Genomic DNA, 143440 nt, shown 5'->3' with positions numbered 1-143440 from the left:
TCGTCGCAGTAGTAGCAGCGGATCGTCCTTTTCTTTCTACCCTATGGATGGTTAGTTTTTTTAGAATTTCATAACTTCTTAAATCGCCTTACTATCATTACCATTTCCTCGTCGTCGAGAGAAGACTCCGACTCAGGTTCGTCTCTCGATACTTTGAGTGGGACGTTGTTCTTGGGCTCCTTCATTCCTGCACATCTTGACTCATGCACTTCAAATGTTGAAAAGAATTCTTCTAATGAAATTTTTTCTAAATCTTTAGAAATGTAAAATGCATCTACTAATGATGCCCATTTGATATTTCTAGGAAAGGAATTTAAAGCATACTTTAGCGAATCCCGGTTACTTACCTTTTCTCCGAGATTCGAGAGTCCGGTGATGATCTCCTTGATTCTTGAGTCCAGGTGCGCAACTGTCTCGTCTTCCCCAAGTCGCATGCTGGTGAGCTGATTGCGAAGTAGATCTCTTTTGGTGTGCTAGGCTTCGGACGTCCCTTCGTGCAGCTCGAGGAACTTCTCCCAAAGTTCCTTTGCCGAGTCGTAGTTACCAATCCTGTTGACTTCTTGAGGCGGAAGAATGCTTAGCGGATGGTATTCTGCTTTATCGTTCGCTACGAAGTCGGCCTGCTCCTTTTTCATCCAATTGGATTTCTCCTTACCTTTTGGTGCTGTAAAATCAAATTTCATTGTAAGCATTAATTCAAAATCGGTGGTAAAGAATACCTGCATCAGCTTTTTCTAAGAGGCGAAATCCCCTTCGATTTTCGGTGGGTGGATGCTTAGTCCGACCATCTAGTTGCTTCGTTCGATGGTTAGTCCTCCTGAAGCGCCTCGGCTCTGATACCACTTGTAGGACAGTTGCGGCCGGCTAGAAGGGGGGGTTGAATAACCCTGCAAAAAACAAAAACACCCTTCTCGAACTCTTAAACTAACACTTGTAAATTAAAGTAAGCAGAAAGTAAATCAGAGAAACGAGGCACCGAATTTGACTTGGTTACAACCAAGGAGGTTGTTAATCCAAGGAATGTCGCACTAGTATCTACTTCGGGTGGAGAAGCCTCTTACAGCAGTGAAAGCGCAAAATAAAGAAGTTAAACTAAAATTGAAGCGTACAAGCGTTGGAAATGAATTGCTCTGAGTTGTTTTAAGCTTTTGGACCAAGGCTATATTTATAGCCTTGGTCGGGGCGCCTGGAAGGGTTCCGGGCGCCTTGGGGGATAAAACTTTATCCCCCAACGTTTAGATCGCGTAAAAGGTGATCCAGTCAAATATTGACTTCCGGGCGCCCGGAGTGGTTCCGGGCGCCCGGACCCCAAAGTCAACTCCAGTTGACATTTGGTCCGGACCCTCTGCTCCAGTTCAGCTTGCCTCGGTCCGAGTCCTTCTGCTCCAGCTCCGCTCGCTTGGGTGATCTCGACCATCCGGAAAAGGGCTCACCCGAACCCAACTTCTGGTCTTCTCGAGTGGGCTTCCGTTTCGGCTTCTCGTCCCTCGAAATCACCGTGTGTTTCCTTTTCGTCTGCCAGCGTACTCATCCGCAGTCTTCGTCCCTCGGATGCACCGTATGCCGTCCTTCTCGCTAGCTGCGTCTCTTGCTCCTCGAGCAGTCTTCCGCTCCGGCTTTCGTCCCTCGGAACCACCGCACGCTTCCTTCTCGTCCGCCGGTGTACTCTTCCACAGTGCCTCGTCCCTCGGAGGCACCGCATGCCGTCATTCTCGCTAGCTGTGTCTTTCACTCGACTACTTGTGCTCCTAAGCTCCTGCACACTTAGACACAAGGTTAGAAACACACATGACCTAACTTAACTTGTTGATCACACTAAAACAACCTTGGGGTTCCAACACTTACTCTTGTAGTGCCTATGTTCCCTATACTCAAAACATATAATATGATTTTTATTTTTAATTGAAATATTTTTACCTTCACATGTAGGGATGACACTTGATCCTCCATTTGATGTCTCTTGATTTTTGGATGATGCATCATCTTCTTCTCCATTTGACCCGAATGTAGAAGCTTCTCCTTCTTCTTAATCCGATGTCAACAAGGGTTGCTCCCCCTCAATGCTAGAGGTGGAGACTTCTTCATCTTCATCTTGTACATGGGACAAAAAGTATGTTCCCTCCTTGCCCTTTTCATTGCATTCCTTTGAAGACGAGGCTTCTTGGACTTCTTCTTCGGAAGTTGAGCATCTCTCAACTTCGGAGTCCTCTTGCTCTTGATTTTGATCCACTGAATCACCCTCTTTGGATTCTTCTTGATTTGGTACAGTGGAGGGGACTTCATGAATCTTTTGTTGGAGCTTCAAAATCTTCCATTAGATCAAACCATTACTCTATCTCCATCATAAGAAAATTTTCAATCCTTGATCTCCAAAGCTCGAAGCTTGTGAATGTAGGATCGAAAAGAATTTAGATATCTCCACAATGGCATGATATTATCCACTTTGGATCTAAGCCCTCATGGTTTTGCTCTTGGGCTCTACCCAAAAGGCCTCATGCCAATGGAGATATATTTTTCTTTTATAAACTCATGATCCTTCTTATATATTTTCAATGTGGGACTATATTTGCAACCTTGCAACCCCAACAATCCCCCCTCAAACAAAGGATGACAGGCTTCCCACGTCCGATCCTCGACCCACCAGGTCTTCCTGCCCCTCGGTCCACTCGACCTACTAGGACTTCCTTGCCTTGCCGCAACTAGGACTTCCTGCCTGGTGTCTAGTCCTCTTGATCCGAACATAGGAGTCCCCACTTTCTTTATTCGAGGTCAATATTGTACCTACATGGCTCAATCAGATCATAGCTCTTGTGCACAGTCGACGGTTAAACTTTCTGGCAGTCCGGGCTCTGATACCAATTGTAGGATCGAAAAGAATTTAGATATCTCCACAATGGTATGCTACTGTCCACTTTGGGCATAAACCCTCATGATTTTACTCTTGGGCTTTTCCCAAAAAGTCTCATGCTAATGGAGATATCTTTTTCTCTTATAAACCCATGATCTTTCCCATGTGTTTTCAATGTGAAACTATGTTTGCAACCTTACAACCACGACAGTGGATACAAATGGTGGAGGCACCCTCGTGTCGAATTTGAATCTATCTCCGAATTCCATTTGAAGTTGAGCTTGATGAAATCTTTGACTTGAAGAATTTTGCTCCAACTTCTTCAGCCTCTAGCCTTATTGCCCCTTCCGGCGATAATTCCGGTGAAGAGCTACCCCGCTCTGATAGCACCTGTTAGGATCGAAATGTGCTAGAGGGGGTGAATAGCTCGTCGCGCTCGTCGTAGCTTGCTTCTTGGTGATGATATGCAGGGGAATGTACAAGAAATAAAAATACAACGCTAACACAAGGATTTACTTGGTATCCGCCTCAAGAAGAGGTGACTAATCCAAGGATCCACACGTGACACACACTCCACTATGAAAAATACTCCTTTATGGTAACTACCGAAGGTGGAGAAGCCTTGAACAAACCCACACAACAAATACAACTCACGTAAGAAGAAAATACAAAAGATACAAGTAAAGAGCTTCTTCTTCTTGCTTACTTGTTGTTTGTTGTTGTCTCTTGAGCCTTGAAAGTGTGGCTACACTTGTCCCCAAGAGCCTTCAAGATCTGGCTGTGAGAGTGGAGAAATCTTTGTGGTCTTCGCTGAAGTCGTGCGGAGAAGAGAATCGAAGTCGTATCCAGAAAATCGCTCGCCAACTGTTATAACATGCGCCAACGGTCGGATCTCAATCGATTGAATTGCTCTCAATCGATTGGGGAGGCTTTGGATCGATCGGTTGATCGATCGAGAGCGCCTCTGTGCTCTCAGAAATCATTTGAATCGATTGCCTAATTGATTCAACATGTCTCGTGCAATTTCCAGGGCTATCACGCGATTTCCCAACCTCCCAATCGATCGCCCGATCGATTGGAGGCTCCCAGGTGATCGATTGGGAGTGCTTCTGTGCAATGGCGTCGCTCCCCCAATTGATCCACTGATCGATTGTGAGGAGCTTTTATCGCGACACCCGTTCAATCGATCGGTTGATCGATTGACCCATTTCTATTTGCCCTAATCAAGTCCAACAAACCTAAAAATCCAACATCCGGTCAACCATGACCTGTTGGGCATTATGTCTAGCATCCGGTCACCCTCAACCTGCTAGGACTTCCTCACCAAGTGTCCGGTCAATCCCTTGACCCTCTTGGACTTTTCTCCTCGTGCCAAGTATCCGGTCAACCCTTTGACCTACTTGAACTTCTCTATACCAGGTGTCCAATCAACATTGACCCACCTGGATTTCCATGTGTCTACTTCACTCACCGGGACCTTCACCTAGCTTCACTCACTAGGATTTTCATACTGCCTAGCTTCACTCACTAGGTCTTTCACTTGACTTCACTCACTAGGATTTTTCAACTGTCTGGCTTCACTCACCAGGATTTCTCCTCTGCCTAGCTTCACTCACTAGGTCTTTCACCTGACTTCACTCACCAAGATTTCCCTTCTGCCTATCTTCACTCACTTGGTCTTTCACCTGGCTTCACTCACCAGGATTTTCATACTGTCTGGCTTCACTCACCAGGACTTAGCTTCCTAGTTAAGTATCCGATCAGTCTTGACCTACCTGACTCTTCTTCACATCTAACTGGTCAATCTTGACCAGAGGAGAATTGTATTAACAATCTTTTCAAATGAACTATTGCACCTGCAATCTCCATGTATTGTCAGTCTCCATGTATTATCAAACATTGAAACTCAAACATCAAGACTCAAGTTTGAGCCTTCTCAAACTTAGTCAACCAGGTCAACCTTGACCCAAGGGATATTGCACCAACACCTAAGAGTGTATTCTCTACACACTAAGTGAGTTTTTAATGTGTCAACTCTAATTGGAAGGGTAGTTAACCCACCCATAGAGAAGTTATCACTTTAGGAAATTTTCAAGGTATTGTCACACCTTGAAAATGAAAAAATAATTTTTACTCTTGAAGAGTAAAAATGTGTCAATTAAAAATGTTAACTTATTGAGCTTGTTTAAATTGGCACAAATAAGATAGAATTTAAAAAAAAATGTCAACTTAGAATTTTGACATTTTCTAAGAAGATAAGGGCAATTTATATTTCTTTTGGCATAATAATTAGAGTTGACACTTAGATAGCATACCTAGGCATTTTTCTTTGTGTTAAGTATTTACTTTCCGCTATAACTATTATATTTGTATGTTCTATCACTTGTCATGACATCATATATTCATATTATATTGCTATTGTATTACATATCATATCATACATGCATCATTAAGCTATGATAGTTTCTCTTATGAGAAATACACATTTGATGTATATCATAGTCATTATTATGTATTATTTTAAATTTCTTATAATTAAGGATAATAATATTAATTGACATCCTAGGTAGGATAATCAAACTTAAAATGCATAGATAGAAATGCATGATCCCTTATATAATATATCAAAAATCTAGATAAAAAATTAAAATAATCAAAATTTGACATAATTAAATTATTTTAAGGAAAATAAATATACTTTTGTGGATAATTTATCAATAATTAATTTGATATGAATTTATAAAATTTAATGGAATTTTTATGTATTTTAAAGAAATTATTTTAGATTTTATAGGGTAAACGAATAAGATAGAAAGTCTATTTAAAATACCCAACTAAAGTAGGAGTTGATGGAGTATATAAGCTAAGGTTTACTAATCAAACCCTAAGTCTAATTCCTCCCATCCGCCATTATTCCTTCAGCACCGCTCCTCTTCGTGCACGGGCAATGCACTGCGGCCATCGCCGCGCAGGCTACGCAAGACCCTCGTCTTCGGCGCCTGGCCAGCTCTCTCCTCCTCTCTTCAATGGGATCTCACGACAACAGTTTCTTCATGTGATTCGAGCTGATGCCGCGTCTCTTCTTCGTGCAGCAACACTGCTCTCTGCTATGCAGCCTCTTCAAGACCACCGTCCGTCTCCACTGCCTTCCCCACGGGCGATATGGACCTCACTGTCGGTCATCGGCACGGTGTGTTGCTGCCTACACCACCATCCTTGGTGGTCGGCCGAAGGCAAGCCACCTGTCCGCACACCACCGTCATCCCCGTTGATTCTACTCGACAAACATCCGTCGTGGAAATCTCTAGCCCCAGCGACCGCCGTGGCTTGTTCGGCTATGGGAGCAGCGCCGGACTTCTTCCCTTCTTCTGACGTGAGGCAGTCATGTACCTAGCAGCGGTCTTCACCCTGTTCCCTTCCCCGTCGCCACGGGCAGTTGCGAATCTCCACCACTCAAGTTTACTGCTGCATTGTTGTTGGCATCGTGTACCCTGCCGATAGTTTGCCTGACCGCGCCAGCCAAGGCACTGCCAGTCAACCCTTCTTCTTCCCCTTGCGCTTGTGCATCACCACCTCATCGTCGGTTGCCGCTTTGCTCCACTGCCAGAGCGACCAGCAACGTAACCACATTTGTGATATGGTTTTACAAAGCAAGGATTGATTTGAGCTAACCACATTTTTCTTTTAATTCATGAGTTTTTGTCTCATAAATGTAATTTGTGTAGGTAACTCATAGGGTTATTTAGCAAGGAATTAAATGTCATTTGAGGAGAAGTTGGGTTCGTGCAACCAAGTAGGGAAGCGAGTCAACTTAATCATTTGGACCCATTCCATGTGACTCAACCAATTGGACCAAACCGAGCTACTGTTAAATCAATTGAAGTCAAGCTGAACCATGTGAACTAGCCAAACAAGCCAACCTAACTGAAACAAGTTAAGTGAACCGGTTCAATAAGGATTTAAAAGCTTGATTCCGGCACTGTGTGCAGTGGCTTGCGCTACTATTCACTGTGTCATCATTGTTTCCAAGTGCGGTCGCAAGTTCCTTTCCACTTCTCATATTTGAGATCCAGTTTCCTTCGTCGATGGTGAGATCTGAGCAACTAGCGAACAACATCCGATGATCAGAGTGCGGCAGGAGGCGTTTTCCCTATCTGTGGTCTTAACTTCTGTGTTCCCCTACTTGCACAGATTAGAGGACGATTCCCCGATCTGAGCTTCCATCATCCAACAGAGGTGACGACACCATTTTCTCGGCATTTTCAATCCCATTTCATTTTTGAATTCATCCACGACTTCTGAACCGATCAGATCAATCGATCATAACTAGCGATTCTGGATTTCAAACCTCTTTTCTTCGTGTGTCGAGAGTTTCAGTTGATCACGAGCTTGAAGAGCGGTTCCCAGGAGCTGTGAACATCATCTGTTACTAGCTAGGAGTTTGATTCTTCTTCATCGATTGCTTGAAGGGCATTTTCCAAGAGCATCTTTGTGTGACGACAGAGAGAAGGGATTAAATCAGTGATCTGAGTTTGTGGAATGGTTCTTCACTTAGATTTGGGACTTATTTGTTAGATTGAATGTTTAGTTTTTTTTTAACTACAACCGATTATTAATTAAAATTTTATGCATTACTTACTGTAAACTGCACACTCCCCCACTGTAGTTTAAGTTTACTGCTTGATTTCTGCACTTGGGTAGATAAAATTCGAGTTCCACTTTTGTTCTGTAAGTAGTGACAATTTGAGTGTTGAAATTTGAATTCAATTTGTACTCTGTAGCTAGGGTTTTACAATTAGAGTAAGTAGATCTATTTTTTTAGTTTAAATTCAGTGAACTCCACAAATTGCATTTCTTTTCTTGTTTTTAGCTTGGAACTTTAATTCTTCAAGTTATTGTTAGAATTCTTGCCGCATTTGATTGATAGTTTGAATTCAATTCATAGTTCTGGTCTAATCAATAATTCAAGTTTATTCACAACCACTTTCATTAGAAAACCCAAAAATAGTTTTGAATCTAGAATTTATATACACTTATTAGTTATCCTTGAAAAAATATGACTTGAGACCTATACTATATTTCTTCTCTTGAATTAATATGGGTTTCAACAAATAATAATTTGAAATGGCACGTGACATGCATATGACCAACACTATTCCCTACACTGCTACTGTTGTCCTCAGTGAGCCGCCACCAAAGGAGAAGAGGGTAACGAGTCAGTTAACTTAAGTTTTTTCAATTGATTAACTTTATTAGAAATCGATGAGATTGATTAGAAGCTAAGGTTGATTATTTGTGTATGTGATTAATTAGTTCAATTAATTAATCAGATTATTATCTTAGGTTGTGCTCACTAATAGATTTAGGGTATTTAATTAATTTGGAATGATGATCAAGGTTAATTGATTGAGTTATTAAACAATAATTAATTTTATTACAGTGGTTAAGCAAGTAATAGGGATTATCAAATGGCTAATAGATTTTTTAATTAGCTATAATTGTGACTAATTAATAAATTACAGTTTCATTAAAAGTTTGATCATTAAGATCAATTAATTTATTTAATTGTCGATTAATTGGTTAAATAATAAGCTGATGGAATTAACTCACAAGTCAACAAATGAATTAAGCAATGGTTGCTAGAATTATTCGAGTACTTAGATCAGCTTCATTCCTATGCTTGTAGAATTCGAGCTCAAGATAGACCTTGGACTTGAGGACAATTAAGACGATTTACAATGAGGTGAATAGTTGTGATCATAGTTCACATTTGTTTACTATCATATTTGATGAGGTTACAGTTACTCGTTTACCTTAAATCTGTCCTATATTACTTCTAAGTTGATACCTTATTATTTGTCTTTATATGTTGACCTATTATTGATAGTTATGTTTATTATTCATGATTGTGTTTATATATATGCATAATATTACCATACCATAGTGTAGGACGTTGTGTTAGGATGTATACTAAAAACCTAGCTTTTCATATGAACATTTATTTTATAATAAGAATCACATTGGTCAAATGTCTGCATTTAGTAAAATGCAATTGCCCATTTAATTTATAGTGTAAATAACATGGTGTGTGGTGTCACACGGAAGATCATGTTATCAATTCCTTATAAATTATAAATAGTAGCTCACAACCAAGATGAATTGGACAAATCATTGGAATGATTATGGTGTAATTTGATACTAGTTCATCTTGACTATAAAATTACACTAGTACACTATGTGTGTATTGAGCAGGATCATTTGAGGTTGTTCCTTTTGTACTGACTGCATAAAAGAACATAACCTCTGTTATTATGGATGTGCATACTCTTAATAACAAGCACATATATTTAGTATTTATTTCTTTAATTTATCAATGGGTGAGATTTATTCGTTAAATCAATAGGCCCGATAAGTTGGGAAATAATATTATTTATATGGTGTGTTGTTGATTATAGAAGAAAATTGTTTCTAGTTATCTAAGTTGATGATGTTTCCTTGAGGAGTTCATAAGGATTATCATGTAACCCCTGCAGGTGGACTGAGTTCCGACATGACAATAAAGTTGAGTGGTACTACTCTTGGAGCTAGATATTAATTAAGTGAGTTGTCAATAACTCATTTAATTAATGGGCATTCTATATCTTAAACACAGGGAGACTAATGCACTCATGATAAGGAGGAGCCCATAATGTAATATGAGATTGGTATGGTAGTTCAATAATGACTCTTTAGTGGTATGAGTTATTATTGATGAACTTGAGTTGGGTGTTCGGGTCGAACACAGGAAGCTCAAGTCCATCAGGAGGTCAAAATCAATTCCTCCTCTAGGTCCCTGTTGTAGCCTCTTATTAAAAGCTTTTTTATCCACCCAAAGCCGAGCTTCTTACCCAAGCTAGGGGCCGCCCACATCCTTGCTTGGTGCCCAAGCAAGGGGCTGGCCAAGCCCATCTTGGTGTCCAAGATGTGGCCGGCCAAGCCTTGCTTGGTGACCAAGCAAGGGGCCGACCACTAAAGTAATAAAAAGAGATATTTTAATTTTTGTAAAAATCTTTCCTTTTATAGCAATCTACAAAGGATTAAAAAAGATATTTAATTCTAAAATCTTTCCTTTTTTGAAGTCATCCACATGGTTTTAAAAGAGAGTTTTAAATTTTAAAATCTTTCTTTTTTTGTTGTCATCTATATTGGTTTAAAAAGAGATATTTTAATTTTGATAAAATTTTCTTTTTTTTGTAACCATGATTTAAAAGAGAAGTTTAATTTTAAACTTTCCTTTTGTAGCCAACACAATAGGAAATTTAAAAGAGAGATATTTTAATTATTATTAAATTTTCCTTTTTTGGCATGATTGGAATTAAAAGGAAGTTTTAATTATGTTTAAAACTTTCCTTTTTTGCACACCAAGGATTATAAAAGAGATGTAGATGGTGTCTTATGGAACAACAACACAATCTAAAGTTCCCTCTTCTCTTTTCCTTGTGGCCGACCTTTCTCTTCTCCCTTTGTTTTCTTCTCTTGAGGTCGGCGGCACATTAAGCTCCATCTTCTTGTGGCCAATTTTCTTGGAGGGGAAGAAGAAGAGAAGGAAGTTTCCTATTTTGGCATTCCTTGGGTGGCCGAAACTTGTAGGCAAAGAAGAAAGGCTCGGGTGGATTTCATCTTGGTAGATCGTCGCTCACTCGACGCCTAAGAGGAGGAGAGGAATACAGCAGAAGATCAAGAGGTCTTTAAGATAGAAAGAAAGGTATAATTAATTATTTGTTTTCGCTGCATAATTAGTTTGTGTTATTTGTATGGATCCTGAAATACCAACACAAGAGACTAGCAATTTTATGTTTCAATTTTGTGTTTCTATTGTGATCTCTATAGTTAAACCTAAGGTTACTGTAAGAAGTTTAAATATTCAATTTCTTTGAAAGACTTTGTCTAGGAAGTGGTGGATGATCTCATACCCAAGAAGGTCGGGTGCCTCGCCATGTTTAACCTGGAAGTCAATCTTTGAAATAGATATTTAATCAACTTCTGTAATATAGTTTAACTTCTGAAGAACACATGGGTTGAACTTGGAGTAAAAATGTTAAGTTCGTTTCCAATCCAATTTTAACTTCTAAAGAACAACTTGGATTAATAATGTTAAGTTTCGTTTGTAATCCAAGTTTAACTTCTGTAGAGCACATGAGTTGCTAGGAAAAGTTCTTTTCTTGTATAATTTTTTGAACAAGGGAAACAAAACGGAATTCCAAGTAGCATCCAACACGTTGAATATTCTGCTAGACCCCTGGTAGATAACATGAGTTTGTACTTAGTGTTAGAACGATCATACCGTAGTATAGGATATCAAACATCTTGTTGAACCTTTGTTTATTATTTCATACCGTAGTGTAGGATATTAAGTATCCTAATAGATCCTTGTTGTTATTTATACTTATAGCTTATGTTCGTAAATTCATATTATAGTTTGGTTATATACTTAGGCTCGTGCCTATAGGTCACTGGTATTATATGTAGTATAGTTGTATACCGGTACGAGGGCATATATGTTAGTGAGATTATATTGACCTATACTTGATGGAAATCACTCCCTAGCAAAGGGGTAGCAAACTCCATTAGATTTTTTCCTTCGGATCAACCCCTAGGATTACTTGAGCTTGACCCGTTGGTTATTATATGTGTGATGATATCATAGAATTAGTTGAGATATTAATATTAGATGACTAGTATTCTCTTGATGAGATTGGTTGACTAGTATCTTGAGGACTGGATTGTTTATTTTCTGCCTATATTTTAGTAGGATTATATCATAGTATAGGATATCGAGTATCCAAGTAGACCCTTACTTGTTATATAGGCTCATGCCTATACATTAGTAAGATAATACCATAGTGTAGTATTTTGAATATCCTACTAGACCCGTAGTTAGTATATCTTGCCAACCATTGTCTCTCATTCGTAGTTGAAAGAGTCATCAATGACCGTTAGTATATCCTGTTGATTATTGTCTCTCATTCATGGTTGAGAGAGTCGTCAGCGATCATGATATATATGACTACCCATGAGACCATTCGTAGTAGCGAGTTTGCGTGCAGTCCATAGCTAGACAGCTACGTATATCCACTGTCTGCCCATGAAACCATTCGTGGTAGCGAGTTCACTGCAGATAGTGACTGTTTACTAATCTTGTATGCCCACGAGATCATTAATGGTAGCGAATTTACCTACAAACAGTGATTGTTTGTTTACCCTAATTGTTCACGGGACCATCTATGGTAGGTGTTCTCCTGCAGTCAATGTTTGTTATATACTTGTTATATGTCAGTCATGTATTTATTCGTGCAGGTTGAGATGTAATCTATGTACTCTCGATTTATTGGTCACACTTGGTTGAACAGGTTAATAGATGAGAATGTAGTTAGTTATGCTCCGTTACTGGTTGATCATATTAACTCTCTTACTGTTATAGTAAGTACTTCTCCTGAGACTGCATCATTTGATCTCTTGACAGTATATTATTCATGCATTATATTTTTCTACCTACTGAGTTGTTGTACTCACTACCTTTTGCTTTTCCTTTAGCTTTCAGGGTAGCAGATAGAGGAGGTGTTGGGTCGCTCAGAGGTCCTGGCTGTTAGTCTCGCTCGAGTTGGATTTATCTTGAGTTGCTTCATTTTATTGTTTCTATTGCTTATAATTATAGTTCTTTCTATTCTGGATTTTTTAGTCTTTCACATGTACATGCATACATACACGCATTGTCATTTGTGACTTGATGTTATTATATTACATCGATATTTTATGTTGGCTCTAATTGGTTCGATATCATATTTCTTATATTGTCACTAGAGGTACCGTCCGGTTTGGCAGACAAGTATACCCTTGAGACGTGACACCTTAGTTTAGGGAAAACTCATTTTACATCTCACAAAATTTTACACCTTATGTATGTGTATTGAGATACATTAAATACAAGTGAGATGTTAGGACGATGAGCAAAACTCAAAATATTAATTTAGTGTATCTATTTGAGTTTTAATTTCATCAAAACATATAAATTTTAAAGTCCAATCATGGGAAAAGTTAATGTACAACTCATGTGCATTTAGGGGTGTCAATTCGGGTGGGTCGGGTTGAGTTTTTTTTTTTAACCCAACCCGAACCCGACCCGAACCCGAGTTCAACCCAAAATACCTCAACCCGAACCCGAACCCGAACCTGACCAACCCGATCAACCCGAACCCGACCCATATAACCCGAAAATCCGATTCAAAACGACTTTTTTGGGCTATTTTTCCTATAATTCTTCACTTTTATCTCAATACTCCATCATTATCATGCAAACATGATATTAATATATATAAAAACATCTAAAATTTTAAAATAAAATTTGATTTAACCCCAAAAAAACCCACAAAACCCTATATTTAAGCCAACCCGGGTCAACCCGAACCCGACCCGACCCGACCCGAAATTTTTTTACTCTTCAACCCTCCAACCCGAACCCGACCCGAACCCGAAAATGCCCAACCCCAACCTGATTTTTTTCGGGTAGACTCGGGTTGGGTCGTCGGGTCGGGTTCATTTTTGACACCCCTATGTGCTTTTACCCGAAAGATCATGGTTGGAAATTATTTTTAAAAATTATTTTAGAAAAACTTGATGAAGTTTATTTGTCGATAGGAATCACTAATGATTAATAAAATTAAAAGTTACAGTGAAACATTGAGGTTTTCAATGGTTTTTAATTTTATATCATTTTTTGAAAATATGATATATTTTTATATAAAACTAGTTTTTCCTGATAGTATATGACATAAATAATGTCTATATAAAATTTCATGATTTTTAAAAAATTATAGAATTATTTATGGATTTCTAAATTTTAGGTAAAAATCAAAATTAAGAAATCATAAATACCAATCAATTGGGATGTGTTGTAATTGATTGACAACTCACGCCAATTGAATGACATAGGTCGAAATCGATTGGTAACTGAAACCAATCGATTGACTATGACTAATTTCAGTTGAAATGAGTTATTTCAGTTGATTAAGTCATATTTAGGTTATTTAACTATTTCTAACCCTATAAAATGTTTGGACAAGTATTTGAGGAAATTTTTTGATGAAAATGAGAAAGGAATGGTTAAAGGGAGACTAATGTGGAGTTAAGGAAGAGGTTTAGATTGAAGGTTGAATTTTTAACCTCATGACTTTAATTTTAAAATTTTCTAAAGGCTTTGAAACTCCAAATCATTGTTGGTTCAATGATAGACGTTGGAGAATGCTTTGAGGGGAAGTTTTACCTTAAAAGCATAATTTTGGATAAGAAAAGAGATCTATAAAAGGATGATAGATATATGTTTAACGTTAAGCATTGTAAACAATGGATGGTTGCGAGCATTTATTGTGATAAGAGGAATTTTGAGAAATACTCAAGATTGAGCTTTTGGAAATAATGGAAGGTATGAAACCTTCATTATTATAGTTAGATGAATCTTGGAATAAGATTTTTTATGTATATCGAAGGGAGAGAATCTAAAGTTTAAGTTAGAAAATGCTTATTTATGCTTTGGCATGGGATAAAGAAGAAAGTTGGGCTAATGGATTAACCTAACTTAAATATATTATCAAATATCAAAAAGAAAGAGATTGTTAGTACAATCATCCTCGGGTCAAGGTTGACTAAGTTGATTAAGCTCAGATTGACTTGAGCTTGAATTTCTATATTTGAAACTATGTGATAGAGAAGTCAAGTAGGTCAAAGAGGATTAAATATTTGACTGGGAAAGTCTATGGGATAGAGACGTGCTAGAAGGGGGGTGAATAGCACTCGTGATTTTTTTTTCACGTTCGTTTTAAAGCAATCGGAGATAGACACAGTGGAAATAAAGAAATAAACAAAATAATGACACAAGTTGATTTTACTTGGTTCGGAGTTTGTGAAGACTTCTACTCCAATGCCCACACTCATTGAGTGTTTACTTTGGATAATTCACTATTAATCCATCAAATTACAAAGACAAGTACAATTTACAATGAAAATAGATTAAGTGTTATAACTAGAATTATACCGATGACTTAGAGAGTTGAAGATGCAAGCTTTCGATCGTCAGAGCATCATTACGACCTCGTGACTTATTTTTGGAGCAGCGCGCAATAGGAAGATTGTAAGAATTAGTTGTATTTGATGCACTACTGAAAGAGGGCAATTATAATCTATTTAAGGCACCTTCTGTTGGGACCGAAAAGTAGCTAGAGGGGGGTGAATAGCTCGTCGCGTGCTCGTGGTCGGCGTTGCTTGTTTCTTCAATGATGTGCAGCAGAAATGAACAAGAAACAACTCACACAACGCTAACAAGTAGATTTACTTGGTATCCACCTCCAAAGGAGGTGACTAGTCCAAGGATCCACACACTCACACACCCTCCACTATGAAACACACTCCTCTACGGTAACTACCGAAGGCGGAGAAGCCTTTACAAACTCTCAATACAAGAAGAAAGGAAAGGATATGAAATACAAGCAAAAGCTTACAATAAACCCTAACCCTAACTTCTCTTCTTGCTTTTGTTCCGCCTCTTGACTTGGAAGAGCCTCCAAGAATCTTCAAGAACTGGCGATCTGAACTTGAGAGAGAGCCGTGGAGTCGCTGGTGAAGATGGGAGATGAATCGTGTAAGCCCTGCTGAAGGAAACGCTCGTCTGCAGCTAAATACGACGGCAACGGTCGGATCCCGATCGATTGGATTGCTCCCAATCGATCGGGGAGGCTTTGGATCGATCAACCGATCGATCCAGAGTGCCTCTGTGCTCTCTGGAATAGCCTGGATCGATCGGCTGATCGATCCAGGGCTTATCGCGCACAAACAGCAGCTCCAAATCGATCCACTGATCGATTGGGACCTCTAGATCGATCCAAAGGGGTTCTTGTAGGACCGTTAGATTCGATAGAGGGGGGGGGGTGAATATCGATTCGAAAAAGACGAGTATAATCGCAGCGGAAAAATAAAATAGACACAGATGTTTTTACTTCGTTCGGAGCCTGTGATGACTCCTACTCGAAGGCCCGTGGTCCTTGACCACTTTCGTTGGGCAATCACTAACAAGTCGAAATATGATTACAGAATAAGTACAGGAAATGCTAGTAATAAAGCAATACCGACAAAGAAAAATTAAATAAAAAACCGGAAGAGCACTTTTGTCGGAGCGTAGTTGACGTCGCACTTGAACGTCGAGCAGCAAGATCAGCAGTAGAAGAGTTCTCAGAAAAAGTTTATTCTGAAGCTCCTGCCTGGGGCTTCTTTTATATGCTGTTTCGGGCGCCTGGATCCCTTCCGGGCGCCTGGAGTGTGACGTAACTGCTCAAATCAAGATGCTCCACGTGGCGACGACTTGTCTGGATAAAATTCGCCTTCCGGGCGCCCGGACCACCTTGTTCCAGAAAGACTCATTTTTCCTGCAAAACAAGGTTAGTCCGAGACACATATACATCCTGTAAAACAAATTGTTAGCACAGTTAAAGTTCAACAGATGGATAAAAAGAGTATGACTTAGATTCCGTCTTTCCGAGACCGGAATCTAGTCACGATTTCGACTTAGACATCCGAAATGGATCTAAGCCGGATCGACGCCTAATGTCCCCTTCCCGGGAACGCGTCCTCACAGTCACTCCCCTCCAGTGACTTACCTCACTTACCTCACTTACCCGTCGACCCGTCTGGACTTCTCGCCAAACGTCCGGTCAGCCCGTCGACCCGCTTGGACTTCTCGCCAGCTATTCGGTCAGCCCGTCGACCTAGCTGGACTTCTCGCCAAGCGTCCGGTCAGCCCATCGACCCGCTTGGACTTCTCGCTAGCTATCCGGTCAGCCCGTCGACCTAGCTGGACTTCTCCTGCACACTCGATCAAAGTGTCAGACAACAACAAGACTAACTTAACCTATTTGTCATTCATCAAAACCTGGGTTAAATCGTTAGTGCTAGCCGCACCAACAATCTCCCCCTTTTTGATGGAATGACAACCTGGTTAAGTTAGTGAAAGCATATGCAAGAAACAACGCATTTGTGTGGTTTTAAAGTTAGTTTGTGTTTTCAAATTGGTTTGGTTTAGCTAACTTAACCACCTAACCCTCCTCCCCCTTTGGCATTCATCAAAAAAATGAACAAAGGTAAAAAATCATAGTGAAGAGTTACTGTAACAAGTAATCAAATTTTGAAAGATATCTAAGTTTGGTTCAAAATTTGAAAGATAAGAGTGCAATTTTTAATACCAAGTTAAAAAATAGTCAAGTTGACTCGGGGGAGACAGGTTGAGTTTTGAAAAGTATAGATTTAAAGTTAATCAAGTTTAACTCTCAAGCGTGTGGAAATTTTCAAAATAGGTTATTCAAATTTACTTTTTATGTTTAAGTAACATTTACTTTTCAAAAAAAAAAATTTTCAACTTTGATTTTTCAAATCAAAAAATTAAGTAATTTTTCAAGAGAAAATTTTTTTTTGTCAAAAATTAATTTTTAAGGCTAATTTGATAAAAGCTAAATTTGGAAATAGTTAACTTTTCAAATCAGGTTTGAAAATTAGGTGAGATTAAACTTTCACATTTTTTTCAAATACTTAGTTAAATTTAACTTTTTGTAAATCAATGTTCAAACATAGGTTAGGTTTTAAAAAGCATTTTTCAAACACACAAAATTTTGAGTTAATTCTCCCCCTGAACTTGATACTTAACTCTAACCAGCTGTCTAACCAATTAGGTACTAACTAACTATCAGAAGATAGTAGCTTTCACTTGGTTAGTCAGATTAAGTTAATTATAACCAGTCAGTGTTTGACTTGACAGATGAACTTTAATCTGATTAATATCTGAATTGTATTTAACGTCCAGACTTATGCTGATGCACTGAAATAAGCATCTTAAGTCTAGACAGTTGGCCTATGCATCTCACCCCTTTCTATGTTTATCAAACACAAGCAAGGTAAACCTAAGGTGTTGGTGAGATGCTCAAAAACTAGTCCTATGGGTACATGCTTTCTAAGGATGGAAAGCTAGTCTAAGGCCAAAATTGTTTTTGAAAGTCTAAAAATGGGAAGTTTGAAAACGAATAAGTTTAACCTATAAGTTGGTAAAATCATTTTTGAAAGTATTTTTGAAAGATCCTAGCCTATTAAGATAGAACATATTCAATGTAAGTTTGAAATGCCACTAGATAAATCCAAAATATTTTACAAGTAGTGTAGCTACAGAAGTAGGTCATCACTAAAGCTACTGAGATGATGAAGGGGGTGGTCCAGATCCCAAGGATCGAAGAAGTGCCATCAGCTCAGTGTATCGGGTGTCCCCGGCAGCTCGTAACTCGGCAACCTCTCGCCGTATGTCCCGATGAAAATCAGAGTTCTCCTGCTGGAGACTCGCCATAGCTCTCTCTAGTCCGGTCATGCGGTCGGCTAGAGTGCGGGGAGCGTGTCGTGGTGCTCGAGCTGGGGGTGGTGGTGGAGCCGGTGCGGCTTCCTCTGGAAATAGTGCGAGCATGAACTCGTCCATCTGTGGGTCTGGATCGTGCTGGTGCTGTGCCCCCCTCCGCCAAGACATAGTCCCGTCATCTCTATCTATCTGGATGCCGGCTAGGGAAAAGTTCCGAGAGGATATAACATCGAACTCGGTCATATGGGCAACGTCTCCTCTAGTGACATCAATGTGCAACGAGGACATATAGGCTGTCAGAATGTGACCAAATGACATATGGACTCAACTGTCAGTCACGAATCCAGCTGAGTAGATGATGGTGGAGAAGATATGTAGGCTGATGTCAATTTCTAACCTATGAATCAGGGCATAAAGTAAGAACGAATGGAATGGGCGCATCACAGCGATGTCTCGAGTAGTCAGTGGTAAAATGCAAAGGACTACAACCCTATAAAGAGCGTAGTCCTGGACTCGAAGTTCTACTGACCTAAACTGTGTCACCGTGGGATCTCTCTCTCCCCCGATAAAATACGAATAAATCGTATTGAGAGTAATATGTGAGTAGGGATCTTCGAACGGTAGGTCCCTCGGAGGATAGCACAAAAAGGAGCAAGTAGATGGACGCAACTCTAAAAACTCTCGGATAGTCGTAGGGGAAAATACGATATCGGTGCCTGCTGCCCTAGTGGTATAGGTGAGATTGTCTACTTTTACTAGGTTATTGCAAAATTTGGCACACAGACTTATGTTTATTGGACTGGTACATTCGACAAGGTTCCTTAAATTATAGTAGCCTATAACCTCTAAAGCAGAGGGACATGACCTTAGAAAGAACGATCTATCTATGCAGGTAGTCCTAATGGCCTTATAAATGGTGGACTCAAATTTAATCCTAAGTTCGTCTGTGGGAAACCTAGGGTCTGTACTAGCATTGGAGGGTCCAGCACTAGTATTTGTTCGTTTCCTACTGTGTATACATAAAAGAATGTTCAAAAAAATTGAGAAGACAAAAAATAAAATTTTAGAGAGGGGAAGAATTTTTTACCGAGGAGCCATCGAAAAATATAGATTTGACGACCTCGGTTGAATCGCAATAGCGTCTTCACCGCAAGAAAATTTTGATTTAGAGTACTTTCGCACTGAGGTTCAAAGTGAACCTTGGCAAAAGTGAGAATTAGTGGGGCAAAGGTTGGGGGCGCCTGCTGGCCCTTATTTATAGGGGACTCCGGGCGCCCGGGGTTGTTAGGGCGGGGCGCCCGGATTCCCTTCCGGGCGCCCCGGAGAGGAATACCAGGGGCGCCCGCCGGTGGTTTTTGACCTTTTTTTTTTTTTTTTTTTTTTTTTGAAATTAGGTTTGAAGTTAAGGTTAAAAATTTTTAATTTAATTTTAAGGTTTAAAATTTTGAACATAATTTTTCAGTTTTAAAATAAAATTTTGAAAATAATTTTTAAGTTTAAAATTAAAATTTTAAAATTAATTTTTAAGTTTTAAAATTAAAATTTTGAAAATAATTTTTAAGTTTTAAATTAAAATTTTGAAAATAATTTTTAAGTTTTAAAATTAAAATTTTGAAAATAATTTTTAAGTTTTAAAATTAAAATTTTGAAATTAATTTTTAAGTTTTAAAATTAAAATTTTGAAATTAATTTTTAAGTTTAAAATTAAAATTTTGAAATTAATTTTTAAGTTTTAAAATTAAAATTTTGAAATTAATTTTTAAGTTTTAAAATTAAAATTTTGAAATTAATTTTTAAGTTTTAAAATTAAAATTTTGAAAATAATTTTTAAGTTTTAAAATTTTGAAAGTAATTTTTAAGTTTAAAATTAAAATTTTGAAAATAATTTTTAAGTTTTAAAATTTTGAAAATAATTTTTAAGTTTAAAATTAAAATTTTGAAGATAATTTTTAAGTTTTAAAATTAAAATTTTGAAAATAATTTTTAAGTTTAAAATTAAAATTTTGAAATTAATTTTTAAGTTTTAAAATTAAAATTTTGAAAATAATTTTTAAGTTTTAAAATTAAAATTTTGAAATTAATTTTTAAGTTTAAAATTAAAATTTTGAAATTAATTTTTAAGTTTAAAATTAAAATTTTGAAAATAATTTTTAAGTTTAAAATTAAAATTTTGAAAATAATTTTTAAGTTTAAAATTAAAATTTTGAAATAATTTTTAAGTTTAAAATTAAAATTTTGAAAATAATTTTTAAGTTTAAAATTAAAATTTTGAAATTAATTTTTAAGTTTAAAATTACAATTTTGAAAATAATTTTTAAGTTTTAAAATTAAAATTTTGAAATAATTTTTAAGTTTAAAATTAAAATTTTGAAAATAATTTTTAAGTTTAAAATTAAAATTTTGAAAATAATTTTTAAGGTTAAAATTAAAATTTTGAAATTAATTTTTAAGTTTAAAATTAAAATTTTGAAAATAATTTTTAAGTTTAAAATTAAAATTTTGAAAATAATTTTTAAGTTTAAAATTTAAAATTTTGAAAATAATTTTTAAGTTTAAAATTTTAAACCTTATTCATCTCACCCGATCTATATTATCAATCAGGGAATCTTATGATTTTGTGAGATGAAATTAGATATTATTTTTTATGGAGTTTTGGTTTAACTTGAGTTAGATTCAGATTTAGCTTTGGTCTCCACAAATAGGCATTCTTCGGATAAATTTCTAAGCTTGGTGAGTCACATGGACGTCATTAGAAGTAACCAACCTTTCGAGATTTTCCGAATAGTCCTATTCACGGAACTTAGTACTAAATCTTGGTCTAACTGGTTAGGATTCATTTAAGGGTAGCTTCGGTCAGTTCCACTTGGCCAAATGCACCAGATCGAAACCATATCTTTCTAGACATGCGATGCCCAAGCTTTCCTAACGTACTATCATCCAAAAATTTCACCAGTACCATGATTCAAGTTACACTTGGTCTCTTTTTAACTAATCTTAATTACCCTGCCGGGTTAATTAGTTTTGGGTTACCCTGTCGGGTAAGTTAGTTTTGGAGGTGCCAGCTGTTCTGGAGCCTCCCCCTGAATTATTGGCCATTAGTTTAAGTTTTGATTTTAGGCTTGTGTCGATTCTTTTTATAGTTATAGTTAACTTGGTGATAATTTTGTTGATTTTTAAACTGTTTAGATTTTGAATTTGATTTAGTTTTGTATTTTGGATTTTGGTTTGGTTTATTCAATTTTATATAATGTATTTTTTCTTTAGGTATATAATATTGATTGAGTCCTACTTGCGTGGTCAGACACGCTTTTGGAACCCAAGCTAGATTGGTTGACTTGTATTGGGTTATTAATGATTTGAAGGTTTTATTTGAATTCGACTTATATCCTAGTCCGGTTTTATTATAACATGCTTTTTGATTATTTAGGATTAAGTCTAAATTTTTTGATCTGGTTGTCAATTTTTCTAACATCTCCTTTAAATTGTTTATTTCATTTTTTAATGATAAATTCTCCTCCTCAAGTGTTAGATCTTGAGTTGGATTCGAATTTTTTTGTTGTTCCTTGAGGTTTTGATTTTCCTCAAAAAGTGATTTGTTTTCATTTTCTACTTTAGTTAATTTACTATTTAAACACGAAATGATTCTAAAAAAAATTTTGTTTAAATTAAAATATACCTCATTCGAGCATTCGGAAACGAGTACGGACTCGTGGCTTTTCATCTTCCGACTCATTTTCAGTTTCGGCTTCGCGGGCCATCAGTGCGAGGTGGCTCTGATGTTTCTGCTCTTCTTCCTCTGATTCGTCCGAGGAGTCGTCCCACGTTGCTTTGAGTGCTTTCTTTTTTGTTGGCTTTGGTTTGTCGAACTTTAGTTTTGGGCATTCGTTCTTGTAATGTCCCTTTTTGTTGCAGCCGTAGCAAGTCACGTTCTTTTGTTCTGAGGGAGAGCTGATCTTTTGAAGATCCTTTTTGCTGAAGCTCCTCTTTCTCCTAGTGAACATTTTTCTTACCAAGTTCACCAGGTGTTCTTCGTTTTCGGAGTCTTGGTCAGATTCTTCTTCAAGTTCAGGCTTGCTTTTCTTTTCTTTGGAGGACCCTGCAAATAGAGCTATACCTTTCTCGGCTCTAGCATTAGTTTGTTTGTGTAATTCTAATTCACAGAAAAGCTCATCTAATTTTAAATTAGAAAGATCCTTAGAAATTTTGTAGGCATCCACAATTGATGCCCATAAACTATTACGTGGAAAGGCGTTTAATGCGTACCTTATTAAGTCTCTGTTCTCCATCTGGTGGCCTATCGCATGAAGCCCGTTGAGGATGTCCTTGATCCTCGCGTGTAGTTGATTCGCTGTTTCTCCTTCCTGCATTTTTATATTAAAAATTTTATTTAAAAGCAGGTCTCGTTTTGTTCGCTCGTTCCCTCGTGCAGTTCGATCAACTTGTCCCATAGCTCTTTAGCGTTCTTGTGTGGACTGACTCTATTCAGTTCTTCTCTTGTCAATCCGCACTGTAGAGTGTTGATTGCTTTATTTTCAGTTGATGCTTTTTTCTTGAGATCTGCTGTCCAGTCTTCTGGATCCACTAGATTCCCGGCGTTGTCCACTGGAATTTTGTAGGGTCTCGTGATGCTCATCCACTGGTCGAAGTCTGTTTTGAGGTAGACCTCCATGCGCTTCTTCCAGTAAGGGAAGTCGTCCCCGTTGAAGAGTGGAGGTCGCACTGTGCTGAATCCTTCTTGTTGGGACATTCTGTGCACAGGTAAATAACCAGAAAAAAATCCCAAGACTTGGTCTTGAATTAGTAGTGCGGGAAGAGAAAAAAATAGAAAAAAATCTAGATTCGTGTTGCACTAATTTAAATTGTTTAGAGAAATATTAAGTTAACGAAACACAAGTTTTAAAGTTAATTAAAAAAAACAAAAAAAAATCACCCCCTGTCTGATTGGTGGTTCTACCAAATCAGAGCGGTACCTGCTCTGATACCACTTGTAGGACCGTTAGATTCGATAGAGGGGGGGTGAATATCGATTCGAAAAAGACGAGTATAATCGCAGCGGAAAAATAAAATAAACACAGATGTTTTTACTTCGTTCGGAGCCTGTGACGACTCCTACTCGAAGGCCCGTGGTCCTTGACCACTTTCGTTGGGCAATCACTAACAAGTCGAAATATGATTACAGAATAAGTACAGGAAATGCTAGTAATAAAGCAATACCGACAAAGAAAAATTAAATAAAAAACCGGAAGAGCACTTTTGTCGGAGCGTAGTTGACGTCGCACTTGAACGTCGAGCAGCAAGATCAGCAGTAGAAGAGTTCTCAGAAAAAGTTGATTCTGAAGCTCCTACCTGGGGCTTCTTTTATATGCTGTTCCGGGCGCCTGGATCCCTTCCGGGCGCCTGGAGTGTGACGTAACTGCTCAAATCAAGATGCTCCACGTGGCGACGACTTGTCTGGATAAAATTCGCCTTCCGGGCGCCTGGATCCCTTCCGGGCGCCCGGACCTCCGGGCGCTCGGATCCCCTCCGGGCGCCCGGACCACCTTGTTCCAGAAAGACTCCTTTTTCCTGCAAAACAAGGTTAGTCCGAGGCACATATACATCCTGTAAAACAAATTGTTAGCACAGTTAAAGTTCAACAGATGGATAAAAAGAGTATGACTTAGATTCCGTCTTTCCGAGACCGGAATCTAGTCACGATCTCGACTTAGACATCCGAAATGGATCTAAGCCGGATCGACGCCTAATGTCCCCTTCCCGGGAACGCGTCCTCACAGTCACTCCCCTCCAGTGACTTACCTCACTTACCTGCCAGACGTCCGGTCAGCCCGTCGACCCGTCTGGACTTCTCGCCAAACGTCCGGTTAGCCCGTCGACCCGCTTGGACTTCTCGCCAGCTATCTGGTCAGCCCGTCGACCTAGCTGGACTTCTCGCCAAGCGTCCGGTCAGCCCGTCGACCCGCTTGGACTTCTCGCTAGCTATCCGGTCAGCCCGTCGACCTAGCTGGACTTCTCCTGCACACTCGATCAAAGTGTCAGACAACAACAAGACTAACTTAACCTATTTGTCATTCATCAAAACCTGGGTTAAATCGTTAGTGCTAGCCACACCAACAGGGGTTCTGTTCGTGGGGACTCACCCGATCGATCAGCTGATCGATTGGGCATGATCCAATCGATGCCCAATCGATCGACTGATCGATCCAGATCTGCTGGATCGATCGGCTGATCAATCCAGATCTTGGTTTTTGCCCAAAAACAAGTCCAAAGCCCCCTAAACCAACATCCAGTCAACCATGACTTGTTGGTACATAAAACCTAGCATCCGGTCACTCTTGACCAGCTAGGACTCTCTCACCAAGTGTCTGGTCAATCCCTTTGACGCACTTGGACTTTTCTCCTCTTGTCAAGTATCCGGTCAATCCCGTTGACCAACTTGGACTTTCACCAGATGTCTGGTCAACTTTGACCCATCTGGATTTCCCCGTGCTTGGCTTCACTCACCAGGATTTCCCTTCTGCCTAACTTCACTCACTAGGACTTTCACCTGGCTTCACTCACCAAGATTTCCCTTCTGCCTAGCTTCACTCACTAGGTCTTCTCATCTGCCTGGCTTCACTCACCAGGACTTTCACCTACCTTCACTCACTAGGGTTTCCTTCTGCCTGGTTTCACTCACCAAGACTTTCACCTAGCTTCACTCACTAGGATTTTCAGTCAAGTATCCATTCAACCTTGACCTACTTGACTCTCCTTCACAATCTCCCCACATGAACAATTGCACCTGCAATGTTCATGTGTTATCTACAAGTATTGTCAAACATCGAAACCAAATCATCAAGAATCGAGCTTGACTCACTTCAAGCCCAGTCAAACAGGTCAACCTTGACCTAGGGAATATTGCACCAACAATCTCCCCCTTTTTGATGTTTGACAATACCACTTGTAAGTTAGACTAATCTCATAGCCTAAACCTCCTTCATGCCACTAGGTAATGAAAGCATAAGTTAAACCCTTCATTCTCCTCCTTAGAGGGCAAACTCCCTCTAGGTAATGAAGTCCTAACTTAAACCTTTCATTCTCCCCCTATTGACACACATCAACAACATGCTCCATCCTTGGGCACACATCAACAAATTCACTTGTTGAAAACTCTCCCTTTTGAGACTCTCCCCTTTGAGACTCTCCCCCTGAAGAGTTGCTCATCGTTGTTCACAACTTTACTCGTTGTGATCAACACGATAATGAAAGTCTCATACCCTTCATTGTCCTTTACCCTACATTCTCCCATTAACGTAGTCAAATTCCCATCCGTGAGCTTTTTAACTTAAACCACTTGAACAATGAGGATATCCACTCCCCATTAAAGTTCAAACGCTCAACCTTGAGCATGTTTTGAAAAGAATGTTAACCACCTTCCAAGGTTCATGAAAAAAAAAGTTTTCATGTCTTTAAAGAGTCCCTCCCCCTAAAGACATGGTGGTAACTTCTGTCATTGCACCAACAATGACTTGGAATCCCTAAACCTTTAGGAAACCCAAATTTAGAAGTTTTGAGGTACAAAAATTTAATATTGAAACAAACCTCAACCTAAACTTCAATTTAGTCTTCCTTAACCAATCCATCCTTGTTTTTAACATGAAAACACCCTTTTTATGTATACACATGTATTTTGAGGGGTTAGGAATGATTACCTAGACTAAAATAGGTTCAAAATGCTGAAAATAAGTTTTCCCAGTCAAAATCAGCATCTTCGATCGATTGGAGTTGGGTTCCAATCGATTGACCCCTGCTGAATCGATCCACTGATCGATTCAGTTTTCTTGGATCGATCGGCTGATCGATCCAGTGAGTTTCTGCTCGTGAGAAATACCTTCTCGATCGATCGGCTGATCGATTGAGGCACTCCAATCGATCCACTGATCGATTAAAGGCCTGAAATTGCTGAAATTCAATTTCAGCCAATTTCAGAAACCCCTAGAAAATTCTACAAAATTCCAAAAATCGTGAAAATTTGTGTAGACATTATTTAGGTTATACTTTATCATGGAAAAATAGTTTTCTATGAAAATACATCATATTTTCAAATATTGACAAAAACTTGAAAACTTGCATAAACTTTAGTGTTTTCTTCAAGTTTGTGTCTAACTATTCAATGGTGATTACTATCAAAAGATAGCCTTCACCAAGGTTTTCCAAAATCATTTTAAAAACCTTTTCAAAATCAATATCCCATCATGTTCCTTGGGCTTAATGCACATGACTTGTACATTAGCTTTCCCAATGATGGGAAAACACATAACTATGTGTTTTGATGAACTCAAAACTCAAAAGAATGCACTAAATCAACATCTTGAGTTTTGTTCATCATCCTAACATCTCACTTGTATCTAAAGTGCACAAAACACATACAAGTCATCTTATAGGTCTTTGTGAGATGTAAAGTTTGGTTTTGCCCTAATCTAGGGATTATGTATATTTATCTAGGCATTTTATAGATATTAGACATCCACCTAGGATGTCACTTGTTGATACACTTGTACCACTTGTTACCACTTGTTGGTAACACTTGTTGGTACTTGTTGATAAATGTCATTTGTCCTTAATTTTAAAGAATTAAAAATAATGCATGATAATGTTATGGCATACATCAAAATGAAATAGTTTTCAAAAGAAAGATTCCTATAACTACATGATGTATGTATGTCATGACATGGTATTTTTGTGTTTTCATAATAAGGCATGAGTGCAACAATAATCATGATGTCATGGCATATAATGGGCAAACAATCATGGCAAGGTTTAGCATAAATAACATATACCTAGATTATCTATCTAAGTATCCTTAACCTTAGTTAATCCTAAAACTTAAACCCTAGATTGCCCAAAGTGCTTCAAGAAGGTGCCAAAACCTAAATTGGCATTTCTAATTTTCTTGATTAATTTATGCCAATTGAAATTAAGCATATTCCTCAAGTGTTGTCATATTTCATTTTCCCACAAAAGTGGCACTTTAGATTAAGGCTTAGATTTGCCTTAAATTACTAAGAAAATACCAAAGTCCCAACTTGGTATTTCCTTATGTTTTCCCAATATGTGCCATTTTAAAATAAAATCAATACTTCTCAAATTTTGGCACATTTTACTCATTCAAAGAGTAAATCATAAATCCATTTCATTTTCAAAAGTTAATAATAACTTAGAGAATGATCCTTGAGTGTCAATTTCTTCAAAGTTGGGTTAACTACCCTTCTTCTTAGAGTTGACACTCTCTAACCCATCTATGGGGTAGAGAAAATGCTCTTAGGAACCCAAAACCTATTGGTGCTCCTTGGATGCTCTAGGTATTCACTAGGGATAACTTTCCTAGATACCTTCCTAGTGACTTTGTTTTGCTTCTTAGAAGCCTTGGTCACTTTTTCTATGTCTACCCTAGGGATTGTTTCCCTTGTGATCTTCTTTGTGGCTTTCTTAGACTTCTTAGAAGTCTTAGTCACATTTGTTGCAAAAATACTCTTAGGGATGACCTCCCTAGTATTTTTTGCTTGCCCACTAGGCCTAAGGTTTGTTCCATAACTATATGGAACTCTATGGTAAGTAGGTACATCCTTTTTGGTTTTAGGTTTGTATCCCAAACCTCTATGGCCTTTGGATGACCCTTGTTGTCCTAAACCTAGATTTTGCTCATCTTGCCCTATTAGGATATTTTCCATCCTTTTTAGGGTCTTTTCCATTTTATCAAGTCTTGACCTCAAGACTTGATTTTCTTTCCATAAGTCCTTAGTTTTTGATTTATCACTAAGTCCATGAGCATTTTTATTTTTAGGCTTATAACTATGGTTCTTAGTGTTATTGCCTAAATTCTTATCTACCTTCCTAAACGTAGGTGTGGTAGTTTTAGCATGGAGAGCCATGTGCTTTTCCTTAATGCTATCATGCTCTCTATTCTTATGGTAAATAGCATTAAAATGGTATAAATTGGAACTAACATGCTTTTTACCATAATTTAAAGGGGTAGACTCAATAAAGGTTACCTTCCTTTTTACCTTGGAGGCTCCCCCTTGAATTGAGCTTCCTCCTTGAGCCTTGACCACCTTCTTCCCCTTGGGATATTGACTCCGGTAATGTCCCTTTTTATTGCACAAGAAGCACACAATGTGCTCCTTGCTCTTCTTTGTTGTGGGGATGGTCTCCTTGGGCTTCTCCTTGCCCTTGGGTGCCACTTGGCCCTTTTTCTTAGCCAATTTAGGGCACTTGCTCTTGTAGTACCCGTGTTCCCTACACTCAAAACATATAATATGATTTTTATTTTTAAATGAACTATTTATACCTTCTTGTCTAGGGGTGGCACTTGGTCCTCCATTTGATGTGGATGTAGAGGCTTCCTCTTGATCTGATAGTGATGCTCCTCCATTAGATTTAACTTGGCTTGTGGAGGTGGAGGCTACTTCATCCTCTTCTTTTCTTGACCCGGATGTGGAGACTTCTCCTTCTTCCTGATCCGGTGTCACCGAAGATCTCTCTCCCTCAATCCAAGAGGTGGAGGCTTCATCATCTTGAACATGGAACAAGGAGTATGCTCCCTCCTTGTTCGCTTTATTGCATTCCCTCGAAGATGAAGCTTCTTCTTGGACTTCTTCTTCGGAAGTTGAGCATCTCTCAACTTCGGAATTCTCCTCCTCTTGGTCTTCTTCCAATGAGTCACCCTCTTTGGATTTTTCTTGGGTTGGTACAGTGGAGGGGATCTCATGAATTGATGCCAATTTGCTCCAAAGCTCCTTGGCATCCTTGAACTCTCCAATTTGCTCCAAAATGTGACTAGGCAATAGATTGACCAAGAGCTTGGTCACCTTGTCATTGGCCTCACATCTTTGGATTTGTTCTTGGCTCCAGTTGCTCCTCTTGAGAATTTTGCCCTTTGAATTCTTGGGAGCTTCGAAGCCTTCCATTAGAGCAAACCATTGCTCTATCTCCATCATCAAGAAATTTTTGATTCTTGATCTCCAAGAATCGAAGCTTGTTGAAGTGTATGGTGGAGCCACACTTGTGTCAAATCCAAGTCCATCTTGGAATTGCAAATTCTTTGACTTTGATGAATTTGCTCCAACTTCTTCACCCTCTAGCTTTGTTTGTTTTGTTTGCCCCTTCCGGCGATGATTCCGGTGAAGAGCGACCTCGCTCTGATACCACTTGTTGGGACCGAAAAGTAGCTAGAGGGGGGTGAATAGCTCGTCGCGTGCTCGTGGTCGGCGTTGCTTGTTTCTTCAATGATGTGCAGCAGAAATGAACAAGAAACAACTCACACAACGCTAACAAGTAGATTTACTTGGTATCCACCTCCAAAGGAGGTGACTAGTCCAAGGATCCACACACTCACACACCCTCCACTATGAAACACACTCCTCTACGGTAACTACCGAAGGCGGAGAAGCCTTTACAAACTCTCAATACAAGAAGAAAGGAAAGGATATGAAATACAAGCAAAAGCTTACAATAAACCCTAACCCTAACTTCTCTTCTTGCTTTTGTTCCGCCTCTTGACTTGGAAGAGCCTCCAAGAATCTTCAAGAACTGGCGATCTGAACTTGAGAGAGAGCCGTGGAGTCGCTGGTGAAGATGGGAGATGAATCGTGTAAGCCCTGCTGAAGGAAACGCTCGTCTGCAGCTAAATACGACGGCAACGGTCGGATCCCGATCGATTGGATTGCTCCCAATCGATCGGGGAGGCTTTGGATCGATCAACCGATCGATCCAGAGTGCCTCTGTGCTCTCTGGAATAGCCTGGATCGATCGGCTGATCGATCCAGGGCTTATCGCGCACAAACAGCAGCTCCCAATCGATCCACTGATCGATTGGAACCTCTGGATCGATTAATGGATCAATCCAAAGAGGTTCTGTTCATGGGGACTCACCCGATCGATCAGCTGATCGATTGGGCATGATCCAATCGATCGACTGATCGATCCAGATCTGCTGGATCAATCGGCTGATCAATCCAGATCTTGGTTTTTGCCCAAAAATAAGTCCAAAGCCCCCTAAACCAATATCCAGTCAACCATGACTTGTTGGTACATAAAACCTAGCATCTGGTCACCCTTGACCAGCTAGGACTCTCTCACCAAGTGTCTGGTCAATCCCTTTGACGCACTTGGACTTTTCTCCTCTTGCCAAGTATCCGGTCAATTCCTTTGACCTATTTGGACTTTCACCAGATGTCTGGTCAACCTTGACGCATCTAGATTTCCCCGTGCCTGGCTTCACTCACCAGGACTTCCCTTCTGCCTAGCTTCACTCACTAGGACTTTCACCTGGCTTCACTCACCAGGATTTCCCTTCTGCCTAGCTTCACTCACTAGGTCTTCTCATCTGCCTGGCTTCACTCACCAGGACTTTCACCTAGCTTCACTCACTAGGGTTTCCTTCTGCCTGGTTTCACTCACCAGGACTTTCATCTAGCTTCACTCACTAGGATTTTCAGTCAAGTATCCAGTCAACCTTGACCTACTTGACTCTCCTTCACAATCTCCCCACATGAACAATTGCACCTGCAATGTTCATGTGTTATCTACAAGTATTGTCAAACATCGAAACCAAATCATCAAGACTCGAGCTTGACTCACTTCAAGCCCAGTCAAACAGGTCAACCTTGACCTAGGGAATATTGCACCAACACCTTCAACCTCCTTAAAGGCGTCTCCAGCTTTGAAGTTTATCCCCGCAGCGTCGAAGATGATAATGTCCGCAAGCTGCGAAACTTATTTGGTTAAAGGCGCCTTCAAGTTCCTGGAAGGCGCCTTCCATCCCTGATCTAAGGCGCCTTCCATCCCTGATCTAAGGTGCCTTCAGGCACCTAGAAGGCGTCTCCTGTTCCCTCCTGCGCAAAGCTTTAGCTAAGGCACCTGAGGCACCTCCAACAGCCCCAGAGGCACTTTGGACGCTGTTTATCTGAGCATTTTCTTGTGCATATCCCTTCCTACAAGGCATATTAGTCCACGAGCAAAATATACCCTGTAAAATAAAGTTAGTAAAATAAAATATGAATAATAAAGTAGTTGATAGTCTTTAGACTATCCAGTTCTATTTTCAGATTTCTCAAAAATTCTAAGTCGAACCGATGTCTACTGTTCCTTCAATGGGGAACACGCCCTCACCTACTCCTTTTAAGAGAAATTACCTTTTGCCAGATCGGTCCTCCAGACCGTTTAGACTTTTGCTTAACGTCCGAGACTTCAAACTTCATGTTGAACGTCTGCTCCATGACACGTTCAGACTTCCAGCTGGTCCATGATCACCAGGATTTTCACCTAGAGTCCCTGACTCTAGGATTTCACCCAAAGTGCTCGACCCGCCAAAACATTGCCCAGTCCCCCAGACTAGCACTTCATTACCTAACCACGGCTGGGACTTTCCACCTGCCTAAAGTTCACTAGGACTTTTACCTAAAACAACTTAGGACTTTCCTGTAAACTCAATCACACTTGTTAAATAACAAGACGACTTAACTTTGAACCTCTTTATTATTATCAAAGCACAGGTTTGATCGTCTAATGTTTCCTGCACCAACAATATCCTAACTGAAGGTTAGGTAATAGGAAGTCAAAATCAAAGGTTAGACAATGGAAAGTTCAAACTGAAGGTTAGGTGATGGAAAGTCCTAACAGGGCTAGACGGTAGAAGACCTAGTTAAAAACTAGGCATAGAAGTTCTAGCAGAGCTAGGCAGTGAAAGACCTAACTGGAAACTAAGAATAGAAGTCATAGCGGGGTTAGGTAGTGGAAGATCTAGTTGGAAACTAGGCAATGGAAGTCCTAACTGTTGGTGCAGTCAGTACCAATGGTTAAACCTAAGTTTGATGAATGATAAATAGATTAAAGTTAGATGTATTACTATCTAACCTTGCTACCAAGTGTGCAGAGTTAACTAACCCTGGTCAGGGTGTTCGATTCCCGACATATTGAAGTCCATATGTGGGATTCTGGCAAGGGTCGGGATGTGTGATTCCTGATGGGTGAAGACCGGATGTGTGATTTTGGCAAATCTAGATATGGGATTCCTGAGTGGAGAAGGTCAGATGTGCAATTCCGGTAGGTCATGATGTCTAATTCCCGATAGGTGAAGACCGGATGTGCGATTCCGATAAGTCAGGATGTTCGATTCCTGAAATTCGGATGTGTGATTCTGGAAGGTAACTCTACATCTAGTAAGTAGAGGTAAGTCACTGGAGAAGAGTGACTAAGTGAGGGTGCGTCCCCATTCGAGGGATAGTAGACATCGGTCCAATTTAGGTCCATTTCAGAAACCTAAATTGATATCTTAACTAGATTCTGGTCTCGAGGAAACAGAACCTAATTACTACTTCTTATTATTACTGTGTTAACACTGTCTTACATGTTATTACTTGGTTTATTGGACTAACATATTTTGCAGGGCAAAAGGAGCACAGTTAGGATTAGGCAATCGATTAGGACAATCAATTGACCTAAAGCAATTGATTAGGGAAATCAATTGAGAGCATTTTTGCAAGAACACAAAAGGTGCCGGAATCGATTCCGACAATGCCAATCGATAGGGCGGTATGTCTCTTAAGAATAGAAAGGTTCTGAATCGATTAAGATAATCGATTCAGGCTTCCCCAATCGATTAGACTAATTGATTGATCCCTTTTTTGTGAGAGAACATAAAGTACAAAAATCGATTGGGCAATCGATAGATAGCCTTTTCTCTCACGAGCAGTGAAGGGATGTAAACAAGCCAAGCCGAGCCAGGCTTAAAATGAACTAAGCTTTTAAAATAATTGTTCAAGCTTGACTTGGTTTATTTTTTATGAGCTTGACATTGTTTAAAGCTTGGCTTGAGTTTGGTTCATTTAGATGTTATCGAGCTCTCAATTCAAGCTTGGCTTGAGCTTGGTTCGAGCTTAGCTTGAGCTTGGTTCGAGCTTGGTTTATTTAGATGTTATCGAACTCTCAATTCAAGCTTGTTTGATTGTTTGAAACTTTTAGTTGTTTGATTGGTTATTAAGCTTGATCATTTAAATTTATTTATTTATTTTATTTTATTTTATTATTTATTTAGCATATTGAAAAGAGTTTTATTAATGAATATAGTTCGTGAACATTATTCACGAACATTGCTCACGAGCATTGTTCACTAACGTTGTTCACGAACATTAACGAGTTAAACACATATGTGTTCAATCTTGTTTGTTTAGTTTAACGAGCTGTTCAAGCTTGTTTGTTTAATTAATCTTGTGTAAACGAATATAAACAAGCTCTTACCAAGTCGAACATTAAGCTTATTCACGAACGTTTGGTTCATTTACAGTCCTACAACAGAAGCTTTGAAATTGATTTACTTAATCAATTAGAAGCTGGTAATCGATTGGTATGACTCACTAATCAATTAGATATACGAAAAAGAATCATTCTATAAATTTTGAATGATCGATTTGACATGGTATTCGATTTGGGGTTAGACCAATCGATTGGGAGATATTTTCCAGCCCGAAAAAATCCTAGAAAAGGAGAGTTTGTGGACATTTGAAGACGCCAGTTCTGGAAATTGAGTAAGAAGTTATGCTACATATTCAACTGATCAAGAGGCATGTTTAAGGAACAAGAGATCAATCAAGCAAGATGTTCATTGTATTTGTATTCTTTTCTCTTGTTTTGTATTGTTCCTAATGTATTTTCTCTATGTATTCTCGTGTTCGAGATTATATGAGGCTTCTCTGCTTCTGAAAATGAGATTTTCATAGTGAAGCTGTGAGTGAGGAGTAAACCCTTGAATTAGTCACCTTAAAGAGGTGAATATCGTATAAAATTGAAGGTATTAGTATTGTGGAGTCTTCGCTTCAAATTTCTGCTACAAATCAAGTTCAAAGAAGCGAAGGAAATTATTCATCCCCTCTTAGCTCAGGTGTGTCCTAACAAATTTTATACCCCATCAATCCTTAAAATTATGAAATCTTTATATATATTTTTTAAAAAATATTTTCAGTGAAATAAAGGTTCCCATAAAACATGAAAAACACCAAAGAATTCAATCAGAGATTGGAAAATTAAAAGGAACAAATGAACTTTTTATTTTTCTTTAAAAAAAAATAGATCACGCATTTAAACTAAAACACATTTTTTTTTAAAAAAAAAAGTACATCTCATTTTTTAAAAATAATATTTTTATTCTAACTATATCCTTATTTCAAAGTTATTGTGATAATAATTACCATACAAAGAATAGAACAGTACTATTTTTTAAAAAAATACTAAATTGATCGAAAATATTTAAACTCAAATTATAATCGTATAACTACTTACAACACGAAACAATCTAACCATAGTTGATTATTAAATATGTGTCATAGCTATTATAAATTATAATAGTTATAAACATAACTACTAGCGAGGTTATAGAACCTATATAACAGAATTAGGATAAGAATTTCTCTTAAAAAAATATTTACAAAATTCATGTTGAAAATTTTTAGTAAGGTCAATTGATCCCACTAGCTATTCCAACAAAAAAATATTCTCCATTAAATAAAAAATAAAATAAAGAAAAAAATAAAAATAAAAATTCTCAATAGTACCACAGGATCGAGCTCTTAACAATAATTTACATCAGACTTTTGAGATCACTCATTCATTAATGAATTAGTTACGACCCAATCAATCAAACCGCAACGGGATCCGCATAACAATATTATAAATCCCCCCGCACTCGATCGCACGTCGACGCTGCAACAAATCGCCACGACCCGCTCCCAGGCATCCGCCACGTGTCCCTCCGGGACAAGCTTAAATAAACAATTACTTCATGTCCTTAACTTAACTCCTACTTAATCATCCTCAATGTACTTCAAGGAATTCCTTGGAAACGTGCATGCACCCATTAATTAAAGAAATGCTGAGAATATTAATTCTACAAAATATTAATTCTAATTCGTACATATTTATTATTTTTTATTTTCCATTTTTTAGTTGATCCCCAATTTGTGGACAGCCATTAAGCAGAGTGCACACTGTTCATGGATGTGAAGCTTCATGTGCTTCCACTTTGAGGGCAACTCCAAGTGGGCCAAAAGGGATAGAATAAAATCTAGTAAATCTTAGCATCAACGTGTGTTACTAAGTCCAAATATATTAGAAAAAATAAGAAAGATTTAATTAGCAACTCAAATTCTCTTTTGTGTAAACAACAAAAATGAGAGATTAAGAGAGCATGTGTGAGGATGTACTTTGTTTCTAGTAAAGACATCTTTAAGAATGTAAGTAGATTAACTTTAGACGTGCTTACTTTAACCAAGTCTCCCTCGAAGCATCATGCCACGGAATAGGGCACAACTACTAGTTAATAATAAACTAATTGCCTTAGGTACATCCTTATAATTTTCAATGATAATCGTATAATTTGATCAGACTACTCATGTATGTATCTTCATCGACCTCGACTAAACTGATAAACTTTGATAGTTATTGTAAACTGAATGCCCTTTGGCAAAGGCAACTCTTTTGTCTCTTCCTCTCCATCTGAATAGAATAACAAGAAGACTCGATCTATTTATTTGTTAAAAGACAAAAATAAAGAATTTTTTTTCCCCACCTAAGTAAACGTAGGCTAAGGCCTATGGATCGAATAGCTATTCGACTAGCGGCTAGCGAGAGAGAGAGAGAGGGGGAGGGGGAGGAGAGGAGGAAGAAGGCGAGTGTGCTGGCTTCCTTTTAGTAGTGAGACCTGACACTCCCACAAGGCTGCAGGCTTGGTGGAGGGGCCCATCATTGCCATCCCCCCACTCCTCCTCCTTTTACTCTGCACCAACCAAGCCTGCACCTGCAATGCATGGCTCAACCCGCCACTCAGTCTGAGCACGACAAGAACCAAGACATCACAGAGACATGGAGGAAGAGCAGGGGTGAGCTGAGCTGACAGAAGGAGAGTGTGCTTGCTTTATCTCTAAGTTGCATCCCAGGAGATGAGCAATAAATGATCCACAACCTCACCTACCAAGCTTTCAGAAGTGAGAGAGAGAAGTATAATGGCGGTGGGGACGAGTTGCAGGGCGTGGGAGGGGTGAAACATGACCCTGTCGGTGGTTATGGATTCTCTACTCTTCTCTTCTTCCCTCTACCTCTCTTCGACTTAAAATCCCCCCCTTTGTCAATTCTCGATTGTCATCTTCTTTCCATCTGCGTGTTTTTTTTAAAAAAAATTACCTAAGGAGTTTGGTTTATGGAATTTAGGAAGCAGGAGTTGTTGGAGGAGGTCTACAACCCTGCTCCTCTGCAGCAGTCTGCCTTTGCCAGGCCTCTGGCGTCGCCTTCTTCTTCCTCTTCTTCGTTCCTCTTTGCCAGAGCAGGCGAGGCCATGGGATCTTCCCTGGTTCAGAAGCCCACCCCCATCTCCGCCGCGCCGGCCGCCGAGGCAATGAGGCCGGAAACGGAGCCCCGATACCGGGAGTGCCTGCGGAACCACGCGGCCAGCGTCGGCGGCCATGTGCTCGACGGGTGCTGCGAGTTCATGCCGAGCGCCGGCGAGGCGCTCAAGTGCGCCGCCTGCGGCTGCCACCGGAGCTTCCACCGGAAGGATCACGGCGAGATGTGCGAGCTCCGGAACGGCGTCGCGCCGCCGCTCTTGCTTCCGCCGCCGCCGCTGCCTCCGGCGGCGACGCCCTACGGGCACCTGAGGCCGTTCGGAGCCTCCGGCGTGATGGTGCGGGTCGGCAACAGCGGGAGCGCGGCCGCGGGGACGGAGTCGTCGAGCGAGGAGCTGGCGGCGCAGCGACCGTTCGTGGTTTCCAGGAAGAGGTTCCGGACTAAGTTTACCGCAGAGCAGAAGGAGAAGATGCTGGCTTTCGCGGAGAAGGTAGGGTGGCGGATGCAGCGGCAAGACGAGGGGACACTGGAGCACTTCTGCGGCGAGGTCGGGGTGAGCCGGCACGTGTTCAAGGTGTGGATGCACAATAACAAGAGCTCGTTGAAGAAGCCAAACCACGAGCAGCAGCAGCAGCAGCAGGAGCAGCAACAGCTGCTGGAAGACGACGAAGAGGAAGACGAACAGCAGCACCACCAGGTCCACCACCACCGCCACGAAATGCCAGCCAATTGAGGATTCTACTTTTGTTTTTTTTTTCAATTACTTTTAATTTACTCGTGTTGTAGCGGTAATTTCTTAGCTCTGGTACTACGCGTAGCTTGATGACACAATGCTGAGGCTTAACGTTCTTTATTCACATCTTATTGCGTGCCCCGGATAGAGCATAGAGGTATTTAATGAAGCAGGATAAGTAGATAGAGACCAAATGCCCAGATCGGCCTTATAATTATGAGTTCCTAATATAAAGAAAATAGAATCTAGCAAAAGTAAATGGCCATATTTCTATGAGCTAGACGCAGTCGACAAATGTGAGATTAGCTTCTCACCCAACGGCGGCTAACGACTCAAATCAATGAAAAAGAATGCGATTGGACACTTGGGAGTGTCGTTCTCAACACGTAGCTTCAGCAGCAAGTTTAATACGTTGGTGATGCTCAGTGACCTTGTAGTTCACCACTTCCGAGAAAAGCTCCGGGTCCAAGACGCAATCAGGACGGCCATACACAGCCGCTTGGACACTGGCCATGAGTTTTGCAATCTCTCGACCTGAGAACCCGGCAGTGTTCTTGGCAGCTTCACGCAACACCTCGTCACTCACATCCCTGACAGTGATCTTCTGTTGCCGCTTCGTGAATAGGGAACCCCATGATCGTTCGCCACTATCCTCCTCTTGCAATATGTACCGTCTTAGGTAGAGCTTCAGCAACTCGTATCGTTCCTCCTCCCCAGGCAATGGAAACTCAATGACTTCATCCATACGGTCGGTGACGGCTGCATCTAGGTCCCCGGGTCTGTTGGTGGCCAGGACAAGGACTACGTCCCTTGATTGATCACCAGTTCGGAAGAGCAATGCATTCAATGCGCTACGTTGGGCTTCACTCATGTGTATGCTGTTCCGCCTGCTCATCGAGGCATTCACGCAGTTTTAAATTGGCATTTAGAAACAGGAAGCAAAACACTGAAATTAGTCTGTGGAAGAACAAGGGAGACAGTAAAGGAGTGTGTAACATACTCGCACAGAAAGGCATCTGCTTCATCAATAAAGAGTAGCAATCCTTTCTTTGACTTTTTAGACCAATCAAATATCTGATGGATCTTCGTGACCGCCTCAGAACCCAAGGGAGCAACATCCCCGCCAGTCATCATTGCATAATCTAGACCCTGCGTGTCACAGTATGACATGACATCTATCAAAATGAAAGTTGAAAACATGCAACGTTCAAAAACATCCAGTCATTTGATTCGTGTACGAAACTACAAGGGCATGGGCTTACTGTATACAAGCCGAAGACGACACTAAATGAACAATTTTCAAGATTTTACAATCTAATTATCACTGTCTCCTGGTTTGTACCCGCAATTGCATGGAGAATCAAATAATAATCAAGTGCAGACTCAATCAAACAATTATACGAGTGCATGGTCGATTCAGAGGTCCACAAAACCAACATTTCTACATAATTAGCCAGAATGCAATGTAAAATTCTAGTAGAGAAACCTGTAAGTTTTGCAGAAGAAAATGAAAGAAAATGCAACGAATATATACACACGTACCGACTTGTGAGCAATTTCCCGAGCGACCAATGTCTTCCCTGTACCAGGAGGTCCATAAAATAGCATGTTGCGGAATGGTGCTTGATGCAACTTGGTATTTTCTGTGGCTCTAGCAAGTTGTTCAATCCTTCTCTTTAGAGAAGGATGAAGAATAACTTTATCAAAAGAGCTTTCTGATAATGACTCTTTCCCAAACGCTCCTCTTGAACTCGTAGCTAGCTTTATGATCTTAGGTGTTATTCCAGACCATGGAAATTTAGCTATGGAAGATTCACGAATAAGTGACGGCTGGCCTAAGATTCTGTTAACATAGCCCCATAACACCTTTGCACCTTCCCTGCATGCAAAAAAACAAATGGACTACAAATTGACCAATTGTTCAATAAGGATGGTGAATAACAAATCAAGGTCGTGGTGCAAGCACACACTATAGTAAAACAATCAGTATTGCAAATGGCGATAGGCAGTGATAGGGTCATCAGTGACGGCTATCACCTTAGCCGTCTGGGTAGTTGAATTTTGTTTTTACTATTTCTATACATAATATTATAAATAATCATTATTTTTTATAATATTTACTTTCCAGACGATGAGTCCGATGCGTCGCTGGGACCGCACGATGAATTCGAACACATCGTCGGGACCACACGACGCATCCGAGCTCGTTGCCAAGCTCGAACGACACATCCAGGCCTGTCTTTGGGCTCGAGCAACGCGTCTAGGCCCATCGCTAGGCTCGAACGACGCTTCTAGGCCCGTCGCCAAACTTGGACGACGTGTCTGGACTCGTGCAACGTGTCCAGACTCGTTGCCGGGCCCAGACGACACGTCCGGACACGTGGTGGCAAAACGACGGCAATGGTGGCGGCAGAGAGGTGAGTTAAAGCACCACCTCAGGCAAAGATGGTGTGGTTGATGCCCGTCTGCCACCTAGGCAGCCGCCTCCCATCATTTAGAACACTAAAAACAACCAACTGAAACAAAAGAAAACTATAGTATGCAAGTCGACCTGGTAGTGTAGACACCAGCTGCAAGTGCAGTGACGCCTCCAACAGCCATAACAAGGGTAGCACGATCAGTTAGCAACATCCTCAAACCACCTGTAAGTATGATTTTTGGATGTTTTAATAGTATTTAAAAATTGAATGCAACCCCTAAATGACGTAAAGCCATGAGACATATATGATAAACGGAGAAGTAAGCATGCGCAGGAGTAAATGCAAGTGATAACCCCCCATAGAAGAGACAGAGTTTAAACAAAAGCCAACAAGAACAAGAAATCATAATGTCAGAAAAATTTAGGATTCATAAATCTAGTGCTCACATTGAGACTTCCGTATGGGTTATCTACTTGCACATTGATATGTATGAAGGTTTGCAATTTTTGGTTTCAGCACCAGCTTTAATCTCCAGACAGGATAGTATGGTACCATACCAACCCGTATGAACACATAAGATAATCAGCAAGGGACAAAATGCAGCAACTTAGTTTTTGATTAATTTCGCCTCTCTATTCTCCTCTCACTTGACCTATTAACCTATGAGAACCAGAAATATCCTTGACTATAGAGTCAATGAGTTAACATTCTATAAATAACTTGGAAAAAAATGTATTATTAATGTAATGCCTACATAAACTTATTTCACGATGGTAAAGTTGATGTCCTGTGACCTGAACATCACGGGCTCGAATTGCGGAGACAGTCTTTTGCAATGGAAGAATAAGGCTACGCACCATAGACCAATATCTGGGACCCCGCATTAATGGGAACTTCATGCACCGGGCTACCCTTTGATGTGCTAGCCTTTAATTAAGTCTGACTGCATGTTTAATAAGTAGTAAATTGGAATCAAATTAGGTTCAATTGGCTCTAATGACTTAACTTGGGTTTAAGTTTGATATATGGTAAAACTGGAGGTTGCGTGATTAATCATGTAAATCTTACTCATATCACCTTAGTTTCAAATTCAGTCTATGGGCTAAACAGGATTGTTTTGCACTTGCTAACTCACACAAAACAAGAGTTTGAACCACGAGATAGTTTCTTAGAACTTCTTGTAAAACATCTGCTTCACTCTTTTCCTAATTGATTCTCCTCATTGAACTAGGAAATACTTATATTACTATAGGATCTTGCAAATCCAGTATGATAAATCAGAATAGATTTTATAGCTACCCAAATGAAATTTTCATAAATTTCACACTTAAACACTTACTTGGAATCAGTTCTTGTTGGAGAAGACATCCATTTCACATAAAACAACAATTCTAAGAATTATAATTCCAATCCTCATGATTCAAGTGAGAAAATGAAACTCCTGTTTTGACATCATCAAGTAAGATTGGGCCTACAAAATAGAGCACCATTCGTTCTCCTAAGTTTTATTTTAAAAGAATTCTCTAAAATGTTCAACACATAATTCAGGTTTCTTGTCTCTTAGAATTACCAACAATAATGGACAGCCAATTTATTTAATTTGCATAAATTTTTTACTTAATAATAATACTCTCCAAGCTTGGAAGGGCATGGGCTGATATGCAAAATTCAAAAAGTAACAATCAATACCTTCTATATGGCTAAAAGTTGCATTAATTGCAGCAAGCCATTTCTCCCTTTCACCCTTCATGCGTTCTAAAAGCATTCTCCTGTTATGCTCCTCTGTAAGTTTTGCCTCATGGGCCCGGCCTTCAGCCTCTGCAATGGCTTTAACCCTGATTGTTTCACGCTCTATCTCAGCTCTCTCTTTCTCGGTCTGTCGTAATTGTTGTTGAATCTGCTCCTCAGTAGCACGTCGTGCTTGTTCCTTCCTTAAGGAGGATTCTTCTTGCATCCTTACAAGCTCAACATTTTGTTTCCTTTGGGCTTCATGCTCTGTCTGAAAACGAAACATATACATTAGAACTGGAATATGCAAATAGCAAGCACAAAAAAAAGAGGAAATTCAACTTTATTTCCATGTTCGAATGCTAATACTGTCGAAGCCTGATAAGTAAGAAAGTATTCTGGTACCTGCATCCTTTTCCTTGCCAATTCATCTTCATAACGTGCCATTTGAGCCTTTGCTTGTGCTGCTTGTTGAACTAAGTTTCTTTGCTCTTCAGCCATTTGTATTTGTTTTTCCTAGCAATGGAAATAAACTCATTCAGACATCAGATAATATGTATACAATGTGGAAACTGAAGGTCCCAGACTCCCAGGTATCACTTTCAAACAAAATAATAAGGACCATTAAAAAAGTACAATACCACAAAAGACAACTGATACAATGAATAAGACCATTTTATGGAGTACAATGGCACAAAAGCTACCCTGATGCAAAATCACGCTAAGATTGTGATTGGCACATGAATAGGACCATTCATGTTGATGATTTCTGAAGTGAATTTTGATGAAGATGGAAGTTGAAAACGTGCTTTGTGAGAAAATTTGGAATGATGAACAAATATAATACTCATCAGAAGGAAGTCTTCCACAAGAAACAAAACCTCAATCAATTCAGTCTTCTATGAATGACACAAAGGTTTATGGCTCATATTGCCTTGGCCTAAAACATTTTTGGAGTGGACTTTTCATAGTGTAAGCAAGGATGACAAAAGGTGTATGACTGTCAGTTGATGGTTTAGCACTGAATATTCAACCAGCTCTTTTTTTCTTTAGTACTTAATGTCCTTTAAATAGGTGTAGAATTCCTTTGTCCAACATTTTTATTTCTGTGGCTAATGAGGGTGCAAGCATACAAACTGTTAATTCTGCAGGACAAGGGCAACTACAATGCTTCAATGTCAACCACCAGAAGCAACATAGAAAGCCACAAGAAACTGTAACAATGAGTTAACATCAAAAATCTATGCATAGTAGTTGGGCACTTTCCATGTCCTAAAAAAACACCCACTTAGTAACCTTGTCTAAAGAATAAATGAACGAGCCAATGCAACTATAATTAATTTCCATTTCCAACATTAGTAAACAATCAAAATATGCTGAAAACAAATTAAAGTCTCTGGACTTTCATCAGAGTTAAATGACAGTTATTTGTGCATGCTACTACCCCACACAATGTACCTCATAATCCATAATTAAAATTTTAAATTTCCATATGCCAGAACACTTAAGTTTTATTTTAAGCAAATTGATAGATTCTGAAAGCCCGTGATCATGTATTAACCTGGCCTTGACAACCCTTGGAAGGTAATATACATCAGTAGAAGAAACTAGCACCGTGCATCAGACTATTTGCAGGACAAGGAGTAACTCCAGAACGTATGCTGTAACGTAACAAGGAAAAGAAAAGAACTATTGACAAGAAACTCACAACTTCACTCTGAGCCTGTATGGCAAGATACTGGGCCTTCTCAGCAGTTAATTCCGCCAAACGCGTCTCTTCCTGCTTCCTCATTAGATCAAATACCTGAAAAATCGATCGCCCCACAAGAGGAATGCCCACAGTTTTAAGAATCTGAAAATCGCGAATGAAGGACCATAAACCAACTACAAAAGCAATCACCTGCTTCGCATGAGATGAGCTATTGATCTCCCGCAACGCCTTCGCCCCACGCTCCAGCGACTCCGGATCAAACCCACCGGACGACGAAGAGGAAGACGAAGACGAAGACGCAGTGCTCTGACCCCCTCCCGGCGGACGGGACCCCGCGCTCTGGGCGTCGGGCGACGTTTGAGTTTGTGCAGGAGAAGACAGAAACGGAAAGCGGAAATAACCGTCAGCGTAAGCAGGGTCGGAGAGAGCAGCTATAGTGCCCGCGGCGGCCGTCGCCGCCGAGACGGCAGCAGCAGCGCGCAGCATCCGCATCGGCGGCATCAGGGAAACAGGCCGCGAAGTGTTCGGTCGTTATCTCGCTGGGTGCTAATGATGGCGGCGATAGGGGTTTAAGGAGGCGGCGGGGTGGTCATACCGACTCTATTTTTAAACCCTAAACATGCGCAGCTACGGCGGCTGAGTGCGGCGTATCGCTGCGGTCGTTCCTTCGAGCTAGAGCAAGTAAATAAATACCCTTTCAATTACCATAATGCTTTAAATTTTAAATCTATCAAAAATAAATTTTAGTTTTAAATCTGTCTTACTTTTGCACTTTATATCTATTTTATTGTCGATTTCATTCTTTAGGAACAACCCATCGTTAGTAAAATTAAACTTCCATCAACAATCTGATATATATTTTTTAAAACATTGTCATTAGACATAACAATCTCCAATGAAATAGATAACAAATATTTTGGGGCATAGAGAGATGAATTGATGAAACCTTTTGGTCTGAGACGGGGGTCGTTCATGGTGTTTCATCCAAGGGAATACATATTAGCTGTGAGTGAAGCAAGCAACGCTAACAAAATCCATGATTTATAAAACACTTAGTGATTCTATAAATAATCATCTCAAACTCATGTCGAGATCTTCATCGTCGTCCATCTCTTGTTCACTCGATGGTCGAAGCCGTTTAGCATCTCTTAAAGCAACTCTTCCTCCCTTCTTTGGTTTTCCTCTGAGAAACATGAACGCACAATTTCATCTCTGTATTTCCAGCCATATATGGTTCATTGGGAGTATGATCGTTGTACTTACTGTCCATTAGCAGTACCTCCACCCTTCGATCGACCTGGACCATATTCGGATCTTCCATCTATATATTGTCAAATAAACCAGTGTTACATAATCAGAGCTCTCTAGCAAGTTATTCAGATAACTATCCGTGAGAACTCACCATCTCGACCAGCCACATTTTCTTCAGCCTTAAAACACAAACAAAGAGGTTAGATTTACTTAAAAAAGTCTGAGTACAATGATTTAGTTACCAACTTACTGAAAAGTAAAGCTTGAAAATTGATGTACGCAATAGTGATTTAGTACAACATTGTTTACCCATTTTTCAAACACCAAAACCTACTTGATATTCTTTTTCTTGGTTCACAGAAAACCATTCCTCACCAGAAAGGTGGCATTTTGTTGTAGTGGCTAGATTGAGCTGGTTTTTTCCAGTCAAGTGTTATAGGACCTTTAGAAGTCCCGATTCAATCATTCACAGGGAGTGGAAAGTCCATACTCGCTAGATGAGCAGATGGTTCGTATTCTCAAGTTGATAGGGGGGCAAAACCTTATCGGGTGTAAGTCTAGCTGACAAGCTCAGAACAGAGTTTGAGGCTGATGAGTCCACAAGTAAAGAAGCAATGCAAGAGATGTGGGTTGGTAGTGAAGATGGCTTTGGAGATGCAGAGATAGGCCAATTGTGAGGACGAACAGAAAATGTTTATAAGTAGAACCTGGATTATCGAGTTGTGTGTGTGGAGTAACACGGGTGAAAGGGTCCACATGGAATTGGGATCGCTTTTAAAGACCCTGATTAAAACAAATTAACAAAATAAGGAATAGTTTATTATACTTCAGGAAAGAAATCATCCAGTACTTAATGGACTAGTTTAAACTTGTAATAAATTTTCTATTCTCCTAACAAGATAATTACCAAATAAAAAAGGATCTGCCCAAATAAACTATAAAGTCTACAATTTTTACAAATTAAATGTCTGATTTGCATTAGCGATAATAAAGGCACACATAAGAAAGCAGACTTTTGAGCATAACTAGACATATCAGAACAGTCTGATTATTAAGTCAGAGATCAATTCTTTTGGAACCTGAGAAATTTCTATTACTATCATAACATGCTGAAAAATAGATTTCAGAACATATTGACCTGAGATAGTTCTAAGAATTATCTCCTTTTATTATTATCTTAATTAAAATGTCCTTAACCTGTTGAAACTAAAGCACCAGAAATGTACAACTAGAAAGTTTCAGCGAGTAAATACCGCTGGAGAGGTAATTGACGACAAGGAGAAGAGCCTGTCTTCAGGCTGAAACTTTCTGGACCGCTTTAGGCTGGAAATACAATTACATATGGTGTTTTTATCAGAATCGAGTGTATGCCGCAACTTGGAGATAGGTACGAGAAGCATTAAAAAGCATTACAGCAACTATTCATATTATCCTGCATCTAATAATCTGTTATTTATCATGCTAAAATAATTAAAAATGCAAAATGAAATACCATAGCTATCATATCCTTAATGGTCAATCTTGAGTTAATCCAAGGCCCGTTGTCCAAACAATATGCAAAAAGATGTTATTTCCAAAATAAAAAACATAAATAGGGGGGGAAAAGTCAAATTGAGAGATCTCCATGGGTTATTCCTCATTCTGTTGCTCCTTTCCATCTCCAAAAGGACAAAGTTATAAAACTTCGTCTCTGAAATTCATGGCATCAAAGCTAAAAGCCGGAACGAGTCTAGACAAGACAAATAGCAAAAATATTTGAAACAACACTATACTGTTTTTTGATTAAAATAAAAACAAGAACAATAGTAGATATAAGTTTTTGTACAATTATTATATATTATTTATTATTTAATAATTGCAAACATCCAATCTCAGCATTGTTCTACTATAAACCTAATTCTTCAAGTAATTATCCATGCATACATATGTTAGGCCACTCCCAGATCCTTGTTCAATGAGAAACAAAAATCTGAAATAGATAAAAACAGATATGGAGCAAAATGATGCATAGAAAGAAAAACTAATACAAATTAAGATTCACAAAACACGTAGAAGGAATCATAGGGAACACTAACTTATCAAGATTAAAAGAAAATTGTGTATTACATCTTATAAGTCATAATATAAAAGGTGATCACCAAATACATAATCATAGAAGTAAAGACAAATGGGCATACTAGTGAAGCTTACTTTGCAGTACTCTTTGATGATGACAAAAATCCTTCAAATCCTTTCAACACACTTCCATTCTGATTTGAATCTTGTAAGTAAGTAGTTTCTAGGTCATAGACCTTAAAAAATAGCAAAAGAATGTCAAGAATCAATAAATTGTTTATATATAAAGAAAAATAAATGTCAACTGCAAATAGACAACTGCGAGCAAGAAAAAAATATATATAACCTCAGGTATTTACCAGTCAGATAGTAACTTGAAAATCAACAGGTAGCATTATATTATCCCACAAGACTCTTTTATTTTAGATCAAATCATCTGATTTCAGACATAAGAGTCCTATGAATCACTGAACAGCAAGGATTATAGTAGACGTCTCCTCCAATTGCACTTATGAAAGCAGGAAAAACTTAGTTGGCCCAATAGTGCCATCCAATGAATAAATGAGACTCTAGGCTCTTAAGCATATCAGAGCTGCCTTCTAACGGATGAGGATTATAGTAAAAGGTTTTCTAGACATGAAACTAATCAGATCAGGCCAAGGCCTATAGTAAAAGGACACAACTTTTAGACTAAAGAAGAAAATATGCCAATGTAGTATCTGGAAGTTTAACTGTTGTTGCAAATGAAAAAAAACAACAATAGCTTCAGCGTTGTGGAATATAAGGTGCAATTCCTTTTCGACTTGGGATAGCATTACAGCATTTCCATACGGTAAGTGAAAGGAAAATTTGAGTTTCCATTCACAAGGAGTAGTAAGATTGCATCATCTTATAGAGGAAGATAGACTATATTAATATAGCAGACAACTACTAAACATCTATCTTGCTCGATAAAACAGTTGAAGCTTACATTAAAGAAAAATTCTACACTAACCTCCCAGTCTAGCTTGCTAAATCATTTTAATTGGGCAGGAAAAACCCTAGAGAGGGAGGACAAGAGAGGGGACATACTTGTCTCTCAATTGCCCGGAGCTCATCCTGGAGCTTTTCCCTCTTGCTCATGAACGCAGTAAGCACGGCCGAGGGGTTCGAGGATGCCCTTTGCCCTAACAAAATCCATTTTTCAAATCCGCATCGCAGCACAATCGATGTCAAAGACCGAATCAAACGATGAATTCGAAACCCAATTGAATCGAAGAGAGAAAAGGACGAGCAATTAGCTTTTTCCATGAGCATGAGAGGAGTACTTTACCGTCCGATTCCATCCCTCCCGCGGCTTTTCGAAATTTCTCCAACTGCTATGGGTGGAGAGCTTGATCTCCGGGTTAGGGTTTCGACCAAAGTAACGTAAAATCGTGAAACTTTGATGGCCAAGCAAGGAGTGGCTCTGATTCAATCTGGCTGGACTCGTATCTATTGATCAATACGACATGACCTATATAATTCTATACACTTATCCCATAATTTAATTTCCTTCGTAATGTAATCATCAGTGCTGCGATATTATGTTGGACGCCCCATGCGCACGGGGCCCATACGACTGATTGGCACCGGCATAACATACCCCCCTTTCTCTCTGTACAGGATAATCCAAGTTTGCATAACGATATTACTAAAAAAATAAATTCAAGAGGAAAAAATAGATATTCATCCAAATTTTCAGAAGGCACACTTCGTTTTTTATTTTATCTCCAGTCATAGTGACACTTTATTTAAAGAGTATCATCGTTATGACATTAGATCTTAAAGAACAATATTAATATATTATTATATTTGAAAAATTAATATTAATATGATGTTGTATTTTTTTTTCGGCAATTTATCAAAAGGCCCACTTGAAAATCTGAATTTATCAAAAGGCGTATACTACTTTGGTATTTACCAAAGAGCGTACTTTTTTAAAAGCATTTCCTATTTTACCCTCATGATAATTTGACTTTTTCTATTGTTTTTCTTTTCTTCATTATATTTCTCGCACTTCTCTCTCCTCTGTCGGCAGAATATAGAATAACATTAGTCAATCTTTAATCATATTTTAATACATTTGAAGAAGTCAAAATAAATAATGGACACCAGATTTTGACTCCTTGCAATTTTAGAAATCCACAGGAACTTAAATGGGTGCAATCGGAGCTTTCTAGGTCGATTAGTGGGTTTCGGTCAAAACCCACTGATGTACCTAGAGAGCTCCGATTGCACTCATTTCAGTTTCTATAAATTTCTAAAATTACAAGGAGTTCAAATATGATGTACATTATTTATTTTGGCTTTTTATAGATGTTAACAAGTAAAATCAAAGAATGGACATAAAAGCCCACGTTGGGCCTGATATGGAATCATATCAGGCCCAATGTGGGTTTTTTTGCCGATTCTTTGATTTTGCTTGTTAACATCTATAAAAAGCCAAAATAAATAATGGACACCATATTTGAACTCCTTGCAATTTTAGAAATCCATAGAAACTGAAATGGGTGCAATCGGAGCTCTCTAGGTCCATCAGTGGGTTTTGACTGAAACTCACTGATCAATCTAGAAAGCTCCGATTGCACCAATTTCAGTTTCTATGAATTTCTAAAATTACAAGAAGTGAAAATATGATGTCCATTATTATTTTTGGCACTCCTAATGATGGACCAGAGGTTTTGAAAAACCCTAAATCTCTCCTTTTTTTTTTTTTTTTTTTTTGTTTAGGCATGATATCTCTTCATATCAGGCCCAATGCCTAGATACAACAAAAAATAAAAAAAATAAAAAAATAAAAATAAAGAGAGATTTAGGATTTTCAAAACCTCTGGTCCACCACTAGGAGTGCCAAAAAATAATAATGGACGTCATATTTTCACTCCTTGTAATTTTAGAAATTCATGGAGCTTTCTAGGTCGATCGGTGGGTTTCGGTCAAACCCACTGATGGACCTGAGCTCCGATTGACCCATTTCAGCTTCCATGGATTTCTAAAATTTTAGGAGTTCAAATATGGTGTCCATTATTTATTTTGGCTTTTTATAGATGTTAACAAGCAAAATCAAAGAATCGACATAAAAGCCCACGTTGGGCCTGATATGGAATCATATCAGGCCCACGTTGGGCCTGATATGGAATCATATCAGGCCCACGTTGGGCCTGATTTGAGTTTATATCAGGCCCAATGTGGGCTTTTTTACCGATTCTATGATTTTTGCTTGTTAACATATATAAAAAGTCAAAATAAATAATGAACACCATATTTGAACTCCTTGCAATTTTAGAAATCCATAGAAACTGAAATGGGTGCAATCGGAGCTCTCTAGGTCCATTAGTGGGTTTTGACCAAAACTCACTGATCGATCTAGAAAGTTCCGATTGCACCCATTTCAGTTTCTATGAATTTCTAAAATTACAAGGAGTGAAAGTATGGTGTCCATTATTATTTTTGACACTCCTAGTGGTAGACCAGAGGTTTTGAAAAACCCTAAATCTCTCTTTTTTTCTTTTTTTCCTTTGTTTTTGTTTAGGCTTGATATGAAGAGATATCATGCCCACGTTGGGCCTGATATCTCCCCATATCAGGCCCAATGTGGGCCTGATATGAGAGATATCAAGCCTAGTAACAACAAAAAATAAAAAAATAAAAAGAAATAAAGAGATATTTAGGGTTTTCAAAACCTCTGGTCCACCACTAGGAGTGCCAAAAATAATAATGGACATCATATTTTCACTCCTTGTAATTTTAGAAATTTATATAAACTGAAATGGGTGTAATCGGAGCCTTCTAGATCGATCAGTGGGTTTCGGTCAAAACCCACTGATGGATCTAGAGAGCTCCGATTTCACCCATTTCAGTTTCTATGGATTTCTAAAATTGCAAGGAGTTCAAATATGGTGTCCATTATTCATTTTGGCTTTTTATATATGTTAACAAGTAAAAATCAAAGAATCGGCAAAAAAGCCCACATTGGGCCTGATATAGACTCAAATCAGGCCCAACGTGGCCTGATACGATGCTGTATCAGGCCACGTGTGCGATATGACATCCTTTTGCCGATTCTTTGATTTTACTTATTAACATCTATAAAGCCAAAATAAATAATGGACACATATTTGAACTCCTTGTAATTTTAAACCATAGAACCGAAATGGGTCATCGGAGCTCTCATCGGTGGGTTTGACCAAACTCACCGATCGACCTAAAGTCTCGATAGTATCCATTCATTTCTATGAATTCTAAAATTACAAGGAGTGAAAATATGGTGTCCATTATTTATTTTGGACCAGAGGGTTTGAAAACCCTAAATCTCTTTATTTTTTTTTTGTATCTCCATATTTCTCATATCGGCCCAACATGGGCCTGATATGAAGAGATATCAGGCCAACGTGGGCATGATATTCATCATCCTAAACAAAAAAGGAAAAAAAAGAAAGAGAGATTTAGGGTTTTCAAAACCTCCTGTTCACCACTAGAGTGTAAAATAATAATGACACCATATTTTCACTTGTAATTTAGAAATTATAGAACTGAAATGGGGCATCGAGCTTTAGATCGATCGGTGAGTTTTGGCCAAACCCATGGACCAGAGTCCGATCACCCATTTCGCTTTTATGATTTCTAAATGCAAGGAGTTCAAATATGATATCCATTATTTATTTTAGTTTTTATAGATGTTAAGCAAATCAAATAATCGGAAAAACCCACATTGGGCCCGATATGGACTCAAATCACCAACGGGCTTTACCGATTCTTTGATTTTGCTTGTTAACATCTATAAAAGCAAAATAAATAATGTACACCATATTTGAACTCCTTGTAATTTTAGAAATCCATGGGAACTGAAATCGGAGAACTCTAGGTCCATGGTTTTGACCGAAACCCACTGATCGACCTAGAAAGTTCGGATTGCACCCATTTAAGTTCCTGTGGATTTCTAAAATTGCAAGGATTCCAAATCTGGTGTCCATTATTTATTTTGGCTTCTTCAAATGTATTAAAATGTGATTAAAGATTGACTAATGTTATTCCTATATTCTGCCGACAGAGGAGAGAGAAGTGAGAGAAATATAATGAAGAATAGAAAAATAATAGAAAAAGTTAAATTATCACGAGGATAAAATAGGAAATGCTTTTAAAAAAGTACGCTGTTTAGTAAATATATACGTTTTTTGATAAATTCAGATTTTTAAGTGCGCCTTTTTCTAAATTATCATTTTTTTTAAAAAAAATATGGAATCAGTAGCCCCTAAACCGCCCGCAAGGGGAGAGATATACAGTGAGAAATTTTCAAATGACAAGTGTTTGGACGTGGTCCACATAAATAGAAATAGTGAAATCCTTCGTTGAGTTTTAATCTGACTACTATAATCTTATTTCACGCACTTACTATTAAACCATGGCCCTGAGGATTGAGGATTGTGATATTATATTTCAAAATTTAACACCACACTAATATTGATTTTAGGATTTAAAATAACTATTTTTAAAAAAATTGAAAATTAAATATATTTTTTAATAATTTAATAATTTTAAATGCTGCCTATCAATTGCTGTCTTAATTTTTTTTTCTCTTTTTCAACCTGAATTAATAGTAACCTCTCAGTATCAATTGGGTTAATTTGGTGCTGTCAATCACACATCCATGACCCAATATATCTCTATTTGGTGCTCTGTATGGATCAAAGGGATGCTATGGATCTCTACTATCTACTATTGACTCTATCCACTCAAGCCGACTGATTAATCTACTTCAAGTGGAATTTTTTTTCAGCCCAATATAATTTAAATTTTAAATAAGATGAATATTTTAAAGAAACTGCTTGTTTTCATAGCACCTTAATACAGCAAAAAGCTTCTTCACGGTCCCTTGTCTTCAACGTAAGTCACTGATCGGTAGGCGTGCTTTCCCATCATTAAGCAGACAGCTAGGGAGCAGCATGTGAGCAGGCATGGTCTGCTCAGTCGACAGCCACACGAGGGATGGGATGAGTGTATGAGCCGCATCGTCCACTTTTTAAGGTCCATCCACATTATTAAATTTGTTGCGGAGAATTCAGGATAAACATTGTTCTTAGATTTTTGTGTTTTTTTGTTTTTTCCTCCCAATTTCTCACTACGATCTGTACCTGTAAAAACTTGAGGAAGTAGGAGCGTAACAGCGACAGCGGTTGGCTTCCGGCAGACATCGACGTCCATTCTTAAGCTTGGAAAAAGGGTAGAGAACAATTGCAACGCAACGAGGAGAAGAAGTTTGTGTTCATCGAATTGCGATCTTCTCCTTCTTCTTTTCTAAGTTAGTATTGTTCTATGCGTCCTCAAGCAGGCGCGAACCCTTCTGGAGGCCATCTTTCTATTGTCGTTTATTGGTACAATAATGCAACACGAGAGCAGTGTGGATGAGTTATATATAGCTGATAGGAAGATAAAGCTCGGAGCTTTGGGGGGAGGAAGAATTTCTTACCGCATCTTGTAGGAGGGAATGCTTCTCCGCCGATGTTTTGTTTCGCTTTGATCGGTTACAGGATCGAGACGCCCGATTTGAGGATCGGCAGAGGTTGAAGAACGCGAGGTTTGTATTTGATTTTTCCCCCTCATTTCTTGGAATTTTGTAAAGTTTCTCGACTTTTGGTGGAGGAATGAAGAATCTCGTATCTTCTTCTCTTGCTAGGTTTTTTTTCCCCATCCCGGAGGAACAAAAAGCGGAGGGAGGATGGTCTTTTGGTGAGTGGTTCTTGATTCTGCTTTCGAGCTCGGAGATCTCCGCCTCTGATTCGATTCGCTTCCGTCGGATCAGGGGTAGCAAGCCAAATCTTGGTTTCGCCCAATTTTTATTGAGTTTCTTCTTGTTCTCCCTCAGGTTCTTAGAGAGAAGGCGGCGATGGAGACATCGGTAGCATGTCTCCTTGAATCAAACCCTAGCGCTCTTCTCCGATATAGTAAATCTACATAACCAAACCTTGTAAGCTACAAACCCTCATACCACCCTTGGATCTGAGCGATGCCGTTTAAGAGCCTCGTCCGCGAGCTGAAGGAGAAGAGAGACGGCCCTGGAAGCGTGCCCAAGAGAGGCTGGCGCGGAGGAGGAACCACCGAATCGAAGACGATCGCGCACAGCGGAGGCTGTTCCCAGCGTACTCCGTGGCAACACCCGCCGAATCTGGAGCAGCCGCAGGAAAGGTGGGCGAATCTACCTCCGGAGCTCCTCTTGGACGTCATCAGGCGGGTCGAGGGGAGTGAAGTCTCGTGGCCGGCGAGAAGGAATGTGGTGGGATGCGCCGCCGTGTGCCGTCTCTGGCGGAGCATCACCAAGGAAGTTGTCAAATCCCCTGAGCATTGCGGCCGGATCACCTTCCCCATCTCCCTAAAGCAGGTTGCCTCCTCTTCGCTTCTCTTCGTGATGATTCTGCCGCATATTTCTTGCTCTTCAATTCTTCCATTGTCGATCTCAAAAACAGCCTGCGCCACGAGATTATCCCATTCAGTGCTTCATGAGAAGGGATCGAGCAACATCAACCTTCCGGTTATACCTCGGTCTGAGCCCATGTAAGCAAATTTCTTTCTCCAGTTTGCAGTCGCTGTTTGTTTACATTCAGTTTGCAGAAACTTTTAGATCTATTGCTGAAGTTAGTCGCGATCTTTGATAATCACAGCACTGCGGATGCAGAACGACAAGATGTTGCTTGCTGCTCGCAAGATCAGAAGGGCAACTAGCACTGACTTCGTGATCTCGCTCACCGCTGATGATTTCTCGCGAGCTAGCAGCACCTACAGTGGCAAAGCGAGGCAAGCGATACTCTACGCTTCAGAATTCATTACATTTTCCTTCCTGTTTTTGTTCTCTAATAGTCTTCTCGATCTCAACCAGATCAAATTTTCTAGGAACCAAGTTTACGGTCTACGACAGCCAACCTCCATACGATGCTGCAATTTCTTCGCGTAATCGTTCATCCAACCGAAGGATCAATTGCAAGCAAGTTTCACCTCGAGTGCCCGCCGGCAACTACAATATAGCCACCATTTCGTATGAGCTCAATCTCCTCCGAACTCGAGGTCCGAGAAGAATCCAGTGCGCCATGCACTCGATTCCCCTCTCTTCCATTCAGGAAGGCGGAAGTGTGCCGGCACCCCGCAGTTTCACTCACGCCGTCGATGAGCAACCCTCCGGAGCACCGGCCACGAAGGGCAAGGAACCGGTGACGGAGTTTTCCGACGGGGAGCCGCTCGTTCTGAAAAACAAGGCGCCTAGATGGCACGAACAACTTCAGTGCTGGTGCTTGAACTTCAGAGGACGAGTGACTGTGGCTTCTGTCAAGAACTTTCAGCTTGTTGCAGCTGCGAATCCTTCATGCAGCATCTCCCCGGCGGAGCAAGAAAAGGTTATTCTTCAGTTTGGGAAGATAGGGAAGGACATTTTCACCATGGATTATCAGTACCCGCTCTCCGCCTTCCAAGCATTTGCTATCTGCTTGACGAGCTTCGACAATAAGCCGGCATGTGAATGAATGAATGGTTGTTGATGGAGGTATTAATTATATCGATGTATTCATCTTCTCGTAACTATTTCGCTTCTTTGTATCAGATGAGAGTGAGTGTCTACGATCAAATGTTAATCATATCAAGCGTGGATGTAATATATTTTTGATGTTTGTTAAAGCAAGCAACTTTAAATGAATGGTAAAACTCAATGAATGTCAAGGTTCTCGCCTGATTAAATACTATTTGAATAGGCTCGTTTATGCATCTCACGAAATGAATGAATGGTCAACTTAATTGCTTTTGAGATTCACTATTTAACATTTATCGAGGAAAATCCGCCACTCACTTAGCACATCTCCTATTGTTAAACCTCTCTATAAGTTTTTTTTTTGTAATTTTCAATATGTCACATCAACGCCACATCAATTGAGAAAAAACCAACTATTCTTTCCACAATCAAAACACCTCCATTGCAATTTTTTTATGGGTCCTACATTAAAAATCACACATCTTTATTTATTACTTTTTTCATTTAATATCTCTATATAATTTTTACTTAATAATTTATTTAATTCTCATCTTTAATTTAATTTATTTGTAATTTTTAATTAATAAATTAATGAACTTATAATTTATAATTTAATTTATAATTTATAATTTCTCATTTTTATTTAATATTTAATTTATAATTTAAAAAATATTTTTTAATTATTTAAAAAGAAGTCAACATGCACTATTATTTCTCAATGATGGGTAGCTCCATCCCCAAGAGAAAAAAACAGGTTTGATATATCAAACCTGCTCTTAAAATAAAAACCTCAAACCTTATCTCTCCACTCATTAGAGCTTTTTTGTTGAGCTTTTTTATTTTTACAAACCTTTTAAAAAGCTTGCATTGGAGATGCCCTTAATATCTCAACATTCACTTATTTAAAAATCCTCAAGCCAAGATTAACAAATTCAGGGAAAATCAAGAGACATGAATCATATTTCCTAGATAATCATAACGGTAATTCTTGTTGGCCAGAATTTGGCCAGCTAGAATTTTTTATCTTCCAATTAGAATGCATGCATGTACATGCATGTAATTAATGTACACATATGATATTACTAAAATACCCATATGTACACTTGCATGTATTGATTCTAGCTGGTCAGATTTTGATCATTTAGCATTACCCTAATCATAATTACCTTTTCCAAATTCGAAATGCCTTTAAAATGTTCTTTAAAATACATTTTCTAAGGGGTAAAAATAATATATATATATATATATATATATATATATATATATATATATATATATTTTGAAATTGTCAAAAAAAATTCCATTTTATTTATTATCAAAAGAATGACTCGTCTCGTGAGTGGATACATTTTTATTTTCGAAAATTATCTTTATTTGTTTGTGTTGTTATAGCAATTATAGATTTATAATTATTATAACATTATAATAATACTTTAAGTATAATCAATACATATCAATTATGTTATAGTAATTATAGTTTATGGTTGCCATAATATATACCATTCAACTTTGATCTACATCAATAGTAACTCTAAATTTCAACTAGAGGGGATAAATTTAATAAAAAAATTTAAAAAATTAATACAATATAAAATATTTAGCTCTGGGTTCTCTATAACTCAAAGTCAAAAAAATATTTATGATGTTGCTTCCTTATACTATTTAATATTCTTATATATGATATCTCATTATGTTCTAATCATCCAAACTAGCAATGTAATAAAAATAAAATGTATAGTATACAATTCTTCTTCAATTAATGAAAAAACTAGCAATGTAATAAAAATAAAATGTATAGTTTACAATTCTTCTTCAATTAATGAAATATGAAGGAAGAAAGGAAAAACTTAAGACTCTTTTTGTAGTTGGATGAAGAGGAAAAAAAACTACTTGTAAAGGGTTATTCGCTGGAAAAGATCAAAGAAAGACCGTTGCGCTTGAGAAAAATAGAGAAAATAAGATAAGGAAGAAGAAGCAAAGTTTGGTAGCAACCTCGACTTGTTTCGATGAGCTTAGCAACGACACAGAGAGAAAGACAAATATGACTATTCTTGTGATATCAATAAAATCCTAGAAAACACGAGAAGATGAAGAAGATGCAAGGGTTGATAACTGCTCTTATTGCTGGAAAGAGGACAACAGCTGGTACTACGTTTTTTACTTGTTGGAGAAGATAAAGGAGAAAAATAAAAAGGTCTCGCGCTTGAAAAGAGAAGAAGAAAAAAGTTACCATTGGGAAAAGTGAAGGAAAAAAGGTTCTATTGGGAAAAGTAAAGGAGAAGAAGGAAATGCGAAAGATGATGACAAAAAAAAAATAAAAGAGACAAATAAGCGATGACACGCCGGTGGCATACGGTGGTGCTGGATATGTGAGTTGGGAGAAAAGAGAAAAAAAAGAAAAGGTTTTTTTCTTCTTCAAAAATATACCTTAATTCATTTTAAATCGATTGAACTCGATCGTTTAAACCTTTATAACTTAACTAATCTATTGGTGCAAGTTGTACTAATGATTTAACTTAGGTTTTGATAAATGACAAGTGTATTAAAGTTAGAGTATTTATAATCTAATTGATTAACCTAGTGTGCAAGAGTTGACGGATCTGAAATGTAACGACCACCCTTCTTACTACTACTACTACTCTCTAAGAGTGACCGTTACTTAACTACTAACTCTACTTAACCGGTATAATTAAAAATCTCTAGGAAAACCCTACCGAAAAATTTCGACAGAATCTCCCCTGTACCGGTGACCAAATCAACAATACAAACGGTGTATACTCAGCCACAGGCGGCTGGAACATATAATCACACGACCACGCAGTATAATAACTCAAATAAAAAGAAGGAACTACTCTAACAATAGCAAACAACTATATCACTCCAACAATAGGACCCAACTACAAGTGCGGAATAAACTTAATTACAATCTCAACTCATAATAACATTTAAAGAGAACTAGAACATAAACTGAGACTCTAAACAGGTAAATCCTGAACATATGCTAGCAAACTCTGGATCTCTCCATAGTCCAGTCATCACACACCTTCATCACCACCACCTTGTCGCCTTCCTTGCTAAATCTTTTCCTTTCCTTTATCTGCAGTAGGAGGAAGTGCAGTCTATAAGCATAAAGCTTAGTGAGCGCTATCTACTCACAAAAACTCGATATGCATGTATATAAATAAAAACATGCTAAAACTGAATGCTAACATGTAAAGCTACTCATGCTCATAAATAGTAAAGGAATCATACTATCTGGAATACTAAACATGTATAGCTAATCATGCTCATAATCCAATAAAGGAATCATACTAACTGAAATACTAAACATGTATAGCTAATCATGCTCATAATCCAATAAAAGAATCATACTAACTGAAAAGCTAACATGTAAAGCTACTCATGTTGTACAAGAATAAAACTATAACTGCATGCTGAAAGGCAAATAAAGCTAATCATGCTAAATAATCTAATAGCAAGAAATCAACTGAATGATAGGACATATAGTCATGCTAAAATAAACTCATAAGGAAGCAAATGAAAACTGATACTGCATGCTTCAAATAACAAGAAGCTAAACTTTCTAATTCTAAACATATTTGATGTTTGTTTCATTTGTTTCCAAAAACTTTTACTTTTATACTTCAAAATAATAATCAACTTCTCTTGGGCCCGGCATTGTACCACTTTGCGCGCATTCTTAATAAGAATCGAGGTAGCTAATCCCGAAACTACTAAGATACTTCTAGGCCTTGTGCCTAGGGGCAACTTGGAGCCCATCCCTTGGACCTTGTGTCCGGTACATGCCCTTTAAAAGTAAAATACTTTTTATCTTTAAATACTTCTTATAATAAAATGCCTTGGCATTTATTTAAGCACCTTGTGTGCCAAAATCCCTAAAGTCTCGACTTTAGGATCTACTTAAGGCCTTGGCCTTTTCTTTCTTTTCTTTAGCTTTCTTATACTTGTTAATACTTCTAAAAGAATACTTCTTTTAAAAGAAACTGAAATGTTTAAGCAAATTCTAACTTTGAAATGCTTAAACCAAAAATCTGCATACTATGCTAATAAAATTCTGCAATATTAATGCTCAACAGAAATCTGCACTAATACTTAATAAAAATCTGCACACTAATGATTAATAAAATCTACACACCAATGCTTAATAAAATTCTGCATATTAAGCTTAATAAAAATCTGTTCTAAGATTGGGGTTCTGCATGCAATACTTATCAAAAATCTGCATGTTATACTTATAAAAATCTGCACTTAATGCTTAACAGAAAACTAAAATTGAGGCTCATGGCAGCATAACAAAGAAATCTAAATCAGGAAATCTCTATCTGAAATGCTAACTATAAGGCTGTTCAAACTTAAATCTAACATCAATAAAGAAAACTAACTACATGCTCAAAATTTAATCAAGCTATCTTATGTTCATTGCTTATTAAAACCAACCCAAAACTGATAAAACTTGTAAAGGAAACATAAGCATTCTGAGCACAGTATCACCATCTCATCAACCTCTTTAAACTCTGATTAAGGCTTTAATATTGTTATCTACTAAAAAGAATGCTGCTGCTATCAAAAATTGATGCATGAACATTAGAACATATAAGGAACCAAAACATAATTCAATGCAAAATAATTCCTTAAACTACTCCTTTAATTCCAAACTATCCTAATGTTGTTCAAAACTTAAGCAAGGAAACCAAGCCATTAAAAGAAAACCAACAGCACTCCCAAATAAGAGTGATCTACACCCATTGCATGACACAAACCCAAATCTGATTTACTCAACAATAAAATGATCCCATAATCAACCTAGCAAATTCGGATTTAATGATCATAGCAGCAACTACTACAAGCAACCCGAAACCACAGAAAACTACACCACATGGCAAATACAGATGGTTCTTTATAGATTAGAGATCATTAATTTTGTATTAAGCTTTTGTTAAGTCTAACAGAAGGACTCTTCACAGATTAAGGTTCACAGAAGGATTTTGTCAAGCTTTTTAAGGTACACGGCAGCAAACCTTAACCATCAAACTTCACAGGTTAACTCGAAATCAGGAATAAGCTAAATCCAAAAATCTAATCCAAACAAAAACCTCTTCATCTTCCTTAACCCTCTCGGCAGAAAACAAAATCCCTGATCATGCTTCCCAGTAAAACTCGAACAAACAAGAAAACACCAAACGAATCGGAACTACTCCTACTGCAGGTGAGAAGCAACTCACCGAGCGTTCTTGGACTTACAACCGAAGAAAAGGGTTGCTAGGATTCGGCGAGACTCGAAATCACAGCACCTTCTACGCGTCCACGGGCTCTCCACGTCGGGGAGATCACGAGGATGAGAAGGATTCTCGGAAAAACCCCTCGCCGGCCGCCGGAGGAAGAACCCTAACCTTGCTGCGTTTCCGCCCGAGACCGTCGCGCGCCGTCGCGAGAGAAAGAAAGGGCGAATAGGGTTTTCGGCGAGAAAGGGAAAACTTAATCCCTTTATAACTAGGTTTTCTATTACTAACTATACCTTAAATATAATCCGTTCTTTCCTTAATTAACAAAACTCGCTGGCACAGTTGGTTGGCTGTGTTTTGCTTAAAGCGCGGCTCGCAGGTTCGAGTCTCGGCTGCAACTATTTTTTTCTTCCTATTTATTCTCTATTCACTAACTACTGCTTAAATATTATTCACTCCATATAAGGTTAACAAAACCGTGTATCTCAGCTGGTTGGGTCGTGTCCGGTTGGGTCAGTCCGACCCGAGGTCGTGGGTTCGAATCTCACCTTCAACGTTATTTTTTTAAAACTTCTTTCTTTTTGTAACCCTACTAAACGACCTCCAAAAATTACATAAAAATACTCTAAAAATTCCTAAAAATCTCTAGAATATTTTAAAAGTATTTCCAAATATTTTTATGGACTTTTAGAACTTGAAATAGGGAAAATTGGGTCGTTACATGAAATACCTGACACCAGGCTGAAATCTAACTAGGTCATATTGGGGTTGCAAGATTCCAAACATAGTTCCACATTGAAAACACATAAGAAATATCATGGGTTTATAAGAAAAAGATATCTCCATTGACATGAGGTTTTTTGGGTAGAGCCCAAGAGCAAAACCATGGCCACTTAGATCCAAAGTGGGCAATATCATACAATTCTGGAGATATCTAAATTCGTTTCGATCCTACAATTGGTATCAAAGAGAGGTTGCGCTTCATCAGACTAACCGCCAGAAGAAACATGAATCAGAGTCATGATCCAAGATTGAACCATGTGGGTAAAACCTTAAACAAAGTAGGGGAGAACTTGAACATGGTGAAACCCTAAACAAAGTAGGGGAGAACCTGAACAGGTCAAGAGTGACCCGATCCTTGAGGGGGATCATGTGGTCCTTTGTTTGAGGGGGGATTGTTAGGGTTGCAAGGTTGCAAACATAGCCACACGTTGAAAACGCATGGGAAATATCATAAGAAAAATATATCTCCATTTGCATGAGGCCTATCATACCATTGTGGAGATATCTAAATTCTTTTTGATCGTACAGATCCGCGGGACACGAAAGTTTATGCAAAATCTGGCTAAATCCGTATGACCCGATAACTAGTGTTAAGTCCAGATAGGTCCGTAGGACCTAATATCTGGCGAAAAGTCTTGTTGAATTCATAGGACCTGACAACTGGCCGGAAGACTTGGTGGGTCAAAGACAAATCAAACGACTGCAGTTGGTAAGTAAAAGGTAAGCGACTGGAGGAGAGACCCAGTGAAGACGCGTTCCCAGTTGAGGAAACTATAGGCGTCGGTCTAGCTTAGGTGCATACCTAAGCTAAAACCTTGACTAGATCTTGGTCTTGAGGAGACTGGACTTAATTACTACTATCTTATTGTAATGTGCTAACTTTATCTTACAAGATAAACATATTTTTGTTGTCTGAATTAACTCCTTATTGTAAGGAAAAGTTGCTAAAAGAGAGTGTCTGAGCGCCCGGACCAGCTTTGCCCGGGCGCCCTAACTAGGCACTTGGGTAGTCCGGGCGCCCGGAGTTGGTCTAGGCGTCTGGACCAGAATGTTAACTAGAAGCTGAGTTGGAGTGCGACAACTGGTCGAATCCATGTCAACGGTCCAAGCACCCGGAGGGGGTCTAGGCGCCCAGAGGGGGTCTAGGCGCCCAGAGGGGGTCTAGACGCCCGTAGGTGGATAAACTTGACGTATCATATTTTAACGAGAGATCGCCACGTTAGTGTTGGGCCACGTTGGCCGGTTAGAAGGGGAGTTGAATAGCCCTAAAAAAACACAAACACAAAATACCCTTCTCGAACTTCTAACTTAAACACTTGCATAAAATTAAAAGTAATAAACTAAAAGAAGAGGCTCACAGACTTGAATTGGTTACAACCGGGGAGGTTGTTAATCCAAGAAATGAATCACACACTAAAAAGATCTCCTTCAGACAGAGAAGCCTCTTACAGCAGTGAAAGCACAAAAAGAGAAAAAAAAATTGAAACTTATTTCAAAAAAAATTCTAAGTAAAAAAAAAATTCAATCAGAAAAAAAAAATCTAAGTTTAAACAATTTTGCAAGAAAAATATTATAGATTTTTTTTTCAAAATCTTTGCAAGCATAGATATTTTTGAGAATTTACAAACGAATTGAGTAACCGTTTAAAGCAATGTTTAATTTCAATTTAATGCTTTTTCAGTTAGTCAATTAAACTTTTTATTTCAATACTTGGCTTCCAGGCAGTAGCGAAACACTAGGCCTTCTTGGTTATTGGAGCAACAACCACTTTCTAGACAGTCTCATACAGAAATTTAATGTTTAATTTTTTCACTGAAAAGCGCTAAGTCTAATTCAAAGTTTTAGATTAAACAAGACTTTGGAACCCAATATAGGTTCCAGCCAACTGGATTAACTAAGAATTTCTTAGGGACATATTTCTTTGAAATATTCCTAATTTGTCCCTTGTGATATCTAGATTACCAATTTAAATTAGTAAATTTTCTAAAGCTTGTATTTGATTAACATGTATGATTTTTCAAGTTATCTACTTGTATTTTCAAATTTCCATTTTCTAATTTTACTTTGTCTAACTCTTCAAATGATCAAGATTTAGTTAGAATTAATTTTAAATTTTTAATCTATTTTTCAAATTTGAAGCAATCTTTAGTTAATAATTTAACGAACTTAAATAATTTATCTAGAGGAAGAGATTATACCTGATTTATCTTATCGATCTCATTATTCGTGTCTCCCCTTGAACTGTTGCTTTCTTTCGACGTACTCCCCCTTCATCGATGCTCTCGATGCTCATTTCGGACGAGCTTGAATCGTAGTCCTCATCTTGATGACTTGCCATTAATGCAAGTCCGGAAAAAGCCTCGACTTCCGGTTCGGACGACGTATCGTCCCACGTCGCTTTTAGTGTCATGAATTTATTCGGTTGGACAGACTTCTTTCTTTTGTCCTTGTTTCTTAGCTTGGGTCAATTGTCCTTGACATGCCCTTCTTCATTGTAGTGGTAGTATCAGATCGTCCTTTTCTTTCTACCCTGCGGATGATTAGTTTTTCTAGATTTACATAATTTCTTAAAGCGTCTTACCATCATTACCAGTTCCTCATCGTTGAGAGAAGACTCTGACTCAGGTTTGTCTCTTGATGCTTTGAGGACGACGTTGTTGTTAGGACCGAAAAGTAGCTAGAGGGGGGGGGTGAATAGCTTCACGTTCGCTCGTCGTGCTTCGTTGCTTGTTTCTTCAAAGTGATGCGCAGCGGAAAATACAGAAACAAATCACACAACGCTAACATGGTTGATTTACTTGGTCTCCACCTCACAAGAAGTGACTAGTCCAAGGATCCACACCTACACACACACCCTCCACTAATAAAACTCTCCTTTATGGTAACTACCAAGGGCGGAGAAGCCCTACAAGACTCAATACAAGAAGAAAGGGAAAGGTAATGAAATACAAGCTCACAAGCTTACAATGAGTGCAAAAGCCCTAACCCTAGTTTCTTCTCCTTGCTTTGATCCGCCTCTTGACTTGGAAGAACCTCCAAGAACCTTCAAGAACTGGCGATCTCGAGCTTGAGAAGAGCTGTGGAGGAGCTGGTGAAGATGTGAAATGAATCGGTGAAGAAGTGCTGAAGGAGACGCTTGCCTGCAGCTCAAATACGACGCAACGGTCGGATCCCGATCGATTTGAAAACTCCCAATCGATCGTGGAGGCTTTGGATCGATTCACGGATCGATCCAGAGCGCCTCTGTGCTCTGGAAAAATGCCTGGATCGATCCACGGATCGATCCAGTGCTTATCGTGCGAAGTAGCAGCGTCCCAATCGATCGGCTGATCGATTGGTGTTGGTTGCTACTCGGAAAGCCTATAGGTTCCACTGTACAAAAATTTTGTACAAAGGTCTGAACCTTTTCCTAGCTACCATGTGTTCTTTTAAATTAAATTTTGGATCTCCTGCGGAACTTAACACGTTTGATCCAAAACTTAATCTATTTATTCTTTTAGGTTTTGACTTGGATCTCCTGCGGAACTTAACACGTTCGACCCAAGTCTCCTTAAGTTATTAATTCCATTAAATATCAATTTCCATAAAAGGTTCCCAGTACTGACGTGGCGAGGCACATGGCCTTCTTGGATATGGGAGCAACCACCACCGACTAGACAAAACCTTTAATAGAAAGCTAATATTTAATTTCCTAAAATAACTTTAGGTTAACCAAAGAGAATAATCAAATCACAAGGAAAAGAAAGAAACAAAAGAACACAACTTCGAAAAACCATATTCGAAATACTAGAACGTAAGCCTCTTGTATTTGGTATTATTTCCATAAATAACTAGCATGATGCGGAAATAGAAATTACTAGTTATACCTTGTAGAAAAACCTCTTGATCTTCTACTGTATTCCTCTTCTAACCTCGGACGTTGTGTGGGCAACGATCTTCCAAGATGAGAAACCACCAACCACCTTCTTCTCCTCCAAGCAAGGTTCGGCCACAAAGGGAAACTTCACCAAGGAGGAAAAACAAAATACTAACCAAGCTCCAAGAGATGCTAGCTTTCTCTCCTTCTTCTTCTTCTTCTCCGAGTAGTATCCGACCACCACAAGAACTCCAAGGGAGAGGGAGAGGTTCGGCCACCACAAGAGGAAGAGAAGGAGATGATGGCCGGCCACACCAAAGAGCAAAAGAGGGAGAGGAATAATAGATCTTGTGTCTTGTGAAGGCACCCTCACCCCTTCTTTTATATTCCTTGGCCTAGGTAAATTAGGAAATTTAATTACAACAAATTTTCCTTAATTTCCTTGACATGATTTAATTGAAAAAAATAAAATAATATTTCCCCAATTAAACAATGATGGCCGGCCACATCAAGAGGAAACAAATTGGACAAGTTTTAATCAACAATTAAAACTTTCCTTATTTGTTTCCAGAAATTTTAAAAAATAAAATTTCTCTTTAAAAATCTCTTCATGGTTAATAAAAGGAAATATCTATAATTTTAATTTTATTAACATGTGAATAATTTTAAAGAGAAAATAAAAAACTCTCCAATCTACAAATAAGGAAAGAGATCTAATCTCTTTCTTTAATCTTTTGTAAAACTTTTACAAGAGAGATATTTTAATTTTAATTCTCTTTAAAATATATCTTCCACATAATAATAAAATCTAAAATTAAATTTCTTTTTAATTTAATTATGGTCGGCCCTACTAGCTTGGGTTCGCTAGGGCCGGCCACCCTAAACCAGCTTAGGCCGCCCTAGCTTGGTTCCCAAGCTAGCTTGGCCGGCCCCCTTTAGGTGGGTATAGAAGGTGGGTATATGTGGGTATAGTACTCTATAAATAAGAGGCTACGATAGGGATGAGAGGAGGAATTGGTTTTGGTCTCCCGATAAAATTAAGTATCCCATGTTCGCCCCGAACACACAACTTAATTTTATCAATGATAATTCATTCCACTAGAGAACTATCATTGAACTACCGCACCAATCCCAAATTACATTTTTGGGCTCCTTCTTATTATGAGTGTGTTAGTCTCCCTGTGTTTAAGATATCGAATGTCCACTAATTAAGTGAGTTACTGACAACTCATTTAATTAATATCTAAGTCCAAGAGTAGTACCACTCAACCTTATTATCATGTCGGACTAAGTCCACCTGCAGGGTTTAACATGACAATCTTTATGAGCTCCTCTTGAGGACATTATCAACCTAGCATCACTAGGACACAGTTTCCTTCTATAATCAACAACACACACTATAAGTGATACCATTTCCCAACTTATCGGGTTTATTGATTCATCGAACTAAATCTCACCCATTGATAAATTAAAGAAATAAATATCAAACATATGTGCTTGTTATTATATTAGGATTAAGAGCACACACTTCCATAACAACTGAGGTCTTTGTTCCTTTACAAAGTCAGTATAAAAGAAACGACCTCAAATGGTCCTACTCAATACACTCTGAGTGTACTAGTGTAATTATATAGTCAAGATAAACTAATACCTAATTACACTACGACCTTCTAATGGTTTGTTCCTTTCCATTCTGGTCGTGAGCTACTGTTTATAATTTATAAGGTACTGATAACATCATCTTCTGTATGTGACACCACATACTATGTTATCTACAATATAAATTAAATGAACAACTACAAACAAATGTAGATAATTAGACCAAATGTGATTCTTTATTCATAATGAATGTTTACAAAGCTTAGGCTCTCAGTATACACTCCAACAATTGGAACCTTTGGATCGATCGACTGATCGATTCAGAGGCTCTCTGTTCGTTAGGAAAGGCCTGGATCGATCCACTGATCGATCCAGCTCTTGGTTTTTTGCCCAAAACCAAGTTCCAAGCCTCTCAAACCAACATCCGGTCAACCTTGACCTGTTGGTCCATCATGCCTAGCATCTGGTCACTCCCTTGACCTGCCAGAACTTCCCAACACCAGATATCCGATCATCCTTGATCCATCTGGATTTTCCCTTGCCTGGCTTCACTCACCAGGGCTTTCACCTAGCTTTACTCACTAGGATTTTCCACCTGCCTAGCTTCACTCACTAGGACTTTCACCTGGCTTCACTCATCAGGATTTCCATCTGCCTAGCTTCACTCACTAGGACTTTCACCTGACTTCACTCATCAGGGTTTCCTTCCAGTCAGGTATACCTACTTGACTCTTCTTCATTCACACTGATCAGTCCCTGATCAGAATCTCCCCATATGAACAACTGCACCTGCATTGTCCATGTGTCTACATGTATTGTCAAACATCGAAACTATGACCAAGACTCAAGCTTGGTCAAACCAGTCAACCTTGACCTAAGGGATATTGCACCAACAATCTCCCCCTTTTTGATGTTTGACAATACCTTTAAGTTTGGACCATTCTAAGTTAAGCTAATCCCATAGCCTTAACTCCATTCATGCCAAAGTATGAATGTTGGTTCCCTTCATTCTCCCCCTATGACCTCCCCCATAGGTAATGAAGGCCTAACTTAAACCACACATTCTCCCCCTATTGGCACACATCAACCCATCTTTGAGCACACATCAACCCGTGCCTCAATTTTGGGCACACTTCAAAAAATACCCCATTGTTGAAAACTCTCCCCCTGAAGAGTTGTTCATCGTTGTTCACAACTTCACTCGTTGTGACCAACACGATAATGAAGGACTCATTCCCTTCATTTTCAAATAATGCTCGCTCTGGAGCATTAACATTGTCTAATGACCCAAATGAAGGTCTCATACCCTTCATTTATCCTTAACCCTACATTCTTCCTCAATGTAGGCAAATGTCCATCCTTGAGCATTATCCACTTAACGGAAGGTTAACCACCTTCCAAGGTTCATGAAAAATAATTTTCATGCCTTTAAAGAGTCCCTCCCCCTAAAGACATGGTGGTAACTTCTGTCATTGCACCAACAATGACTTGGAATCCCTAATCCTTTAGGAAACCCAAATTTAGTAGCTTTGAGGTTCAAATATTCAAAATTTTAAACAAACCTCACCCTAGACTTCAATATAGTCTTCCTTAACCAATTCATCCTTGTTTTCAACACGAAAACACCCTTTTTATGTATACACATGTATTTTGAGGGGTTTGGAATGGTTACCTAAACTAACATAGGTTCAAAATGCTGAAATCAGGCCTTCCCAGCCAAAATCAGCAACTTGGATCGATTGGAGTTGGGTTCCAATCGATTGAACCTTGTTGAATCGATCCACTGATTGATTCAGGAGGGCTGGATCGATCCAGGAGGCTTCTATTCGCAGAAAGCCTGCTCTCAATCGATCGCCCGATCGATTAAGACCCTTCAATCGATCGGGTGATCGATTGAGGTCTGAAAGTTGCTGAAATTCAATTTCAGTCAACTTCAGAAACCCCTAGAAAATTCTACAAAATTCTAAAAATCGTGAAAATTTGTGTAGACATTGTTTAGAGCATATATTATCATGGAAAAATAGTTTTCCATGAAAATACTTCATGTTTTTCAAAGATTGACACAAACTTGAAAACTTACAAAAACTTTAGTGTTGTCTTCAAGTTTGTGTCTAACTATTCAATGATGATTACTATCAAAAGATAGCTTTCACCAAGGTTTTCCAAAATTGTTTTTTTTTTAAAAAAACATTTTCCAAACCAATATCCCACCATGTTCCTTGGACTTAATGCACATGACTTGTACATTAGCTTTCCCAATGATGGGAAAACACATAACTATGTGTTTTGATGAACCTAAAACTCAAAATAATGCACTAAATCAACATCTTGAGTTTTGTTCACCTTCCTAACATCTCACTTGTATCTAATGTGCACTAAAACACATACAAGCCACCTTATAGTCCTTGTGAGATATGAGATTTTGGTTTTGCCCTATTCTAGGGATCATGCATATCTATCTAGGCATTTTAGAGATATTAGACATCCACCTAGAATGTCACTTGTTAATAAGTGTTGTTAAATGTCATTTGTCCTTAATTACAAGGAATTAAACTTAATGCATGATTATGTTATGGCATACATCAAAAGAAAATAATTTTTCAAAAGAAAATGTCCTATAACTACATGATGTATGAATGTCATGACATGGTATTTTTGGATTTTTCATAATAAAATATGAATGCAAAAATAGACATGATGTCATGGCATATGATGGGCAAACAATCATGGCAAGGTTTAGCATAAATAAAATATACCTAGATTTCTTATCTAAGTATCCTTAACCACTTAGCTATTTCCACTTGTTTTAACTTAAAATGTTAAACCTAGATTGCCCTCTAAATGCTCCAAGAAAATGCCAAAGCCTAAATTTGCATTTCTAGTTCTCTTGATTAACTTATGCCAATTGAAATTAAGCTTATTCCTCAAATGTTGGCATATTTCGTTCTTCCACAATAGTAGCATTTTAAATTAAGGCTTAGATTGACCTTAAATTTCCTAAGAACATACCAAAATCCCAACTTGGTAGTTCTTATGATTTTCCCAATTTGTGTCACTTAAAATATCATCCAATTTATCAAATTGTGACACATTTTACTCTTCCCAAGAGTAAACATAAATCCACTTCATTTTCAAAGGTTAATAATAACCTTGAAAATGCTCCTTGAGTGTCAATTTCTTCAAAGTTGGGTTAACTACCCTTCTTCTCAGAGTTGACACTCTCTAACCCATCTATAGGATAGAGAAAATGCTCCTAGGAACCCAAAACCTATTGGTGCTCCTTGGATGCTGTAGGTATTCTAGGGATAACTTCCCTAGATACCTTCCTAGTGACCTTGTTTGGCTTCTTGAAAATCTTGGTCACTTTTTCTAGGTCAACTCTAGGGATTGCTTCCCTTGTAACATTCTTTGTGACTTTCTTAGACTTCTTAGAAGTCTTAGTCACATTTGTTGCAAAAATACTCTTAGGGATAACTTCCCTTGTATTTTTGGCTTAACCACTAGACCTAGGGTTGGTTCCATAACTATATAGAACCCTATGGTAAGAGATTACATCTTTCTTAGCCTTTGGTTTGTATCCCAAACCCCTATGGCCATTAGATGACCTTTGTGCTCCTAGACCTAGGCTATGCTCATTTTGCCCTTTTAGGATATTTTCCATCCTTTTTAGGGTATTTTCCATTTTATCAAGCCTTGACCTCAAGACTTGATTTTCTATCACTAAGTCCTTAGTTTTTGGTTTTCCATTAAATTTATGAGCATTTTTATTTCTAGGCTTGTAGCTAAGGTCCTTAGTGTGATTGCCTAGATTTTTATCTACCTTCCTAATCCTAGGTGTGGTAATTTTAGCATGGTAAGCTACATTATTTTCCTTAATTTTACCATGCTCTCTATTCTTATGGTAAATAGCATTAAAATGATATAAGTTAGAACTAGCATGCTTTTTACCATAATGTAAAGGAGTAGGCTCAATAAAAGTTACCTTCTTTTTTACCTTAGGGGCTCCCCCTTGACTTGAGCTTCCTCCTTGAGCCTTGACCATCTTCTTCCCCTTAGGGCATTGACTCCGGTAATGCCCCTTTTGATTGCAAGAGAAGCACACAATGTGCTCCTTGCTCTTCTTTGTTCCGGGGATGGTCTCCTTTGGCTTCTCCTTGCCCTTAGGTGCCACTTGGTCCTTCTTCTTGGCCAATTTAGGACACTTGCTTTTGTAGTGCCCATGTTCCCTACATTCAAAACATATAATATGATTCTTATTATAAATTGAACTATTTATACCTTCTTGTGTAGGGGTGGCACTTGCTCCTCCATTTGATATGAATGTAGAGGCTTCCTCTTGATCCGAAATCGATTGCCCTCCAATTGATTTATCTTGACTTGTGGAGGTGGAAGCTTCTTCATCCTCTTCTTCTCTTGACCCGGATGTGGAGGATTCTCCTTCTTCTTGATCCGGTGTCACCAAGAGTTGCTCCCCCTCAATCCTAGAGGTGGAGGCTTCACCTTCTTCTTCATCCTCTTGTACATGAAACAAGGAATATGCTCCTTCCTTGCTCTTTTGATTACACTCCCTTGAGAATGAAGCTTCTTGGATTTCCTCTTCTTCGGAAGTTGAGCATCTCTCAACTTCGGAGTCCTCCTCCTGATCTTGCTCCAATGAGTCACCCTCTTTGGATTCTTCTTGGTTAGGTACAGTGGAGGGGATCTCATGAGCCTTTTCCAATTTGCTCCATAGCTCTTTGGCATCTTCAACTTCTCCAATTTTCTCCAAGATGTTGCTCGGCAATAGATTGACCAAAAACTTGGTCACTTTGTCATTGGCCTCACATCTTTCTTGGCTCCATTTGCTCCTTTTGAGAACATTGCCCTTTGAATTCCTTGGAGCCTTAAAACCTTCCATTAGAGCAAACCATTGCTCTATCTCCATCATCAAGAAGTTTTCAATTCTTGATCTCCAAGAATCGAAGCTTGTGGATGTGTATGGTGGAGTCACCCTTGTATCAAATCCAAGTTCATCTTGGAATTGCATCTTGAAGTTGAGTTTCTTGAATTCTTTGACTTTGATGAATTTGCTCCAATTTCTTCACCCTCTAGCATTGCTTGTTATGTTTGCCCCTTCCGGCGGTGATTCCGGTGAAGAGCAACTTTGCTCTGATACCACTTGTTAGGACCGAAAAGTAGCTAGAGGGGGGGTGAATAGCTTCGCGTTCGCTCGTCGTGCTTCGTTGCTTGTTTCTTCAAAGTGATGCGCAGCGGAAAATACAGAAACAAATCACACAACGCTAACACGGTTGGTTTACTTGGTATCCACCTCACAAAAGGTGACTAGTTCAAGGATCCACACCTACACACACACCCTCCACTAATAAAACTCTCCTTTATGGTAACTACCAAGGGCGGAGAAGCCCTACAAGACTCAATACAAGAAGAAAGGGAAAGGTAATGAAATACAAGCTCACAAGCTTACAATGAGTGCAAAAGCCCTAACCCTAGTTTCTTCTCCTTGCTTTGATCCGTTTCTTGACTTGGAAGAACCTCCAAGAACCTTTAAGAACTGGCGATCTCGAGCTTGAGAAGAGCTGTGGAGGAGTTGGTGAAGATGTGAAATGAATCGGTGAAGAAGTGCTGAAGGAGACGCCTGCCTGCAGCTCAAATACGACGCAACGGTCGGATCCCGATCGATTCGAAAACTCCCAATCGATCGGAGAGGCTTTGGATGGATTCACGGATCGATCCAGAGCGCCTCTGTGCTCTGGAAAAATGCCTGGATCGATCCACGGATCGATCCAGCGCTTATCGTGCGAAGTAGCAGCGTCCCAATCGATCGGCTGATCGATTGGGACCTCTGGATCGATCGGCTGATCGATTCAGAGACTCTCTGTTCGCTAGGAAAGGCCTGGATCGATCCACTGATCGATCCAGCTCTTGGTTTTTTGCCCAAAACCAAGTCCCAAGCCTCTCAAACCAACATCCGGTCAACCTTGACCTGTTGGTCCATCATGCCTAGCATCTGGTCACTCCCTTGACCTGCCAGAACTTCCCAACACCAGATATCTGATCATCCTTGATCCATCTGGATTTTCCCTTGCCTGGCTTCACTCACCAGGGCTTTCACCTAGCTTCACTCACTAGGACTTTCACCTGGCTTCACTCACCAAGATTTCCATCTGCCTAGTTTCACTCACAAGGACTTTCACCTGGCTTCACTCACCAGGATTTCCATCTGCCTAGCTTAACTCACTAGGACTTTCACCTGGCTTCACTCACCAGGATTTCCATCTGCCTAGCTTCACTCACCAGGGCTTTCACCTAGCTTCACTCACTAGGATTTTCCACATGCCTAGCTTCACTCACTAGGACTTTCACCTGGCTTCACTCACCAGGATTTCCATCTGCCTAGCTTCACTCACTAGGACTTTCACCTGGCTTCACTCGCCAGGGTTTCCTTCCAGTCAGGTATACCTGCTTGACTCTTCTTCATTCACACTGATCAGTCCCTGATCAGAATCTCCCCATATGAACAACTGCACCTGCATTGTCCATGTGTCTACATGTATTGCCTAACATCGAAACTATGACCAAAACTCAAGCTTGGTCAAACCAGTCAACCTTGACCTAAGGGATATTGCACCAACAGTTGTGCTTCGTCTCCTTCGTACCTGCACATCTCGATTCATGCAATTCAAATGTGGAAAATAATTCTTCTAAGGAAATAGTTTCTAAGTCCTTAGATATATAAAAAGCATCTACTAGTGATGCCCATTTTGTGCTCCTAGGGAAGGCATTAAGAGCGTACCTTAGCGAATCTCAGTTATTTATCTTTTCTCCAAGATTTGAGAGTCCGGTGATGAGCTTCTTAATCCTCGAGTGGAGATGTGCAATGGTTTCATCCTCTCCAAATTGTAGGTTGGTGAGCTGGTTACAGAGTAAATCCCGTCTCGCGAGCTTGGCTTCGAACGTCCCTTCGTGTAGCTCAAGGAACCTCTCTCAAAGTACCTTTGCTGAGTTGTATGTGTCGATCTGGTTGACTTCTTGTGGCGGAAGGACGCTTAGCAGATGAAACTCTGTTTTGCCGTTTGCTGCATAGTCGACCTGCTCCTTTTTCGCCCATTGGTATTCCTCCTTACCTTCAGGTGCTACAAAATCGAACTTCATTATTAAAAGTAATTCAAAGTTGATTTTAAAAAATACCTGCATTCGCTTTTTTTCAGCTAGCGAATTCCCCTTCGAACTTCGGCGAGTATATGCTTGGTCCGACCATTAATTCGGTGCTTCGATCGACGGTTAGTCCTCCTGAAGCGTCCTGGCTTTGATATCACTTGTTGGGTCGCGTTGGTCAACTAGAAGGGGAGTTGAATAGCCCTAAAAAAATACAAACACAAAATACCCTTCTCGAACTTATAACTTTAACACTTGCATAAAATTGAAAGCAATAAACTAAAAGAAGAGGCTCACAGACTTGAATTGGTTACAACTGGGGAGGTTGTTAATCCAAGAAATGAATCGCACACTAAAAAGATCTCCTTCAGGCGGAGAAGCCTCTTACAGCAGTGAAAGTGAGAAAAGAGAAGCTAAACTAGAAATGAAAGCTCACAAGTGTTGTATTATTAATTCTTGTTCTGTTGAAAAGTTTCTAGACAAGGTTGTATTTATAGCCTTGGTCAGGGCGCCCGAGGGGTTCCAGGCGCCTAGAAGGGGGATAAAGTTTTATCCCCTTCGCAACAGATCACGGTCAAACGCGATCCAATCAAAATTGGGTTTCAGGCGCCCAGACCACTAAAGTCAACTTAGTTGACTTTTGATCCGGACCCTCTACTCCGGTGCTGCTCGCCTCGGTCCGGGTCTTCCGCTTCGGCTCCGCTCGCTTGGGTGATTTCAGCCAACTGAAATAAAGCTCACCCGAACCCAATTTCGGCCTTCTCGAGCAACCTTCCGCTCCGGCTTCTCACCCCTCGGAAACGCTGCGCGCTTCCTTCTCGTCCGCCCGAGTACTCTTCCGCAGCACCTCGTCCCTCAGACGCACAGAGCCCGTCAGCTCTCTCCCGTATTGTCCTTTTCACTAGCTGTGTCTTTTGCTCAACTCCTTGTGCTCCTAAGCTCCTAACATTAGACACAAGGTTAAAACACCACAGGACCTAACTTAACTTGTTGATCACATCTAAACAAGCTTGGGGTTTCCAACAGTTAGCAACGATCTAGGTGTCGAGATCAGGGGTTCCAGACACCCAAAATGAGTCTATATAAAGGCCTTCAAACAGCAGCTTCAGACAATCATCTGCTACGACTTTTATATTCGTGCACTACTCTGAAAAGGCTGCGACGATACCGAACGACTGCTCCGAAGTTCGAAAAACGAAGACTTCAAATTTCCTTTCTATTTATCGGTAACATTTATATTTCAGTTCTTGTACTCGAATTTTTGTAACTCATTTTCGAACTGATAATGATTGTCCAACGAAAGCATTCAACGAGTGTTGATCTTAGAGTAGGAGTCGTCGAAGGGTCCGAACCAAATAAAAAATTACTTGTGTTAGTTTGAACCAACATAATCTTTATATTCGTGTCTACTCATTGAATTTAGTTTGAATCTGATCCAATTTTAATTTAGCGTCTTCACTCCATGTTCTACGATTAATTCATCTATTTATTATTATATATTTTATTTTTAAAATTCAATACTTAATATTTCAAATGAAGGGGAGACTTGGGACAACGGTAAAGTTATTGTTATATGATCAAAAAGGTTACGAATTCAAATCCTAGAAACAACGTTTTGCAAAAAAGCAGAGTAAGATTGCATATAATAGATACTTCCCCGGGACCCCGCATGACGAGAGTTTCACCGAGTTTTTTTTTTTTTTTTTTTTGTAATATTTAACATTTCAAATAATGATATTTTATTATAAAATTAAACCCAATGGATAGTTTCGATAGAGGACTTTCTAAATATGTAGTAAATTCAATTTTCTAATGACAAACGGTAGTGCATCAACCGATTCAAATGACAATAAGATATAGTATTATTTCTTAGGGGACAGTCACAGTCCCTTATCCCTACTTGGCTATGGCCCTAATACTAATAATCATATTATGCTACAACATATATAGCATATTTCTAATTAATTCTAACCGATATTATATTATAATAGATATTCAATTATAGTTGCAATAACTATAGAATCATAATATTATAGGATTGCAATTGTTATAATCGTATAGGTATGATGTTGTAGCTATTATAAAAATATCATATATAGATAGTTTTTAAAATATAATATGCACGCTCTTGGCCAATAAAAGAAAAAAATTGCTTTTTTTAAAACTGATTTCAATTAAAAAAAAAAAAAGCTGTCTTTATGTTTGCCTTTTTTTGATATAACCAATTAACCATTGAATATTTAAAATCCCCAAATGCAATTTGGAATTAAAAATTTGCTGAAAATATAAAGAATCATAGAATTCTTCGAAGCTACAAAAATGATAAAATAAATCTTCACAACCTGTTTAACAAAATGCTGAATACAAAAGAAACAATGAATGTCGGGGTATTTCTATCCATCAATTCGGCTCCGTAGAAATTTTGTATCGACCGTATCGGATAAATTTGAGAAGCACACGGTCTAAGTACGACTGATGATTAAAATATTATAGATATTTATTTATGCTATGCGAAAATTAAATTCTCATTATTTAAGAAATTCATCTATCCGTTTAACCTCGCATTAGTCTTAAAAAAAAAACATCATACTGAATGTTTTTTATATTTATTTTTAACTAGCATATGTTATCTGGCCCTTGAGAATGACTAATCCTTCGGACAGCCAACAATCCAATATCTCAAATTTATTAGATACCAAATAAAATTTATCGTTAAATTTGGATGATCAGATTGATCCTATAAAAATTTTCTATCAGACGTTAGAATAAATCGAAAAGTGCTCATGACATACCATCATTATTTAGTTATATATTCTATTTGGAAAAAAAAAATATTATAAAATATATTTTAGTTACGAATCAAATTATATATATTTAGATAATAATGAAACGCCGTTTCAGTGTTCGATAGTCCCGGAGGTAATGTGCTGAATGTTGTTTGCATGCTAAAGTTCTTCACAGTGCCTCTTTGAGGCCTCCTGCATTTGCAGACGAAATTTGGACTCAGTCATCTGTGTGCAACTTCCAAGGAACTTACTTTGCATTTGGAGCCCAACAAACTTTTTTTTTTCTCACAGAATTTTTGTGCCAGTGAAGCCCAAGGCTTCATCGCATTTTTTTCTCGATCAAATACTCCCAATCTCGATAAACAATTTTTTTAAAAAAAGGCATTTTGGGAGTCGAGGATCCCCAACGTGCATGCACATCTTTCAACATTGTCACCCTTTTCTCTCGCAAAGTCCCTTTCTAATGTCACAAGCACTGTCTCCATAATTGAGTTGATCTGACCTATTTAGATAGCTATTAAGTAATCCCACCAATTGGCGCAGGCTCCAAAATCTCAATTATTTGTAAAGACCCAACAGGCCTAACTATTAACTGTAGGACCATACTAAAATTCCCAAAATATAAGGAAAAAAACAATAAAAAGTGGCGATTGATCAAACAATAATTCAATTAGTAGTTTGCAGGCTCCTCTCAGCGTCTCTACGCTAATTAATAAGATACAGAAGACAGATGACACAGCAGCAGAGGAGAGGCCTGAGGAGAAAGAAAGAAAGAAAGAAAGAAAAGGCTGTGGGCATCTGCATGGAAAGCTACTGATCGTTCCATGCACGGGGACCGAGTAAGGGAGAAGGACACGCATTGATAGTGATTAATTAAGTAGCTAAAAGAGGTTGTATATTAAACACAGGCATGCCCCTTTGTTAATTACTGGACTGAACACGACTCGATTTCGATTTTGTACGATTTGATAGGGATCTTTGAAATCGGCAATTGATTTATATATGAGCGCATTTAAAGTTTATAAAGTTATGAAATTCTTATAAATTGCACCAAACTTTTCAATTTTTAATGTATTTATTTTTCATTTTATGTTTCCCGATAACATGCTATATTTAAAAAATAATATTACTGTAATATTGAATGAATACAACGGTATTGTATTTTAAAAATCAACATCACTTTCATACCGTATAAATTCTAAAATAAATAAAAATTAGCACCACAATTATTTTAATTTTTGAAATACAATATTACTTGTTCTTTAAGTGATGGACAGGAAGGATAAAATGAGAAATAACTATGTTTTTTTGAGAAATTTCAAAATTAAATACATTGTTTTAAGAATTCTTCAATTTTAAGTGCGCCCTGGGATGAATTATCATAAAAATTATAACAACAAATTAGTGAACCATATAGTTAAAGTTGTTAAATATCTAAATCACATAGGTAAATAATTTTAAAATTATCAAATCACGTATTCTAATTCCGCTTTTGCCCCTTCACATTCACTTGTGTCTATCCCAATCTATTGCTATAATATAACAATCGATTCATATACTATTCATCAACACATTAATGTCTCGAATCGATTGATACACAATAGTAATCGATTAAAAAAAATCTAACAATTGATTAAAAAAAATCTGATTAATGTTGTCGTGCACTCAATATAACATATGAAAATGATATTTGAGAACATAAATATAATAATGAGAACTATAAAAACACATATGACTTGATTTCATGTCATTCTGAACTCTTTTACATCCATCCTCGAACATCATTTCCATACGCCATATTAAAAGAAATAATTTTTCGAACACAAATCAAATTTTTTAATCGATATCTAAAATGTAGTAATCAATTTGACACTGTTCATCAACATAATAGTATCCCAAATCCGACTACTACACTTAATTGGGGTAGGTGAGAGTGAATTAATGCGGAGGGATAAAAATACAATTGGTACATGATTTAATAATTTTAAACTTATATTTGGGTATTCAATAATTTTAACTACCTGGTTTATTAATTTGCCCAAATTATAAAAATCTTCATGGTAGACAAGACTGTGAAGTATATTCCCGGGACTGGCTCAGTGTGTAAGTGTATGTGATTGTAATGGTGGAGGCGTCGAAACTCGCAAGAGGATTTCATCATTTTTGTGGAATCCCAACTATGCGTTTACCTATTTAAATTCCCGTTGAACTCCCCCTTGATGGCATGGGACATTCACGAGGTACCACATTATTTACTTACTTTAAATGGCGAGAAATTAATGAGGGGAAATTATGGAGGAAAAAGACATAATCATCAATGAAAAAAACTAATTCTATTTAGAGGTAACGAGATGGCAGTCAATATATGATACACACGAGCAACTAATAATGAATACATCCCCAGCAAATGTGCTAGCCGATCAGCATGAGGAACAATACTCGACTCCCTCCAATGATTCACATCTCAACCAATATAATCATATCTCCATCTTGAGATTGTTAGGCAAGAGATTCCCTGCGAGAAATTGCAGGCGTAAGTTCAATGATATGAGTTAAAATTTCACACTAGCTCCTTCGGGGGACCAGAGATCATATTATTATGATCCATGCATGCGACAGCAATTGTTTTCTTCTTGTTCTTTTTGTGTTGGATACGTAAAACCATGCATCACGATCCATAGAATCTTTCTTTACCTTGAAATGATTGAAATGGAAAGGCTGCTGTCCCTCTCCCCAGCTGGAATTCTACCCCGTACAAGCTCTGCAACATACTTCACTCATTAGCCAGCTGAAAGCTAATTCCTAATTAACTTAGTTACTGCTTGGAATTGATGGACGAGGTGCTTAATTAATTACATTGAGAGCGCTGCATGAGACGAAGGAGGATCCATCAGGCACTAGATCCGAAGAAGAATCCATGTACATGTCCAGCCCCGAGCAGGGATGGGCTTGTAAGGAGTTGAAGTGAAGGAATGGCTGCTCCATTGGCTCGGATGAGATGCCCATGCTGCAGTTTGAGTAGTTGTTGTCCGCCGCCAGTGGATTCACGGCGGCGAGTTTCATTGACAGGAACTGCTCAAAATTAAGGCTGCCTATTTGAGGATTTGTCGATCGATGTGCAAGAAGAATAAATATATATATATATATATGTAGATGAACGAGTACCTCGACTTGTCTTTGGAGAGACTGCACGTAGTTGATGATCTCGTCGAGCATGCCGGCTTTTCCGGTGATCTTACTGCATCCCGGCACCAATTCCTGGAGGTACTTCATCCTTTGGCTGATCCTTTCCCTCCTCACCTGATCAAAATTAAGAGATGAAGAGAAGGCACATGAGAATTGAAGGGCGCCGGGGGCGCTGAATTGGAGTTTAATTCACGTACTCTCTCGGCTAAGCTATGGCTGTCGGTGGCCTGGCCACGGCGAGCTCGAACATGAATGTAATCGGCCTTCGGATGCTCCTCGTTCTTATAACTTGAGGTGTCTCCTGACGCCTCTTTTCTATTGTTTTGCTGTCTGGACTCTGATCTCCCTCCTCCTCCTCCTCCTGTTTCTTGTTTCCCTCTCTTGCAGTTACTTTCGTCCTGCTTATAGATCACAGAGCAAAGATGTTCTTGATCTTGGAGTAGAATGCGCGCAGTCTCTGTTTTGGGGGAGTTATTAATAATTACCTTTGACTTGGGAGAGCTCTCCGCCCTCCTCCTTTTGGGGTTGCAATTGCTTACCGCGACGCCTGCTTCCTCAAAATTCGAAGCGACAGGCATCGAGTACTGAGCGAGATCGGGCAGGCCATTGCTGAAGCAGGTGAAGGAGTTCAGACTCCGCACGCAGAGATCGGCATCATAAGAATGGCGGCTTGGCTGTTCCTGCTGCTGCCAATCGAAGTGCAATCTTTGCCTTTCCAAAACAGAGAGATCGGAGACCGGAGCCTGTTGCAGACACTGCATGACGACGACGATCGACGACGATGATTGCTAATTCTCTGAAACGATTCTGTCCGTCACGGCCTTGTGCGGGCATATATAGCCGACGGAAGAAGAAAAACGGATCGAACGAGAGGAGATAAAGGTGAAAGATCGATCCAGTTGTTGCCAGTGAGAGAGAGAGGATAAGAAGGAAAGAAAGCGAGCGAGCGAGGCTATGTTCCACCCTCGATAAGGTAGGGGCCTGCCCCGACATGACCGACACGTGGGCGTGTCTCGTAGATCCAAGCCGGATAGAGGAGAGAAAGGACCCATATCCACATGGACGCGTGCCGCCGTGGCAGCTCCACGACCAACTGCTCTGCCGCCTCAGCGGGTCGACGTGGATCTAACAGGAAGAAAATCTTTAAGACCTCGAACGATCTAGAGGTAGAGTTGATTTGAAGCATGGCTGCGAGCGGCATCTAGCCCTCTCACTGCACGTGGTCAGAGTAACAGTAAAACTTGTAAATATAAAAGTCTGTGCCGGTTTCAGGATTTGACATGCATGCCAGGGCATGTCGGCTGTCGTGTGAGTTCGTGGACGGAAATTTAAGTATTATCCATTTCATATTAATTTTTATAATTTCAGAAGTAGAGCCGTATTTTTATTGATATAGGATGTTAAATGAAAATCTCAGACTGACGTGAACGGTAAAGTTAAGATGAGATAAAAATCCAAGTAAAAAAATAATGGTTAAAGAGTCATTCTTAGACAGAGCTTAATCTTTTATCTAGTACTTCAAAGACGGCCAGGATCGATTTTACATGAGCAACGAGTATCTCAATCCTAAGTGTAGTTAGATAGGTCTTAATAATTCGACTGAATCTAAATAGTTCAAAATGTTATTGTAGTGAATGGGAACTAGTCCTCAATTGGAAAGACGTTCAATCGAAAGGTTAGTTTAATCCCTTGGGACTTAGTTTCCCTTTCCCAAAAGACAAATAATCTTGTATACAGCGGAACAATCATAAGGTCGTTCAGGCTCAAGGGATCCATTTTTATGATTTCATCCAAAATCATAACAAATATTTAGACATCTCTAATGATAAGATGATATTTCACTCAGATTTCCAGAGTCACAGATATCTAAAATCACAACATATTCTAACGTCCCTAACGATTGGATACTCTTTCACTTAGATCTCCTGAGTCACAATATATATTTGAGCTAGCGTTCAGATCTCTAAAGTCACAACATATATTCAAGCGGTCTTAATTAAGACAGGACGAGATTTCACTCAGAGCACCAAAATCAAGATTCCATTCATCCTTCGCTACAATGGGCAGCCAATAAGGTTAACTCCCGACTGAGATATATCCAAAGAGCAACATAATTAGAGAATCCTAACAATCTGTCAGAGAATAATAATTATTTATCAGAGGATATTCCTTTATGCTTCCCTTTAGCCAACCTATTATGACAACATATTCTTTCAATCGTCTCATTGATAATGTCAATAATAAAAAAGGTACACATGTATAACAGAAGATTTCTTAGACTGGGGTTATACTTCTCCCAGGATGCATATACTTTGTTGCTCAACAACTTCTGACACATGACATTCTCTGTCATCTTATGATTGCGAAGGTCATAGAGGTAATATATAAACGAGGTCATCTTCGATGGTAGGGATGACAATTTTCTCCGCGGATTTGGACCCCGCGAGGAAAACCCGAAATGGGGACGGGGATTCCCTATTTATTCGAAGATGAGGACGGGTTCGAGGTGGGTATAGGAATATTGTCTCCATCTCCGAACCCACCCCGAAAATAATAATAATAATATTAATCTTAATATTTAATATTATTATTATTATATTTTTTATATCAATATTAATAATAAAATAATAATATAAAATTAATTTGGGGATGGGGGCAAGGATGGGGATTTGATCCCCGATGGTTCGGATTCGGGGATTCCCAACTCGAAAAAGTGGAGATATGGACGGGGATGAAATTCGTGGGCGGGGATGGGGATGACAAACCTGTCCTCGCCCCGTCCCATTGCCATCCCTATTCGATGGCAAGATACACACACTTTATATATTGTACTATGCGTGCATCCTGCTATTCATTTATACTGTTCTACTTCCTGCTCGAGATATACACTAACTTGAGCGTCAAATGATTTTCGTCAGGAATCCCTTCCTTGATTTTTGACACTGACATTTTATTGACTTTTTTGAGTGTGTGCAGGGAGCTTAGCACATTATCCAAGGGCCCTCGATTCAATCCAGAGGTCTTCATCTACGAAACATCGTAGCCACCAACCTAGCGCTCCACCTTAAGTTTTCGGATAGGATCATCTATTATAACACTTCCCTTTTTCTTTAAATTTTTACTTTATTTATTTAAAAATTCATTGCAATATGTATATTTATTAAAGATATTTTAAAAAATATACTAGTTGAATTTAGATACGATAATAGGGCTTTCAGATATTAATCAGTGAACAAAATTCATGGATTGATTTATAGTTTTATACTATTTAAAATTTTAAAAGTCTATTTTTTTTTTAAACTAGAGTTCTAAGAAATCACGGTGTTAATGAAAATCATTGTCCAAAGTGATTGAGAGATTTATTGAAATATATTGATTTTTTAAAGTGATTTAGAATTCTTAACAAAAACCAACCGAGAAGTCTAAAGAACTTCAAATCATCGAAACAGTAAAATACGGACGAAAATTAACCATTGAAACAGTCAAAGCGTCGGAATTCCTGGCAGAGAAATATAATCACGACCCAAGAAAATTAGTTTTGAGAGCATCACCAATTTAAGATTTATTAAAGGTGTGTAAAATTTAAAAATCTCATTAAATTTTTTTTTATAATTGTATAGATGTGGTTTGAAATTTTTAATTCAAGAGCATGTTTGAATTTTTAAACTTATTTATTTTTATTTTTTTTGGGAAGATGGAGTCAATAATTAATATACATGATTGATCTTTTTAAATAACTTAAAATAAATTATTTGATGAGCTAATTATAATGTTTCAGTTTATAAATAATTAGTAATAATCAAAATTATATATTTTTTTTTTTAAAAATAAATATATTTGAGATGAGTTACAAATGATTATAATTAAGTTAAATTTATAAAATAATTAAATATTAAATAAAATGATAAATTATATTAAATTATAAATTATAAATTATAAATTATAAATTATAAATTAATTAATTGTTAATTATAAATAAATTAAATTAAAGATTATAATTAATTAAAATATCAAATGAAAATTATATAAAGATATTAAATGAAAAAAATATATACATGATTTTTTTTAATTGTCGAGAGAATAGTAAATTTATATTGAAATTGATGTAATATGCATAAAGTCATGCAACTATATTCGGAGAGAATTTAAAAAAAAACCAAAACTTTAACGATTTGAAATGTTTCAATGAATATTTATAATATTAATGTGACATATTAAAATTTTAAAAATATCTCATTTAAAACTCTAACGATTAAAGATACCCTTAATTTAGGAAATTAGTTGGGGCTCTAAGGATTCAATTCCCTAGAAATGGACTATTACTTAATAAAATAGGAGAATGGAAATCCCTTCATTTCCATTCTCCATTTTTACCATTCTTATTTCTATTCTCATCTCCTTCCTGGAAACCAAAACACCCCCTGAATGAGCCCTACTTGCATCCCTTTTCCTTCCTTATCCCACAAAACCACTAGTTTTGATCGCCCCCTCTCAGCCTCTCTCTGTTCTAGCCTTTCTAGGTTTGACCTTTGTGTGGTAGAGAAAGCTGACTGCGATTGGCATGCGCATGCATGAGGCCCAGAGATTAAAGCTGCATCCTCTAATCTCGAATAAAACTCAATTTACTGTTACTGAGAGATTAATCTTGAACAAAACTCAATTTTACTGTTACTGAGAGATTCCCTCTGTGATTTCAGTGGAAAGATAAAGAAAAGAAAAAAAACCTTTTTTCAATAGAATATAAATGATATACAGGGTGATAGAGACGCTGCAGCTGATCCGAGGGAAAGGGGAATCCAACGAAGAATAAATGCTCGAGGGGAAAGGAACATTATGGGTTCAGGTAATATTGATCGATTGGCTTGGTGTTTTTACCTGCTGCAGGGACCTCATAGGAAATTAAATCAGGTCTGCGAAAAGTGAATGTTCAGAGCATTCAATTTGGTGTGGAAGGGATCAAATAAACAACGTGTTGAGATTACAATTAAAATTAGACAATCATGAATCTATAAGACAAAATATCTTCATTAATATGAGATTCAAAGTTGACAATCTGATAGTATTATTATGGGGATATATGAGTTTCATTAGTCTAGTAAGTAGTATCAAAGTCATGATCAAAATAGAATCATATGAAAAACCTTAACAAAGGAGATGGGGAGATCCGGACCATGAGAATAATGGTAGGAGGATTTCCAATAAAAATCTATAATAAATCCTCGAAACAAATAAAGTCTCATATTCAAAACACATAAAGAAATCATGAGTTTATAATATCAACATAAAATAATGATATTATTATAAAAATTAGCAATCAGCTGTTACACGTTATAGGCACTAACTGTTAGCCTCTACCCTCTCGAATAATAACAACTTAAATCTTAAAAATTGATAAGAGAATATTTCAAAAAGTTTACTTCATTTATTGGATTATAATTGAAAAGAAGCCCTCATGTCAGTATTTATGGACGCTTTTGAGTTTTGCCCATGTAAAATCTTCATTAATTAATTTCTCCATCAAATCACTGATTATTTTATTTCAGAGATAAGGAAGGATAGAAACGTAGAAACATTTGATATATACAGAACATGGGATTCATTAATGCGAGAGAGACTTGAGCTATACAGAAATGGATTCCCCTGGAAAAATGAATTCCCCAAAAAATATTAAAAATTTCGTCAAGTGGTAGTAAGAGGCCACTCCACAGGAATATGTAATGCTCAAAGTGTTATTCTTTAGTCTGAAATGGCTAGAGAGTAGGAGCATTGGGCATGATAAAGAGGGAAGTAATGGAGACCAAAGGCAGTATGGAGATGTGAGATTGTTGGTAGATCTTTCCCCCTCTTCTTCATGTGGTTTTGTCTCCGACTGCTGTGGACATTGAGGCCACCCTGTAACCCACCACACCACCAGCTTCCATCCACTCTCACTTATTTTAACCTTTAATCTATTGTTTTCGATCCGTTTTTCCATCTTTATTCTCATTCTTGTGGGTCATATTTTCCCTCAGCAATAAATAAAAACTGTAGATGATTTGCAAAAGAACAAAATGTGATCAGGGATCAGCATTGCACACATCTAGTTAATTCTATATATAAAACTCAAAGTGGAGCTTAGATACAATGCATGGGGATAGGAAGAAATATGAATGATTGAAATTGTTAATGCCTTTGCTAGCTTCAAAGTACCCTTGTCCACATCAATGTCTTTTTGAAACAGTGATGGTTTGGATTGGGAACCAAGTTTTAAATGGGAGGTCTGCCCATATAATTTTGCTATGAGTTATACTTTTGGAACGTTGATTGCAAATAAATTAGTAGGATATATCATATTATTAGTGGTATTGGTTGAACTTAAAATCCAGCCATAAGGAAGGGTGCTTCTCTCTTGCCTTTTGCCACTTGAAGATGAATGAATGAATGTACAACTGTAAAGGTCGTAGTGAGTTTAATGGATACCAGTAGGATTTGTTTTTTTTTTCCTTTGCCTTTAGGTGGAGTCTCCCTGTAGTGAGTACAATGGATTCAGTAAGATTGGCCTTTTTTTTTTTAGCCTTTTGATCGAGTCAAGATGCCAATAAAGTGACAAGACGTGTTTTTATTATTTTTCTTTTAGTTGAACATTGCTCGCACATAATATACATTGATTTATCATCTATTTCCTCAAGCTTTTGAAATAAATAGTTAAGTCGGAGTAAGAAATTAAGTGTTCAAATTGATGCACAAGTATTGCTGCAACAGTTCGGAAATGACCCGAACGGAAGTCCTCGGGTTGGGAAAATTTTGCCCAGAAAAGACCGTTGGTCCCACTTTTCTACCGGATGTTCTATAAAAACTCATTCTAAGCAACACTACTTGCGCAAACTCAATAATGCAGCATCAAGTCATCAACACGACTGACATGACATTTTACGGGTAATGCATAACATCGTCCAGAGCATCGCTGGGGAAACAAACCAGTTTTAATATAACCCACAACAAATTCTCGAGGTGCAGATGTGTTTAAAATTAGGAATAACATTTCACTAGAGAGTTGGTGCAAGCATGACTATCAACTAACTGCAGGCATGTCATTGAATTTTGAATTTAAGTCTCTCTCTCATCAGATATCCATCGGAGCAGCTCCAGTGCTTCCGTCCTCATCTGTTACAGGAGCCTGGTCAGCAGGAGCATCTTCTTTGATCTCCATTGAATCAATCAGTTCCTGAATTATCTTCTGGTCAATCAAATGAAAGGCCTCGTCTTTTCCAACAACAGCTAACGTGCAGATGGCACTAGTCAGCTTCTCTCCTTGTAAAGTCTCCTTGATGGCAAAAATTGCATCTTTGATCAGTTCATCACGAGAATAGTTGTTGAAAGACTCGAATCTGCGTTCCAAGAAAGTTTTTGCAGCTTGTGAGCGGGATCCAATTGCGAATGCCTGGTACTCAAAGTAGTTTCCACTGGGGCAGTTGTAGTAGAGGTGAGCTCCAGTTTCATCTAATCCAGCAACAAGCAGGCCAACTCCGTATGGTCTTTTCCATGATCGCTGCGTGCACACCTGTTCTTGAAGAATCATTAGAGTGAGGCCAGATATGCGCTGTCATTTCAACTTTAACAAAACAATTAGTGTCTTAGGCACCAATTATAAAATCCCTAGAGAACCATGCCCACATGACTAAATAAGTTCATCTAAAACTGATCTAAACTTAACATTTACAAGCTCAAGTCCAGAGTTAAAAAATTCCAACTACAAATGATATACCATCTCCTACTCCAACCTACAAAAAAATGTTAAAATCATTAAGCAACCTGGTCTGCCCCAAATTTCAAATTCCGTCACCGGTTTTGTTTTGTAGGTGGAAGTTACATTATACACTATCATACCATGTTAATATTATCCATTATAAAACTTAACCGTTGTAAAGCATTCTTGTCCCATGTGAATTATCTGAGCTTTACAAAACCATGCACCTCATTCCAAAGACAATTTTCAAATGAGAGACGCTAAGCTGAATCTTGAACTAGATTTATAAGAGAACAAAGAAAAAGAAGAGTTTTCTCGTGAGGAATCTGTAAATAATGAAAAAAAAACTTGTATGCAAGGCTTAGGTTCTCCCCTTCGTTAACAATTCTAAGATACATGTAGTTTTCATAATAATTAAATGAGAATAAATTTCGTATCCATCGGTGTCTAAATAGAGAATGAATTTCATGAGATCAAATCATTAACAATGGTCAAGCACCATACCAGTAGAAAATGGACTGAAAAAATTACGAGGTAAGGGATATATATGGCTTATTTCAGAAAAATAGACGAGGTAACTTGATACAGAAACCATGTATTACTCAGACCTGCAAACAGTATCCAATAAGAACACGAATCTAGTTATCAATACATAATATCATCAAAGAAGAGCAAGAAGTCAAAGAACAACAACAACAACAACAACAACCAAGCCTTTTCCCACTAGGTGGGGTCGGCTGTATGAATCCTTTTACGCCATTGAGCTCTATCTCCTATTATATCATCATCTATATTTAAATAAATTTTATCTTGTTTTATTGTTGCTAACCAAGTCTTTTTTGGTCTTCCTCTTCCTCGTTTGATATGCATGTTTATCATAGTTTCACATCGCCTAACTGGAGCATTTATTGGTCGTCACATGTCCGTACCATCTTAAACGTGTCTCTCGGAGCTTTTCCTCAATAGATGCAACTCCGACTTTCTCTCTAATGCTCTCATTTCTTATTTTGTCCATCTTCGTATGCCCACACATCCACCTTAACATCCTCATCTCTGCAACTCTCATCTTCTGCTCGAGTCATAGCCCAACATTCAGCTTCATATAACATAGCAGGTCTAACTGCGATTTTATAGAACTTACCTTTAAGTTTAAGAGGTACTTTACGGTCACATAAAACACTCGACGCTCCCCTCCATTTCACCCATCCTGCTTGTATTCTATGTAAGACATCTCTCTCAATCCCTCCATCATTTTGTAAAAATGATCCTAAATATTTAAATCGCTCGGTTCCAGGCAACTCGTCCTCTCCTATCTTAACAATTGTTTCATTACTTCTAATATTGCTAAACTTAAATTCCATATATTCTGTCTTTAATCTACTAACCTTAAAACCTTTCCCTTCTAGTGTTTCCCTCCAAGATTCTAGCTTAGCATTTACTCCTTCACGTGTCTCATCTACCAAAATAATATCATCTGCAAACAACATGCACCACGGTACTGTGTCTTGAATGTGCGCAGTGAGTTCGTCCATAATTAGTGTAAAAAGATAGGGACTTAGAGCTGATCCTTGATGTAACCCTATCTTTATTGGAAATGTTTCAGCCTGAAGTCTTTACTCTGGTCGTTACATCCTCATACATATCCTTAATTAGTTCAATATATGTTACGCTAACACCTCTCTTTTCTAAAATTCGTCATATAATTTCTCTTGGGACTCTATCATACGCTTTTTCTAAGTCAATGAATACCATGTGTAGATCTTGTTTTTGCTCCCGATATTTTTCAATTAATTGTCTAAGAAGATGTATAGCTTCTATTGTCGACCTTCCAGGCATGAACCCAAATTGATTTTCTGTCACTGTGGTCTCCTTCCTTAATCTTTTTTCTATTATTTTTTCCCAAAGTTTCATAGTATGACTCATTAGTTTAATACCCCTACAGTTTGCATAATTTTGTACGTCTCCCTTATTCTTATATAAGGGAACTAGAGTACTTATCCAATCGATTTTTTCGTTTTCAATATCATGTTAAATAATTTTTTAAGCCATTCAATACCTTGTTTCCTAAGCACTTCCATACCTCTATTGGAATATCATCCGGTCCAATCGTTTTTCCATTATGCATCTCATTTAAAGTTTTTTTACTTTTAAAGTTTGAATTCTCTAATAAAATTAAAATTTTCATGCTTTTCTAGCCTAATTAAATTACATAGATTAAGTTGGTCACCTAAATTTTCCACAGCTCTTTTATTTCTCAGCCTTCACTATACCCTATTACATTCACCTTTAATACATTTTATTTGGCTAAGATCTCTTGTTTTTCTTTCTCTCACTTTAGCTATTCTATAAATGTCTCTTTCACCTTCTTTTGTATCCAATTTTTGATATAACCGTTCAAAAGTTTCATTTTTTGCTTCACTCACCACTTTCTTAGCTTCTTTCTTGGCTATTGTATATTTTTTTAAGTTTTCCTCATTCTTACAAATATATAATTCCTTATAAGCTATTCGTTTTTCCTTCACTTTTTCTTGTACTTTCTAATTCCACCACCAAGATTCTTTACTTAGTGGTGCATGCTCCTTTGACTCACCGAGGACACTCTTAGCTACTATTTTCAACTTTGATACCATCTTATCCCATGTTGTATTAGAGTCATCGTATATTTCACCTAATACTTGTACTTCTACCTTCTCCTTAAATATATGTTGCTTCCCATCCTTTAACTTCCACCACTTAATTCTAGGAATTGTATATATTTTCTTTCTATTGATATTATGTTTAAGACGTATATCCAACACTACTACCCTATGTTGGGTAGTTAAGCTTTCTCCAGGGATGACTTTGCAATCTTTACAAATCTTTCTATCCTTCTTCCTAACCATAAGAAAGTCAATTTGCGATTTATTATTCCCACTTTTGAATGTGACTAAGTGTTCTTCTCTTTTCTTAAAAAACGTATTAGCTAATATAAGGTCATATGCTATCGCAAAATCTAATATAGTTTTCCCTTCCTCATTCCTCGTTCCAAACCCATAACTCCCATGTACTCTCTCATATTCCTCATTTTTCACTCCGACATGTCCATTTAGATCACCTCCTATTAAAATCCTTTCATTTGGTGAAATATTTTGTAATATTTCATCTAAGTCCTCCCAAAACCTTGATTTGGTAGCTTCATCTAATCCTACTTGTGGTGCATATACGCTAATTATGTTCATAGTTTCTTTCGCCACTATTATCTTAAGGGCTATAATTCTATCCCCTTTTCTAACTACTCCTACAACTTCATCCTTTAACAAACTATCTACAATAATACCCACTCCATTTCTTGTTTTACTCTTTCCAGTGTACCATAACTTAAAACCTGTGTTCTCTATCATCTTTGCCTTCTCACCTGTCCATTTTGTCTCTTGTACACACAAAATATTAATTTTTCTCCTAATCATTATATCTACTACCTCCATTGATTTACTAGTGAGAGTTCCTATGTTCCAAGTTCCAAATCTTAGATTATTAGTTTTCCTATCATATTTGTTCTTATCTAACCTATGGTGTGAGAACTCTTGTCTATTTAACACTACACCCAAGTTCTCATGGAGATGTAGCGGTCCTTGCTGAGACGTTACCCTGTAACGCGAACTCTTGCATATTTATTACTACACCCGAGTTCTGGAGATGTAGCGGTCCTTGCCGAGAAGTTACAGTCGGACCCTGCAACGCGTTCCTTCCGGGGAACAACCTAGCATTAGCACAATAGTTTAATGGATTCATTCATGAAATATTTGTCATAGTTTGACGCTGGCTGGCAACCTAACGCAACCCTCCTCCTTTATCCGGGCTTGGGACCGGCCATGACCGGTCATCATGGGCGGAGTTGCAAGAAGTCAAAGAGATCTATACAAATATGATATACTCACTGAGGTTGTGATATACCAACACAAGTAAAATGAATCTATGCAAGGAAGAGCATGAAGTCAAATATGTACAAATAGGTTATCCTCGTACTGAGGTTGTGTCTTACCAACACAAGTACAAGGGTTGGCAAAGAGTCTAGGTAACGGAGTAGTAACAATCATATGTATTGAGAATTATCAAGCAACTATGTTTATTTCTCAGTAGTGTTTTTCTATCTTAGAAATCAGAAGATGCTCTCTGTTCTTCAGTCTACTGTGTTGTTTCCCAAAGTGATCTTTGAGTTCTCAACATACATTTTATGTGGATCAAATCTGTCACTATACTTCTTCCAGAAAAAACATAAACTTTTCACTAACTCCTAGATGAATTGCTTTTCCTAAAAGCAGAGACATGCCTATGTACATGATCCAGAAAAACTTTAGTCCATAAAAAAAAAAAGTTGAAAGGGAACCATGACCGACAGCTATGCCATATAATTTTCATGATAGATAAAACTATTTTCCAATGGGGAGCACTGCATCAGTAGAAAAATGAGCTGAAAGTTGACTTAATTGTCTGATAGAATAATTTGAGTCTAATAGACCAAAGTTACTGATTTCCTGTTTCCCAAGGGACAAACAAAATTACAGGTAACCTCATTTCTCATATGAGGACAACTAATCAAGCTACAGATTATTTATTTCTTCTCACAGATGCACTCAGCATATACATTAGGCTTAATGGCTTATTGTACTTGTCAAGGGAAATATGTAATTAAAGAAATAACACCAGTTGCTCTGTCTTCTTCATAGTTACATCCTATGTTGTTTCCATATTCTCTCAACTTCCTTTACACGCAGATCAGTCCTTATTGTTTTAACTGAAAAACATGAATTCAAAATCCATGAAGAATGATGTTCACTAAAGGCAAAACATGCCTATGTATACCATGATGATCCAGAAAGTTAGCTTGATTTAGAATTGTTTAAAAAGAAATCATTACAATCGTTTATATGTTTTTATTAATAAGAATGAGTTATCATAATATATCAAACTATTATCCAATGGTAAGCATCACATTCATAAAAAGTGAGTTGAAAATGACATGATGAATTGACAGAATAGTTTGTCTAATAGACCAAAGTATTTTGTTACTTGTAAAGGGCAACAAAGCTTTTCTAGGAATACCTATCCCTTATTCACTTCATCTTTCAAACAATATATCCAGATATTCCAACTGGACTAACCAAGTTACACAAACTAAACAACCCAAATGAGCCAATTGGGTTAGTCATTCTGGATGAGCAACACATGACAGACAGACCAAGTGGAAAAGTTGAGTTGGTTGGGTCAGATAAGCTAGTTGGTTCGGTTGGGTTGGTCAAGCTGGATGGCTCAGATTCAAATCGAACAGGTTGGTAAGCATGATGGGCCAAACAGATCAGTCAAGCCAGAGGAGCTATACAAATCAGTTGTGCAGCTTGCATAGTCCAGGTGGCCAAATCAAGCCAGACAATATGGGTAACTGGGCTGTTTGTCGGTCAATCAGTTCAATCTGTCAGATCGTGCAACACAGCTTGATCGGAATTGGTAGTCCGCTCGGCCTGGCCAAGGCTTATACAAACTAATCAGGAAGATCATGTAAGACAAATTATTTACATAATGTATTTCTTTTTCAATTGTGAAATCTATTTCATATATTATTTGTCTATTCTAATCCATGAACATGACTAAGGAAATCTTGTTCTTTGTTTATTCTTTACCTATTCTATTCCCTAGAAATAATATGTTATTCTTTCTCTATTCTATTTCATGAATCAACCATACCATAGAAAGAATACATAGTAAATTAAGGTCTTTAACTAGATAAATTTTATCCAAAAATATTAGTCATTGTCATGTATCAAAACCGTTCACTAGTATGGGACTTAGGTAAGAAGAAAATATCCAAAATTGAACTCAAACCGAAACCTGAGATATTACCTAAAAAAAAAAAATAGGGAGAGAATGAGAAAGCACTAGGGTTCCTATTAGTCAAATGAAAAATGACGCATAGAAGAAGCATAACAGCAACAATGCAGACATGGAGAGAAACAACATTGAGAAATGACAATAAGCTATATGAATATTCATTCAATACTTTCTTGCAGTATATCATTCCTCTTTTGTCACCATTGTTAGTATTCTTGTTCCCCGATGCTTGCTTACTTGAACAAATATCAGATGGGATGGATTGAAAATGAATGGCTTCAAATCAGCTAATGACATCACCATTTTAACAAGATAAGCCCATTAAAAATTGAGGCTTATTTAAATTAAGTGGAAATAATCTTGACTGGACTCTTGAACACTTATAAGCAGTTTCAATTTTTAGAGCAGTTAAATTTTTTGATCAATTATGACCAGTTCCAATTTTTTTAAAAGGCAAAGCTGAATCAGTCGAGTCTAAACAAGATCCAGTCATCCAGCATGGACAACCTAGAGATAAATAGCATTTTTACAAAACTAGATACCTAGAATATTCATATACTGAATCATTATTATACATAAATCATCTAATTAAGTCAAACATGAGAGTAAAAAAAAGATAAGAACTTGCAAAGTGATGCAACAAAAGTTATGTAGATTAGACATATTAGCTATTCAATAAAATTTTTGCTTGATGACATAGAAGATTTTTGTTAATTTTACTTGCTCTTTTACTTCATAACAAATAGAGAGTTAAGAGTTAAGGAAAAAGAGGGAAAAGCAAATAGGGGAGAACTAAGAAACTTAAGGTTTACTTGAAAATCATGCAAATAAGAAACTTAAGACAAACACCTAGCCTTATAATGTTTTGCAGCTCATCAAAGCTTAGATGCACCTTATGTACAGCACAAAGCACAAAAAAAAAAAAAATGTTCTCCCGTGCATTTTTTTTTCCTACTCTAACTAATCTTCCCACGCAAGAGGCCACCACCAAATCTCCTCACTTCCTCACCCTTCCAATGTCTATGCAAGAAGACTACATGTACTGGAAACGTTAGGGGAACTTTAGTTCTATCCGAGACAAATTATAAAGACTTAAAACAGTTGAACATTCTTTCAAATGTTGGGTAGTCACAACTGAAAGAGACTAACTAACTAGGAATTGAAGGTAAACAGGGCGAAAAATATAACAAAATTAAGTGTGTGTTTTTAATTAAAAATAGCAATTTAAGTCGAAAATGCCAACTAAAAATTCCAAATGACTTAGCTAGATCCTAATTGTAGATTCACATATACATATTAGTATAACTATATGATTCAGTCTTTGGGAATCCAAACAACTAGCTAAGAGAAAAGAAAAGGAAAAAAAAATGGAGCGGGCACCTGGGCCTTATCGGCGAGTCGTACGACGAGGCGGGAGACAGGTAGAGGAGACTCGTAGACAAAGGCGTGGTTGATGCATTCGTTGCGGAGGTAGCGAGAGAGAACGCGGCCGTCGGCAGTGAGACCGGCTATGGCAACACCGATGTGATCGTCGATCTTGAATACCTTTTTCTGGTAGGAGGAGAGATCGGAGGCGGCCTTGTTGACGGTGGCGAGGACGACGTGCGAGGCGGAGCGGAGGCCGACCGCGGCTGCGCCCTGCTTGACAGCCTCCATGGCGTACTCAACCTGGAACAGCCTCCCCGCCGGGCTCCAGGTAGTGACATCAGTGTCGTACTGGTTCCTAAACATCGCTGCACTTTTCTCTCCTTCTCCTTCTCCTTCTCCTTCGTGACCGTCGCAATTAGGTATTAGTTCCGGGTTCCACTAGCTTCTTTCCCAAGGCAGAGAAGGCCCATGTCTAAACTGGGCCAGGCCACTAGAGATGCACCCAAATTCATCAAAAGTTGCATTGAGCCAGTGCGAAATTTGTTATTTTTTATAAGATAAAAAATAATAATAATAACAACAAAAATAAATAAATTGGAAAAATAAAAAAATAAAAAACACCCCGATCACATTTTTTTTAAAATATCAAAATAATATCCATCTTATTTTTCATATTAACCCTTTGGATGGATGAGCTTCCTTACACCTCAATAGGCCATTTGAAAGATACCGGAGGATAAAATAAGATTAGAAATTACATTCTCTTTTATTATCCTTCCCTCACCTCAATTGACGGAAAATTTCAATACTTGTATATAAGCAGTGTCCTCACCTCTCACATTTAGATAATGAGCCCTACTAACCCTGAGTGGGTCCCACCATTTAAATATGAGAGGTGAGAATATTGTCCGTACAGGCGAATTAACCCAAATTGACTGTAAAGATATCCTTATTTTATCACTAGATGACGTACTGAAACCTCATTAACTGTCTTCCAAAATCCAAATTGATAATCCTATTGAAAAAACAGGAAGAGACCTTGATTAGCCTTTCATCACATAGTTAGTGATATGATGATCCTAGAGACCCAAGAGGTGGAGCATGATGGCATTTTGTGCATGCATCCGATTTTCGGCCTGGGGGAAAACAATTGAGTTGGGAGCTTCGATGACACCGTTGGTAACCTCTACGCCTCTCTCTGTGGGTAAGCAATGCATGAAGTAAGCCTTTGGACCAGCAATCTCCATCAGGGCTTCATCAATCTGCAAGTACATTCGTTTAGTATGCCTCTAATATTAGGTAAATACATTACGACAAAGCTTCCAGTAGGTTATTGTAACCATCTCAAACGGATCCCTATTATCAAATAAGTATAAGCTTGTTTAAATATTCACATGGAGAAATTTTTTATTTAAGCTTGATGTCTATAAATCTGTTTTAAGTTCAAAGTTTTCGGAAAAAAAAGGAAGGGCGACTACTGATGTACCTGAAATCCTTGGAACTTCTGCTTTCTGTATGAAGCCTCCTCTTTTTGCCCCATGCTAGCCCAAACATCTGAGTACACAACATCTGCACCCTTGACGGCTTCCTTTGGGCCATCAGTAATTTCAATCTTACTAACTCCAGCACTCCTTGCCTTTTCGACAGTCTTCTCATCCGGTTCAAATCCTTTTGGGCAAGCACATACAAAATGGAAAGGAACCACAGATGCCAACAAAAGCCAAGAGTGTACAATATTGTTCCCGTCTCCGACATACACAACCTATGGAGAATCACAAAAATATGTTTCAACAGCTCAATTCTGCATGTCTCCAATCAAAGTCCACTTTAAGTAATGGATACCTTGGCTCCCTCCAATTGACCGATGTGTTCGATAATTGTAAGTGCATCAGCCATTATTTGGCATGGATGGTTATAGTCAGTCAGACCATTTATAACAGGTACAGAAGAATATGCAGCAAGGTCCAAAATATCCTGCAACGATTATAAAGGATTATAAGATGCAACAATTATAAAGGATTATATGATGTATAAATTTGCACAAGAAGCCCATTGCAAAAATCTTGTACTTTTGGAACCTCTCTTCTATAACAAGCATCTCCTTTAGCAGCCACACTTGTAAAAAATGACAATGCCAAGAACAAAATTTAATCAATAGCATTATAGCAACATGAGACAAGATCAATAGAGACAGGTGATCATCCAACTGACATGATCCTGTGTCGATAAATTAACTAGTTAATACAACATGGAATGTTCCCATGCTTTTACACGATGAAAGGTGTGTATCAAAGGCTTCCGGCCATGTTCTTCCAACTTTAGCTTAAACCTACCTTGGCTAAGAGCCTATGCTCACTCAAGACTCACTTTTTTTCTCCTATTAAACTCACTACATATGGCCTACTTCGGCTATGTGAAGTATCAGTGGAGCTTCACTGCTAAAATCCAACTCAAAGTTTCCCCTTCCCTAGCATGTTGGAAAGCTAACAGAAATCAGATTCACAGGAACTCGAAGTCTCAGATAGTTTAGGCATCAGCATCAAACAAGGTTGGAAGCAGCTATAACACCTCAGCAAAAGAAGGATGGTCATCGCATGAAGCATTTCCAGTTTGCGTAGGCTAAATCCAAACAAATTGTTGCATAGCAGTTTCTAATAAAGTCTAGTTTATATGTTCAAAAGAAGCATAGATACGTTTTATTTTTGATACGTATATGCACATTCTGATCCCTATGCCATAAAAGCACAAAAAGGGTTTGAGTTTTAACATTGCTAACAGCACATTTTCATAAAATGTAAACAATAAGACACCCATGACAATATTGAAGAACAATAATAAAAAGTTCTTTATAACTTGGCTTGTAAATCACAAATGTGAAACTAGTGAATTGCAGCTTAGACTAGTGAACGTATCTGATTAACATTATGCCTTAGGCATCCAGCAGGGAGATAAAGGTATTAAATCATCTACAACCTGATCGTATATTCCATGAGGCCTTAATTTATCAGATAAATGAGCTTTAGAGCAAATCAGCAAGAATTCAGTAAGTTGCAGATTTATAAATGTGATTCGAGCATCTTAAGAAATTAACATGAAATATAATGCTTGATCAAAGGGGATACAAAGTAAAACATACAATAAAATTGAGTATATAAAAGTTTCACTACCTCTCTGCTATTGCATAGCATGGTGCATTGGAATGTGCAATTAAAGACGCACATTATTGTAAAATCCTGATAAGAATTCTAAATTTCAACCTTTAAAATTATGGACCACTTGAAAGTGTAGAAGACATAAGAACAGCAATAACATAGTGAAGAAACCAAAGGATTCAAGCACTGCAGAACATCCATGTGATTTCATGTGATCTCATCAGTGGCTGTGCGTGAGAAATTACATGTGCCATGGGGATGTCGAAAAATGCAACGAACCATCTTACCTGATGAGAAAATACGCGTGCCATAAGGATGTCATTGTAGCGTGAAAGTACTCTAGCAACATCTCGAGTCTCCTCACGTTTGCCCATTTGGATATCATCAGGACCTAGGTAAATGGCATGGCCACCAAGCAAGAAGAATCCAGTCTCAAATGAAACACGGGTCCTCATGGATGGTTTAGCAAAAATCATGGCCATAGTCTTTCCTTTGAAAGGAAGGAAAGACCTATCTCCTGATTTTAACAGTGCTTTGACCTCAGATGCTCGATTTATGATCTTGAGGATTGTTTCCTTATCAAAGTCATTGATGTGGAGAAAGTCCTTAGGTCCAGATTTCACTGCATACAAACCACAATTTGAGAAATTATCGAACCTAAAGTCTTTCTACATGTATTTTATATCTATGCCTAAATAGCAACGAACGACACTAGAAATTATTTTATCTGATTTCCATTTCAGAATTAGTTAATCCTGCTGACTAATTTCCATGAACTGAGTAGATAAATGGTTCAATCAAAGATTCCAATGTTACTCACAGGATTGGTTTATGGTGAATACAATCAAGAATCATTAGAAATACAAAAGCAGGAAAAAATCGTGAATGTTTTCTAATTGAAATCCTACGATTATCTAATGCTGCAAAAAATGAAGAAAGATCGAATAAATAAGCGGGGAAAATATCCTGGCGAATACCATGGACCATGGTCAACACAATGACTCGGGAAACATAATACAAAGCGCACATACACCTCAGTCTGCGTCAGAATTGCCCTGAAAAATATCTAGTATTGTCCATCTCAAATAAACCCAAAATCCCAAAGTCCATGCTAGATCACATCGCACACGAAAGCGAGGACGCTCGATCACCCGTCAACTAAAATGATAAACCTAGAGACGATAGAAAACTTACTCTCGTCTGATTTGGTACCAGAAATGGCGGAATGTGAGGGCGCGGACGTCCGGCATGAGATGCGGCCTCCGCGAAGGCGGGCAACAGGCACAGGCGAGGGAAGGAGCCGTGGTGCCAACGTGCGCCTGAGAATTCCCCCCGTGTACTCAGAGGAGTAGGAGGAGAGGGCGGCTCCATTGGACAGGAGAGACGCACCGCCGGAGATGGCCGCTGCTGCTATCGCCGCCATTTGGGATTGGTTTCGTCAGTGCGATTCTTTCTTGCACGTGTTTGTCTCGTGCGTAAAGGTGGAAATAAGTAAACCAGCGTCCGTCAAATTATTGGGCTTTAATTCTCTGTTCCTTCGGACCGAACCGGACCGGACCGGACCGGAATCAGCAAAAAATAATCAGAGGGGCTGCGCTTTAAAAACTGTAATAGGAATACGCACACGATCAAGCTACTCCCCTCTCGTTCGCGTTCCTGAACAAAGGATACTCGAAAAAATGGTGGGAGAGAAAGGGGCAAGCTTTGAATGAGATCGCCGCAGGACAATCCGTTCCTCCTTTGCTCTTGATTTCTCCTCAAGCTCATCTCCGCCTGGATCAGTTAAGAATTTCCGCTTCTTTTACTGGATCTTCTGTTTTCTCGCTCGCATCGGCACGATTGTTTTCTGATTTCTCAGTAAGGTTAAAAGTACATCGATTTGTAGAACCTTTGTCTTTGTTTTCTATCCACCTTCGAGATTGATTGCCAAATTGGAGATAAATATTGATTTTTCTTTGTAAGGCCGGAATTTGTTCTACTTAGCAATTGGTTAGTTTTTTTGCCAGATATATGAACTCATGGTGTTTGATGAATTGCCCCACCCTAATGATGAGAATGGTACAGAATACAATGAGGGTTTTTTTGTGTGTGTGTAGGGTTTCGGTGTCCAATTAACCGAACTGGGGTAACAGATGGCGTCTTCTGCTCTGAAGGCGGTGGCGGAGAGGGTCGGTCCTGCAGCTCGTAAGCAGGCTCTAACACTGACAGATGTAGCCGCTGCGAGGATACGCCACTTGCTAGACCTCCGGCTGCGGCCTTATCTCCGGCTTGGTGTCAAGGCACGTGGCTGCAATGGTCTATCGTACACCCTTAACTATACTGGTAGCTCCTGTCGTCTTCTCCTTGCATTTCTTTCTTCTCATTTTCTCTTTTTGCCCTTTTACTTGAGCCAAATGATACTTTTACTACTAAAGCTATAGCTCATGCATTACTAGTTTGTTTTGGAAGATAGTTCATAATGATTTTCTGAATATATTTTATATAATTAAATGATATCAAATTAGGTCTTATTTCCTTATTTTACGTAATAAATCCTAAAGATTATATATATATAAGTAATATACACAGAATTAAAAAGCTTTCCTCCCATAACCGGTCAACGTTGAGACCGCCGTCCGAGCGCGGATCGAACTGCGGCTGTGCCCATTTCACACGCTGCAGATACGTTCGCTTCCGAGTGCTGCAGGTACGCCCCCTGTCGACTGCCTACCAAATTTTAGCCCCGCGCGCACGCCGTCCAATTGTAATTCCCTTTCCTCTCTTGCGTAGGCCGTCCAACTTGCGATTCCATTTCCATGTCCTTTTTTTTCTTCTCCTTCATCTATCGGTACAATGTGCCACCTCATTTCCTCTCCTCTGCCGCTCCCTCTCTATCTTTTGTCTTCTGCTAGTGCGTTTCCAAGTGGTGGATGTCATGCCAATGCCCGCCGCCTCCTCCTCCTCCTCATCCGCCGTCGAAATTCCTGACTGCTACCGCCCCAGAGCCCCCATCCTGGTGCGCCCCCGCCACGACACGCCGCACCATACCCTCTACCTCTCCAACCTCGACGACCAGCACTTCCTCCGGTTCACCATCAAGTACCTCTACGCCTTCCGACGAGCGGTGCCGACAGACACCCTCGTCGCCTCTCTCGCAGAGGTTCTCGTCCACTACTACCCCCTCGCGGGCCGCCTGCGGCCCGCGAGCGGGAACGGCGACAAGTTCGAGCTGGACTGCAATGGGGAGGGCGCTCTGCTAGCCGAGGCGTTTGCTGACGGCCTCACGGCGGACAAGTTTATCGCTGGAAGTTCAACTCCCAACAAATCGTGGAGGAAGCTCCTCTGCAGAGTGGAGTCGCAGAGCTTCATCGGCGTTCCACCGCTCGTCGTTCAAGTCAGTCGTCCCAAACTTTTCTTTGATTTTTCTATTGATTTTGGAGGAAAGCAGAGGAATTTTATCGACTCGTGATGACTGATCAGGTAACCCGTCTCAGTTGCGGCGGCATGATCCTCTGCGCCGCCATTAATCACTGCCTCTGCGACGGCATCGGCTCGTCGCAGTTCCTCCGTGCATGGGCTCTGCTCACCATCAACCCAGACTCAGCTCTCCCCGTCGATCCGTTCCACGACCGTCGAATCTTAGAGCCGAGACGCCCGCCTCGAATCGCCTTCCCCCATCCCGAATTCACTGCGCCGGAGGCGCCACCGGTTCCATCTCAATTCCTCTTCTCTGAGCCTCTGCTCCCCGTCTCCCTCACGTTCACCTCCGCTCACATCCTCCGCCTCAAGCGGCGGAGCGCCCCCTTGCTCAAGTGCACCTCCTTCGAAGTCCTCGCAGTCCACATCTGGCGCGCCTGGGTCAAGTCCCTCCACCCCCCGCCCTCCTCCCAGATTCCAATTAAGCTCCTTTTCTCCGCCGACGCACGCCGGCGGCTGATTCCGGAGCTTCCCGTCGGATACTACGGCAACGGCTTTGTCCTGGCCTGCGCGGAAACGACGGCGAGGGACTTGCTCGCGTCGAGCGCTTGCTACGGCGTGGAGTTGGTGCAGGAGGCAAAGGCGCGCGTGAGCAACGAATACGTACGGTCGGTGGTGGATCTGCTGGAGGAGAGGAGAACAAAGCCGAACTTGGCATCGAGCTTGGTGATCTCGCCGTGGACGAAGCTCGGTCTTGAGGACGTCGACTTCGGGGAGGGCCGACCGTTGCACGTGGGTCCGGTGACGAGCGAGATTTATTGTCTCTTTTTGCCGGTGATCGGAGATCTGCATGCGTTCACGGTGCTGCTGTCGATGCCGCATGGGTTGGCCGATCGCTTTCGGGAACATTGCAAGGAGAATTTAGAAGATGACGATGACGGAGATGGCGATCGCGATCGCGAGGCGAAGAATTTGGTGAATTAAATTGTGCTAAAAAGAATAAATGATTGCAAACAAATGATGGCGATCGCGAGGCGAAGAATTGGGTGAATTAAATTGTGCTAAAAAGAATAAATGATTGCAAACAAATCTAATAGAAAATAAAAAACGTCCTTTTAATTTTCAAAATTGTTAAAAAGTCATTCCTTTCCTCAAATAAATCAGTTAGCTAATGTGATTAAATAACCTTACCATGGAGATAAGTTTTGAAATACTTAAATCACATACATAAATTTTAAAATTATCAAATTATATTTCTCACACTCATTTTGGCCCTTTATATTTATCCGACCAATTGTTATAATGTAGTAATTAATTTGAGATATTGTTCATCAACACGGATTGTTATAATGTAGTAATTAATTTGAGATATTGTTCATCAACACGATCTGAATCGATTGCTATAATGTAGTAAATGATTAGTTTTTTTTAATGACCAATTTGCATCTAAAAAATCATCATTCTCCATATATTATGCTAAATTTATGTTTGGGACATAAATATAATCAAGAAAATTAGATGAACACATATAATCTAATTTCATATTATTTTGAACTTTAAATTTATTAGTCTATAGAACTCAAAATAACATGAAATCATGTCTTATGTGGTTGTCTATTTCTATTGATTATATCTTGTAGGTCCCGACGAAGCCAGTTAGAGTTAGCACTTTTCTCGCTTTTAGAACTTAGCAAGGAACACACGTTAGTTTAAAAATAAAACATAAACATTAATTAAAAGTAGATGTACAAAAGAATTCACTTGGCTTGTAATTGGAAAGGTTACTAATCTAAGACGGTGGAAGCTCAACTAGAAGATCTTTTTCGGTGAAGGAGAAGTAGTTTCTTACAAATATTAACGCTCGAATAAAAACAAAGAACGAATTTGGAAATGAAAGTACAGTATTAGTAAACTAGTATTATGTTGAATGAAGAGGATTAAGGTTATCCATGCTTAGGCATCTGGATCAGTCTGGGCGTTTGGAATGTTGTTGACGTAGACCCAAATTCTATCTTCGATGTAATGTCTTTGAAAGGGCGCCTCTGATGGCCCAAGCTGGTATCTGGATTTGGTCCAGGCGCTTAGATAAGTCAACTTTGTAGATGCTGCTCCAGTCCCTTGGGTGATTTTTCAGCTATCCAGAGTTGAGCTCACACAAACCCAACTCCGTCTTCTCCTTGAGCAAACTTTCTTATCAGCTTTTGATCCCTTAGAAGCATCACGCGTTTAGTTCTCGTCCGCCAGTGTACTCTACCACAGCTCTTTGTCCCTCAGATGCACCAAGTCTGTCGATTCACTTCTCGTGTCAACCTTCTTTCTCGTTGTATTTTCCGCTCGATTTCTTGTGTTCCTAAGTCCTTACACACGTAGACACAAGATATCAAATTTGCAAAGTTTAACTTAATCTGATTGATCACATCAAAATCAACTTGGGATATTTACAATCTCTTCCTTTTTGATGTGCATCGAAGCTATGTTAGGATTAAATCAAACAATAAAATTGGTAATGTTACAATTAACTTCAATTAGTTTGCAATTATAACAAGTAAATAATTAAATCAATATCAATACCTCCCCTAAATTTAATACTAATTTTCTCCCCTTATAACATTAGAAAATATGTTAGGGAAAAATAAAAAATAGCTAGAAAAATATTGATTTTTTTTTACAAATCTATCTTTATACTTAATTAAAGAAATACTAATTTTATCAATTAATTCTCTATTTTGATAAAAACAAATATTTTAATATTTTAAAAAATCCTAAAGATTTTTGTCAAAGTCAAACAGAATGAGTTAGATTAGGAAAAAAAATTTCACCTAAAAAATATTTGTAATGTAACGACAATAAATATTTTTAATCCAATAGCATTATTTTTTAAATCAATTATTAAAAATAATTTCCAAATCCTAACAATAATGTTGATTTTTCTCACCATCCAAAAATACAACAGTAACTTCTCAAAAAAATCAAGTTTTTTTAAAATTTATTTAAAAAAAAAAAATTAAATTACATTTTTAATAAAAAATTCATAAGAAATCAGATAATTATTGAATAATTCTAAAAAAAATTATTCTAACATAAAAGATAACTTATGATAAAAAAATATTATGTTTTTGAAAAAATAATTTTCTAAACATTTTTAATAGTTAAAACTCATTTTTTTGAAATAAGAATATTAAAAATAAATAACTTACAGAAAATTTTAAAAATATTTATATAAGTAAATATTGTCTTTATTTGCACAGACAAAAAAATTAATTGAAGGTATGCGAAATAATTAGTTTGATAAACAAAGTTAAAAACTAAAGCATATTAAATTTAATTCATGTATAAAAATTAATTTTATTTAGACGGAGTATAATTTAGAAATCCAAAATAAATTTATATGTACGGGATTTATCAAAAAAATTCATGGGATATATTTTTTTTTTTTGCTTTTACAATTTGGGCTCTATGATTTTGTAAATGTCAATTAAGCTCTTTATAATTTCTAAAATTTAAAATAGAAAATTTTGAATATAAATTTTTTTTAATACATTCTATTTATTCTTTTAATTTTATATTTTCATTTTTATTTTATCAAATTCTTCTTTAGCTAAGATAGTTTTTAAATTTATATTTTTCTTTTTTCAATTTGATATTCTTAGTTTTAAGCTTATATAATGATTTAGGCATTAATGTTATACCCGAATATAGTTGATCAGGAGGTAAAATGCAAACCTCACTTATATGATCTGAAGCTGGATTCTCTTTCTTCATTGTTGTTTTCTTCAGATATAGCTCTCCCTTCATCGATACTCTCCTTTTGTTGACTCGCCATTAGTGTTAGTTCGATATACTCCTCTAGTTCGAACTCTGATGTTGACTCATCCCACGTTGCCTTCATATTCTTGTGCTTCGATTTGCTTAACTCTTTATTTTTCTCCTTTATTTTCAGCTTCGAGCAGTCATTCTTGATGCGCCCTTTTTCTTAGCGCAACTGTAGCATCTAACTTTTCTTTTTCTTGAATGAAACTTTTGTTGGAGCAATTTAGGTACCCTAGGTTTTGATGTTTGGGCAAAGGTTTAAGTTAGATTTATTGTTACATTTGATATGCATTATGAGTATGCAGGATACATGTACAATAAGGAAAGTCCAAGTATGATCTTGGAAAATGAGGAAAGTCCAAGGGTGAATCTTGGCGGTGTAAGTCCAAGCATGTAGTTTTGGCAACGTAAGTCCAAGTGTGACTTGGCAATGGATGAAATCCTAGAGGTACGATCTATTGGCAAAGGAAAACCCGACAACAATGACAATACTGATGGAAGCTCCAAAAGATAAGACGTGAAGGATGGGGAGACATCCGAGGGACGCAAGGCTGATGGAGGAGATTAGAAGGCTAGGTTTAGGTTGTGCAGGTAAGGACGAGTGCATGAGAGATTGTACTCAGGGTAAAATCGAAGGTTTAGGATTTTACTGTAGCAATTACTGTAGCAGTACTGTAGTAGTTACTATAACAGTCGACTGGTATCGAGTCGTTGACCTGTAACGGTCAAATTCCACTTAGGACCAGTCGACTGGTGTTTTTACCAGTCGATTGGTGGTGGGAAAACATCTTTGTGTTTTCCTCCCGAGCTCTATTTAATAGAGCTCGGGGTGCTTGGGCATGGTTGATGAAATTAGTGGTGGTTAACCTTAATTGAAGTCTCCAAGTGCTCAAGTGTTTAGTGTGGTCTTGTGCGAGTTGTGATGAGGTTTCTCCACCCACAAGCAGCTACGCGAGCTAACCGGATGTTCTCCGAGGAATCATTTATCGACGGATTGGGATCATCTACCTTACGGACAACCGTGGAGTAAGAGTTTTATCTCTGAACCATGTAAATGAGCGTGTCATTGTGGTTTGCTTGTCTTCATTCTTCTTGTTTTATTTTAACTTTCTATTTATTAATTTGTTTTGTATTCTGCTGTGCACTAACATTATAGGAAGCGAACGATTTGGGTGAGATGCTATTCACCCCCTCTAGCGGACGCCAAGGTCCCAACAACTTCTTGGCATGTGACTTGTTAAATTTATTTATCTTTAAAATACTTTGATTATTTTCTTACCATGAAAGCTGCTTCGTCTTCATCTAACGATGTGTCAGGCTCCGGTTCATTTTTTCTAGCTTTCAGCGCTAGATTCTGACTTGGCTCCTTTTCTTTCCTCACACCTGTACATTTAGGTTAATGTAATTCTAAAGTTGAAAATAACTCTTCTATATTACTTACCTTTAAATTCTTTGGTATATAGTAGGTATCTACTATTGATGTCCACTGTTGAATTCTAAGGAAGACATTGAGAGCATATCGGATTAAGTCCCGATTCGAGATTTCTCAGTCCGGTGATAAGCTCCTTGATCTTTCCGTGCTATTGAGCTATGATTTCTTCTTCTTGCATCCGGAGGTTTGTTAGCTGATTTTTGAGCAAGTCCCGTCTTGCTAGCTTACCTTATGATATCCTTCAAGGTTTGTCAATCTGGTGATAAGCTTCTTGATTTTTCCATGTAATTGAGCTACTGTTTCTGCTTCTTGCATCTGGAGGTTTGTCAACTAATTTCTGAGCAAGTCTCATCTTGTTAGCTTAGCTTTCGATATCCCTTTGTATAACTCCAGAAATTTCTCCTAGAGTTCCTTAGCGGAGTTATAAGTGCCGATCCGGTTGACTTCTTGTGGTGATAGAATATTTAGTAGATGGAACTCTGCTTTACGATTTTCCATAGAGTCGGCTTGCTCATTCTTACTCTAAAATTGTTCCTCTTTTTTTACTTTTTGCTGATCTCTAGGTGCTACAAAATCATATTTAATTGTAGGTAATATATCAAATTCTGTTTTAAAGAATATATCTATTTTCTTTTTCTAGATCACGATGCCTCCCTTGAACTTTGATGGATGAATGCTCACTCCGGCGATTTATGCTTTAGACGGTGGTTAGTTCTTCTGAAGGGTCCTCACTCTTATATCAATTGTAGGTCCCGGTGAGGTCGGCTAGAGGGGTGAATAGCTTTAAAAAAAAAAGTTAGCACTTCTCTCGCTTTTGAAACTTAACAAGGAGCACACGTTACTTTAAACACTAAAACATAAACATTAATTAAAAAGTAGAGGCACTAAAGAATTTACTTGATTTGTAACAGGAGAGGTTGCTAATTCAAGGTAGTGAAAGCTCAACTAGAAGATCTCCTTTGATAAAAGTGGAGTTGCCTCTTATAGACGTTAACGTTTGAACAAAAACAAAGAATGAATTTGGAAATGAAAGTATTGTGTTCGTAAACTAGTGTTTTGTTGAATGAAGAGGAGCAGCGTTATATTTATAGCTCACTGGTCGAAATATAGTCTTTGATGATGTGGCGGGTTCCGTGCACCTGGACCATGTCCGGACGCCTCCACTATGGCACCTTATTCGCTCCGTAATGGCTCCACAACGGTTTCATGATAAGTCTCTTATCCATGCTCGGGTGCTAGGAATGTTACTGATGTGGATCCAAATTCTATTCCCATTGCAACGTCTCCGAAAGGGCGTCTCTGTTGGCCCAAGCTAATTCGGGCGCCTGGACAAGTCAACTTTGTGTTGACTTGTCCGATTGCTACTCCAATCACTTGGGTCGGTCATCTAGAGATGAGCTTACCCGAACCCAACTCCAACCTTCTCCTCTAGCAAACTTCCTTCCCGGCTTTTCGCCCCTTAGAAGCGCCATGCACGTCTTTCTCATTTGCCTGTGTACTCTTTCGCAGCTCTTCGCCCCTTGGATGTATCGAGTCGGTCGACTCACTTCTCGTGTCATCCTTCTCGCTCGTTGCATCTTTTGCTCGACTTCATGTGTTTCTAAGTTCCTGCATACTTAGACACAAGATATCAAATATGCAGAGTCTAACTTAACTTGGTTGATCGCACTAAAATCAATTCGAGGTACTTATATATTTATATTCTCAAATATTAATTTGACAAACTATATTGAGAACAATATTTTTTAACACAAATGTGCTTCAAAATTTTGATTTATGTTAAAAATCATTACTTTTAATATTTGAGACAAATTAATATATAAAGGTATGAATATAATACAGAGAACTAAATGAACACATAGATTTAATTTTATGATATTCTGGTCTCTCTAGGTCTTAAAATCGATCAAAATCTAATGATGAACCTAGATGTCTCGAAATGACATAAAGTCAGGTTCTATTTGTTCATCTAATTATTATATAATGTTCTTAAATAATAATTTGATTCAATATATTGAGAGCAGTATTTTTTTTTATGACGAATTAAAATTTTCACACATTCATATAAAAAAACACTACTCTCAATATAGTTACATAATATGTCAAATTGATGTTTAAGAACATGTATATAATTAGTAGAACTAGACGAACACATATGATCCGATTCTATGTCATTTCAAGATTTTTTAGGTCCATCAATTAATTTTGGATGGAATCTGATCATATGTGTTTGTCTAATTCTTTTGATTATATCAATATATTTAAATATCAATTTAACATATTATATATATTATATTAACAGTAATAATTTTTTATAGAATAAAGCATAACCACTTTTATATTGATATATTTAATTTTAAATTTCTAGAAAACTAATCATGTCCACAAAATATAAATAAATTCCGTACAAATAATAGAAAAATATTTGCAACCACAGAATTTTACAATTAGTAAATAAATTTTGTAATTTTGCAGAATAAAAAATAATCATGCTGATATAAATTTAAATTTATATAAACAGCTTTTATATAGTAATAAAATACTACAATAAAAAAATAATAGAGATAAATTTTTGAAAAATCAAGGAAGATCGATTATGACACTGAAGCATTAGATTTGGGCCAAGTGTGACCGGCGTGGATAGATGACATATTAATTAGAGGACGATAGAGTTATTATAATGGGATAAAATAACAATTCCGACGGGTATATTTTCTTGTATGAAAAAAATTTCTCCATTCCTAATTATTTTGACAACCAACTATAAATTTACTTCATAATTTATTCTATTTCATATAATCTTTACATGGACTATGAGTAAGGGCTGAACCAGGTACAATCCTATCCGAATTATAGTCCGAATTCTCAACAGGATAAGAAAAGAATAAAGTCGACCTGGGGTTGTCAAGATGGGGTTGACGCATAGGGCCCACATCCAATGAGGCCCTTTTTTTTTAAAAAAACAATTTTTTGTATATATATTTTTTTAAGTAAAGGAATATAAAAAATAAAAAATCTAATTATAAATTTTAAAATATTATAATATTTTTTTTGTTTATAAAAATGCCTATAAAAAAGAGAAAAATATTCATGAGAGTCTTCACGAATCTTTTCTTATATCTATTTATCTAAATCGTAATCTTTCGAAATTTATTTTTGCTCACCCTCAAACTCTTCGTCCACACTATATAGCCATCGTCCAGTACTACAGTTATCATATCATCATGTCGTCGCTCTCACCCACCAATACTATATAGTAGTTCATGTGTTTAAACACTTCAGTTTAGATGAAATTTTATTAATTGAATTAAAGGATTTTTTTTTTATTGGCCCTTAAAATTTTAGAACCGACATAGAAGGGAAAAAGATAAATTTACTATAAAAAAAGAGAAAAATAAAAGAGAAAGAGAAACTGTAAGATACCGTAAAATTAAATAATAAATGTTATTGGACGAAAAATCTTATTGGATTTTTCAGGAATTTTTAGAAATTTTCTGGGAAATTTCCGGAGCTCGTACGGAGGGTTTTGAGGGGATCGAACAGCGGGCGCGGATAAAGCCGGTTTGGAATACCCAATTAAAGTGGGATTTGATTGAGGAATTAACTTAGGTTTTAATTACCTAAACCTAAGTTTATAATCCCTAATTTCCGACTCATTCTCCTCAACCCCGAGCCTTTCTCCTCTTCTCCCTCACGCACTGCCCTCTCCGGCGATTTCTTCCCAGCGACGCCGAGCACGCCACCGCCCGCCGGTGTAACCTCGGCCGAGCCTCCCTCATCCCTCTCCCTCTCAAGGTGTGGAGCCTCTCCTTCCTCTGGCCGATCTCTCCCTCTATCTCGATTTCTCTCACGCGCACGGGCGACCCCGACGCCGACGGTTTCCCCGACAGTCTCGGCCTCACAGCGCCGCCTGAGGACCTCACCGGAATCTTGAAGGTGCTGACCAATCTCTTCCTCGTCGGTTCCTTGTGCGTGATGGGCGGCGGTTTGGCATCTAGGGCACGGCGTGAAGAGGTTGATTCGTATCTTTTCCGGCCGATCGAGCCCTTTCTCTTCTCCTCTTCGATCTGCTCGCTGGAGGGCAAACTGGATCATCGTTAGATGAGGGGGATTGTGCCACACCAGCGGTAGGTGATCGATTGAGGTAAAGTTTCGTCGGGCGAATCTTGTGGATTCAAGGTTTCAGTTTCTATGGGTTCTAATGTTGATATCATTCTGTTTTGGGTTAGGGGAAGCTTCGGATCAACCTAGTGATGGACCTCCCCTAAGCAGAGCTTCATCTTCTTCAATTCTTACAACTGTTAAGGTTCCGGTGTAGAGGTGGAGGCCTGTTTAAGGTGAGTAAGACTATGTATTTTGGGGTTTTAGCAAACTAATTGCTCTATAGCTAGGTTGGGGATTGATTTTGGAAGCAAGTGGTGTGTAGGCATTTTTGTAGATTTTGGACAGTGGGAGTAGGGGTTGTGAGCTCTTGATTGGTGGCTATGCCTCAAGGTAAGTGTCTACCACTAGCTTTCTTCTTTGTGTGAAATAAATTCATGGTAGTTTAGTCGCATTGGATTGGTTTCATTATGGAATTGGAGGTGTTAATTGTGGGCAGAGTATAGATTTATTATGTGTTTGGAGGTTGGTTTGCCTTTCGGTGATGTAGTGGTTGATTGTTGATGATGATACCGAGTTAAGATGATCATATTATCATATTTCATTTAAGTTGTAATCTGTGTAGTTAGTTGTGCTAAGTCATGGATTGAATGATGGATTATTTTGGGTGGATGAATATTGTAGGATTGATTCATAATGTCTAGTAGATGGTTTAATGGATTGTGGGAATAAATCAAGTTATTTTGGATTGATTAATGGATTGTAGATAATGAGTGGAAAAATTGAAGGATTTATGATAGGCTTGATTGGTGAGAATTGAGGAATTTATTGGTGTATTAAGAATGAACTCATTATCTAGTTGGATCTTTAGGTGGAATTAAACAGGGTTACCTAATCGACGTAGGATTAGGTTTAGGGTTTGGTTAGTTGCTGATTATGTGATTAGCTAAACTATATATATATCATGGGATTTGCAGGACGGTGATTCGAGGCGAGCGTCTCGATGTGGGGGTTGTATTCTGCACGATCTACGTTTAAGGCGGGTATTTCTTCCTTGGCCTCTACGTAGTTTTTCTTGATCTTAGTGCATGGCTATTATGTGATGGTTTAGGCTGCTTTATCTTATATCATGATCGGTTGCTGTTTTTCCTGCATGATACTTATGCTTGACCCTTGTGATGATCTATTTAATTCATATACGGTCTTCACTTTTGATATCTACTCTGTTGTGACTACACGTGTAGAGTGTGTCTTATAGGGATTGTCGGGTTGTTGGTATTACCATGCTGATTGGGTATATGATATTGACTGTACATAGGTGGGGATGTGTTATAGGAGTCATCTTGTTAACCGTGCATTTGCATGTTGTATGTACACACGTATTTGTCATGTACTTTTGGAGGAGTGGTGTTGATTGTATGTTTGGAGTATATACACATGTCTGTTGTGTTTTTATTGGAGGATACATGTTGATTGTACTTATGTTTTTGTGTCCGTGTGTCTGGTGGGATTATTAGATGATTTTGGTTGATTATATATGTGTAGTGTCTACATATGTTTGATGGGATACGTGGAGGTATCATGACGATTACACTCTTGTTGGAGGTATTTTTGAGGTTTGGGGTTGTTGCATGGATGATGATTATATATATATATATCATGTTCATCATTCATTGCATCTGATCACCGTTGTCTCCCTTGTGGTTGAGAGAGTCATCAGTTGGTTTGGTTTAGCACCGCACACTCGGCCACTCATGGGTAGTGGTAGTTGGAGCAGTTGTTGCTAGTCCTGTCGTGCCACCCGGTCACGAGGTTTAGTGAGATCCGGCGTTGTGAGCAGTCAGGGACCCTGATACTATGTAGCTAGATAGTTACTAGTGGACTGTCCGCCTCGACCACTATATAGTGGGCTGGAGGATAGTACAGTCGTCACAGACCCAAGCCTCTCGGCCATACAGGGGTCGTGGTGTCTGGAGAGGTGGCGGGGGTGACCATGGAGCATGCATACGCAGTTATTATTCTTGCATTTGATGCGCGGTGCATCTGCATTTGCATACATGCCTAGTAGATACTAGTTGCATGTGATTGTCGTTGTTGCACTTGTTTGAGATATGATTGTTGCATTTGGTTGCCATACTGCATACATGTCATTTATTTTACATGTATATGCAGTCGTATTTATATTGCACAGGTGTCACGGGTATATCTGTTGCAGATCGAGTGAGTTTACTGATCATTGTACCATGTGTCGATTCCAGATTGGGTATGTATCTGTCATTATGTTAGTTGTGGTTTGTATAGTTTATGTCAGGTTATTATGTCAGGTATGTTCAGATGCATTGATTATGATAGTATGATCATGTTCTTATTCCCTACTGAGACTGTATACTTTTGATCTCCATGTTTTATTTGTAGACCGTGCACTGTCTTTTCTATTACCCGCTGAGTTACCTATACTCACCACCGCATGTATACATTTATGTTTTCAGGTAGCCTGTAGATGGCTGGTGTCGCTCGGAGTATCCTGTCTGCCGGGTCCTACGTCACATCCGAAGGTCGTTTTTAGTTTTGTATATGTTTTATTTGTATTTGTTGTATTTGGTGGGTTGTTGTATTTGTTGTTGTGGTTGTTGTATAAAGCCTAGCCGGCTAGCAGTGTGTTGAATGTGTTGTATTGGGATTTCCGTTTCCGTTTTTCCGCTGTGTTGGTTTTTAGTACAGCCGTGTGGGCTGTTTTATATATAACTGCGTGGTTGTGATTGTTTCATTCCAGCCGTGTGAGCTGTTATTATAACTGCGTGGTTGTGTATATAAATATTCCAGCCGATGTATATTTTGTTTGTAGTGATGCTTCATATTGTCATCCGTACAAGGGAGATGTTGCCGGATTTTTGTCTAGCAGAGACTCCTTTGGGGGCGTGACAGAAACTAGCTTGGGTGTCGGTGTCGACATTGGTGTTGATACTCATGGCCAGATCACTCAGATGGGCTCCGCCGTTAACTATGAGGGTGCGTTTGATTGGGGGTTATCCTTGATAACGTTGGTTATTCTTGATAACCTTGGTTATCCATCTAAGGTTATCAACGAAAACCCTGTTTGGTTTAGGTAATCGATAATTTTCGAGTAATGTTTCATGTTCGACATGTCAGCAAAAGGAGCATGCAACCCGGAATTAGAAAATCTTGGAAAACTGAGGTCTTGATTCCAGGGTTAACAAAATTTTTTTACTCAAAATACCCTCTAATAAAAGAAAAATGTAAAGGAAAAAAATAAAAATATAAAAAACAAAAAAAAGCTTTAATTTTTTTTTTAAAAAATAAAAAATATAATTTAAAAAAAAAAAACGTAAAACAAATTAAAAAATGAGGGAAAAGATAAAAAAAACATAAAAAATAGAAAAATAATAAAAACGTAAAAAATAAAAAATAATAAAAATGTAATATATATATATATATATAAAATAAAAAAAATTAAAAAACATAAAAATATAAAAAATGTAAAAATAAAAAAGCATAAAAAAATTTTAAAAATTAAAAAACTTTAAAAAAATAAAAAACTGAAAAAAAATATATAAAAATATAGAAAAATATGAAAAAGAAAAAATAAAAAAAACATAAAGTTTAAAAGATATATATGATTATTTTTTTAACTAAAGATAATATAGTAAAATATTAACTTAGATTATTCTTTAAAATTTTTAAATAAATAAATTTTATTTGAATCCAACATTTAATTATATTTTATTTCTTATAATTTTAATTATATGATTATTAAGTAATTATATAATCAAAATTATATATAATAATTTGAATCAAATACACTATAAAAAATACGAAGAAGGAGTATAATTATTTTTCTATAAAGATTTTGGCCAGTCCGGTCTCAGCCCAATATGCTATAAATGTATTCGCCACTGAGATGCTATAAATAAAATATAATTTTTTTATTCAAAATAAATAAAGAAAATAATAGTTTTTCCCACCGAAACAAAGTCATTAATTAATTAATTAATTTTTCCGATAAATGGTTTTTGTATGTGGTTGTATGTAATACGAGGTTGGATGTGTCCATCTAATAGCGACGTGATTTGACGTTTCAAATAAAGAGGGATCGCATCACATCCCATCAACAATCAATCAAAAGACTAAACAATGTATTTTATATAAATGCTGAAAATGTATTTTTATTATTTCCGTAATTCTCCATTTTTATTTCCTTTAAATTGAAATGCCCAATCCTTATCCTTCTCATTCATTGTACTAATATATATTTTTATCTAGCTAAATTTCTGATATTTTTATAGTTAATAATATTTAGTAATTTTGATATTTAATAAATTAAAAAAAATTAGTCAAAACTAAAAAATATTTTATTATATGTTTATTTAAAAGTACTTTTTATTGATAGTAGTTTTGATTAAAATTATTTTCATATAAAATAATTTTAATAAAATTGATGTTGATAAAATTTATATAATATAAAATTATTTGATCAAATTACTTATAAATTTTTTAGATACAATTATTATAATTTTGGTTAAAAGTACTATAATAATATTAAAGTAATTAAATTTTTAAAAAATATTTTAATATGATAATACTTTATATAATAATATTAATTAAATGAGAGCAATTTTAGATAACAGAATCCCTAAAAAGGACTAGCATTTTGCTAACTTCTTTGCTACTTTGCACGTGTCATCAATCCAATGGTCTGCTTATCTAATAAGATTCGTGTTCACATTATTTAAGGAAGGATTCCCAAATAACTGTTGGATAAGATCCCAAAGGCCGGCCCGGAGTAGAATAAATATATATATTGTCTTAGGTTCGATTTAACTCAGTCGTCTACCATGCACCTAACTCTTTCTCGGGCGAACGTTGGGCCGCGGCTGGTTGTTGGGTATGGGAAGTTGGTGTACGCAATGGACCTCTCTGCCCTCGAGTACCAAAATATGCCACTTCCCCTTTCATTTTCAAAATGTATTCATTATGCTCTTAAAATTAGAAATAATTAGATTCACACCCTCCACTACATAAATGCACGAGACCGAAGTTTGGGGCAAAATCGAAGCCCAACTGTCTGTCCTTCGAGGAAGGGAAGGGGGAGGAGGAGGAGGCGGCGCTGAGATCGAGGTAGCATAGAGCGGTGAGTTCGATGTCTCTGCGGAAGGCGTTACTATCGAGGGTCGCATCGTTGTCCAAGTTCAACGGCGATGAGGCAGCGGGGACGGCGAATGAGATCGAAGGGGCAGATGTAGATGGGGTGGCTGCGTCGCCTGGGGAGGAAGACGGGGATAGATGGGCGCGGATGCTTCCGGAGCTGATAGGAGAGATTGTGCGGCGGGTTGAGGCCACCGGGGACCGGTGGCCGTTCAGGAAGGATGTGGTTTCGTGTGCTTGTCTCTGCCGGAGGTGGAGGGAAGTGACGATCGGGACCGTTCGCCCTCTACCTGAGTCCGGAAAGATCACCTTTCCCTCTTCCCTCAAGGAGGTAACTATCTTCGCTGCGATGGATTTCGGATTTCGTTCAACCCCTTGGACCCTAATCTACTGATGGAGATGGATCTCTTGCGAGAGGCTCATAAAAATTTGTTTTTTCGCCTATGAGACTGAGATTTTGATTAATTTTATGCGGTAGAGAATGTAGTCTGTCGATTGACTTTCTTCTTTTTCCTCTGCTATATGTCTTAGTTTTTCTGGTCAACTGTGTATGCAATGTGAATATCCGGCTAATTTAGTGTCTGGAATTACAGCCAGGGCCGGCAGATGCTCCGATTCAGTGCTTTATTAAGAGACACAAGAAGAACTCAACCTTCTATCTGTATTTGGGTCTGACGCAAAGTAAGTTAATAATAGGAAGAATAAGGCCACTCTGCTTGATGATGCTCTTTTAGGATTGTGTTGCTTGCATGTATGATTCTTGATTTACTTGATTGGTATTAGTACGCCCCAACTGGTTTAAAATGTGATTCATAAGTCTTCTCTACAAGGTGTACCAGCACCTATCATCTTGTGAATCATCATTTTATTTGGTAGTTGGTAGCAATGTGGTTGACAGCCTTTGGATCCTGCATCACCATTTGAAGGGGTTGTGGCAGTATACGCTATGAATTTTATCAACATACTGTTCAATGTATGTTTATTGATGCTTTCCAATTAGCTGTCAGGTTCGAATCTCGGCAAAGCCGAGGTAAATACCTCCCTTATGTGCTAGTCACTATTCCAAAGGCTAGTAACCGTCCGTGATTTACCACCTCCGTGTTGGTCTGGGACGGGTTGGCGGGGGCACTGGAGGCGAGCGTATTCGCCTTTTGCCACCATGAGATAACAACAAGAAGTTACATATCTTAATAATTTGAGATCAGCTATGTTATATTTTATGTTTGAGCTATATATATGATTATTACACGTAGCTTATTATGTGTAATGGAGTTTAGTTTTCCTGTGTGTCTGACATATCCTGCTTTAATCAATTATTTCTAACCATGAAATTTCTTGGTTAATATTTGAATATACACCTACCTTTTTGACCAACTTTTATTTTGTTATTTCCCCCCATCTAATAACGTCTTTGAACATACATCTACCATGAAATCTATTGGTAAGTCTTTGAACACACATCCACCTTGAAATTTAACAAGGCCTCACTTAATTGTTCAAATAGTGATTTTTTAAAAAATAATAATAATAATTTTACTAGTAACAATATGAAGGCATCTTTTGTTACTTTATCTCAAGATATTTGTTTGCTTGTTTTCTTTCCCCCTCTTTCATCTATTATGATCTTTTTGTTATTGTTGCAGCATTTATGGATGAAGGAAAGTTCCTTATGGCAGCACGTAGATTTAGGCATGGTTCTCACACTGAATATATTATCTCTCTTGATGCTGATAACCTGTCCGTAGGATGTAATGCATACCTGGGAAAATTGAGGTGTGTTTCTTTTCTGATGTGTTTTGTGCTTCTTTCACTTGCATCACTTACCATCTGTTATTATTGTTATGAAGTTTTAAATTTGAACCAAATTCCCTGTTTGCATTCATAACTTCTTAACCTGCAATCTACAGGCACGTGTGATATGAAGGTCATGGCACAATAAAATATGAACATCAATTAACTATTAAAATGCTCAAACAGGATGTGGAATTTCATTTTGCAATTGAATACAGACTATTATTATGGTTCTTGTTTGTCTGTGTATTTTGAAACTAGTTAAAAGTTGTGGACGAACAAACATATTTCTTCCTTTTTGATGATGCTTCAAGAACTTATCTGGAAAAATAGTGTACTTGTTTTATTGTTAGAACAAAATTAAAAGTGAAACTTTTATGTAGACGACAGTGGAACAAGGTTTATTATTCCAAAGTTTCTTCTTCTTAGCTTAAACCGAATTTATAGCAACTTCATTTTTCACTGCAAGCAAGTGCACAGAGACTTATAGCTCCTATGTATGCTTTGTTTATATCTGAACACGTCTCAAATATATTTGCAGATCCGACTTCTTGGGTACAAATTTCACTGTATACGACAGCCAACCACCATCTAATGATGCCAAAACATCAAGTGGCAGAATTATGCGCCGTTTCGCTAGCAAACGAATTAGCCCTCAGATCTCTTCTGGTAACTTTGAGATTGGACAGGTATCCTATAAGTTCAACCTTCTCAAGTCAAGAGGGCCAAGAAGGATGCACTGCACTCTTCAGTGTCCCATGGCACCAGATCGCTTAGAAGAAGGTTTTCTAAAGAAGGCACAACATAGCACCGGTGCACCTGTAGTTCTCAGGAACAAATCTCCTCGGTGGCATGAGCATCTGCAATGCTGGTGCTTGAACTTTCATGGCCGTGTCACAGTGGCCTCAGTGAAGAACTTCCAGCTGGTGACAACTGCTGATGCTTCCCAACCACAGGGAGCTAGAGAGGATGAGACAGTGCTGTTGCAGTTCGGCAAGGTCGACGATGACATGTTCACCATGGACTACCGTCGACCGCTCTCAGCCTTCCAGGCATTTGCAATCTGCCTCACCAGCTTTGGTACAAAACTTTGCTAATGAATAATAACCTTCCTAAAAAACCTTGTATTTGTATCTACTACTCCATGTCACTTTTTTTCTTGTTCATCATCCTGTTCGAATGAGAAACTGTTTGCATTTTTCTTCATGCAGGGAACGGTGTTTGTTAGCTGTGCTGGTGTTTGATGTGTGCAACTAGTTTTCGACTGTGTCGATAATCAAATGTTCAACTTGTACATTATACCATATGATTTTTATCTCCCTTTTTATTGGTTGAACCACATTGAAGAAATCAGTCAGTGGTTGGACACTTTGAAGCTTCAGTGGAGTTTAAGTATGTATTGGCTCATCAACAGAAGTCTCTATGCAATTAGCAATGTAACGAATAATGCACAATGAATTCTAGTTTGTGATGGACTTGTTCTTGAATAATTTTATGTTGATTTTTTTCTTTCTTTCTTTTATATATTTTGTTAGAGGAGATCAATTTCATGTTAACCATAACCCTAATATGAAAGACAAATGCACTTCTTAGTTGGATTAATGCAAAATAAAATATCAAATAGTGGATTTAATTACTTTTCCGTATGCTATGTTGCATATTAAACTTTTATCTCAAAACAATTTTTAATAGCAGATAATATCTTCTTGTATGCCAATATCTTAAATAATGTCCTTTTATTTTTTTTTCTCAATAAAAAGCTTTTTATTTAAAGCATTGCCTAATTGCTACAATCAGATAAACTATTGCAAGTTGCAATAGTTTATTATCAAGTGGATATCCATTAATTAGCAATCCGATACGTTCTTTCTCTAAATATGAGTCCTCCCACCTGCAAGAGTTTTTAGGATTAATTTTTAATGGATATAAAATATTTTATTGGGTGATTGATGTTGTTAGGAGGGAGGGGTGAATAACTCGCTCGTTTCGTTAATAATGGTTTGCAGTGGATAATTGAAGCGAATAACTCTCTAATGCTAATGATCATGTCCGAATCGCTGAACCAAAGGACGCTAGGCACGTGGCGCGCTCCTAGTCGATGGCGTGGGCCTCCGTCTAGTCGCACGAACCTCCGGCGATCCTGCACAGAAGTCGGGCCGGGAAGGGGTTCCCGGCGGCCACCCTCCGACGCTCAAGTCAGGTAAGCAAGTGGAAAAAGTGGCTTCGAAGCTCCTGGAATGCGTACCTCCGGCGAAATAAGAGGCTCTTTATATAGAGCGGTGAAAGAACCAATGCACGTCCACCGAGGCGAATACGTGTCCGCTGCCCATACCTCGGTATGCACCTGTCAGAAAGCTTACCTGACGCCATACTGCAACAGTCACATCGCGCCTTTGATGGGACAACAGGACACCCCGTTGTCAGACTAGGAGTATGGCCTAGCCATACGACTTGACGGCTATCAGAAGATGTTCCCCCTTCTTTACTGCTCATAATCCAGGGCGTCCGACCGACCGGCCCCTCCTCCTTTTACGCGCTAGCCGGACGGCACTCACCTCGCGTCCGGCCGGACGGCACTTACCTCGCGTCTGGCCTGCCGTTGACATTGATGCACTGGGGAAATTTCCAGTAGGCACTATGTAGGGACTGTTAGCAGTGTCATTTTCTCCTGGTTCTTCCGCTCGGCTTTTAACTACTGTTTCGACAGAGCGTCGGAGCCCCGACCCGGTCAGGGCACCTTTTACTACCGAATGTCCATTGGTCGGCCGATCGGTCTTATCCTTTTCTTCCAAGTCCGGTCGGCTCACCCTTCTCCGGCGGACCACTTGGCCCTTTGACCTCCACGTGGCGCTGACCCCTCGTTAGGAGGTCCCGGGCTCTTACCATCGGATCACTTGCCTTCCCCTCGAGTCTAGTCGAAAGAGGCGAAGTCCGACTGACTGGACTGCCGATCTGACCGAGCGATGATCACTGCATCAGGCCGCTCGGTCAGGCATAGGGATACTCCTCCGTTCGGCGATATCTTGTCCGTGCCTTTGTGTTCTCTTGGAATCCATGTCTGATGCTCTCCCATGCTACCCATCACGTGCTCTGCGCACGGTAAGGGGAGCTCATTAAATGCGGCCAGTATCCTGCTGACACGTGGCGATCGTGCGTTTGTCAGCGTATGGTGGTGGCGTCACTTCCGATGGGACAGCCGTCGTTTGAAATGGACGGCTAGATGACACCCTCGATATCGGCGACCTGGATCGGACGGCGGAGGTTGCTCCCGGGCGGCGTTATAAAGCCCCCGACTTCGTTTCCGCTGCCTTGTTACTTCATCCTCCTCCGGCACCCCTCTGCTCGTTTTCTTCTCCGGCGATCTTGCCCCCCAACTCTCCGGCAACCCCCAGGTCCCCGTCGATCATCTCCTTTACTTGTAAGACCCTCTTTCTCGCTCCCAACGCTTTCTTCCTTCTGTTAATCGTTTCCTTAAGTCGGTTTTCTTCCATTCCTCGCTTGAACCTTCCCTTTTGGTCCCGCATTCTTGTCTTTTGACCATGACTAGTACCTCGCAGTCGACCGGCGGCGCTCCGGGTCTATGGTATACGACCATGGAGAGCCGTTTTGATGAGGAAGACGCATTGCGTCTCGCTCGGACTTACGACCTTCCTTCCGACCACCAACTAGTATTAGCCACACCGACCGATCGGCCTCATGAACCGTCGCTCGGCACAGTTCTTTTTTTCCGAGACCAATTTTTGGCCGGGCTACGCTTTCCACCCCACAAGTTCATCTTGCAAGTCTGCAATTACTTCCGCATCCCGCTCGGCCAGATAGTTCCCAACTCCATTAGGCTGCTGAGCAGGGTGATAGTTCTCTTTAAACTGAACGGCATCCCCCTCGACCCTAAGATTTTCCATTACTTTTTTTATCCCAAGCAAGCCGAGTGGGGCACCTTTATTTTCCAGTCTAGGATAGGTTTCGTCCTCTTCGATAACATGCCGAGCTCCAACAAACACTGGAAGGAGCATTTTTTTTATATATGTTTTCCCGAGCGGCCAACTTTTCGTACCAAGTGGCAGACAGCGATGCCGGCGCCACCGGAGCTCGGCAAATTTAGAGGCGACGCGGCCTATCTTCATGCAGCCGAACGGCTGGTCGGCCAATGATATCACATCGACAAGCTACTTCTCCCGGGAGTAATGTACATATTCGGCTTGTCCTCTACCCCGGCCGATCTGCCCTGCAGCATAAGTAAGTTCCCTTATCTTCCCATTTGTTTTGTTCTAACTGATTTATTTTTTGCTTCTGCAGCTGAAGTCATGTGGCGCGCCAAGGCAACCGAAAAGCTCAAGCTGAAAGCCGCTCAGATTGAGGCGGTGAAGAATAAGGAGGTCGCCGAGCGGGGCCTTGCTCCAGCGGATCCGGCCGGCGAAGAAGGTGAGGGGACTCCAACTGTCCCCAAAGCCTTAGACGCCCCTGCTTCTCATGACGAGGCCGTGGGCAACATAGAACCCTCAGCTCAAGCCGAGGTAGAGGGTCGTTCGGCCGATGATGCTCCGCTACTGACACGGAAGCGGCGACGACCGGAATTCGCCTCTACCTCAACTCCACCTGATGAGCCACAGCCCGAGCGGGGCGCGGATGCTCCGGTGCTGTCCGGGATGGTTTCCTTAGAGAGTACACCGACCCCACATGACTCTCCGAGGGCCAGCTTTGAGGCACCGCCGTCCAGCCCTTCCAGGACTCTGCGCCGTATCAGGCGTTTGGGCGAGCTTCCCTCCTCGTCCACCGGTGGGCCGTTCGGTAAGGCCGACGCTTCTCAGAGCGAGCCGAGCGGCCAGAATTTAATTAAAACCGTTCTGCGCCTTCCTTCGGAGGCGTACATGGCTGCTGCTGATCGGCCAATGGTCCCTGAGTAGCAGATCACCTTGACGGGCCCTCTTGCCCAAGCTTGGGTGGACGCTTGACGTCGAATAGCCAAGATGACTCCCGAGCAGCTCGGCGACAGCAACCTACAACAGGCCACTGGGGTATGCTCTTTTTCTTTGTTTGCGTATTTGAATTATGTTTTTAACGTGTTCACATTTGCTAGTAGAACTGGGTGGAGCAGATCGCCATTAGCGATTGATTGGCCGAACTGGAGGACGAGTTGAAAAAACAAAAAGCTACGGGGGGCACCGGGCAGTCGACGACCGCTCTAGAGAAGGCCAAAAAACTACTGGATGCCGAACGGAAACGGGCTTCCGATCTGGCGAGCAAGGTCGTTCATCTTGAAACGATGGTCAAACAACGAGATAAGGAGATCAAGACGGCGACCACTCGGAAGCAACAGGCCATCGATGACATGGACCGGATGAAGGTGGAGATCAGAGGGCTGGAGCAACGCATTAAGGATCTGGATGCTCTGCTGGCCACCGAGAAGGAGAGCCGCTCGACCGATCTCCAAAGGTTTGATGGAGAGTTGAAAGATCTCCAAGCTGCCAGTGACGCTGCCCATGCTGCGCTCAAAGAATATCAAGAGGGGGAGTCGGCCCGTTCGGACGAAGTGAGGAAGGCGTATCTCCGCTCGGAAGATTTCGGAGAGAAGTTTACTGACAAGATATCCCTCACTTTCGAAGAAGCGATCAAGGCGGCGGTAGATTACCTGAAGACCAAGGGCCACCTGCCCGCCGAGCTGGCCATCCCGCCTGAGGACCTCGCGACCGTGATGGGCGCCATCCCAGACACTCTTTTTGACTTTGACTCATGATAAGCATTTTTTTCTTTTTATGAACTTTTTTGTATTCCAGTCGTTCAGCCCAACTTATTTTTGTAATAACTTTTTTGGTTCACCCAGTGCATAATAGATAATCTTTTCTGTTCCTCCAACTTCTGTTTTGACAAGAAATTTTTCTTTCATCACATTTTAAGTGTTCTTTATAACTCCTCCGCTCGGCTTTACGCTATAACGTGGACTCAAGCCGCTTGCCTTCAATAACATCTTTCGCCATGCAACTAGGTAGCCGCTCGGCGCGCGAACGTCATTCGTTCACTTGCTCACATTTTTAATTCTAATTAACCATCTCTAGCTTTGCGACTTACCTCAAAGGGGTTTGCGCTAGATTCTTGCAATGCGAGCCGCTCGGACGTTTATAGACGCCGGCTCGTCTCTCGATATTTAACGTCAGAGCTCGACGGTCTTCCGCTCGGACGTTTATAGACGCCGGCTCGTCTCTCGATATTTAACGTCGGAGCTCGACGGTCTTCCGCTCGGACGTTTATAGACGCCGGCTCGTCTCTCGATATTTAACGTCGGAGCTCGACGGTCTTCCGTTCGGACGTTTATAGACGCCGGCTCGTCTCTCGATATTTAACGTCGGAGCTCGACGGTCTTCCGCTCGGACGTTTATAGACGCCGGTGTTGGTGCAATATCCCTCAGGTCAAGGTTGACCTGGTTAACCAAGCTGAGTCTTGGTTTGAGTTTAGATGTTTGACAATAAGATACTGATTGAAGGAGAGTCAAGTAGGTCAAGGTTGACCGGATACTTGACTGGGAAGTCCTGACTGGGATGTTAGGCAGAAGGAAATCCTGGTGAGTGAAGCCAGGTGAAAGTCCTGACTGGGATGTTAGGCAGAAGAAAATCCTAGTGAGTGAAGCCAGGTGAAAGTCCTGACTGGGATGTTAGGCAGAAGGAAATCCTGGTGAGTGAAGTCAGGTGAAAGTCCTGGTGAGTGAAGCTAGGCAAGGGAAATCCAGGTGGATCAAGGATGATCGGACATCTGGTGTTGGGAAGTCCAAGTAGGTTAAGAGAGTGACCGGATACTTGGCATGAAAGAAAAGTCCAAATAGGTCAAGAGAGTGACCGGATACTTGGCATGAAAGAAAAGTCCAAGTAGGTCAAGAGAGTGACCGGATACTTGACATGAAAGAAAAGTCCAAGTGGGTCAAAGGGATTGACCAGACACTTGGTGGGAAGTCCTAGCAGGTCAAAGGAGTGACCAGATGCTAGGCATGATGTACCAACGGGTCAAGGTTGACCGGATGTTGGTTTGGGAGTCTTGGAACTTGGTTTTGGGCAAAAACCAAGTGCTGGATCGATCAGGGGATCGATCCAGGATTTTCCCAGTGAACAGAAAGCCTCTGGATCGATCCGTGGATCGATCCAGATGTCCCAATCGATCAGTGGATCGATTGGGACGCGGCTGCTTCGCGCGATAAGCGCTGGATCGATCCGTGGATCGATCCAGGCATTTTTCCTAGAGCACAGAGGCGCTCTGGATCGATCTGTGGATCGATCCAAAGCCTCCCCGATCGATTGGGAACATTTGAATCGATCGGGTTCCGACCGTTGGCGTCGATTTAAGCTGCAGGCGTGCGATGGCTGCGGCAGATCTCTTCTCCGATTCACTCCAGATCTTTCGCCAACTTCTCCACAGCGCTCTCAAAGATCAGATCGCCAGTTCTTGAAGGATCTTGGAAGCTTTCCAAGTCAAGAGGCGGATCAAAGACAAGAAGAGAAGCTAGGGTTAGGGTTTTCTGTACTCATTGTAAGCTTTGCACTTGTATTTAGTTTCCCTTTCCTTTCTTCTTGTACTGAGAGTCTTGTAGGGCTTCTCCGCCCTCGGTAGTTACCGAAAGGGAGTGTTTTCATAGTGGAGGGTGCGTGCGTGGTGTGGATCCTTGGACTAGTCACCTCTTGTGAGGTGGATACCAAGTAAACCAACCTTGTTAGCGTTGTGTGTTTGTTTCTGTTATTTTCCGCTGCATATCCTTGAAGAAACAAGCCACGCCGAGCGACGAGCACGCGACGAGCTATTCACCCCCCCCTCTAGCTACTTTTGGTCCTAACAGCCGGCTCGTCTCTCGATATTTAACGTCGGAGCTCGACGGTCTTCCGCTCGGACGTTTATAGACGCCGGCTCATCTCTCGATATTTAACGTCGGAGCTCGACGGTCTTCCGCTCGGACGTTTATAGACGCCGGCTCGTCTCTCGATATTTAACGTCGGAGCTCGACGGTCTTCACGGCTAACTTTTAACTGATTATATATGCCCTGCCGAGGGGCGAGGGGTCCTCGTTATCGAGCGTGCAGCTCGTTTAATATACCTCCGGCCGAACGGTCCGGGGCCTTCGATATTAAGCCTTTGGCTCGGATACAATTCGCACTGCCGAACGGCGCGGGGTCTATGTCATCGAGCGTTTGGCTTGTATATTTGTACGCCCCGACCGAACGGCACGGGGTCTTCACGCAGTAGGCCGTTCGGCGGATAATGCTCAATGCGTTTTCATCTTTTTGCTTCCTGCATTACAAGGACATAGGCGACTAGCATATACACAAAAATGAATTACATTCGTGCACCTTTCATCCAGCTCGATAAAGCTGGAGATGATTTGCACTCCACGGTCGATCGAGCTGCCGTCCGGCTTCATCCTCCAAATAATATGCGCCTGAGCGGAGCTTTTCAATAACCTTGAAGGGGCCCGCCCACGGTGCCTCCAATTTGCCTACGTCGCCGACCGGCTTGACTTTCTTCCAGACAAGATCGCCGACCTGAAATGATCTGGGGATTACGCGGTGATTGTAATTTTGCTTCATCCGTTGCCGGTACACCATCAGCCGGACGGACGCCTTGGCTCTTTCCTCTTCGACCAGATCCAACTCTGTGTTCCTCCGCTCGGCGTTGCCCTCATCATAGCTTTGGATCCTAGCGGATTCGACTCCGACTTCAACAGGAATGACCGCTTCGCCGCCATACACCAAGTGGAAAGGCGTGACGCCCGTCCCTTCCTTTGGAGCCGTTCGGATGGCCCATAAGACGCCCGACACTTCATCTGGCCAACTTCCTCCCAAATGGTCGTGCCGAGCGCGCAAAATACGAAGAATTTCCCGATTGGCCACTTCGGCTTGACCGTTGCTTTGGGGATAAGCCACGGACGTGAAGTGTTGCTCGATGCCGTAGCTTTTGCATCAATCCTCTAGCATCTTCCCTGTGAATTGCCGCCCATTGTCTAAGACCAATCGGCGAGGGATGCCGAACCGACAGATGATGTGTTGCCAGATAAATTTTTTGACCATCTGTTAGGTGATCTTGGCTAGCGGCTCGGCCTCCACCCACTTGGAAAAATAATCAACCGCCACTAGCAAAAATTTCCGCTGCCCGATCGCCATCGGGAATGGACCAACAATATCCATTCCCCATTGATCGAACGGACATGAAACTGTTGATGCCTTCATTTCTTCTGCCGGTCGGTGGTTGAAGTTATGGTATTTTTGGCAAGAAAGGCACGTCGACACTGTCCGAGCGGCATCTGCTTGTAAAGTCGGCCAAAAGTATCCAGCTAGCAGGATCTTCTTAGCTAGTGCTCGTCCGCCCGGATGTCCTCCGCACGATCCTTGATGTACTTCTTGGAGGATGTAAGCCGAGTCCTCCGAGCTCACGTATTTCAACAACGGGCGTGAGAAAGCCTTTTTATAAAGCTGATCGCCGATGAGTGTGAACCGACCGGCTTTCCTCCTTAGCAGCTGGGCTTCATACTCATTGGATGGTGTGGCGCCCGAGCGGAGGAACTCTATGATGGGCGTCCGCCAGTCGCTTGGAAATGTGAGGCCTTCCATCCGGTCGACGTGCGCTACCAACAGTACTTTTTCAATTGGCTGCTGAATGGCGACCGACGTTATTGAGCTCGCGAGTTTGGCTAACTCATCACCGCTTGATTTTCCGCTCTGGGTATCTTCTGGACAATAACTTCTCAAAGGTTTCAGCATAGAAGCTGAGCCGAGCGCTATTGATTTCAGAGGTACCAGTCAGCTGCTGAGCGACCAACTGCGAATCCGAGTGTAAGAGTACCTTGCCGGCCCCTACATGCCGAGCGGCTTGAAGGCCAGCTATGAGGGCTTCATACTCTACTTCATTGTTGGTAGCTTTATAATCCAATCGAACGGATAAGTGCATCTTTTCTTCTTGAGGAGATCAACAATATTCCACTCCCGGTCGAGTGGACGACCCATCCACATATATTCTCCATAGCTCCGGCTCCTTGCACCTCGGTCACAAAATCCGCCAAGGATTGCGCTTTGATCGCCGACTGGGCTGGTATTGGATGTCAATTCACTTAACTCCGTCGTCCATTTGATGAGCCGCCCAGATGCTTCGGATTGAACACGTCCGAGCGGGCTATTGGTCTTGACGATGATAGTATGCGCCAGGAAGTATGGACGGAGGCGCCGAGCGGCGAGGATCAGAGCAAAAGCCAGCTTCTCGAGCCCAGTGTAGCGAGATTCAGCATCTTTTAAAATATGACTAAGGAAATACACGGGCTCTTCTCCGCTCGTCCTCACTAAAGCCGAGCCGATTGCATGCTCGGTTGAAGATAAGTACATATAAAGTGGCTCACCAGCAGTCGGCTTGGCTAATACTGGGAGAGAGTTCAGATAGGCCTTCAAGTCTTCGAACGCCCGATCGCATTCTTCATCCCAGTGAAACTTAGTGGCCTTGCGCAATATTTTGAAGAAAGGGAGGCTCCGGTCGGCAGTTTTGGAGATGAACCTGGAGAGAGCCGTTATCCGACCGGTCAAACGCTGCACTTCCCTCGTGCTTCTCGGTGGCGGCATGTCTTGCAGAGCTTTCACCTTGCTGGGATTTGCTTCAATACCCCGCTCGGTCACGATGTAACCCAAGAAACGTCCTCCTTTCGCTCCGAACAGACACTTCTGGGGATTTAGTTTGACGCCATACCTCCTCAGTGTTCGGAAAGTCTCCTCCATGTCCTCCAGGAGATCGGCCGCTCGGACGGATTTGATGAGAATGTCGTCCACATATACCTCTAGATTCCGCCCGATCTGCTCTCTGAACACTTTGTTCATCAAGCGCTGATAAGTGGCTCCCGCATTTTTCAATCCGAACGGCATCACCTTATAGCAATAGGTGCCGTCACAAAGCTGACTTTTCTTGATCTTCACGGCGAGCACTTGATGATAGCCTTGTAAGCGCCAAGCATACATATTAATTCCGTAGAGTCCACCAATTGATCTATCCGGGGATAAAAGTCTTCGCAAGCTTTGTTGAGATCCCAAAATCATACTCTCCATTTGTTGTCCGGCTTGAGACTAATACTACGTTCGCCACCACCGGAACCGCACCTCAGATATGGCGGCTTCGAAGCTTCTACCTCCGCCTGATGATGACATTCGCTCGCGCTAAAATCTCTTTTCTCTCGCTTTCGTCAAGGTCCGGTCGGATATGTAACTCTAGGTTGCGCTATGCTCGGCGAAATTTCGGACAGCTCATGTGTCGACCAGACGAAGACATCATGATTTCTTCTGAGGCATTGGATCAGCTCCTCTCCTCCTCCAGATTGGACGCAATAAAAGTCGTGGCCTCCGATCGGGTTGGGTGAATCTGCACTTCCTCTTTTTCTTCATAAATTAAAGAAGGTGGCTTCTCGGTGATGGCGTTTACCTCGATTCGGGCGCCTTCCGAGCGAAATTGGCTTCTCCGGACCATCTCGATGTAGCATCGCCGAGTCGCTAGCTGATTCCCCGCATTTCTCCCACTTTGTCCTCCACGGGAACTTGATCTTCGATGGAAGGTTGAGACGACCGCTCGGAATTCACGCCGGTCGTCCCAAAATGACGTTGTAGGACGAGGGAGAGTACCACAAAGTTTGTTGTCCTTGTCCTCCCGAGCGCTCTTCTCCCGCCGAGGTAGCCACCGGATCCGTCCGACCGGTGAACTTCACCAGTAAACCCGTGAGAGCGGAGTTGTCATGGTATGGCCGATCAATTTGCACTGATCGAACGCCTTCTTGAATAAGATGTTGACCGAGCTCCCCGTGTCAACAAATACGCGTGAATAGTGTAATTGGCACACATCGCTTTGATGAGCGTAGCATCGCCGTGGGTATTTCAACCTTCCAAGTCCCCCGCCCGAAATCGATTTTCGGTCCGTTCGCCTTGGTGCAATGACCGCATGAATTTGAGCCGGACGCTTGCCTTTCTAGCTCGATTGGAGTCTCCTCCGGTCGGCCCGCCAGCAATAACGTTGATCTCGCCTCGGGAAGTATTGCTTCTATTTTCCTCTTCCCGAGCGGACGGTCGGGACCGTTCTCTGGACGCTCGGCGATTCTCCTACCTTGGAGAACGATGCCGATCGGGAGCCTGTTGCTGTGGCCTATCGGTTCGTGTTCGTTCGGCGTCATGAGTTCTCTGCCGCCTGTCGACTGAGGGAGACCGTCGTCCGGCATTCCGGGGCACGGGATGAGCCACGAAGGGAAAACTTCGACAATCCCTTGTATTGTGCGTATCCGTTCGGTGGAAGGAGCAGAACATCGGGGTCCATTTCTTCTTTGGCTTTGGCCGAGCGGCAACTACCTCTTGCACGTGGGATCGGACATGGGGGGCTCGGATTGCTTCGGCCCTCGGTCCTCTGGGCGGCTGATGAGCGGCATGTTGTTTCCGCTCGAACGGAGGGGGCCGCTCGGCTGGAGTTTCTTTTTTCCTCGCCGCTTGCGCTTCTTCCACGTTGATGTACTCGTTAGCCCGGTGTAGCATGTGATCATAATCCTGGGGCAGCTTTCGGATGAGCGATCGGAAGAAATCTCCATCCACTAGGCCTTGTGTGAAGGCATTCATCATAGTTTCCGAGGTGGCCGTTGGAATGTCCATCGCCACTTGGTTGAACCGCTGGATGTAACCTCGAAGCGATTCACGGGCTTCTTGCTTGATGGTGAACAGGCTCACGCTCGTTTTCTGGTAGCGTCGGCTGCTCGCAAAATGGTGGAGGAAGGCCGTTCGGAAATCCTTGAAGCTCGTGATGGATCCGTCCGGCAGCCTCCGAAACCACTGTTGAGCCGACCCGGAGAGGGTGGTGAGGAAAACCCGACACTTCACCCCATCTGTGTATTGATGTAAGGTTGTCGTGTTGTCAAACTTACCCAAATGATCATCTGGGTCGGTTGTCCCATTATACTCGCCGATCGTCGGAGGCACGTAATGTTTGGGCAGGGGGTCTCGTAGAATAGCCTCTGAAAATTGGCGATTGATCCGCTCGGGCGATGCGTCCGCTCGGGGGGCTTTCTCCTTTCTGTCATCTCGTCTAGGCATTTCATCCGAAGAAGATCCCCTATCTCTGTGAGCTGGTACAGCTTCAGGGGTGCAGAACAGGGCTCGATGAAATGCAACGGTGGCTGGCCACCAGACGCTGATGTTGCTTGCTGCTCCGGCCGCTCGGCTGTGGCTTTCTGTTTTTGCTCCACGAGTTTGGCGGCCCTTATCTCGATCAGAGCGTCGAGTTCCTCGTTCGAAAGCGTCACCATGTGTTGTCGTCCAGCTTCGTCCATTGTTTCCGATCGGATGTAGGGGCGTTCCCACAGACGGCGCCAAATTGATCCTGTCCGAATCGCTGAACCAAAGGACGCTAGGCACGTGGCGCGCTCCTAGTCGATGGCGTGGGCCTCCGTCTGGTCGCACGAACCTCCGGCGATCCTGCACAGAAGTCGGGCCGGGAAGGGGTTCCCGGCGGCCACCCCGCAAGTGGAAAAAGTGGCTTCGAAGCTCCTGGAATGCGTACCTCCGGCGAAATAAGAGGCTCTTTATATAGAGCGGTGAAAGAACCAATGCACGTCCACCGAGGCGCATACGTGTCCGCTGCCCATACCTCGGTATGCACCTGTCAGAAAGCTTACCTGACGCCATACTGCAACAGTCCCATCGCGCCTTTGATGGGACAACAGGGTACCCCGTTGTCAGACTAGGAGTATGGCCTAGCCATACGACTTGACGGCTATCAGAAGATGTTCCCCCTTCTTTACTGCTCATAATCCAGGGCGTCCGACCGGCTGGACAGGGAGTCTGTCCAGCCGGCCCCTCCTCCTTTTACGCGCTGGCCGGACGGCACTCACCTCGTGTCCGGCCGGACGACACTCACCTCGCGTCCGGCCTGCCGTTGACATTGATGCACTGGGGAAATTTCCAGTAGGCTCTATGTAGGGACTGTTAGCAGTGTTATTTTCTCCTGGTTCTTCCGCTCGGCTTTTAACTACTGTTTCGACAGAGCGTCGGATCCCCGACCCGGTCAGGGCGCCTTTTACTACCGAATGTCCATTGGTCGGCCGATCGGTCTTATCCTTTTCTTCCAAGTCCGGTCGGCTCACCCTTCTCCGGCGGACCACTTGGCCCTTTGACCTCCACGTGGCGCTGACCCCTCGTTAGGAGGTCCCGGGCTCTTACCACCGGATCAGCTAATATAAGAATTTATTTGGTATCCACCTCAATGAGCAGACTAATCCAAAAATTCACTCCTTACTCACAGTACATTATGAAATCCTCCTTCTAAGAGGCGAAAAAGCCTCGTACAAGCTCCAATATGAGAATATACGTGAAGTACAACAAAAAATATATAACAATAACAAGGAAATGAATACTATAATACAATGATAGTAGAGATTGATGAAAGGGTAAATATATACATCATCAAAAACATACAAGAATCAATGATACCGTTGGTCCCTACTCGTCATGTCTACACATCTGCTAAATCAGAGAGGGTAATCATGGCACCCTCAATAGGTTGGTATATGCACATAGTTACCAACTTACTATTGGTGCAACGAGACCGACAAGAGGAGGGAAGGGTGAATTACCTATAAAAAAAAATAACCCCTTCTCAAACTTTGAACTTGATTAGTAGCACAATTAAAATATCAATAATAAAATTGAACTAAATAACTTAAAAGAAATATTAAGAGACCAGGGTTTTACTTGGTTATAATCTAGGTGGTTGTTAATCCAAGGTAATGAAAAATACTAAAAGATCTCCTTCGTTGCAGGCAAAGAAAACTCTTACAATCGTTGAAAAAGCTCAAGAAAATGCTAGGAAAGTGTTACAAGAGTTGTAGTGCAAGTTCTTGATTATTTCTTAACTTCAGGACTCTTTTTATAGCTTCTGGAAAACTCTATTCGAGGCTGGAAGGCGCCTTCATGATGGTTCAAGGTGCCTTTCATCATAAAAGTTTTATCTGTCGAAGATAAACTCTATCTTCGCCAACGGTCACTGGAAGACGCCTTCTATGAGTAGGCGTGTAAATGAACCAAACCGCTCATGAGCTATTCGAAGCTCGATTCGATAAAAACTTGTTTGAGCTCGTTGAATGATGCTTGTTAAGATAAACAAACCAAACTCAAGTTTCACAATATTCGGTTCGTTAGCTCGTGAATATATTCGTTAAGCTTATGAATCAACTTTTAAATAAAAAATAGTAGTTTTGATATTGAATTTATAGATTTTACACTCTACTTATAAAACATATAGACAAATATATTAAATTTATTTATTAGAATAAAATTGTAAATTTTAATAAGAATATTATAATTTTCTATAAATATATAATTTAGTTTTTAATGAATATTTAAATTTATAATTTATGTTTATTAAGATCGTTTAGGCTCGATAAAAGCTCGAATAAGCTCGTGAGCCATGAATATATTCGTTAAATAAAGATCGAGCTTGACTCGATTATAAACGAGTCAAACTCAAACATTCAAAAGTTTAGCTCAGCTCGGCTCAATTACACCCCTATCTATGAGCTGGAAGGCGTCTTCACACAGTTCATTGAAGACGTCTTCCAAGCTATGGAAGGCACCTATTGGTGCAATCGACCTCTAGGATTTCGATGTTTGACAATATGACCAAGGGTTGACCCAAACATGATTTGATGTTTGGGAGAGAGAAGTCTAGTCAGGACTAGATGACTAGCAAAGGTAAGTTCTAACCAAAGGTTAGGCAAGGTGGAAATCCCGATGAGTGAAGTCGGACCCTAGTGAGTGAAGCTAGGTGGTGGAAGTTCCGATGAGTGAAGCCGGGCCCTAGTGAGTGAAGCTAGGTGGTGGAAGTCCCGGTGAGTGAAGCCAGTCTCTAGTGAGTGAAGCTAGGTAGTGGAAGTCCTGATGAGTGAAGTCAGACCCTAGTGAGTGAAGTTAGGTGGAGGAAGTCCTGGTGAGTGAAGCCAGACACTAATGAGTGAAGCTAGGTGGAGGAAGTCCTGGTGAGTGAAGCTAGGCAACCCTAGGGAGGTAACCCTAGGTTTACTGTACTATTTTTATCTACTGTACTAACTCAATGTTGCTAGGTCGACGGACTGACCGAGTAGTTGGCATGAAGTCCAGATGGGTCGACGGGCTGACCAAACGTTTAGTAGGTAAGTAAAGGTAAGTCACTGGAGGGGAGTGACTGTGAGGACACGTTCCCGGGAAGGGAACTTAGGCACCGATCCAACTTAGAACCATTTCGGAACTTTAAGTTGAGATCTTGACTAGATTTCGGTCTCGGCGAAACAGAATCTAATTACTACTTGTTCCTTATATAAATTATGCTAACACTTTATTTTGCAGGGTTGTATTCCACCTCGGACTAACATTTTCTTGCAGGTAGCTGGAAAATGGAGGGCAATGTGTACATGACACAACCTGAGGGTTTTGTAGATCCACAGCATACTAGCAGAGTATGCAAGCTACGTAGATCCATTTATGGACTAAAGCAAGCTTCTCGGAGTTAGAATCTTTGATTCGATGATGCAATCAAATAGTTTGGTTTCATCAAGAATGAAGATGAACCTTGTGTCTACAAGAAGGTTGTAGGAAACATAGTTGTCTTCCTTATATTGTATATGGATGACATACTACTCGTTGGGAAAGACATCCCTTTACTGCAGTCTGTCAAGATTTGGTTAGGGACTTGCTTCTCAATGAAGGAATTAGGTGAAGCATCCCGCATTCTAGGCATACAGATCTATAGAGATAGATCTAAGAGATTGCTTGACCTAAGTCAGAGTACATATATTGACAAGGTACTCCTACGGTTTGCCATGTAGAACTCCAAGAAGGGATTTCTGCCGATGTCACATGGCGTGAGTCTTTCGAAGACTTAAGGTCCCTCTTCTAGAGAGGAGAGAGACCGCATGGATCAGATCCCTTATGCCTCAGCCATAGGATCTATCATGTACGCCATGCTATGTAGTCAGTGGTAAAATGCAAAGGACTACAACCCTATAAAGAGCGTAGTCCTGGACCCGAAGTTCTACTGACCTAAACTGTGTCACAGTGGGATCTCTCTCTCCCCCAAAAAAATACGAATAAATCATATCGAGAGTAATATGTGAGTAGGGATCTCCGAATGGTAGATCCCTCGGAGGATAGCACAAAAAAGAACAAGTAGATGGACGCAACTCTAAAAACTCTCGGATAGTCGTAGGGGAAAATGTGATATCAGTGCCTGCTGCCCTAGTGGTATAGGTGAGATCGTCTACTTTCACTAGGTTATTGCAAAATTCGGCACACAGACTTATGTTTATTGGACTGGTACATTCGACAAGGTTCCTTAAGTTATAGTGGCCTATAACCTCTAAAGCGGAGGGACATGACCTTAGAAAGAACGATCTATCTATGCAAGTAGTCCTAATGGCTTTATAAATGGTTGACTCAAACTTAATCCTTAGTTCTTCTGTGGGAAACCTAGGGTCAGTGCTAGCATTAGAGGGTCCAGCACCAATATTTGTTCGTTTCCTACTGTTTAAAAAAATATTCTAAGAGAAGTTGTAAAGATAACTTCAAATAAAGTTTCAGATAGGGGAAGAAGATTTACCGAGGAGCCATCGATAAGATATAGATCTGACGACCTCGGTTGAATAACAACAGCGTCTTCACCGCAAGAAAATTTGATTTAAAATACTCTCGCACTTAGGTTCGGAGTGAGCCTTGGCAAAAGTAAAATTGTTGTGGGGCAAGGATTGGGGGCGCCTGCTGCCCCTTATTTATAGGGGACTCCGGGCGCCCGCCCCTGGTTTTTTTTTTTTTTTTTGGATTAGGTTTGAAGTTAAGTTTTGAAATAGTTTTTAAGTTTGAAATTAATTTTTTAAGTTTAAAAGTAAAATTTTGAAATTAATTTTCAAGTTTAAAATTAAAATTTTGAAATTAAATTTTTTTTTTAAGTTTAAAATTAAAATTTTGAAATTAAATTTTTTAATTTAAAATTAAAATTTTGAAATTAATTTTTTAGTTTAAAATTAAAATTTTGAAATTAATTTTTTAAGTTTAAAATTTTGAAAATAATTTTTAAGTTTAAAATTAAAATTTTGAAATTAATTTTTTAAGTTTAAAATTAAAATTTTGAAATTTATTTTTAAGTTTAAAATTTTGAAAATAATTTTTTAAGTTTAAAATTAAAATTTAAAATTTTGAAAATAATTTTTAAGTTTAAAATTAAAATTTTGAAAATAATTTTTAAGTTTAAAATTAAAAATTTGAAATTAATTTTTTAAGTTTAAAATTTAAAATTTTGAAAATAATTTTTAAGTTTAAAATTTTAAATTTTGAAAATAATTTTTAAGTTTAAAATTTTGAAGATAATTTTTAAGTTTATAATTAAAATTTTGAAAATAATTTTTAAGTTTATAATTAAAATTTTGAAAATAATTTTTAAGTTTAAAATTAAAATTTTGAAAATAATTTTTAAGTTTAGAATTAAAATTTTGAAATTAATTTTTAAGTTTAAAATTAAAATTTTGAAAATAATTTTTAAGTTTAAAATTAAAATTTTGAAATTAATTTTTAAGTTTAAAATAAAATTTTGACCTTATTCATCTCACCCGATCTATATTATCAATCAGGGAATCCTATGATTTTGCGAGATGAAATTTGATTTTTTTTTTTTTTTTTAATTATGGAGTTTTGGTTTAACTTGTGTTAGATTCAGATTTAGCTTTGGTCTCCACAAATAGACATTCTTCAGATAAACTTCTAAGCTTGGTGAGTCACATGGACATCATTAGAAGTAACCAACCTTTCGAGGTTTTCCGAATAGTCCTATCCACGGAACTTAGTACTAAATCTTGGTCTAACTGGTTATGATTCATTTAAGGGTAGCTTCGGTCAGTTCCACTTGGCCAAATGCACCAGATCGAAACCATATCTTTCTAGACATGCGATGCCCAAGCTTCCCTAACGTACTATCATCCAAAAATTTCACCAGTACCATGATTCAAGTTAAACTTGGTCTCTTTTTAACTAATCCTAATTACCCTGCCGGGTTGGTAAATTTTGGGTTACCCTGTCGGATAAGTTAGTTTTGGAGGTGCCAGCTATTCTGGAGCCTCCCCCTGAATTTTTAACCATTAATTTAAATTTTGGTTTTAGGTTTGTGACGATGCCTTTTATAGTTATGATTAACTTGATGATAATTTTGTTGATTTTTAAGGTGTTTAAAGTTTGAATTTGATTTGGGTTGGTATTTTGGATTTTGGTTTGGTTTATTCGATTTTATATAATGTATTTTTTCTTTAGGTATATAATATTGATTAAGTCCTATTTGCGTGGTTAAGCACGCTTTCGGAACCCAAGCTAGATTGGTTGATTTGTGTTGAGTTATTAATGATTTGAAAGTTTTATTTGAATTCGACTTATATCCTAATCCGGTTTTATTATAGCATGCCTTTTGATTATTTAGGATTAAGTCTAGATTTTTTGATCTCGTTGTTAATTTTTCTAACATCTCCTTTAAATTGTTTATTTCATTTTTTAATGATAAATTCTCCTCCTCAAGTGTTAGATCTTGAGTTGGATTCGAATTTTTTAACTGTTCCTTGAGGTTTTGATTTTCTTCAAGAAGTGATTTGTTTTCATTTTCTATTTTAGTTAATTTACTATTTAAACAGGAAATAATTCTAAAAAAAATTTTGTTTAAATTAAAATATACCTCATTCGGGCCTTCGGAAACGAGTACGGACTCGTGGCTTGTTTCGGGTTCATCTTCCGACTCGTCTTCTGTTTCAGCTTCGCGGGCCATCAGTGCGAGGTGGCTTTGATGTTTCTGTTCTTCTTCCTCTGATTCGTCCGAGGAGTCGTCCCACATTGCTTTGAGGGCCTTCTTTTTGGTTGGCTTCAATTTATCGAACTTCAGTTTTGGGCATTCGTTCTTGTAATGTCCCTTTTTGTTGCAGCCGAAGCAAGTCACGTTCTTTTGATCTGAGGGAGAACTGATCTTCTGAAGGTCCTTTGTGCTGAAGCTCCTTTTTCTCCTGGTGAACATTTTTCTTACTAGATTCACCAGGTGTTCTTCATCTTCGGAGTCTTGGTCGCGATCTTCTTCATCCTCAGGCTTGCTCTTCTTTTCTTTGTAGGAACCTGCAAATAAAGCTATACCTTTTTCGGCTCCAGCATTAGTTTGTTCATGTAATTCTAATTCACAGAAAAGCTCATCTAATTTTAATTCAGAAAGATTTTTTGAAATTTTGTAAGCATCTACAATTGATGCCCACAAACTATTACGTGGAAAAGCATTTAATGCGTACCTTATTAAGTCTCTATTTTCCATCTGGTGGCCTATCGCATGAAGCCCGTTAAGGATGTCCTTGACTCTTGCGTGGAGTTGATTCGCCGTTTCACCTTCCTGCATTTTTATATTAAAAATTTTATTTAAAAGCAAGTCTCGTTTTGTTACCTTGGCGTCGCTCGTTCCCTCGTGCAGTTCGATCAACTTGTCCCATAGCTCTTTAGCGTTTTTGTGTGGACCAACTCTGTTCAGTTCTTCTCTTGTCAATCCGCACTGTAGAGTGTTGATCGCTTTATTTTCTATTGATGCCTTTTTCTTCAGATCTGCTGTCCAGTCTTCAGGATCCACTAGATTCCCGGAGTTGTCCACTGGAATTTTGTAGGGTCTCGTAATGCTCATCCACTGGTTGAAGTCTGTTTTGAGGTAAACCTCCATCCGCTTTTTCCAGTACGAAAAATCGTCCCCATTGAAGAGTGGAGGTCGTATTGTGCTGAATCCTTCTGTCTGAGATATTTTAGTCCTGCGCAAAAGAGAAGAGGAAAAAAAAATCCCAAGACTTGGTCTTGGATTAGTAGTGCGGGAAGAGAAAAAAATAGTAGTAAAAATCTAGATTCGTGTTGTACCAATTTAGATTAATTAAGAAAAAAAATATTAAAGTAAAGATACACCAGTTTTAGAATTAAACGTCGAACTGAAAACAAAAAATTTCACCCCTAGTCTGATTGGTGGTTGCACCAAATCAGAGCGGTACCTGCTCTGATACCACTTGTAGGACCGTTAGATTCGATAGAGGGGGGGTGAATATCGATTCGAAAAACAAGAGTATAAATACGCAGTGGAAAAGTAAATGAACACAGTTGTTTTTTACTTCATTCCGAGCCTGTGACGACTCCTACTCGAAGGCCCGTGGTCCTTGACCACTTTCGTTGGGCAATCACTAGCAATTCGAATATAGTTACAAGATGAACACAGAAAATGCTAATGAAACAAAGTAATACCGACAAAGAAGTAAACTAAAAACCGAATGAGCACTTTGTCGGAGCTTTATCAGCGTCGCAGGAACGTAGACCAGCAAAACCAGCAGTAGAAGAGTTCTCAGATTGATTGTTGTTCTTGAAGCTCCTGCCTGGGGCTTCTTTTATATGTTGCTCCGGGCGCCTGGAATGTGACGTAGCTGCTCAAACCGTGATGCTCCACGTGGCGACGACTTGGCTGGATATAATTTGCCTTCCGGGCGCCCGGACCACCTTGTTCCAGAAAACTCTCTTTTCCTGCAAAACAAAGTTAGTCCGAGACAATATATAACCTGCAACATAGATTATTAGCACATTTTATAATAGTATGAATTAGCACAAGTTAGTATGACTTAGATTCCGTCTTTCCGAGACCGGAATCTAGTCACGATCTCGACTTAGATATCCGAAATGGATCTAAGCCTGATCGACACCTAATGTTCCCTTCCCGGGAACGCGTCCTCGCAGTCACTCCCCTCCATTGACTTACCTCACTTACCTGCCAGACGTCCGGTCAGCCCGTCGACCCGTCTGGACTTCTCGCCAAGCGTCCGGTCAGCCCGTCGACCCGCTTGGACTTCTCGCCAGCTATCCGGTCAGCCCGTCGACCTAGCTGGACTTCGTGCCAGACATCTGGTCAGCCCGTCGACCTGTGTGGACTTCTCCTGCACACTCGATCAAAGTGTCAGACAACAACAAAACTAACTTAACCTATTTGTCATTCATCAAAACCTAGGTTAGACCGTTAGTGCTACCCGCACCAACAGTATCAACCCAATTTAAAATTAGAATTAAACAAAAAGTTATAACAAGATTATGTAAATAATTAAAGAAGTTGTAATTAGAATAAAATATTATAATGGAATGAATTAAGTAAGTTAATAAAATTGTAAAATTCGTATATAGAATAGAGTGTCCTTATTCTCCTTTAACTTTAACTTGTACATATTTTTCCCGCTTTAATCATATAAAAAAAATTGAGAAAAATAAAATAAATTGTTATAAAATTTTGTAATATTTGTGTAGGAGTACATAATAGGAATTATTAGTAAGCTAATATTTTTAAGAATTAATTTTTAAAAATATTTTATTTTACTAATTAATCTTCTATTTGGCAAAAATAATTAAAAAAAATAGTTTTCAGTTTCAAAAAATTCTGTAGCCTTTTTTCAAATATAAATAGAATAATTTATACAAGTAGGAAAATTTTCACTGAAAAAATAATTAGTTGAACGAGCAGATTTATTTTATTTTATTGAAATAATTGAATTTTTGAAGATAAATCTTAAAAAAAAATCACCTTTGAAAATTCTTCTAAAATTTGTTGGATATAAAAAATAGATTATTGAATATTAGAAAAATCAAAGTTCCCAAATTTATATTTTCCTTAATTTTTAATATTAAAAATTAACATTTTAGAAAATAATTTGTAATCATTCAATAAAATCCAAAAAAAATGTTTAAAACTTTATTATGATAGAAGACATTGTTTTATCAATAAAAAATAAAAATTTTAAAAAAATAATTCTACACAATATTTTTAAGTTATAAAATACCATTTTTATTAATAAATTCATAGAAAATAATTTATAGGTTAGAAAATTATGAAAATATTTTCTTTGACCAAGAATATTATATATTATCACAGAAAAATAAAATTTTTAAAAAATAAGTTTGTAAAATAATTTTAAATTTCAAAATATATTTTCATTAATAATTTTAAAAAATAACTTAATAAAAAAAATTTGAAAAAAAATCCTTAACAGAAATAATGTTCTTTTATAAGTATAAAAATTTTGATTAATAAATTTGAATAAAAAATTTACTTGAAAATTTTTTTTATTAAAATAATTTATTTCTTAATAAAAAGTTGGGAATTTAATCTAGAAAATATTTTGGGACCCAATATAGGTTCCTACCTACCGGATTTAATAAAAATTTTAGAGGTACATAATTTCTAGGGATTTTCTTAATTTTTCCTTGGTGATTTCTTATGTTACAGTTGATTCTACTATAATTTCTTAATTTTAATTTTTGAAAATCATTTGAACATGCATGGTCATTTTTAAATTTTTCAATTTGTAGTTTTAATTTTTCGTTTTCTATTTTTAAAGTATCAAACATATCTAATGGGTATGAATTTGCTAAGTTTAATTTTAACCTAGCATTATCTTTTTCTAGTTGTACTATATATTCTTAGATAACATCTTGATAAATTCAAAAGATTGCTTGGAAAATAGTGCACGTACCTCACTTACCTCGTGTTCTAATGCTCCTCCTTCATCGCAGTTTTCTTCTGAGAATCCTCCCATTCATCAATGATCATCTTTGAGTTACTTTCATCTTCTCCTTGGTGGTCCGCCAATAGGGCTAGTCTGACGTATTCTTTAACTTCTGACTCCGATGATGACTTGTCCCATGTTACTTTAATGTTTTTGTGTCTTGATTTAGTTGACTCTTTCTTTCTCTCCTTTGTCTTCAGCTTTGAGCAATCATCCTTTATATGCCGTTCTTCGTTACAGTTGTATCATCGAACCTTCCTTTTGCTAAAAAAGTGCTTTTTCATCTGCGACTTAAATTTATTAGATTTAATAAACTTATTAAAATTTCTTACAATAATGCTGCTTCATATTTGTCGATGGATGTTTCGGAGTCTTGATCATCTGTTCTTGCTTTCAGGGCAATTGTCTGACTTAATTTCTTTACTTCTGCATATCTAGATTCGTGAAGTTCTAGAGTGGAAAATAAATTTTATAATGTACTAACCTCTAGATCTTTAAAAATACAATAGGAGTCGAATATAGAGGAATTCGTGTGTCCTTGGAAATGTATTTAATGCGTACTTTAGAGAATTTTGGTTTGTTACCTTTTCTCCAAGATTTGTGTGTATCTTAGAGATTCGTGATTCTTTTAATGCCTCAGAAGGACAAACGCTTGGCGTGCAGTTGTGTTACTAACTCTTCTTCTTTCAGTCGGAGGTTGATCAGTTGGTTCCGAAGCAGATCCCATTTTACGAGCTTGGCTTCGACATACCTTCGTGTAGCTCCAGGAACTTCTCCCACAGATCCTTTGCTGACTCATAGGCGCCAATTCTACTGACTTCCTGTGGAGGTAGTAAGCTCAGTAGATGGAATTCGGCTCACCCATTTGCTACGAAGTCCGCTTGCTTTTTCTTTATCCATGAATACTCTTCTTATTAATCGTTGGGGGCTACAAAACCATATTTTATAATTAAAAGAATCTTAAATTTTGTTTTAAAAAAATACTTCCATCCGATGTTTCCATTACACGAAGTCTCCTTCGAACTTCGACAGGTAGATGCTCGGTCCGACCATCGTTTTGGTACTACAGTCGGCGATTAGTCCTTTTGTGGTGTTGTGGCTTTGATACCACTTGTTGATATAGTAAAAGGCTGGGTAACGTCGAGCCTCAGGTGACCGGCCCGGCCCCACAAAAATTTCCCACTGGTCACCAGGGTAAATCGAGAAGTGCTCGCAGCGGGCAACCCAGGAGCCCAACATCCTTTAGTTGCGTGCCCCATTTGGAGAAAAAAATTCCTACAAATTTGTCATAGTTAGGGCTCGAACTGCGGGTGCCTGGGTGACAACCTAGATACCCTACCGCTGCACCATAACCCCGGGGGCACTTGTTGGTATAGTAGAATCTACAAGAGAAGGGTGAATTGCCTATAAAAAAAACCTATTCTCTAACTTTGGACTTGATTAATAGCACAATTAAAACAACAATAATAAAACTGAACTAAACAACTTAAAAGAAAGATTAACAGGTCAGGATTTTACTTGGTTACAATCTAGGTAGTTATTAATTCAAGGCAGTGAAAGCCACTAAAAGATCTCCTTCGTTGCAGGCAGAGAAGAATCTTACAATTGCTGAAAAAGGTTAAGAAAATGCTAGGAAAGTGTTACAAGAGTTGTAGTTCAAGTTCTTGATTATTTCCTAGCTCTAGGAGTCTTTTTATAGCCCCTGAAAAACTCTATCTAATGCTGGAAGGCGCTTTCAAGATAGTCCAAGGCACCTTCCATTAGATAAGTTTTATCCATTGAAGATAATATTGGGGCAATTTCCCTAGGTCATGTTTGACCAATTTGACTAAGCTTGAGTTGGGTCAAGCTTGAGTCGGGAATTGAGTTTTGATATTTGACAATGTATGGAGATTGCTGGAGCAATCGTCCGATTGTGGAGATGGTCAAGGGATTGACCAGGTTGATGAAAAGACAAGTCAAGTAGGTCAAGGTTGACAAGAGACTTGACTGAAAAAGTCCTAATTGGAGATTAGGCAAAGGTAAGTCCAACAGGAAGGTTGGCAAAAGTGAAAATCCAAGTAGGTCAGTGTTGACCAGACTTGGTGGTGAAAGTCCTGATAAGTGAGATCAGACAATTGGAAAGTCCTAGTATAGCTAGGCAAAGGGAAAGTCCTGGTGAGGAACCAGGCAATTAGAAAGTCCAAGTGTGATCTTGGCAAAAGGAAAGTCCTGGTGAGGAACCAGGCAATTGGAAAGTCCAAGTGTGATCTTGGCAAAAGTTGTAAGTCCAAGCATGTGGTCTTGGTAAGGTAAGTCCTAGTGTGACTTGGCGAGAGAACCCGACAACTAGGATGAGGCTTGATCCTGTCCGAATGCTGAATCAACGGACGCTGGGCACGTGACG

At 39.2% G+C, this 143440-nt stretch overlaps 9 protein-coding genes and 2 long non-coding RNA genes across 14 annotated transcripts; 5 read left to right on the top strand and 6 right to left on the bottom strand.

Annotated features, from left to right (window-relative positions):
* Positions 1–35925: 35925 nt before the first annotated feature.
* LOC121992934 (zinc-finger homeodomain protein 6-like) lies at positions 35926–37491 on the top strand. The gene is made up of 2 exons (XM_042547577.1): positions 35926–36345; positions 36501–37491. The coding sequence occupies exons 1-2, from the start codon at positions 36338–36340 to the stop codon at positions 37363–37365; spliced, it is 873 nt and encodes a 290-aa protein (XP_042403511.1). The 5' UTR covers positions 35926–36337; the 3' UTR covers positions 37366–37491.
* A 135-nt stretch (positions 37492–37626) lies between these two features.
* Positions 37627–43890, bottom strand: LOC121992933 (ATPase family AAA domain-containing protein 3-like). Its single transcript, XM_042547576.1, has 8 exons — positions 43414–43890; positions 43222–43317; positions 41919–42029; positions 41475–41784; positions 39917–40007; positions 38908–39244; positions 38366–38514; positions 37627–38252 (listed from the first exon to the last, which is right to left on the bottom strand). Exons 1-8 carry the CDS (start codon positions 43723–43725, stop codon positions 37745–37747), a joined length of 1914 nt encoding a protein of 637 aa, XP_042403510.1. The 5' UTR covers positions 43726–43890; the 3' UTR covers positions 37627–37744.
* Positions 43891–44044: 154 nt separating this feature from the next.
* LOC121992932 (chromatin modification-related protein MEAF6-like) lies at positions 44045–48006 on the bottom strand. 2 transcript variants are annotated; one of them, XM_042547574.1, is made up of 7 exons: positions 47843–48006; positions 47602–47696; positions 46666–46766; positions 45729–45798; positions 44627–44654; positions 44488–44545; positions 44045–44407 (listed from the first exon to the last, which is right to left on the bottom strand). In XM_042547574.1, the coding sequence occupies exons 1-7, from the start codon at positions 47853–47855 to the stop codon at positions 44296–44298; spliced, it is 477 nt and encodes a 158-aa protein (XP_042403508.1). In that variant the 5' UTR covers positions 47856–48006; the 3' UTR covers positions 44045–44295. The 2 variants fall into 2 exon arrangements, with proteins under 2 accessions (XP_042403508.1, XP_042403509.1); XM_042547575.1 differs by having other exon boundaries at positions 47838–47986.
* Positions 48007–52393: 4387 nt separating this feature from the next.
* On the top strand, positions 52394–52758 carry LOC121992930. Its single transcript, XR_006115028.1, has 2 exons — positions 52394–52575; positions 52705–52758. It is a non-coding gene; the product is annotated as an uncharacterized LOC121992930 (long non-coding RNA).
* A 12-nt stretch (positions 52759–52770) lies between these two features.
* On the top strand, positions 52771–55245 carry LOC121992929 (tubby-like F-box protein 5). Its single transcript, XM_042547573.1, has 6 exons — positions 52771–53125; positions 53225–53277; positions 53414–53926; positions 54012–54099; positions 54207–54339; positions 54422–55245. Exons 3-6 carry the CDS (start codon positions 53555–53557, stop codon positions 55056–55058), a joined length of 1230 nt encoding a protein of 409 aa, XP_042403507.1. The 5' UTR covers positions 52771–53125; positions 53225–53277; positions 53414–53554; the 3' UTR covers positions 55059–55245.
* A 2650-nt stretch (positions 55246–57895) lies between these two features.
* LOC121990382 lies at positions 57896–60533 on the bottom strand. The gene is made up of 2 exons (XR_006114580.1): positions 60304–60533; positions 57896–58157 (listed from the first exon to the last, which is right to left on the bottom strand). It is a non-coding gene; the product is annotated as an uncharacterized LOC121990382 (long non-coding RNA).
* Positions 60534–78796: 18263 nt separating this feature from the next.
* LOC121990381 (transcription factor bHLH63-like) lies at positions 78797–80591 on the bottom strand. Of its 2 annotated transcripts, XM_042544519.1 has the most exons (6): positions 80154–80587; positions 79866–80066; positions 79648–79782; positions 79339–79554; positions 79177–79243; positions 78797–78997 (listed from the first exon to the last, which is right to left on the bottom strand). In XM_042544519.1, exons 1-6 carry the CDS (start codon positions 80427–80429, stop codon positions 78960–78962), a joined length of 933 nt encoding a protein of 310 aa, XP_042400453.1. In that variant the 5' UTR covers positions 80430–80587; the 3' UTR covers positions 78797–78959. The 2 variants fall into 2 exon arrangements, with proteins under 2 accessions (XP_042400453.1, XP_042400452.1); XM_042544518.1 differs by having other exon boundaries at positions 79339–79782; positions 80154–80591.
* A 5946-nt stretch (positions 80592–86537) lies between these two features.
* On the bottom strand, positions 86538–95061 carry LOC121992928 (proteasome subunit alpha type-1-like). The gene is made up of 2 exons (XM_042547572.1): positions 94640–95061; positions 86538–87208 (listed from the first exon to the last, which is right to left on the bottom strand). The coding sequence occupies exons 1-2, from the start codon at positions 94988–94990 to the stop codon at positions 86771–86773; spliced, it is 789 nt and encodes a 262-aa protein (XP_042403506.1). The 5' UTR covers positions 94991–95061; the 3' UTR covers positions 86538–86770.
* Positions 95062–95345: 284 nt separating this feature from the next.
* On the bottom strand, positions 95346–99257 carry LOC121992927 (ornithine transcarbamylase, chloroplastic-like). The gene is made up of 5 exons (XM_042547571.1): positions 98974–99257; positions 98067–98401; positions 96470–96601; positions 96114–96389; positions 95346–95889 (listed from the first exon to the last, which is right to left on the bottom strand). Exons 1-5 carry the CDS (start codon positions 99200–99202, stop codon positions 95707–95709), a joined length of 1155 nt encoding a protein of 384 aa, XP_042403505.1. The 5' UTR covers positions 99203–99257; the 3' UTR covers positions 95346–95706.
* A 133-nt stretch (positions 99258–99390) lies between these two features.
* LOC121992926 (alcohol acyltransferase 9-like) lies at positions 99391–102331 on the top strand. Of its 2 annotated transcripts, XM_042547569.1 has the most exons (5): positions 99391–99560; positions 99876–100101; positions 100348–100465; positions 100549–101152; positions 101239–102331. In XM_042547569.1, exons 4-5 carry the CDS (start codon positions 100694–100696, stop codon positions 102157–102159), a joined length of 1380 nt encoding a protein of 459 aa, XP_042403503.1. In that variant the 5' UTR covers positions 99391–99560; positions 99876–100101; positions 100348–100465; positions 100549–100693; the 3' UTR covers positions 102160–102331. The 2 variants fall into 2 exon arrangements, with proteins under 2 accessions (XP_042403503.1, XP_042403504.1); XM_042547570.1 differs by having other exon boundaries at positions 99876–100465.
* Positions 102332–115568: 13237 nt separating this feature from the next.
* Positions 115569–118994, top strand: LOC121992925 (tubby-like F-box protein 10). The gene is made up of 5 exons (XM_042547568.1): positions 115569–116012; positions 116275–116362; positions 117325–117454; positions 118014–118552; positions 118684–118994. The coding sequence occupies exons 1-5, from the start codon at positions 115677–115679 to the stop codon at positions 118698–118700; spliced, it is 1110 nt and encodes a 369-aa protein (XP_042403502.1). The 5' UTR covers positions 115569–115676; the 3' UTR covers positions 118701–118994.
* The last annotated feature ends 24446 nt before the right edge of the window (positions 118995–143440 follow it).

This window comes from Zingiber officinale, chromosome 6B, assembly GCF_018446385.1.
Source record: "Zingiber officinale cultivar Zhangliang chromosome 6B, Zo_v1.1, whole genome shotgun sequence".
Classification (NCBI taxonomy): domain Eukaryota; kingdom Viridiplantae; phylum Streptophyta; class Magnoliopsida; order Zingiberales; family Zingiberaceae; genus Zingiber; species Zingiber officinale.
Note: the sequence above shows the minus strand (reverse complement) of the source record. Positions and strands in the feature narration are given on the sequence as shown.

Coding starts and splice junctions, on each gene's coding strand:
- LOC121992933 (XM_042547576.1), bottom strand. CDS start 43,725: ATGCCGCCGATGCGGATGCTGCGCGCTGCTGCTGCCGTCTCGGCGGCG. Junction 43,318..43,413: donor GCTCATCTCATGCGAAGCAG/GTGATTGCTTTT, acceptor TCGATTTTTCAG/GTATTTGATCTAATGAGGAA. Junction 41,785..41,918: donor TGGCAAGGAAAAGGATGCAG/GTACCAGAATAC, acceptor TTTCGTTTTCAG/ACAGAGCATGAAGCCCAAAG.
- LOC121992932 (XM_042547574.1), bottom strand. Junction 46,767..47,601: donor TCCGGGCAATTGAGAGACAA/GTATGTCCCCTC, acceptor CTATTTTTTAAG/GTCTATGACCTAGAAACTAC. Junction 44,546..44,626: donor AAATGTGGCTGGTCGAGATG/GTGAGTTCTCAC, acceptor GACAATATATAG/ATGGAAGATCCGAATATGGT.
- LOC121992929 (XM_042547573.1), top strand. CDS start 53,555: ATGCCGTTTAAGAGCCTCGTCCGCGAGCTGAAGGAGAAGAGAGACGGC. Junction 53,927..54,011: donor TCCCCATCTCCCTAAAGCAG/GTTGCCTCCTCT, acceptor TCTCAAAAACAG/CCTGCGCCACGAGATTATCC. Junction 54,340..54,421: donor ACCTACAGTGGCAAAGCGAG/GCAAGCGATACT, acceptor GATCTCAACCAG/ATCAAATTTTCTAGGAACCA.
- LOC121990381 (XM_042544518.1), bottom strand. CDS start 80,429: ATGCAGTGTCTGCAACAGGCTCCGGTCTCCGATCTCTCTGTTTTGGAA. Junction 79,783..79,865: donor GCCATAGCTTAGCCGAGAGA/GTACGTGAATTA, acceptor AATTTTGATCAG/GTGAGGAGGGAAAGGATCAG. Junction 79,244..79,338: donor TCTCATGCAGCGCTCTCAAT/GTAATTAATTAA, acceptor AGTATGTTGCAG/AGCTTGTACGGGGTAGAATT.
- LOC121992928 (XM_042547572.1), bottom strand. CDS start 94,990: ATGTTTAGGAACCAGTACGACACTGATGTCACTACCTGGAGCCCGGCG. Junction 87,209..94,639: donor GACTCGCCGATAAGGCCCAG/GTGCCCGCTCCA, acceptor CTTCAAGAACAG/GTGTGCACGCAGCGATCATG.
- LOC121992927 (XM_042547571.1), bottom strand. CDS start 99,202: ATGGCGGCGATAGCAGCAGCGGCCATCTCCGGCGGTGCGTCTCTCCTG. Junction 96,602..98,066: donor CACGCGTATTTTCTCATCAG/GTAAGATGGTTC, acceptor TAATCGTTGCAG/GATATTTTGGACCTTGCTGC. Junction 96,390..96,469: donor GTCAATTGGAGGGAGCCAAG/GTATCCATTACT, acceptor GATTCTCCATAG/GTTGTGTATGTCGGAGACGG.
- LOC121992926 (XM_042547569.1), top strand. CDS start 100,694: ATGCCAATGCCCGCCGCCTCCTCCTCCTCCTCATCCGCCGTCGAAATT. Junction 101,153..101,238: donor TTCCACCGCTCGTCGTTCAA/GTCAGTCGTCCC, acceptor ATGACTGATCAG/GTAACCCGTCTCAGTTGCGG.
- LOC121992925 (XM_042547568.1), top strand. CDS start 115,677: ATGTCTCTGCGGAAGGCGTTACTATCGAGGGTCGCATCGTTGTCCAAG. Junction 116,363..117,324: donor GTATTTGGGTCTGACGCAAA/GTAAGTTAATAA, acceptor TTATTGTTGCAG/CATTTATGGATGAAGGAAAG. Junction 117,455..118,013: donor GCATACCTGGGAAAATTGAG/GTGTGTTTCTTT, acceptor ATATATTTGCAG/ATCCGACTTCTTGGGTACAA.